This window comes from Talpa europaea, assembly GCF_964194135.1.
Source record: "Talpa europaea genome assembly, chromosome: 15".
Lineage (NCBI taxonomy): Eukaryota > Metazoa > Chordata > Mammalia > Eulipotyphla > Talpidae > Talpa > Talpa europaea.
The window spans coordinates 31,931,607-32,075,785 of NC_140083.1; positions in this window are offsets into that span (position 1 = coordinate 31,931,607).

Below are 144,179 nucleotides of genomic sequence, written 5' to 3' on the forward strand. Positions count from 1 at the left end.
AAATTATCCTCCTCATAATTCTTATATACCATGTCTTTTTGCTCACACTTCGGATAGTCCATTTACCTTTCCAGTTTGTATTTACTTAACTATGCTGATACTTAAGTATTTGTCTCTAATTGTAACTGTCAATTTTAGATGTCAATGCTTTATGCTTTAGTTATAGGAAGACCAGGAAATTTCTGATATATATATATATATATATATATACATATATTTCATATATATCCCTGCAAAATTACATTCAGTATGAAAAGAAAGGGGGTTTTAATCTCTCCAAGAGAAATTAGCAAGTAAGAAAATTACCACAGAAGATGTAATTGTACCTTAATGCAATGGCTTGTTAAAAACTCAATCAATTTTGTATTCAAAATTTGATCCTGATTTATGGAATAATAAGTTGAAAAATAGGATATGCTAGTGACAAGTTAAACACATATACCAATAAGTGGGAAAGCAGCTCATGCAAAAAAGTTTGAATTTTTTTATTATTATATTGAAAACCTAAAAGTAGTTATAGAGGTATACTTAAAGAGTTTGAACTCTACTTCTTTACCATTTCTAACTCATCCAATGCTGTGAAAAGTGAAGCAAATTCACATGAACCTATACCTTTGATGTCCAGAAAAGCAGAGAAATCTTGACATTCTTAGTAAACAGCTACCTTGCTACATACATACTGTGCTAAATTCTGAGAATATCAGCAAATATATAAAACAGCTCCTGTTTTGGTCTAATTGAAAAAATACATACATAAACAAAAAATTTCTTTTTAATAGTATAAAGAGTACCTAACAGTAGACATAAATTTCTATTTAAAAAATCATACTTGTAGAAAATCCCTTCTTTTCCAGAAAAGTTCTGGGCACTCTGCCTGAACTACCATCAGTGCAGTGTTTAAAGATGGAAGGGGGAATAAACTGTAAATGTAATCCAAATAGTCCTTCAACACATATTTTACAAATAAGCCATTTACCAGGCATTCTGCAATGAAAGTAGTTTCATTTACTCAATTCCCACACTTTATTGCTTTTACATTATTTTTGTTTTTCTACTTCATGCTCTCTTCTGTCTCTGCCATTATTTCCATTTGTATATGAACTTCACAGCTTTTATTCATTTTCTTTTGTATTTTGAAAAGACAACTTGAATTGTGATTTGGGGAACAATTGAGAATTTTAAAAACTGTAAGCATTCTCTAATCATGAATGATATTTTTTTAAGTACAATGGACGTTTCGAAACTAAAACATCTATTGATATGAAAGCAAATACTTAGAGAAGTAACTTATTAGCTCTTGTTTCGTTGAAAGTTAATTTGCATTGTGCATCAGAAATTGCAAGAGTAAGTGGAATTGTGTATATTTTAAGTGAAAGAATGCTTAATTAAACTTACCAGAATGAGAGTCTTGATGAATTAGCACATAATGTTACTCATCTATTTAGAAACTATTGCTGTTTCAATATGTTTAATAGGTTCATCGGCTTCACTTTTCTACATTAATATTAGTAGCATGGGATGACCAGAATTCGACTCCTGATGATCACTGAGGAATGACTATTTTGATCCTCATTAACATCAGTTATCTTTACAACACTTGAAGCAAAGAATGTTATAATCTAGTTAATTGCATTCTTTTCTCTGAAAGCAATAACATTTAAACTTCTCATATGCAATACAGGCACTGTGTCTGATGACATAGTCACATTAATGCTGAAGTGACAAACAAGAGACTTAAAACCACCAATCAGTGTCCATTGTGCTACCATTGTGGTGCTATTTGCTCACCTCTTTATTTCAGACCCTCGTTTGAAGACACTGCCACAATCTAGGACATGCTGTCCACGGAACACTGCACAAGAGGAGACACACATAGTGACTCTTCCACTCATGATTAATCGGGTAAATCCAGGCACATTAGCAAACAGAATTTAAGTCTCCAATAAGCAGCACTCAATAAGAAGTGGCAGGAGATTAATGAAAAATGTAAGTGTTAGATTCACACATTCACATAAATGTTATTCTAAACAGCAAAGACTGCTATCGGACACAGTCTTAAAATTTCTGATCAAGCACCAGTCACAGCTTCAAGTATAAGTCTCAGAATTAATCATGGAGGTCTGAGAATTGTAATCACATGAGCTGGAATCAGGACTAATTGAAGGGAAAAGACAGAAAACAGACAAACAGACATCGGGGAATCTTGTTTTTATTTATTTATTTGTTTGTTTGTTTATTTATTTATTTATTTTTATTTATTTATGCAAGCACTGGGTATAGTCAGAAGCATGGGGGGGTGATAGAATTCACCAGAGCCAGAGCAGGGAACAGAGCAGGCAGACTGATGAAATTACACTGCTGAGGGGAGCGGTGGGTGGGGCAGGAGAGGTCTGAGAGCCATGTGGGACCCTCGCAGGCAGCCGGGGATTGAACTGGAGCTGCAGAGTTGTGGGCAGCTTCTCAGCCCAGCGCTCAACCACTGCACCACCAGGGGAAGCCCTGGGAATCTTGCTGTTTTAGACAGTTATGCTTGTGGATTAATGTTTTCTCCTTATGTTTGCACAGTTTCTACTCTTATGTAATCTAATGTTTTATTCTCAGGTGCATAATTATTTAGGATTGTTCTGTCTTCTTGATGAATGTTACATTTTACCATTTATGAATTATACCACTTTATCAGCAGTAATAGTCTTTGCTCTGAAATCTATTTTGTCTGTTGCATGGTATATAAAGTGGATTGCTTGCAGGCAGTGTAGAATTAGATAATATTGCCATTTATTTATTTATCTTTCTGAAGCAACCTTGTTTTACAACACTCTATAAGATTAGGGGAATCCCTATGCTCCTCAGCTGTATGCCACCACATACCCCAAAGAAAGCACCGATAGTCCTTTAACATAGACCATTGGGCACCCATCTCCCACTGTCCCACCTCCACCGTCCATTCTTTCCCTCTAGTAGGCTCAACTTTGCAATTATTTTTCTAGGGCTTGTTTTGGCTTAGTTTTATCACTTTCTTTAAAAAAAATTCTCTGTATTTCATAGATAAGTTAAATCATCTGTTATTTCAACAAATTGCAAGATTTTCTGTTTTGGAAAATGGTGAAAACATTTATAACTGACATAATTAGAATACATATTAACTAAAGCAATAAAAAAAAAAAACAAGAAAATACTCTAATAACAAAACCCAGCCTGCTCTAAAGAAGATGTTGCTGAAGGAGTACCTGCTGATAAAAATTAAAATATAAATAGTTATTTAAACTTTTATTTTCACCATACACAAAAATATCTCAAAATGAACTAAATATTTGAATATAAAATCTGAAACTGTGTAAAAACTTCTAAAAGAATATGTAGGGGAAAATCTCTCAACTTTGATCTCAGATATGACACCAAAAGCATAGGCAACAAATCAAAAATAGATAATAGAACTATATCAAACTAAAAGGTTCTAAACAGAAAAAGAAACAACAAAGGGAGTAAAAATACCACTTAGGGAATGGAATAAAATATTTACAAACCATATATCTGATAAGGGAGTAATTTCAAAAATATATTGGGACTCCGAAAATTCAATAGCAAAAAAAAAAAAAAAAAACCACACACAAACATATAACTAGAATTTTAAAATGGTCAAAAGATTTGAGTATACATTTCTCTAAATATAACTTACAAATGGCCCTCAGGCTCATGAGAAAGGATACTCACCATCACTAACCAAGGAAATGCAAACCAAAATCACTCTAAGAAATCACCTTACAATTGCTATAATATCAAAATACAAATAAAAATATTAACTGTTGACAAGGCTAAGGGGAAGTTGAAACCTCTGGGCACTATTGGTGGGAATAAAATTGTGGCACTATTGAAATCTCTATGGAGTTCCAAATCTGTACTTGAATTACTAACAAAATAAGGAATATGTCATGCTATGGTTTCTATTTTGAAGAACATAGCATTACTGTAGTAAATAATACCCAAACATATAAAATTATATAAGTACCATTGGTGAAGATTATAGTGTAGAAATAAGATCCTTTAAAGAAAAAAAAATCTCTGAAATTAATAGGGATAATCTTAAGAAAATTTACCTCAATTAATTAGATCTGAGCACACCAAGATGGAAGAAGACACTGTGGAGTATGTTGAATTACAGTGACTGTTTGATTTGAATTGAATGTGTATGCAAGGAACAGAAATAAAGTTAGATGGTTACACTGAGACCAAATCAAGGAACATTAGAATAATAGGCTAATGAGTTTGGATGTAATTTGTGAGGCAGTAGGAGCTTGTATGTTATTTTGAATATGAAAGTAAAATGATCAAAGAGGATAAAAAGAGAAAGATGTAGCATAGAAAATTGGAATTGAGTATGCCCGTGCTTTAGCTCTAACTATGTAAATTGAAGAAATTTGGCCTCAATTTCCTTATGTCTTAATCTGACTGGTAAATTTTTTCTTGTGGAATGTTGTTACAATGAAAAATAATGTGTATAAAACATCTAAGTGCAGTTCTGGACAGACACTCCCTTCCAATAAATAACAGCCTAACAACAGGCCTTGTGAGAATAGAATCTTTACAGTGACTCCACACAGAAAAATTAATAATCAATATTAACTATAATTAATAAAAGTCTGATTAAGATTATTGCAGTGGGAATGGCAGGTGGGCAAGGGGGTATGATAAAAGGAACACTACAGACTCTACATGGAAACTCTTGAAAATAGGTTGTGTGAGGGAAAATCAAAGAGTTGAATTGTTTCACTCATATGTGGAATATAAAGAAATAAAAATACCAGTTGTTCTCACTTATAGCAGGAATGCAGAGGATGCAAATAAGGGATCAGGGAAAATACTAATTATAATAAAGTAAAAATCAAAATCAACAGGCAACTATAAACCAGAGATATACTGCAGGGGTAGGGGAGAAGGGTGTAAGATCAAAACAAGGGTGGGAAGAGCACAAGGGACCATGGTGATAGTTCACGGGTTAATGGGTAGTGGGACTATCAAGGGGACTACAACCAAGATGAAAATGCATACATTGCATAAAAATGAAAAATGATGTAAAATATATTTAACAAATAGAGATAATTAAGATGCAAAAAAAAAGAAACTTTTTTGTTTGAGTCATATAAAACAAAATCAGAAAAAAACCCTACTATGAAATTGAGGATATTGAGAATACTGGGTGGGAGTTGGGGGTTGTGGGGGGATGGACGGTGAAGAACAAAGATTGTTGAGAACTCAGTGCACTATGATGGAGGAATGTGGGAGGGCCTTGTTGGGGTGTGGGGACAGACAACTGAGGAGGTGCGCACCTGTACCTGTACCTCTACATCCTATACAGTGCTGTAAACCAAAGTTACCTCAAAAACAAATACATAACCAGGTCAAAAAAGAAGTGAAATATAAAAATAATTGCTTCAAAAGAAAAGGTTGTGAAATTGTTTCAATAAATCTTTTCTGATATTCCAAGGAAAAATATATATGTAACATCAAGCATTATTTTGATACATTTTCATTTATCTCTTAAAACATATTGTTCTGGTTTATAGTTGCTTGTTGATTTTGATTTTTTCTTTATTATAATTAGTCTTTTTTCTGGTCCCTTATTTGGGTTCTCTAAATTCCTGCTATGAGTGAGACCATCCAGCATTTTTCTTTTTCTTTCTGGCTTATTTCGCTGAGCATGATCCTTTCCAGCTGCAATTTGGAATTGTTGCTGCAAATTGCATGAGTTTATCTTTTTTGATTGCTGAGTAATATTCCATTGTGTGTATGTATCACATCTTCTTGATCCAGTCCCTATAAACCAGAGACACACTATGGGGTGGGGGAGGGGGAAGAGGAAGTAGGATCAAAACAAGGGGCAGGGGTGGGAATTGTATGAGGACTATAACCAAGATGAAAATGTATACATTGTGCAAAAGTGAAAAATGATGTAAAAATATATAAAATTAAAAAATAATAAAAATAAATAAAATAAAAAACACTGTTCTTCAAATTATGTGATATTTATTCTACAGTTTCTCCTTATAAACCTTTGTCATACTCTTCTCTTATTCCTTGTGACTTTTCACAGTTCTATACTTGAGACTATTCTTTTTACTGAACCACTTTGTTAAGTGGAGTTGAGGTGAAGTATTGCTCTCTTAAAGTAACAGAGAGGCTATCTGGAAGCTACGTGTCACTTGCTTTAATGCATTACTATCTTTCTATTTTTTTTTCTTTTTTTTAATCCGGTAAGTGACTCAATAACCGTAATGTCGGCAACCTCCAAGTCAATAGAACTAGTTTAGCCTGGTGATTCATATTATTCAACCAAATGCACTGTATTTTATAGATCATGTAAATGGATCTTTGGTCTCAGGTATATTATTGGGGAAGGGAAATGTGTTCACAGTTTTGGTCTCCCTGAAGTGTGGACTATAATAAAGAACTCTGTGTGTATGTGTATGTGTGTGTTCACACATAGGTGTGTAGTAAGTATTCTGCCAAAGTTCTCTTCTCAGTGAGAAAATAACAGTGTGTTCTGCCCAAATAAAATCATATCTGCTCTCCTATTTTATAGTAATATTTCTGTTTACTAATAGTAATCATCTCATTGTTATATATCCTTAAGTAGTAAGAATTATAGTTGGAATGCTGACCTGGAATTTGCACCATTGCAAAATCAAGCTTGTAAGACCTCTGTGCTTATGTGAATATTACATTTTCATTTCCTCATTTGCATTTCTTTGGCATAAGGCTAAGCATGGCAAATGGTTTTCCTGTTTAATGCCAATTCTCAATTTCACAATAACTGGCAAAAAAAAAAGAACTATATTAAAAAAGATTCTGAAGTTTAAAATGTACTTTTAGGGGAAAATGCTATAATTAATTAGAAATATCAGCCATGGGTAACAAAACTTGAAGGAGAAATGATTGCTGTATCCAATAGAAATTTTCATCAGGTGAATTGACTGAAACTTGGAAATGTATTGTCACACATTTATCCAGCACTATTCTCCATTCCTTAAATTGAAAATTATTCATATAAATTTATTTTAAAATACTTACTGAATAGTCTCAATGTTTGATTTATTTCATTTCCTAAAATGTGTTTTACCAAAAAAACTATATTAGAAAACTTCCATTCTGATGCCATTTCCAATATAATTTACTGCTAAAAACCTACATTTTTTTCAATATTAGATCAAAAATTCAGTTGTGACATTTTCCATCAAATTTTATAGATGATTTATTCAATTCAACTTGGTTGAAGAGCTTCTAATATAGAGCTGATAGATTTCAGGAAAAAATCTATGCACAGGGAGAAGATAGACAATGATAAATGAAGACATGCTTTCATCTTATAATAACCTATACTAACTTTCAATTATATTTCATGGAGGATGGAAATAATACAGGTAATGAGAGCCTGATCATACTAAGCATATTTTATTTGGGTTTCAAATACAGTCAAAATGATAAAATTCTGATATATCCATCATGATTTTCACCTTCATCTTATTGCTATGATACTGTATTAATCAAATAATAGAAAAAGATCTGAAGTTATCATGAATCATTAAATTAAATAATTTGTGCTAGAAAAGAGAGATTCCTATGTCATACTGATTTGATAAGAAAACCCAAATATACTTAGGCCTGATGTACCTCATACACAGAGAGGAATGTGGTGCATTTTAATATTAGATCTCAGAAATGTTGGAGAAACAACTACAAATTTTTGAAGCTTCCCTAGTTTTTTCTACCACTCTCTAATCCAGCTGGTTTCCTTTTTTAAATTGTATTTATTTTTTGCATAGAACTGTGGTTTAGGTCAGAGATGCGGATGGGTGGTGAGAGGATTCACTAGAGACAGAGTGGGGAGCAGAATAGGCAGATCGACTGAAATCCACTGCTGAGGGGAGCAGCGGGTGAGACAGGAGAGGTCTGCTGTGCCATATGTGATAATGCTGAGATTTAACCCCTAGGCCACCAGGGAGGTCCTAATCCAGATCTTTTTCATCTGAATATTTATTTATTTATTTATTTATTTATTTATTTTTTAAAGATTTCATTTTCATTTATTTATACAATATTTATTTATTTATTTATACAAGCACTGGGTACAGTCAGAAGCACAGGAGGGTGAGAGAATTCACCAGGGTCAGAGCAGAGAGCAGAGCAAGCAGACTGATGAAGTTCACTGCTAAGGGGAGCAGCGGGCGGCAGGAGAGGTCTGCGTGCCATACGGGACCCTCCTCCGGTGGCCGGGGAGCAGCCGGGGATCGAACCGGCGCTGCAGAGGCTGCGGGCAGCTTCGCAACCCAGCGCTCAACCGCTGCGCCACCGGGGAGGCCCTCATCTGAATATTTATTATCAATGTCAGTCTAAAAATTATTTGTGATTTTGCCTCAATATCTGCTTAGTGATGCAAATTAGTCTGTTTACTGAGTCAAACCCCGAGTTCCTAGGTATGTGCTTCTTATCTATGTGTGTGTGATTGCGTATGTGTGCACACAAGTGTGCTTGCATGTGTGAATTTCTAAGGCTATCAATTTTTACCTGCATCTATCTAGGACATTTCAGATAAGATTAGTCATTATTAGTACTGGGTCAAATTTCTGTCAATATTTTTTCAATTGACCGTTTTTAAGTAAAATAGGATAGTGGCATAAATGTCATAAAAAATATGCTTACTCTTAAAGCCATAGTGTTTATTCACACTCTCCAGGATCATGCTTTATTGAATTAAAGTACTCAGGAAATAAAATAGAGGACTAGTTGAGTATAAGAATTATACAGGAAAATATTAACTTTTTAGTTAATTTAGTAGAAAAATGTTGTAACCAAATTTTAAAACAAGAAATTAATTAGTAAAAAATATTTCTTTATGAAAGTATGGAATCTCAGACTGAGGGAAATTAGACCTTAATCAGTTTATGTTGTCATCTAGTAAATCACTCACTGTTGATAATGACCTTGAGAAAATGCATAAGAAAATGTAGAAAAGTATTATTTGAAAATAAAGACTGGCAAATGCTTTCAATCCCCCTATATACTAAAACAAGAATTAATGGAGAGGTTTTTTTTTTTTGCTTCTTTAGAAGCATAATTTGAAGATATATACATCGATTTAAGCAGAAAGTATTTAATTAGACCACAAGAGTCACCTAAAATATCCCAAGCAAAGACATTATGTGTATGCAGTGAAAAATTGTAGTGTATGATAATGACATAATTGTAATCTTCTTTGCACTTAAAAGCTTTTTAGGCTATGATACTCACCTTATTTAAGTTCATCTATAATGTTTTAAATTTGCTGTGAAAATTTTCAATATTCACAAAAGTAGGAAGTATATTTCAATGGGCTTTCAAATAACTCATCAAGAATTTGAGTATATTACATGTATATTTTATTCTTATTTTGTCTTCAATTTCCTCCTTTTACTTTTCTTTTTAGTTAAATATACAATTTTAACATAAGCACAAACTGTACAGTAGTTTAAATTGGACCTATATGGATAGCTGTTATGAGTCATTACTCCATAGATGGTAATATTTGGTGAATACATAATTTGTGGTCCAATAAAAAAAATTGACAAGTTTTCAACATTTCCAATCAATGTTTAAGCATCTATTTAGTTTTGATATTCTCTTAACTTACGGTTAAATGCCTAAGCCATAACGATTCAACAATGGTAGATAATATTCTTAAACTAATTCACTTGAAAGAGAGTAGTTTTCACTATATTGCATTTAACTCTGTTCAAAAAAATAACTTTAAATGAACTGACCATTCTCTAGAAAGGATGTGTTTTAATTATATATGTTTATCTGTATGTATGTATGCTAAAAATCTTTGCGTGTTTGTAGCAGTAACTTTATTAAATGATAAATCATTAATTAATGCACATTGCCATATTAGAAATCATGTCAAGGTATAGAATGACCATTTTCCATACCCTTGCCAGTATCATTCAGATGAATGAATCTCTTTTGTCCTGGAGTTAAAGTCTCTTATTTGAAGTATTTCTACAGTCTATGTAGCTTTTTTGGTCTATCTTAAAAGTAAACACAATTCTCCATTTTGCAATATCCTTTAGTCATTTTGAAATAAGCATAATAACTTGAGAATTCTTATGCTTCCTATCAGGCACAGACCCATAGCATTCCATAGGTATTAATTAATAGAATTGCATGAACCAAATGGTGATTTACAATGCCTGACTCAAGAGCTCAGCCACTATCTTTATACAATAAAGATTTTTCTTTTTTTCCCCTTTTTTTCAAAAGGTTTATTTATTCATGCATACAAGAACTGGGCTACAGGCCAAATGCATGTGAGAGTGAGAGGATCCACCAGAGACAGAGCGGGAAACAGAACAAGCAGACTGACTGAAATACACTGCTGAGGTGAGCAGCGGGTGAGACAGGGGAGGTCTGCTGCACCATGTGTGTATCTCCCAGGCCAGCCGGGATTGAGCCCCTCTGCAGAGGCTGCGGACAGCCTCACAGCACTGAGCTCAACTGCCTGTACCACCAGGGAGGTCCCACTAAAGACTTCTAGAAAATCTAAACATTTAGCTGTATTAGTTTGATATTATTGGGTTCCAACCGGCAGATAGACTGTCTTACCAACATTAAAAAAGAAACCAAAAAAACATAATTTTTAGTTTTGCTTCCTAAATTTGCATCAATGGTATCAGCAGCTTGGATTTCCAAATAGGGTGCTATTTGTTTTATGAGATATTTACTTTTTCAATACTATTGCTAAGATTTGAGTTATCTACTTTATGTTTTATATAGTTTTCTTGATATGAAGAAGTCATTTTGAAGTTAATAAAAGTCTTCCTTATTATTTTATACCATAAAACTAACAAGGCATATTTTGCCAACTGTAAGTTATCTTACTTGATCATTTTTCAAAAACACACTAAAGTAATGACAGCGTAGGATAATTGTTGTGGGGAGGAACTGGGATATAGGCCAGAGGTGCAAGCGGTAAAAGAATTCACCAGAGACAGAGTGGAGAACAGAAAACGTGAATTTATTGACATACACCGCTAAGAGAAGCAGAGGGCAAAACAGGACAGGGCTGCTGTTTATTTTATTATTTTTTTTAAGATTTATTTTTTATTTATACAATAGCTGGGGTACAGGCCAGAGGCATGGGAGGGTGAGAGAATTCACCAGAGACAGAGTGGGGAACAGAACAGGCAGACATACCAAAAGCACTGCTGAGGGGAGCAGCGGGCGAGACAGGAGAGGTCTGCCATGCCCTGTGGGACTCTCCCTGGCCAGCTGGGAATCGAACCCTCGCTGCAGAGGCTGTGGACAGTTTCACAGTGCTGCGCTCAACCTGCCGTGCCACCAGGGAGGCCCTACTTGATTATTTTTATGTTACAGATAAACATTAACTCCCTTCTTCTCTTAACCATTCATGCAATGTCAGCATAGAATTTTTAGCAAACAATTCTTTATTTTCCAATAGACATAAATAAGAGAGGATTTGCTTTAATTTATGGTTGTGATGATGTAAAAGTTCTAACTTAGTCCCATTTGTGGAATAACTTTTGTTTGCTTGTTTGCATGATTGTAGGTTAATTTCCCTTCCTCTGTTTTTAGAGAAAAAGTAATATTTTTTTAAAGTTATAACTATTTGAAAGTGATAAATTATATACCATCTCACAAGGAAAGGTGGCTATATGGTGGGGACTGCCTATCATTTACCCTTTCATATTTTCCCTTCGATAAACCAAATTTTGCATGAGGGACAATCTTAGCTAAAATTTAGTGAACAATATGTTATTTTTCTAAAATCTTACTTATCACCTCATTTAATCTTCCAAGCAACACTGTGAAGTAGGATATGTTTATAAGTAAGGAATCTAGAAGACAAAGAAGTGCCTAAGATCACATTAGAGAGAGAGAGAGAGAGAGAGAGAGAGAGAGAGGGAAATAGATAGATAGATAGATAGATAGATAGATAGATAGATAGATAGATAGATGATAGATAGATAGATAGATAGATAGATAGATAGATAGATAGATAGAAGATAGATGATAGACAGCCAGACATACACAGAGATAAATAGATGGAATAAAAAATGCCATATTAGTAACTTTGATTTTATCTGTTTGATTTTACTTTCCTATCTTTGCAAGGTGCCTGGAGACCCTAGTCTTATCTACTATATCTCAATTGCACTTTCCAAGTCAATATAAAAACCAAGCATCCTTCTCCTCATTAGATTACAAAAACTGTTCCTAAGGGTAAGACTGACCTCACTAAGAATCATTGCCTTATGTAAAATAATTCAGTATGTTTCAAAGCTTTTATTTGTGCCTTGTCTCCTTCCATATTTTTTTTTTTAGGATTCAAGTGATAGATTGGAAAGTGAAACCAAAATAATAATAAATTTTCATTAGTCAGTCAAGGATTCCTCCCTTAACTCTCCCAGGCAGGTATTTGCCCCTTCCTTGGAGACCACACTGTGGTGTTCACACTGCTCTCTCAGAAATTCTCCAGCTAACAACTATCACCTGTGTGTGTTTATGTCAATTTGTTCATTTCCACCTTTTTTTCTCTAACAGCTGGAAAATATTTTGAAATAATCTCAGCCACATTTTAAAAATATCTTCATTATGGTATAATTGGAATACAAATAACATGTACTGCATCGTATACTTGGATAAGTTTGGCATATGCATGCATATAGAAAACTGTTACTGCAACCAAATAGTGAATAAATCCATCAAAATGAAAAGTTTACTCAATTCCCCCTGTGTTACTTCACACTCCACTCATTTCAAGACAACCACCAATCAACTTCTTGTCACTGGGTATGGGTTTGCATTTTTCTAAAAATATAGACAAAAGGAAATTTACTATATGTACTCTTTTGATCTGGATTACTTCATAATTGTATGTGTTTTATAATTATTTTGAGATTCATGCGTGCTCTCTTATATATAATTAGCTCATTTTTAAAAATATGTTGCATTAGTCCATTGAAGAGATATAGCAATAATATATTTTTCTTCTCCATTCCAGATTTAACACATATCTAGATGGTTTTCCCTTTTGGCTGGTGACCATATATCCTGCAACCTTGCTAAGTTGTAAGTCAGTTTTAATACTGTTATGCTTTGCAAATAATCTATTATACTTTGTTGCTTTTAACATTTTCTTTATTATCTCTTTAATTTTCTACTAAATATATATTATAAAATGTTATTTAGATTAGAGGTACATGGATATTTAATGTAGTGGAAATGACTCAAGCCCGTCTATAAATGTGGAAATAGGTGTATAAAACCACCATTCTATCTTCCTTCTTTTAATCTTTCCATGAATAACAGCAATGCTGTTCTTTCTTTAATACCATATTAAAGATGTGATTAATACTCAAATATTGTAATAATCTGAACATAAAACAATTGTTGGGTTAGAATTAGTAGACCAGAAACCCATTAGGGAAAATGTACTGTTTTTTCATAGTGCTCCACCTATATTAAGCATGTAATATATTTTTAAATAAATAAGCTTATAAATAGCAAAATATCATTGTGTATGTGAGCTGAAAAAGTGGATATACCTCATTACTATGAGGTATATACAAGTACATTATTAGCAGTATTCAGAGAGTTGTTCCTTAACACAGAACAATAAATTCTCATTTACAACTTATTGTTTCTGAAATGCATTTGATATTGTGAGTGTTGGAAGGACCTTGTGTTCTTCAGTTTAGTTTTTTGTTTTGTTTTCTTTTGATTTGTATTTCATTTAAATTGAATGGAACTTAAGTTAAGAATTAGTTTTTTTTAAGATTTATTTTTTATTTTTTTATGCATATAAGAACTGGAGTATAGGCCAGAGATGCAGGGGTGGGGTGTGAGAGGATTCACCAGAGACAGAGTAGAGAGCAGAACAGAAGGATCTACTGAAATACACTGCTGAGGGGAGCAGCAGGCAAGACAGGTTGGTTCCCTGGCCAGGGATAGAACTCATGCTACAGTGGTTGGTGACAGCTTGATAGCACTGAAACTTAAATTAGTATCATATATACCTTTAGTTTTTATAGAATGGTATTGAAAGTTTGGGACTATTATGATACAAAACAGTGAGAAAGACTTTCTAGGCTTGGTATTGCTTTCTTTATAATTTATCTGAGATGTTTTGCTTTAATCAAAGAATGAATGTAGATGGCTGTGTCTGATATATTGAGAGCAATATATTTCAAATTTGGGGACCTTTGGTGCCTTCTCTCACAATGCATAATAAAGTTCCTTGCTTTGCAAAGCCAGGTCAGACTGTGGCTATATGGGAGTGCTAGTCATTACCTCCTATTATCTTTAATTTTATCTAATTTATTTCATCTATTTTGTAACATCTAACAGTCCTTTAGCATTTAAAAATTATAATTAGTAGTCGATGTGTAGAAATAAGATAAAGAATATTAGTTTCCTTCATTTCTGCACCCAACATGTTTTTAATAGAAACTAACTCAATAGTATTCTAAATGATGTGAACATGAGGTTGGGATGAGGACACATAGACTCACTCTAAGTCTTAGAATAATACCTTTTCTTGGTTTTAAATGGGTTATGTGTCTTTCTACCAAGCATATAAGTGTTGGCAAGACTGATTCTGGTTATAATATCAAAAGGATATTGAATTGAAAATCACAGTTATAGAATTAAATTTATCTTCCTTCCCTATAACAGGTAATATTTCCAAAATGCATTAAAATTAGATCATTACATGTGAATAAGTACCTGTTAGTTTGATGAAGGATAGTTTTATTTGTAATGTAATGGCAGAAACAAATGCATTTTCATTGAAAACTGACTTTAATTATCTTAAATATCCTATAATTTAGAGTTTAAATGTAATAGAGAAATGTAATAAAGAAAACTGTGCATGCCATTTACAGATCATATTAAAATAGTCTTTTGTCTAGAATTATGTTGTTTAGCTCCCTTCTAAAACTGTTAACTCTTTTTTTTTTTTAAAGATTTATTTATTTATTTATTTATACACGCACTGGGTACAGTCAGAAGGGCCGAGGGTGAGAGAATTCACCAGAGCCAGAGCGGGAGCAGAGCAGGCAGAGGGACCGAAGTACACTGCTGAGGGGAGCAGCGGGCAGCAGGAGAGGTCTGTGCGCCATGTGGGACCCTCCTCCGGAGCAGCCGGGAATCGAACAGGCGCTGCAGAGACTGCGAGCAGCTTCGCAACCCAGCGCTCAACCTCTGTGCCACCGGGGAGGCCCTAAAACTGTTAACTCGTAAGACTGCTAATTTTTTAACTGTTTGTCAGAAAGTTCCTAGTCTTTTTTTTTCTTTGCCTGTAAGTATTTGTCTCCAAAATCATAAATTAATATTTTACTCTAGACAAAATTTAACATACTGAATTCTTGATATCCCATTAGGATTTTAATCAACTTTGTAAACTTTTATATTACATATTTTGATAAAATTATTATGAATTTGTATTTATTATCCATCAGATGCAAATCATTATCAAAGTATGTTATTTGGGGAAGATTAACATATGATTATTATAATCAATAACAGGCAGAAAATTTTCAATCTTTTATTAGTAATCTCTTCTTATGAATATAATATTTTTATGAAAGCAGTCAAAAAATCCCTCAAATCTGGTTTTATTCAGTGATATTAGAAAAAAAAATTTCTGGTCATTGTGACACTAGTTTAAGGCAGTCCTTTTGATTGATATTCAATTCAATTAACAAGTTTTGAGTCTACCATGCATCAGTTGTTTCATGTGTAAGGGAGATAAGGAAAACAATAAATGGATGGTGGTCTATGTTTTCAACCGTGTGATTTTAAAATATATAATAAATCTTGAAATTTTTACACTATTGTTTTATAGTGATGCCATTTTCTTGAAATAGGATTCAAATAGTAGTGTGCTTCTGGCTTATCTAGCCACACTATAGGTTACATTTCTACAAAGTAGGTAGTTTCTTTGTGTGTCTCCCAAGGACAGCTCCACACATTCAAATGAACTCTGGATTAGCTAGTAGAGTGTAAAACAGGATCTATCAGAGGCCACATGAAGATAAAATGTCATAGATAATAACTGCAATAGATAATGGCTTTAATTGTTTATTAAGATTAAAAAGTTTAGCATTTACATATTAAAAGCCTAGTCCAGGTGGTTATAATTATTGCTTCTCCCACAGGCTTCACCTTAATCCTTCACAATGTGTCTATCAATATGTAAGTCATGAAACATTATTGATTTGACAGTGAGGTATCCTCACTAACTGAGTTTTATTGAATGTGAATTAATCATCTTCTTTTCGAATTTCAAAAACAAATATTTAATTCCTAATCAATAGTAATTTAGAACTAATTCACTTAGCCAGTTTATTATGATACAAATGTTTAAGTAGTTGGAAATTTCCTTTGCCAAAATTTATGGTTTTACATTATTTTGTATTAATTTAAATATCTTCCTAGATGGTAATTTAGAATTTCAGTGGTCTGAAACACTATTAGCCTTGTTATACACTTTATACATTTATTTACCCACTTTTTACATATAGTCAAAAGAGAGATAGAGAGAAAAGGAAGAAAAGAAAGGCTTCTTTATCTTTTTATCTTCTTCTATGAGACTTCAAGGATCTGAAAAAAGAAAACCATTTGGCTATTAGATAGGTCAATCTCCACATCAAACAGAGGGTTTGCTTTCCCAAAAACAGATCTGTAGCTCCCATCACAAGGAGGTCTTGAATGAAGAAAAGCTCTCCTGGGATAAAAAGAATAAAATCTGAGGAAAGAAGTAAAGGTATTTAATGATATTAATGACTGCTTTCTATACTGAAATATGTGAGAGGACCCTATTATAACTTGAATCATGTACTCCCCAAAATAGTTGCTTTAACCCTTAGTATACTTCAGAATGTGACCTTAGCTAGCATCACTAAGATGTAATTAGTGGCTTGTTGATTTTGATTTTTTCTTTATTATAGTTAGTCTTTTTCCTGGTCCCCTATTTAGGATTTCTAAATTCCTTCTATGAGTGAGACCATCTGGCTTATTTCTGGCTTATTTCGCTGAGCATGATCCCTTCCAGCTCCATCCATGTTGCTGCAAATTGCATGAGTTTTTCTTTTTCTTTTTTGATTGCTGAGTAATATTCCATTGTATACTATAAACCAAGACACACTAATGATGAGAGGAGGGATTAGGGCCAAAATAGGGGGGTGGGAATTGTACAGGGAATATAAACAAAATGAAAATGCATACATTGTGCAAAAATGAAAAATGATGTAAGAATTCTATAAAATAAAATAAAATCTATTTAAAAAGATGTAATTAGTGAATATGAAGTCACACTGGAGTAGGATGGACCCTTAATCTTTTACAACTGATATATGAAGAAGGAAAATGATGTGAAGATAGCTTTATCAACAGAACACCATATGAACATGGAGACAGAACTTGGAGTTGACACATTTATAATCCAAAGCATACCTGCAACAACCAGAAATAGGAAAAAACATACTAGGATCTTTCCCTCTTGGCCTGGTTGGAGTATAATCCTGTTAACAACTTGAAATTGACCTTTTGGTCTCTAGACCTCTGTGAAAACAAGTTTCTGCTATTTTAAGAACACCCAGTTTGCATTTTTATTTTGACAATAAGCCCTTATGAAACTACTACAGACCCTGAATAAATTCTATAATACTTGAAAGAGATCCCTTACTCCCATTTCATGTTAGAGTAATTAGAACCTTTATCTTTATCTTTTATGGATGGGTTGGTTTGTCTTAGGGATTCTATCCTATTCTGTCTTCCTATCATGAGTTAACTTGGCACAACAGAAGACTGACTGACCAGGACTTCTGAATTTCCAGCTATGTATACCTGCATACACCAAGCATTTTCACTGTCAACATGCTGAATGCTCATCCTATTTCTTCTTTTTCTTATATTGTTTGGCATCTCAGTCCTGCAACTTTATCACACTATCCTTATCTACAGACTCAGAAACTTCATTCCTTTTCCAACAGGAAATTTACTTCAAGGGTTAACAATGAGTTCTTTTGCATAATTTACCAGAAAATAAACTGAACCATAATTGATTCATTCCTTATATCCCAAATTGTACATGGCTTTAGCATATGAGAAACTCAGCTAAGTTCAAAATGATTTATTAGTCCGTCTATAGTCACCTAGAAAATAGAATTAAATCATATAATTTTTGGTAATATCCACTTTCAATTCTCATAAGTAACCTCTACTGGATCCTATTTGATTAGAGTCTCATGATATAATTGAATGATATTATAATATTTCACATGACCATTGAAATTAACTGAATATATTTATAACCTACAAAATATCACCTTCCATTATAAGCAAAACGTGATTTCTGCCTTCAAAACAATGTCAAAAGGTTGAGGGCAAATGGTGAAAGACAGAAAAAACATGGAGTAAATGAAGTAATGAAGTAAAAAAAGCTTTAGAATAAGTAACACAAAAAGTAACAAGCTTATTAGAACAGAAGGAGAAGGTAGAGCTGAGAATTATTGCAGACCTTGAAGGAAATATCAGGTTTTTGATAGGTAGAGATGAGTACATAGAATTTAACATATAGAAGGAGCATGCAAAAGTCATAAGAATGTGTAAGAGGAGTAATAGTAAAAATTGCTAAATTTATTTCATCTTTCTAAAACAGGATTATATGTTAACCAATTGATTATCTAATTAAATTATAGGTAGGTTATTATATTCCCTGTTTAAAAATGAGGCATCAAAAGCAAAGCCAAAATTTATGTTTACATATTCTTTTAAAGATTTATTTATTTATGCATTCAAGGGGTATAGGCCAGAGGTACGGGATGGTGAGAGGATTCACCAGAGACAGAGTGGGGAACAGAACAAGCAGACTGACTGAAATACACTGCTACGGGGAGCAGCAGGCAAGACAGGAGAGGTCTGCTGTGCCATGTGGGTAGCTCCCTGGTCTGGGATTGAACTGGTGCTGCAGTGGCTACAGATAGTTTCATAGTGCTGAGACTTAACCCTTAGTGCCACTAGGGAGGCCCTAAGTTTATATATTTTAGGGTATAGAAACAAGACTAGTTTGTCTCGATTTCTCATTGTGGGAAAAAAGAAAAAAATCAATAATAAAAACAAAAGGTAGGATGTAGGCTTATTATGAAAGCAAAGATTTACCTGAGTGAGCAGTGAAACATAGTTAAATGCTTTTGTAAAGACTCAAGTTTTGCTTAGAAAAGGAAAATCTGGTATTTGGCAGTCTGGGTTAAGGAAAAGTAAGATTTTAAGATTAGAAGACTAGTTAGGTCACTGAATGTCTATTTTTCTTTTTCCACTGTCACTGCTTTTGGACAGGCTTCATGGATTACAGAAATACACTTAGAACTGGTCTAACTTCAGCTTCTTTTGTCTTCAATGTATACTCTTCATTTTCACCACATTTGAACTTTGTCAAACCCACATTGCATTGCGTTAGTCCTCTGCTTTAAAAACTGTCAGGAAAAAAGAGCTAAGCCTTACTATGACTTATGAAGCTCTTATAATTCAAATAGCTTCCCAGCTCTTTTCCTCACCCCTATCCAATCTCTATCTCATATCATCTCTACCGTTAAGCACATCAAACGATAGTTTCTACATTTGGCCACTTCTGAATCACAACACTTTACATGGTCTGTGAGCCTAGGATGCTCCTTCCCAAATTATTTATCTGATAAAAGTTGTTCATCTCTAGAGACCATTTTCACTGCAACCCCAGTTCAAATAGACAGTCCATTCTCTAAGCATTTATTTAGTATGTTACCTGCCATGATTTATCACATTATAGTTGAATTATTGTTATATGGTCTGTCTCCTGCAGTTGAAAAATACATACAAAAAAAAAGAACAAAATCCGTGTTAATAACAAAATTTTGGAAAAGTTCCTCTATTGGTAAAATTGCTCAGTTCATATTACAAGTTAATCAGCAAGAATGGAACCAAAACTTTTCACTTCCCTTTACATATTTGAAAGGGGGTGGTATTTCAGATCCTGAACTGACCAACCTTCATATAGGCAAAATTCACCACGCAGCAAAGAAACTAGATATCAATCCAAATAAAATAGTAAGAATATATGATATTATCACTAAAGAATTTAAGCATGATGACTTTGATAATGAAATATTCTAATTTTTTTGTTAGTGTAAATTCTATGCAAACCCTATATTTACCCAATTTATTTGGGGTAAATGAACCCATGGAAATGAGTTTACCAAATTAAGACCAAGTTGGACTGATTTTGAGAATTTGTACAAGTTGCTATTAGTTTGAGCTATATCAGGTATTAAGTTGAGGATAAAGTTTCCAATTTTAGGAAAGCATGAAACAAAATAACAAAGGCAATTTGCTAAGGACAAAACAAGAGTATTAGGGTACTCTTACAGCAATGTCAGCATTTAATAGAATTCTCTTTTGAAGCTAGCAGAAAATGTCCTTTTTTTCAAATCACGGAGAAATCACACACATAAACACACACACACACTATGTAAGATTATGAAAACTAAACTGAAATTAAAAAATCATTAAAGGGATACTACTAAAAGATAAAAAATTGCATAACATATAAATGCATATATATATAGGTAAATTTACAGTAATTTTTTTCATATCAAGAAAAAATATCACAGGATGAGGTAGGTGGAGCATCTCACTCTAAACTATAACCATTCTTATTTTTTTGTGGAAGATTTCCACTCCTATATAACCCTCCAGCCTCTCCTTTATTATATCCCATCACCTTTAAAGTTCTAATTAACTGTACAACACACTCTCCCTAGACTAGAATGTTCTTTTCTCACTTTTCCACCTGAATACACCAACTTTACCCTCAGGACACAGCTAGCAAGCACATGCCAAATATATTGTGCTGTGGTATCTTGCCTTTGTTTCTTTTTTTGCTTTCAATTTGTGTCTTATTCCAAACTTCTGTAACACTGAGTTTAACTACATCATACATTTTAGGAATTAGCCTTATATTTTAGGAATTATTATTGTATTTTAGGAATTATTATTATATTTTAGGAATTATTTTGATGGCATTAACACATGTTTTTATAACCCTTCTATATTACTGTAATTGCATATGGTTTTCATCATTCCTGGAACATGCTATCTACTCAATGAAAATTTAGTTTCTGCATTATTGAGAGTTAAGCATGAAAGCAAAGAGAAAAATCAATTTAAAATAATTGATTACAAAATCATCTATTCTGAAGAGCATTGTTACCATTACCTCTTTGTGAGCTTTATGGGAAGTAATTTAGTTTTATGCTTAATTTTAGAATAACATTTCTCTTGTGCCTCCCCGGTGGCGCAGCGGTTGAGCGCTGGGTTGCGAAGCTGCCCCCAGGTCACCGGAGGAGGGTCCCACATGGCGCGCAGACCTCTCCTGCCGCCCGCTGCTCCCCTCATCAGTGTACTTCGGTCCTTCTGCTTGCTCTGCTCCCTGCTCTGGCTCTGGTGAATTCTCTCATCCTCCCACGCTTCTTACTGTACCCAGTGCTTGTATGAATGAATGAATGAATGAATGAATAAATAAAAACTGAGGATTCTTGTTTAAAAAAATAACATCTCTCTTAAAATAAGCATATGTAAATATTTTGTTAAGATATAGAGAATGTATATTTTCTATGAGGATTTTTAGAGGAAAATCTGTGTCAATTGGCAAGTTGAATTATATTCTTAAATTTAATTTGCAATGTAGCCTGCAATGAACTAATGTGATTTATCTATTATATTTTAAATAGTTCTCTGGATAGTTTTCTAATCAAGTGGAGAGACTTTTTGCAATTATATAAATGTGGTTTCACCATTGGAGAAAATAGTTAATCAAAACTGTTTCCAAAATATATAACTTCATTAATACTGCAAAAATGCTTGCATTTCTACATAAAAACTTGCAAAGTGAAAGAACCATGTTTCTTATGTCTTTGTCATTTATTTTGCGAACTTAAATTTTGTCATACTAACTAAATTAAAACAGTGAAGTTATCGAAATTTCAAATTATATACAAATTTCAACACTTAGTTTTGCTAATGGATAGTGCTTATTGATTACTAAACATAGGATGCTTAAAGAGTAATATTTCTTTTCCTTGGAAATATCTTAATATCTTATTACAATTATCTCCATTTCAAGATATGAATTTGAAATTGAGGAAAAAGATAATTTGCCCTATTCACAGAAATCAGTAAAACAAAGATTTTAAAAACCCAAGTCTTACATTTGTATTCTGTAAAATATACTACTTACTCAGGTTGACTCCCCATGTGTCAAACATTCAATGTGCTTGCCTCTGTTTATATGTATATGTACAAGGATATAAATGAATGAGTATTGAGAAGTATTATGACTTATACACAATTAGTGAAAAAGAAAAAATATTTGCCCTTTCCTCAGATTCACAGGATCTTAGAACATGCAAGAATCAAGAGCAAATATAGTTTTATATCAATTCATGAGAATTCCTCTCTTAATCTGCATCTTATCCCATTGTCCTTTGTAAATATATTTGATTAGGAGAATTAATGTTCACTTGACCCCAGCAAACTTAGATTTGCTTAATTTAGTTTTGACTACCTATTGACTTAGAAGAAGGAATATAACTTCACAAAGCCTCAGATTTTATATTTGTAAAATGGCTAAAAATATCTGCATTATAAGATAGTTTTTACACTAATGACATTAACATATAAAACCTTAAAACAATTGTCTGGATAATCCATAGTACCTTCAAGGAGGAATGAAAGTAGACTCACTCTCACACATCAAAAATAGGATATAGGGACCTTCTTGGTGGCACAGGGGTTAAAGACACAGTGCTATCAAGCTATAGCCAGCCATTTCAGCACTGAGTTCTATTCCTATCCCTGGCAGGCCAGGGAGCAACCTACATGGTGCAGCAGACCGCTCCTGTCTCACCTGCTGCTCCCCTCAGCATTGTATTTCAGTAGATCTGCCTGTTCTGCTCCCCACTCTCTGGTGAATCCTTTCATCCTTGCACCTCTGGTCTATACCCCAGTTCTTGTATGCATGAAATAAATAAATCTTTTTTAAAAAGTAGGTTGTAAATTCTAATAAAATGGGAAGCCTATTTATCTAGTCTTAGATTACATCTTCCCTTAGTAGGCAAAATCAATTACTATTTTTTAGGAAACACTATAAAATATGATTTTAAAGGATAGTCTACAAAAATATACTGGGTAGTAAATTTCCTTCTCATTTTGCTCTATGCTCTAAACAAAAGAATATCCAAGTCGAGACTCCACTGACTTCAAAGGAAGTGCTTACTTACATTAGCTCAGCAATGTGCAGGACAAGATAATAAATAACCCTTTTGATTATATAAATAAAATGTCGATAGCCACACAGGTCTGAAATTCACCAATGTATTTTTTTTTAAGATGTCATAGTTAATACTTTTTTTTTTAATAGAGGCATGTTTATTTATTTGTTTGTTTGTTTGTTTGTTTGTTTTGTTTATACATGCACTGGGTACAGTCAGAAGCACGGGAGGGTGAGAGAATTCACCAGAGCCAGAGCGGGGAGCAGAGCAGGCAGAAGGACCGAAGTACACTGCTGAGGGGAGCAGCGGGCGGCAGGAGAGGTCTGCGCGCCATGCGGGACCCTCCTCCGGTGGCCGGGGAGCAGCCGGGGATCGAACCGGCGCTGCAGAGGCTGCGGGCAGCTTCGCAACCCAGCGCTCAACCGCTGCGCCACCGGGGAGGCCCATAGTTAATACTTAAGAGCTTTGATATAAAAATATAAATATTAATTTCATGTGAAAATATCAATGTTTAAATGCCCTCAAGTGAACAAAATTGCAAAGTTTGAATAAATGAGTTCAAATATTTTTCTTATGAATTGCAGGTGTCATGAAATTATTGTCATAATAGAGTTAATTTTCTGATAAAGTCTTCTCATGTGGATCAACTGAAATTATTAAGATTTATTTTCAAGAGTCATCTGTAAGTTATTATAAATCTGAACTGATAATTACTATAGGACAAGTGTGAATCCTTTCGAGAAAACAATCCCATCTTCTCTTAAGGAATAGTGGAAAGATGCTAATATTAAAGTTAATTTTGTTCTATATTGCAATTCTGAAGAAAAATGAGAAAGATGATAGGTAGGTGATTGATAGGATAGCTATATCCCTATACACACAATAATAACTTTTCAATTTAAAGATTATGCTTTTCTCTTACATTTCATTTTTTTAAGATTTATTTTTATTTATCTATGCATACAAGAACTGGGGTGTAGGCCAGAGGTGTGGGTGGTGAGAGGATTCACCAGAGACAGAATGGAGAGCAGAAAAGACAGATTTACTGAAATATACTGCTGATAAGACAGGAGAGGTCTGCTGCCCCATGAGGGTTATCTCCATGGCCAGGGATCAAACTCATGCCACAGTGGCTGGTGATAATTTGATAGTACTGTGTCTTTATCCCCTGCGCCACCAGGGAGGCCCTCATTCTATGTATTTTAATGTTAAAATATGTATTTCTTTTTTTTTTCGAAAAATTTCTATACAGTACATAACAGGTAAAAATGTATGTTTTAACATACTTACTTGGTCCAACAAAATGTTTGAGAACTAATGCCCCATATTTAAAAAAATAATGGATTTATGAACTGCTTCAGGCTAGTAGTTGCAATGCGTACACCGACACAACAGCCAGATGACCTAGTCAGAACCCACGCTCTCATTCCTCCAGCTAGCAGGCATGTTGGCTACTGAGACTTCACAACTAAGACCCTCTTCAGGGAATAGCTTGACATGAAGGGAGCTGCCTTGAGCAAGACCAAGTGCCTTCCAAAGAGCGGCTTGTGCTCCATGACTAGTCTATATAGAGACACAAGATCTCTCCAGAATAGCTGGACAGGAATACACATTCTCAGTGTATTTCTGGGGCAAATTGACTCTTGGAGGTTATTCCAACCATGGCTTTAATGGCAATAAATATTATTCCCAGACAATGGCCAATTATAAAGGCAAGATTTTTTTTTAATTTATGATAATTTGTATCTTAACCATCACAACTAATTTCATATTATTTTTTATTATTAATGCATAATGAGGTAGCATTTATCAAATAAATCATGTACTCCACCACATGATTATACATTATCTTTATTCACTGCAGACTTCTGGCAAAGAGCAAATTCAGAGATTTTAGATTGTTATTTCCTCAATGATTAAATTTATCAGGGCCAACATTCAAACTAAAGTTTGTCTTATTCTAATATGTTCTCATTATTTTATTCTATTTTATTTTAAAGAGTAGTAACAAAAATAATTTTTCTCCATAATTAACAAAAATTCAACTTCTCCATAAACTATTTTTGGATATACAAACAGAATGAGAGAAAATGGTGAGCAATAGTGTGAGAGGAAGTTATCTTGTGTGGTTTCTCTGCATTTGTGTTAACTAATCAAGCCTGAACAAAAGGTCCTGCTCTCCTTATATTGTTTGTTATAAAAGTGCTTCAGAGTTAATTGTGATAAAAGTACTTGAAAGAATTCCTGTTGTAAGCATGAACACTTGTAACACTTCAGATAAACAGTAATAAAAAGTTAAAACTGCACAAAAATGTGAATCCCAGATACTAGGGACAATCCTTTTATAAATGATATTTTGCTTTAATAAAATTATAGCAGAATTTCTAAGATTTTTAACTTTGGAATAAATCCAGAAGATAAAAAAAGGACACTAAGGAAAGTATACATTCTGTTAAATCACGAGGAATGCAAACAAGTAAAATAAAGTCTGGAAAGTAAGTGTCAAGTAGGGAATCTAGTTTTATATGGTGATCAGAGATCAGATGGTCAGAGAAGATCTCATGAAGGTGACATTTTGAGGTAAGTCCTGAAAGAGTTGAGAGAACTATGCAAATATCAGTGGTGACAACATTCCAGTTAGATGAGACTGCTAATGTCAACTTCCTAAGGAAGGAGTGCATTTGGGTCTGTGACCACAGAGGAGCAAATGGAAAAGAGTGGGAGATGCTATTAGGAAGGTAGACCTTTAAATGATGACAATTTTGAATTTTAGTGCTTTCAGACCCTTAAATAAAATATTAATGACTTTTGTGATTCAGTACAAATAGTAGTAGATTTAGCATCTTTGTCTTATACCTTTTTCTTAAGAGACACGTGTTGTTATGACTGCCTGTCATTCAATAAAGTCCTGAGTAGCAGGATACAGTTAGTCCTTAATGATTCCATAACCTGGAATCTTCATCCTTCTATGATCCATTACTCTGTTTTCAAGAGCTGTAGTATAATTGTTTGCCCTAAACAGTGACTTCTGTGTGCTAAGTATGTGACTTTCGTAAGTACCTCTGTCCCTCTATCTGTGAAACGAAGAAACTAATAATATATGTACAATTTTGGGGCTTAAAGGTACAGAGAATAGGGACCCTATACTTTTATACAGTAAATTCTAATTAATGGTATCATCATTGTAATATCATTATTAAGGCATTAGCAAATCAAATGGTCAGAAGTTTAGATATATGCAAATAATATGTACCTCCTGCTGCCAACACATCCTTTTGAAATCATGGCATGTTCCTGAAAAATCAAAAATTAAGTTCAGCTTGCACTGACAGTAAACTTCTGTTGATTCCAAGTTACCTTGTACTTGAAAACAGACTAGCCCATATCTGGTAAAGTATTTCTTGCAAGCTCCTCTTCCACACATTTATTAATTCAGGCAGACTTTCTCTGGCTTTTGGCCTGCGTGTATCTTCATGTAAACAGAGCTACAGATGGTTATGACAAGTTCTTGTTTGTGCATATCGGAGGGCATGCTGTGTGGCAAATTGCACTCTTGTTTTGTCGAGTAGATTTCAGTAAATTTTCTTCCTGTTTCATTTTTCCTCATGATAGGGCATCATATGGCCCATAGTGAACAAATGTAAATCTAAAGGAGCATGGGAACAAAATAAGGTGCCAATAAAACAACATTTCTATTGTATCAAGCTTTAATAAGGCTTGTAATTGGTTTTGGTTGCCAAACATATGGGTCAGTGAGAATAATGTTGAAAGAAGATTAGATGCAATTCAGGCAGCTATATTAAGAACGCAATGTGGTAGATTTTGCTGTTATCTCAGAAGGAGAAGTAAAGGGTATGCCACTAAGGTCAGTGTGCATGCATTTGATCTAAAGCCTTAATGTGCATTAAGAGCTGAAAGGGAGGAACTACTCTCAGGTTCATAAAATTACAATAATTCTATTGCATAAATCAGATAATGGAGAAAATTTATTCATAATCTATATTTAGTATATTTACAAAATTGACTCCAGAAATAATGAAATTCAAAATGAAGTAACTCAAAAGTTTCTATAGAGTCACATAAAGTAGTATTGGGGCACCAGTTAGATGTTATTAAAAGATCTTGCTTTGGTTTTGTTACCAGGGAAGAAAAAAATGTTTGGCAAACTTAAAAATCCTTTCTTATTCTGGTCTTTTTTCTAATACTAGTTATATTTCAGTAAATTATGCCAAAGAGGATTTTAATTGTGTCAGGCCAAGAAAGGGTTGTAATCAACCCTATGGAATAACAGAGAGGAGATTTTATTTTCAGGGAATCATGCAGAGGGAATGTAATAGGAAATCTGAATTGAAAAGAATCCCCTTCTGTGATCTGTGATTTCAGTTGATTTCCTTAATGCATTTTAATCATGACTTTTAATTGAAGCTCAGTAAAGTTCATGTACATATCATGCTCAGAATATTCTTAATAAAATAAATACTGAAATTTCACAAGACAGCTGCCGAATTCATTACTATTATTTTCTTTCCTATTTTAAAAAATAGTGATTGAGAAAGCAAAGCTAGAAAAGTTGGCAACAAAGATGAAAATTAGATTTGAAATTTCTAACTTTAATTCTGTGTTCAGTCTACTAACGTGCAGCACTATTACTATTCACTGGAGAAAAATGAACAAAAATCCATAATACATTCCATAAACTCATATGTATAAACCATTGTAAGTTGCAGAAACTTGAAAAATTGTTATAAGTTTATTTTGATTTTTTTTCTTCCATAAGAGAGCTTCAGTTCTATCAAGTTTCAGGTTCCTAACTTCAGCTGTTCTTGAGTAATATGTGTGCAAATAGATGCTGGAGGGATTTTTTTTCAGAGTGAGAAAATTAACTTATTTTCATTCTCATGTAAGCACAAGACAAAAATCCCACGAAATTGATTTTGGCCAAACTTCCAACAATATTCACTTTTAACCTGAAAAGCAAAGAATATTTCAGCTTGAAAATAGTTTTACAAGTTATAAAATAGATATTCAAGTTTGAACTTAGTGTTCACTACCACGAAGGTTGATGTCTCAGAATAATACTCCTTATAGATCTCAGGAATGATTGCAAAGGAAAAGAACAAACAGCTAATCTAACAAAAGTAATGGTGAATTTGAGCTAACATGAAGTTTTTTACAAAATTGTACAATCTATTTTGGGGGAAGGTCATAGATTAAGGGGGAGTCTGAATTTTTGGTATAAGAATTATTCTAGTAGGGACATTTGATAAATAATTTGATCACTAGTCAGTTTTCATTTAATAATTCAAAGATCTGTTATGCATCATCACAGATTACAAAATACTGGAAATGTTGTAAAAATTAGATCATTTACTTGGGTAGGAGTTTTTGGCAACCATTGGGTCTTAGCCTTCTCAGGTACATCTTATTGAGGAATTAGGTAACTTAATCAGGTACATATTAGTGAGGAATTATGTCTCCAGTGAAATTAATCATATTTTGTGATGGGTCACTTTATACATCAACTTGGCTGGGCAGTAAGATGTCCAGGCTTGATTAAAATATATTCTGGGGCGGGCCTATCTGGTGGCACAGGCAGTTGAGCACAGCATTGTGAAGCTGTCCGCAGCCTCTTCAGTGAGGGTTTGACCCCAGCTGTCCAGGGAGATGCCCACATGGCCCAGCAGATCTCTCCTGTTTCGCGTGCTGCTCCCTTCAGCAGTATATTTCCGTCGGTCTGCCTGTTCTGTTCCCTGCTCTGTCTCTGGTGAATCCTCTTACCCTCCCGCACCTCTGGCCTGTACTCCAGTTCTTGTATGCATAAATAAATAATTTTTTAAAAAATATAATTCCTTTAAAAAATAAATGAATAAAATATATTCTGGCTATATATCTATGACAGTGTCTGGTTGAGGTTTACCTTTAAATCCACTGATCCAACAAGAAGATTGTCTACATTCTTGTGGGTGGACAAACCTAATCCAGTCAATTGAACACCTGAATGCAACAAAAAGGCTGAATGAAAGGAATCTCCACTGCCAAACTTCTTATGCTGACATAGTGGTCTTTTCAAGCCTTCCTACTCCAACCAAAATACTGGCTTTCTTGGGTCTCCAGTCTGCAAGTTTCAGACTGAAACATACACCGTTGATTATCACAGTTCTCAGGCCTTCACACTCAGACTGGAACTACACATTGACTCATCTGATCTTCAACTTGGCAACTGCAGATCTTGGAATTTCTCATTCTCCAAAATCACATGCTCCAGTTCCTCATGTTAAGTGTGTGCTTGTATGCTTACAGTGCACATACTTTCACTTGATTTTGTTTTTCTGGAGTATCTAGAGACACAAATGATGATAGTGTTGACAGCCATAAAGTGTATAAACTTCCTCTTCATTTACCTGGTCCCAAGAACCTCCTGAAATAGCCAGTAGACCAAATAAATAAATAAATAAGATAACTCATCCATTATCTGGGGCCAGGGACTGAGAACAAGGAAGTAATTTTCTTCTGCTAAGAGGATCTGCCAGTGCAACCAGATGTGACCCCATTCTGTAGGAATAATTTCATTTCAACAAGAAGGCCCCCATGGCAATTCTGTGTCTTCAGTGGTGCCTCCATGACCCAAGGCTTAATGGACAGCTGAATAACATGAGTTATAGTACCACAGCCAGCGACAACCTTCATCTCCAGGAGGATCCATTTTGCAGCAGCAGTTATTGTTTTAATGATATATATGAGACTAAGGAGAGCTGTGTAGAATAAGGACAAGGAATCTCTGGGGGTGAGCCATTAGTGAGAGTGGGGATTTTTGGTGGAAATAACTTCACAGAGGAAAAATCTGAAATACTGTGTAGCTAGTTTATCAAGGTCAATATTTATAGTCCTAAAGCATGTTGGTAGCTTGTACCATTGATATAATGTGATGAAAATTGTACTTTGCCCCTGTGATTTTTCTTCCCGAACCTATAACTCCAGTCTGGTCATGAGAAAAGAATCAGGAAATTCCATACAGGGACATTCTATAAAACACCTGACAAGTGCTCATCAAACAAACATATAAGAAGCACGGAAAGTGAGAAACTTTCACAGTTAAGAAAAATCTAAGAAGACACAGCAGTCAATCACAATTTTGGTACCCAAAAAAAGGATATAAAAAAAGAATAAAGAATCCCAAACAGCTTGTGGACTTGAGGTAAAAATAACACATCATGAATGGTAATAAATGTACTGAAATAATGACTGATGTTAATATTAGGGGAAACTCAATGCCAGGCCATACAGGGACACTTTGAACTATCTTCTCAATTGCCCTTTCTATCTCAACTGTTTTGAAACACAAAGATTGATTTAAAGTTATATGCACAACATTAGTGAAATTCTATGAGCTCTATAGCCTAGCTAATAATTTTGTATGAATGTAAGTTTTCTTTTCTTGAAAACTGTACTTTGGAGATGTAAGATGTCACATTAGGAGAGACGAGGTGAGATATGTAAGGGAGCTCTTTGAAAATTTTCTGTTAACTTAATATTATTTTTTAAAAAGCTTAATATATATTTTAAAATATGGAATCAGATTCTATTACTTGTCTTTTCTCTCAGAACTGCTCAGATGAATGCCTCTTCATTCAACATTTCAAAGTCATAGAACATTTCCTTAAATAAAATCTTTGTGAGATCAATTACAGCAGAGAAAGTGATAAAAACAATTAATATAATACATGACTTCATGTCTAGACAAGTTAGTGAATTTGGACAAAGAAAGGAGCCTCAGGGATTGAAATAAAAAGTCAAATCACTCACAAAGAGGATTATAGGATAGTTTTAATTTCTTCACACTAAATCCTCATGTCAGAACATATTTAAATAATGTATAGTTTTCTGACCACAAGAAATAAGTTTTCCAGGATTTTTTATAAGTGAAGGAGCCAGCTATATAGAAATAAACAAGAATCCTTAGATTAAAAATTATAACCCAAATTGAAAAAAAATATTTTTGAGGAAATTTTGATGTTCAAACGATGAGTCAAATTGAAAAAAAAAAATTTTTGAGGAAATTATGATGTTCAAAAAATGAATCCAAGTAAAGAAAAAAATTATGGTAAAAAGACAAGTGATCAATATTTAATAGAACTAAGACTAAGCTATATTAGAAATATTTTTCAGGGGCCTCTCTGGTGGCACAAGGGCTAAGTCTTGCACTATGAAGCTGTCCGCTGCCTCTGCAGCATGAGTTCAATCCCCAGCCAGGCAGGGAGCTACCTACATGGCACAACATCCTGATCCACCCATCTGTACCCCTGTTCTTGTATGCATAAATAAATAAATATTTAAAAAAAAGAAAAATATTTTTCACAGGTAATATATAAATAAAAAATTTGACAATGTAGTGTATAATTATTTAATGAAACAGTAAATAGAATAAGGCAATAAATATAAAAGAGATTGCTAATTTCCCCATATTTTATATTATGAAAATGATGATTATAAAATTTTTAAGTTATAATTTAAAATGAAAATAATTCAATTTTGTAATGGTTTCATGACCAGAAGGACATTTAAGGAATGATATTTCTAACAATGAATTGATGTTTGCTTTATGCTCAGTGATTTTAGTTTCATTCAATTAATTTTAGATATTTATTAAAGTGCCATTTGTCACATACAATGATTCATTTTTATATAAAAGCAAGTTTCATCTAGTCATGAAATGTTAGTTAAGTATCCAAGATTATGATCATTATTTCTGCATTATAAAATGCAGTTTTTTTTAAAGATTTATTTATTTATGCATACAAGAATTGGGGTGCAGGCTTTAGGTGGGGGGGTAAGAGGATTCACTGGAGACAGAGTGGGGAACAAGAACAGGGAGATCTACTGCTGAGGGTAGCAACAGCGAGACAAGAGAGGTCTGCTGCCCCATGTGGTAGCTCCCTGCCCGGGGATCGAACTTGTGTTGCCGTGGCTAACTTCACAGTATTGAGACTTAACCCCTTGTGCCACCAGGGAGTCCCAGCTGCAGAGTCTTGATCCTTGTTAAGTCAGAATTCATATGTTGAAAGTCTAACGTCTTACACCTGAGAACAGGGCTACTCAGTCCATTTATCTAAGTGATTAAGTTAAAATGAGATTGTTAGGGTGGATTTTTTTGTTTGTTTGTTTTTTGTGTTTTTTTTTTAAAGATTTATTTAATTTATTTATTTATACAAGCACTGGGTACAGTCAGAAGCGCAGGAGGGTGAGAGAATTCACCAGAGCCAGAGCTTGGAGCAGAGCAGGCAGAAGGACCGAAGTATACTGCTGAGGGGAGCAGCAGGCGGCAGAAGAGTTCTGCACACCATGTGGGACCCTCCTCTGGTGGCCGGGGAGCATCCGGGGATCGAACTGGCGCTGCAGAGGCTGCGGGCAGCTTTGCAACCCAGTTCTCAACCGCTGCGCCACTGGAGTGGATTTATTAGGGTGGATTTAATTCCAAATCTGACTGGTGTCATTACAACAAAATGAATTGGGGCACGCAGAGGGACACCAGGCACAGGCACACACAGAGGAGAAAACAGGTGAAGACATAGAAAGAAGGTAAACATCTGCAGGCCAAGGAGAGAGATCCCAGAAGAAAAAGAAAAATGCCTATAACTTGTTCTTGGACATCTAGTCTCCAAAACTGAGAGAGCATTGCATTTTTTTTGTTTGCTAAAGCAACCCAGTCTGCAGTGCTTTGTTAGAGTCACCCTAGCAAACTAATATAATAACCTCAAGTCAAGATGAATCTTGAAACCCTGGAACCTCATGAAACCCTGAAATGCTGACAATACCTGTGATTATATGCTGGCAGTTTTCCATCTTGAAATCATGACAATCAGTAATATATTGTGATCTGCACATAAATGGACAATATAGAGGTGAAAGCTGGAGACAGGGAGAATTACAACATTTTTTCTTAAAGATTTATTTTTACTTATTTATGCATACAAGAACTGGGGTATAGGCCAGATGTGTGGGGGTAGAAGGTGAGAGGATTCACCAGAGACAAAGTGGGGACTAGAACAGGCAGCTCTCCTGAAATACATGAAATACACTGCTGCAGGGAGCAGTGGGTGAGATAGGAGAGGTCTGCTGTACCCTGTTGGTTAGCTCCCTGGCTGGGGATCGAACTCATGTCGCAGTGGCTGGCAATAGCCTAACAGTGCTGAGATTTTAATTCCTGTGCCACCAGGGAGGCACAACATCTTAATTCTATCATCAAACAATCAAAGAGGTGTGATAAATTATTTTGTGATTTAAATAAGTGAATAATTGTGGGGTTAGTCTTTTTAGCTTAGAGCAATTATGTACCGATATACATTTCAAAGTATTGGGTTATGAATCAAAACCACCCTCATGGAAGAATTGAGGTTGTACAAGTTCACACCTGATTTTTAAATATCAACCCGTCCTTTGGATACCTCCTTGGTCAGATAGGCTCCAAGAAGTTAAACCCGGGGGGTGGAACATTATTTTCTAAGATGTACACAAATTTTTGTGTATATGTATGTATTGCATTTTCAAAGGAGTTCCTGAATTAGAAAAGATTAATATGTGTTAATCTGCAACATGAAAATTCTAGTTAATACTTGAGATTTTTGAGAAGGCCATTCTACTTCTACTGCAACCTGACAGACAGGCTTTGATTTATGAGGCACTATTAAAAGTAGATGGATTTTAAGCAACTCCACTCTGTTAGAAAAAAGTTAAAAGGAGTCGAGAATTGTATATAAATAATTACTTGATAATTTGCTAGGAAAATTAAGGTAGATTTTATTTTGTGTTTATATACACTCTTCAGGCAGAACAAGTGGTAGCTGGTAGCATCTTCACCATTCACAGCTGTAATTTTATTCAGATGCCACTTGTGTAAAGATTGTGGGGATGGAAACAAGATGATTTTCTCCAGAACTTACTTCCCAAGCAAAGCACAGATGTCTCACACTCCTATGAACAGTTCAATTGCCAAATTTTATGCTCTGTGCATCAGGTGTTGAAGTTCATTTACTAGGTTTTAAAATAAATGTACACTCATATAAATTTGTGTTGGATTTAATTGCAAAAGAAACAGTAAAGGAAGTCTCCTTTTTTTTCAGTTACCCAAAATCACAATGAATAATACTAAATATTTAGAGACAACATCATTTAATCCAATATGCATAGTTTATTGAACTCATTTAAAATATAGATACAATGGAAATTTTTAAAAATGGAATTAAAATTGCATACTAAATGAGATTTGTTTATCTTCATGTCTAGAGACCCCATGACCATCACCTGGAAGGCTTGTTAAAAGTGTAGTTTCTGAGACATCAAAATATATTAGAATCTCTGTGGGAGCCCATGTATAAGCCTTTTGTGATAGTCTAAACATTACAAATGAATAGCCATTTAATCATTTCAACAACCAGGAGTTAGGTAATGCACATTTATTTATCTTCATTTATCTTCATCTTCATTTCATTGATGGGTAGAGAATTTTTGGTGAGAATATTTTAGATTTAATTGTCCTGACATTTGTTTTACCTAAATAGTAAGTATAGCATTTACCTTGAAATATATGCTGGATACAAAATTAAGGGGGAAAGATTCATTGCCACTTTCTCTTTGCTTTTTTTTATTTTTAAAATATTTAAAAGTTAAAAATTAAGAGACTTATCTTAGAAATAAAGGAGAGTTACGATGCTTTGACCATTAAAATATCTTCTTTCCAAACAGTCCTCATTGTTTACACTTGCAGACTCGTTCACCCTCCAATCAGACTTTTATTTGGACCAGTTGGGCTCAGATGCCCTTTGCATCTTGTCTCTGAAAAAATAACCCAGAGCCCATATTTCTAAAATGCTTGCATATGTACTAGAGTTTAAAAACTAGAAGAGTTCTCTGAAAACCAACATTTTTTTTTAAATTCTATATGATTTTTTTTTGTTGTTTAGTCACTTTTTTTTTTGTCTAAAGATGATTACGCTATCATAAAATCCTTTCTAATATTTAATTACTTTCACTGCCAGGAAATCAATCTTCCTATTGAACTTAAATCCTCCATGTAGTAATAAAGGTGACTTCTTAAAATGTAGAAGCATCTTTTAAATTCATAGATTTGGCAAGATTTATTCCACAAAACTGTAAGTGTCATAGATAAAAACACTGCCTTTATTTTATCCCATGGATACCAGCTATGGGGTCAAAAAGTCCTTTATTTGAATAAGTATCATTCAAGGGCCTCCCTGGTGGTGCAGGTGGTTGAGCACAGCTCTGTGAAGCTGTCCACAGCCTCTGCAGCACGAGTTAGATCCCCGCCAGCTGGGGAGATACCCACATGGCATGGCAGACCTCTCCTGCTCTGTCTCTGGTAAATATATATTTTTTAAATCATTCTCTGTGGAGTGGGATTGGTAGTGAGATGATAGATATTAACCACGTGGAAGTGCACACAATTATAGGAAAAACTGTAATGTAAAGTATCACACTTTTCCAGTTACAGGAAAGAAACAATACTTTTTTAGAACCTTTTGCCACAGGCAAGAAATAAATTAACTCATTTAATATATAAGCTATTTTCTTATTATTTTGCTTTGTTTGCTTTGCTCTTTAGAGCTAAATGGCAGATCACAAAACTTTTTTTTTTTTCACAAGTTTGAAGTAATAATCAGAGAACAAGTGGGTGTAAAATGTCTTTTGGAGGCAACCATCAAATATTACCCACTCTCCCTCTCTCCACACTGTGGTCATCACACAGTATTTACCTCCATGTTCATAATGATAGAGAGTGTGGTGAATGAAAAGCAAAAGATGTACTAAAATGTTTCCCTGGTGGTTTTCAGAGGCTCACTGTAGCCAGCTAGGGCAGTTGTTCTGATTCATTATTTTATGAGATTTTTCTATTGATTTGAGGCTATGAAAGTACAGATCTTGCTCTGAATCTCATATTCTTATATTTTATGATTAATGAAAGAAAGGATAAAAATTAATAGCTATCCTAGACATACACTACACATCTAAATGATGTGTCAATCAATATCAGCATACATTGACACTTTGTGTAAGAGGCAAATATGTTGCAGGGCCTATTATTTGTGGAATAGTTTTAAATATTTAAATTCTCCTTATTTAAGTTTTTTTTTCCCCTCATGATGATTCATATATGTGAAAAAAATGTATTTACAATTTTCTGAGCCTAGAAATAAAATGTAACGCTCCTTACATTTTGTATGGTATAATTTATACCAAGTTTTCAGCAATAAAATTACAGTGCAAATTCAGGAAAAAGTGAACTTTGTTTTTGCATGGAAATTAATCAAAAGTAACTTCCCTTTGTCAATAAAGTAATACCACATAATATCTGAATAGCCACAACAATAACTTGTGTTCATCTGCCTTGTAAACTTGGCAATTCATGGAGACTACACGTAGGTGAAAAATTTTGATTACAGTTATATGTCTTCTAATGGAGTCATTCTCCATCCACCATGTCTAAATTTATATAAATATATATACACATACACACACTCACACACATACCAACTTAAATATATATTACTTTATAACTTTATTATAGCTAACTAAATATATTTAGTCTAAGGTGTACAAATATATATTCTCAACAGGTATAATGTCAACTATAATGGAGGCTATAAATCAATCATCAAACCCTAAAATCCAAACACTAAAATTTTTGAATATTTAACTGAAATTTCAGATTTCCTGATTTGAACTAAAAAACATATATATAAATAAACAGAAAGGGTTGTGGTACTTGAATCTGAAATAGGTTGGTATTTATGCCTTAAATATATTGTTATACCAATGAAAAAATAAGAAGCTAAAAGAATAAAATATTTATAAAAATCAAATTCATACTTTTTCTATAAATATGAATAGTTAACAGTTAATCCTAATTGCAAAAGTAAACATCTACTTGGTACATAATTAACATACTTTTGTAATTTTATATATGATTTCAAAGTCTATTCTCACCTGATATACCATGTATTACACAGATTTAATTAAAATATAAACATTGAAATTTAGAGCAATGTCTAAATAAGCAAATATGAGAAGTCCTAACCTCTAAATCCTCACTGATTGAAATCAGTGCTTTGAAAGTATTGCATTGCTCTCAAATCAGTAATCCACCTGTTAACAAAAGTCTTAAAATTATACTGAATCGAGAGATCCTTTTAAGTCCCATAGTGGAAGACAAAGATATAAATATCTGAAGCAGTAATTTCTTTTGTGATTATGTTACAAAATTGCAGACATCCCAAGTTCTCAAATATGTGTCTCTTTAGCACTAGGTGGTAAGTAGTAGCATGGTTTATGTCCACATTATCCACTACAATTCAGGAGGGTAAGATAGAGAAGAATATTATGGTGACATATTCTTGTTTAAGAAAAGAGAGAAATAATAGCACAAAGGACATTTAGTCATTACAACTTCATGTTTTGAACCTTCAGATTATATGTCATAATATTTGAAAATATAATAAATATTGGAGACTTATAAATATTTCATCATTGCCTTCACCTTTTTCTCCAACTATTAACATTGAAATCATAAACCCTTTTCTTTTTCATCAATCCAAATCACAAATCCTGCTCTTCTTCTGAGTGAAGGTCTTTTATGTTTTTCATACTGTGTACTTATTTCTTCCCTATAGTTCTGTTTTCCTCTATTGGCCTAAAACCATTTTAAATTGATCTCATTAATAAAGTGTCCACAAGGAGATGATTTGTCATGGTTTCTATTACTGTTGTTTATATACCACCATTTAACTTTCTTATGAAACCATTCTCTACCATATTCCAACTTCACCTCTATAGACTTTGAATTCCCAACATGTGGCCATTAAATATCTTTCTCAGTGAATTCTCCTTCTCTGTTATAAACAAAAGAAAAAAGAGAAATGGATTAGACATGTGTAACTTTTTAAAGTATTTTATTTTATAGCATCTCCACAATAACCAAATTAGCACACAAAACAAAAAGTACTGTTCTTATTTGTAAAAAGGACTAATCTGATACCCAGAGGGAAAAATCACTTTCCCAAAGTTATATCAAAAGTTATAATCAAAGATTAGTCTTGGTGACCTCCCCAATCTTAGTCCTCTTTCCGTTACTAAAGTAATTGTTGACTCTGGCTTGGTTTGTGCTTTTCTCCCTTCTCTAGTTATGCTTTAAAATGATAGCTTCAGATAACAGTACATACTACCTTTTGACAATTTATCTAAGGTATGATTTAGATATGAGAACTGACTATTGTATGAATAAAAAGTATTGTTGGCTGGAAAAGATGGTATATGCAGAAAATTAGAGATTTAAAGAAAGAAGTTTGCATTTCTGTGTACAACATAACAATTGCAAGATAAAGTTATCACTGTTTCAGAGGTTGCTTAGTTGGAATAAAATATTTTGCATGTTTCTATGCTGGAGTTTGAATTTTACTTCTCTATTCTAACCTGTTTTTAGCCTAGCTCATAGTATGCTTAGTTTTGTTTTAACTAAGTCATTTTACCTTATGAAGTCTGTGTTGTGATCATATTGAGTATATCTTTTACTTTTTTAAGTTAGCTACATGATCTATTTATCTGATTAGGGGTAAAAAATAAGTTATTACTTTGCTTTTTGAAAACTTCATTTGTTTGTATATTTGCTTACATATTTATATAAAATTTCACGTGACTCTATTTATAAAATTGAAAAGAAGGAAAATAATCCACAGGTATCCTAGGTCACTTTTTAGCCAATAAAAAAATCAATAAAGAATTTCCCATTTCTTCTTATAAAGCATGACTCAGATGAAGCATCCTAGTATTAAGCTGCAGTGCTATGGCAAATTATTACCTGAATTTAAAAAGATTACAGAGAGATAAAGTTCAAAACTACCATGCAATGCTTTTCTGTACAAAATAGTCAAAAACTTGGCAGAATATATTTTCTAGGGAGACCTCTATCCTTTCCATATTAAAACACATCAGTGGATATTTGGAATCTTTGAAATAAAAGTAAGTATAAATTTATTTACATAATTGATTTATATAGATTGAGAGACTATATTATTCAAGAGACTACACAAGATAATGATAAGTAGAAAGGTGATAGATGATGGAGGGATAAATTAATTGATATTAAAATAGGAGAGGAAAAAATGGATAATTAATTTCCATCATATTTAAAATAACATAAGAATCTTTTTTGTGTCAATAAAGAAATGATCATATTTTGCTCTAAGCAGATAAAAAAAGCAGAGAAAAATAAAGCTCAGAGACATCAATAAAGCCCAGACAAAGACAGAATTTGTCCATGAACAAGCATGATTTTACAAAGTTTAAAGCTAAAATCAACTACTCATATTATGACTGAAAACACTAAAATCACCTAACGGGAAGAACTGCCTAAATTTAATTTTGATGGTCCAACTAAGAATTTACTCTGTTGATATATATGTATAAGCAATGATTGAGTGAGATACTAAGAAAATGGCTGCATTAAACAGAAAGGAATTTTAGAATTTCTATTTAGATAAATAGAAATTAGATTATACCATCACATATGTTCTTAGGAAAATCAAGTAATCCTTCTAAGTCAAAGTCCCAAATCATAAAATGACAGTAACAATATATACTCAAAGTTACTATATCAAACAGCATATTATATGTAAAGTTTCTTCATAAATTATGAAGAATTCTGTAAATGTATAACATCTGCATATTTATTAGGAAATAGAGACTTTTACTGAAAAGGTATAGAAGCATGCCTTAACCACTACCCCATGCCTTCTAGGATAGAGACACTGAACTCAGAATTATATATTCTTCTCTTGAGGAACTGAATTAGACTGTAATAAAGTACCAGTTTTGCTCCTGCTCTTCAGATTGAGAGCCTAGACATGGAAGGGCAACTTCAGGGTCCCCTGTGTGTTAACACCTCAATGAAAAGAAGACTTCTTTTTTTTTTTTAAATAATAAATTTTATTTTTATATTCCCCCATACAATTGCAAATGCCCCATTCTGACCCCAATCCTTCCCCTCCCGCTCCCCACCCGCCAAAAAGTGTCTCTGGTTCATAGTTTTTTGTTGATTTTGATTTTCACTTTCTTATATTCATTTTCCTGGTCCCTATTAAGTTTTCTAGATTCCTGCTATGAGTGAGACCATCCGGTATTTTTCTTTTTCTTTTTGGCTTATTTCGCTGAGCATGATCCCTTCCAGCGCCATCCATGTTGCTGCAAACTGCATGTGTTTATCTTTTTTGAATGCTGAGTAATATTCCATGGTATATATGTACCACATCTTCTTGATCCAGTCATCTATTTTTGGGCATTTGGGTTGTTTCCAAAGCTTAGCTATTGTAAACAGTGCTGCTATAAACATAGGGGTGCAGGTGCTCTTTGGAATTGATGTTTCTGTGTCCTTTGGGTAAATACCTAGGAGTGGAATTGCTGAATCATATGGAAGCTCTATGTTTAGTAGGTCCAGAAATCTCCACACAGCTCTCCATAGTGGTTGGACCAGTTCGCACTCCCACCAACAGTGCAGAAGAGTTCCTTTTTCTCCACACCCTCGCCAACATTTGTTGTTGCTAGTTTTTTTTAATATGTGCCATTCTCACTGGTGTGAGATGGTATCTCATGGTAGTTTTGATTTGCATTTCCCTGATTACAAGTGATGTTGAACATTTTTTCATATGTCTGTTGGCCATTTGCATTTCCTCTTCAGAGAAGTTTCTTTTTAGCTCTTCTGCCCATTTTTTGACTGGATTATTTTCTTTGTTGTGAAATAAGACTTCTAAAGCTTAACCCAAGGAAAGAGTTTCTCCCTAAGCCTGAGATTTTCCCTGCTCTAAATTCTCCATCAATCGTCTCTTTTCCTCCTTGTTACAAACTAATTCCCAACTAGCCTTTTAAAACTGGAATGGGAAGGGACATCTTTGGGAACTTGAAAAAGTTTGTCTTACTGTTGTATTTTGCCAATTCCAAAGAAAGTGAGAGTGAGAAGTTCAGAACCAAGTAATTTAAGAGTAAGTGTCAAATAGCCCAGAGATCATTTTTCTGTAGTCCAATTTTATTTCCAGTTTTTGAACCTCTTTGCTTTGAACCTCTACCCTGTGGCACTGTTGTGTAATTACAAATTCAGATTCCATTTTGGTCTTGTTAACATGAAGTACCCCTTCTTGGGCATGAGATGAGTTATGAGATGGTAGTTGGAAGGAAAGAAAGCTTTGAGGTTTCTTTAGTTTTTAATATGCTACTAACATTCATAAATACCACTTACCCAGAAGTAAGATAAGTATATTAAAGTTTGACTTTTTGCTTCTCAAATCCATTTTTAGCCACCTACAGATTATTGACCCAAATTTTTAACTAGAATTATATATCCAAGTGTTGGCAAGTTCATAGTAGCCAAAAAAAAAAAAAAAAAAGCCAGTTGGATGTACAACATAAAGGAACTGTAGCTAAGACAAATGATCCCAGTTTTAAGAGAGCATTTTTTATTATCCACTCCCTAAGAAGCAAGGGCTAAAAATAATCCTTCCTGGTTGTTTCAGTCCAGCCTTTGGTCTCTTGACTTCACCTTCTTCACCTTCACTATTCCTTCTCCGTGAAAGGTGGCACATATTTACTGCTGAGTACTTCCATCAACCTGTTCCTCCAGTAAAATTTGAGGAGTCTCCAGAGCCTCACCCCAGTAATGGAATCAATGTCCACAAATCTTTTTGGTATAATTCTACATCTGTTTTTGGCTTCTACTGAGAGGAAAAAAGGAAAAAGATCTTAAACTTCCCTAAGAATGTTGGTTTAATTGACAGACTCTGAGACTGACTCCTTTGATCTCATCAAAGAGACTTTTGTGTGACTCAATACATAGAACTATTGCCATCAAGATAGGATAGGCTGGAATTTTTTCAGATTTCTAGTTCCACTTTCTTTTGGTTGAATACTTATTCCCTTACTTGACTTCTCTCCTCTCACGTTTTACTATATAAAACAAGAAGGAACAAGGACCCAACATCAACATTTTGCTTGGTAATCTCCTCAACTAAATATTCAAATTCTGATTTCCACATCATTATAGGTCACCATTTATCACCATTACACTCAGCTTTCTGATTCTAAATAGCAAGTATCTTTTACAAGTTTCCAACAATTTATTTCTCAACTGTTTCTGGGGACTCACCACCTGTCTTTTTGAAGTGTGGTTCTATTGATAGCCCTGTTAACAGAGATTAAGGCTTTCTCTTAGGTGATTTGCAATTTCTCCTGATACTCTTTACCTCCTCCTTAATCCCCATTGATAAAGTCTTTAATGTCCATTTTTTGAGCAATGCTATTTCGCAAGGCAATTTAGACCTTTCCTTTATGTTCTTCAATCATTTTCCAAACTCTTCCACCATTTTAGCTATTTGTTATAGCATGTCCCTGGTTCACTGATAACAAAATCTTTTTTTCATTTTATGCTACTGATGTAACAAATATAAAAAAAATATAGTTTTTTGAAAAGATTTATTTATTTATACAAGAACTGGGGTAAACTCAGAGGTGCGGGAGAGTGAGAGAATTCAGCAGAGACAGAGTGGGGAGCAGAATAGGCAGAGGGACCAAAGACACTGCTGAGGGGAGCAGCAGGCGAGGCAGGAGAGGTCTGCCACACTATGTGGGTTTTTCCATGGCAGGCCTGGAATCAAACATGTGCTGCAAAGGCTGAGGACAGCTTCACAGCTCAGTGCTCACCCCACTGCACCAACCGGGAAGGCCCCCAAAATTATATAGTATAGTTTAAAACAATACTTATTTTTACTTCAGTTTTGTAAGTCAGCAGTGAAGAAGTGACTTAACTCAGCAGAGTCCTCCTCTTAGAATCTCACAAGGTCTAAATCAAGTGTCTTCAGAGGTGTGTGCATGTGTGTGTGTGTGTGTGTGTTTCTTCCAGAGGCCAGGGATTAATTACTTCCACACTTGTTGTTCTGGACATTGACTGAATTCATTCTTGGCAGCTGTATGACTAATGTCCCTGTTTGCCTGCTGACTATCAGCCAGAGGCCTTTCATCCCCTGCAGGCCACTGGTATACCCTGTCATACAATTTATTTTGTTTTCAAAGCCAGCAATATCTAGTCAAGTCCTCCCTCACACTGCAATTCTCTCTTATTTCTCCTTCTGCCACATTATCTTTAACTTCCTGGGGAAAATAAAAATTCCTATAAGGGTACATTTGAATAGATTGCGTCTATCTGTACAATTCAAGATGGTGCTAAGATCCATAGCTTAATTACATCTGCAAAGTCATCCTTCCCCCATAAATGTAACATTCACAGGACCCAGGGATAAGAGTGTGAATATTTTGGGGCAGGGTGATGACGGTGAGCATTTTGCCTACAAGACCTTCATTTATATTCTTATAAGAATTTAGGTAGTTTCTTTCTGCTCAAATCATTAAAACGCAAATGTGAAGATTGAAACAATTGGAAAAATGAAAGTAACATTCTTTATTTACAGTGAAAAATTACAGTGGATTAATCTCTAAAATATTCAGAAGAAACTAAATTTGAATTATAAGAATTTTGTTTTCTTTTTATCCTTGTGATGCAAGAAAACTGGTTGAATAAAGAAAGTATTCTCTTAATCAATCGTTGTTAATAAGAAATTATTTAAGCAATACTACAGACCAAAATGACAAGCATTTGTTATTTTACTGGTCACTGAAGGTGAAAAACCCTGTGCATGACTCTCTAGTTGACAGTGCAAGTGGTGGTATTGCATTCTGAAGCACTGGTGATTATGGGTTCTGGGATGGAGGTGGGAGGGGAAAGATATGAAATGAAGACAAAGTGTTATAACCTGAAGAGTAGAAATCAGTGGAAGGAGTTTTATTTCTAGCACAGTAATGTTGAAATGGCTTTAGCTACAACACTAAAAATGACCCCTTGAATGATGCCTTTTCTGACAATGTTAATTAAATCATCCTGTACAGCATTGGAAGGGGAATCGCAGTAATTGGTGTGGCATGATGAATTCAAGGAACTTCCAAACATTTCGGATGCAGCAAGTAACCCCAGTGAGATGAAACATTTCTGCAGCTGCGAGGAGTGGCTCAGTACATGAACTCAGTCTGCCACACTTCTGTATAATGACTTGCTCAGGAAGAATTTACCAAGAATTTATTTTCTGTGTATTTTTTTGGACATAAATCTACCTGGCATTCTAAACCATGGGGAAGATAGGAAATAGCCACTTAACAAGTATTGAAACAGAACTGAAACTGCCAATCTGCTCCTCAAGTATGTGAGGGAGACCATCTGGTTGTGTCTTCAAAGAGTGTTTTCTCAAGAGTAATTTAGGTGAGAACCACTAAGCAAAGTAGAAAGAATCTGTCACCTATACTGTGAACAAGATGACACGTTCATCAGATACCAGACACTTGCCACTGCAAATGCAAAATTGGGCACATCAGGAAATATAAAATTGGTATTGGGCAGGGGGTAGAGAATGCAGATGGGTTTAATTTTTTTTAACTCAAAATGAATAGCTAATGAGTAGAGAGATGAAGATGGAATTCAAAAATTGTCAATTAAACAGCTGGTACATCAAACACCTCTCTGTCACAGAAAACTTCACTATTTCAATAAAACTTTCAGGAAGAGTATTACAGAAGTATAGTCTGTATTAAAAATAAGCCCCTATATTTGTCATGTAAATGGCCATTTTAAAGAAAATAATTTTTGATCATAAGTAACATCCTGGAAAATTCTAGAATAACGTGTAGACCTTTTAATGGAAAAACCTTAAGAATAATTGTACAGATGTTGAATTATAATGCTGTGCTCATGAATCTTATTATATTGTTATAACCTGTTTTAACTCAATAAAAATTTATTCATTAGAAGAACACCCTCGAAGCTAAAATACTTGGTCTTTGACATACAATTTAATTTATTTAGTCACTCAACCAATGTATACGATGATGTTACTTTTCTGCTAAGAAACACCTATCGGTTCCTGCTTGCCAGCAATATAACCTCCAAGGTGCTAGTCTTTACTATAATTCTCCAGTCGTGTGTTCGCTTATAAGATCTGAGCTGTTAAAATAAAAATAAAAAGCCAAAATAGGAGAAAATCAAGTGTTTATGGGGATTAAAGAACTGCAACTCTGTATACAATTTTGTGTAGAAATTTAAAATATGCCCCATGGAGGGATAAAAATTGGGATTTTTTTTTTCTTACAGAAAAAAAGGGGATGATGAAGTAGTTAAAGAAAAGTCAAATAGCTTGAACAAACTTAAACTATTCTTGGCTATATATTTATTTTTAATTTTTTTTGTTTGTTTAAGATTTATTTATTTATTTATTTATACAGAGCAGGCAGAAGGACTGAAGTACACTGCTGAGGAGCAGCGGGCGGCAGGAGGGGTTTGCGCGCCCTCCTCCTGTAGCCAGGGAGCAGCCGGGAATTGAACCGGCGCTACAGAGGTTGCGGGCAGCTTCGCAACCCAGTGCTCAACTCTGCGCCACCGGGGAGGCCCTATTCTTGGCTATATTTAACTGATTACTGAATCTATCTTTTGACACCGAATCAGTAGCCCCTGTGATCAGAATGTCCCCTCTTCTAATGGCTTCTTAAACAATTGGTGTTTTGATCAATTCAAATGAACACTAAGCAGTTTTCCCAATGTGACAGTTCTCATCCTTCTTTTAAGCTGCTTCACATATGTCTGTTTTGTTCATATGACACACCCTGCCAGCCAGCTGGGTAGAATATCTCATTATTTCACAAACAAGCCATTTCCCTGCCTTTGAATGTGCTGTATTCTGTCTGCAATACCTTTCTCAGGCCAACTGGTTTAAGATCTACATTAAATTTTAATATTCCACCCCAACACTTCTTCAATAATCTCAAACTGAATTAATCACTTCCATTTCTCTGTACTCTTAACATATTTTTATTGCCTATTATGGATTTAATGCATATTTTGAATGAAGCATAGAGAAAATAGGAATGAGTATTGCCCTTATGATTAGATAACTCAAGGTTAAAATACTGGCCCCATCAATATTAGCATTATGACCTGAAAATGCCTCACCCTTTTTCTATATAAAATATTAATGATTATATTATACAAACACGGAGAATATTAAAAGGACACATACATAAAAGTCACTGTTCCTAGCTGTTAGCATACACTCAATATGTTTTTTTTTTTATCAAACTTAAAGCACTATAAGTAGTAAATTATATAATCTAGTCTCACCTACTTATGACTTGAAAATAAACTTACATTTCATTTTTTAAACTCATATTTTTATGGCATAAGCTACACTTATCTGCCTTCCAGAGATAAGTCCCACTAAGAGTTTTACTCTGTTATTTTTATTTGTAATTGTGGGGGGAAAGGAATGAATGAATCAAATATTGATTTCACCTAGGTGCTAGGTGTTTTAGGTAGATAATTTGTGTTTGAAACCCAGTGTTCTTGATACCTAGGAACAGAGGAGTTTGAGCAGCACAAGAGTCTGGTATCGACGTCATTTTTCTTCAAAGGGTATCTGGCATCCACTTGAGCACCAGAATTTTCACAGCCAAAACATTTCTAAGTAATTACCTGGGATCTCGAGAAGTCACACTTCACTTCTTTCCCTCCATGTTGACTTCATACATTGAAAGTGTGCAGAAGGAATATTTTTTCTAAGTATACAAAAGATATTTTAGGCTACCTGACAATGTAATAGATGCACTATTTCATAAAACATAAAGAGGCTTTTGTGTTTCTGTGTTATAACCCCATATTTCTTTTCTTTTACCACTATCTTGTTGTGTTCAAATCAAACAAAATCCAAGAAATATCAACATAGCTAAAAGATAGTTTCAGAATTAAGTTGCTACCAAAGAGAGAGAGAGAGGAGAGAAGCAAAATATAACAGTGAAAATTTTACTTTATTATATAGCTACCTGCACATCCCTACCAATGCTTTCATTTCTCTGGGACTATAGCCATAATCAAAACATAATTGAATCATTCATTATCTGTCATTTTACTAATTTTCTACTCTCTTTCATTTCAAATTTATTTTTATTATAACTTACGGACATTTAACATATTGCTTAGCTAACAGGTTATTTTTTTTTGTGTGTGTGTTTTTAATAACATTGGTCACTCTGGGATTTCTTTCAGCCTAATCACATTCTTTCATTTTCATATTTTGTTTTCTTTGATTCAATGCTGTGATAGACAAGCTGTCTGTCATTTCATGAAAACATAGTACAAATTTTCCAGTTTTTCTTTTTTTAACATCTTAATGAAACTGCCAATCCTAAACAAAAAATAATTGTCTCATTTGTTCTCAACTGATCTCGCCATCATTGCAAAAAAATCTTTTAACAACTTTCATTAAATGTAATTGCTTGTATTTCCATGGTCCCTGGTGCTCTTCCCACCCCTGTTTTGATCCTACTCCCTCCCCTCCCAACCCCCTGCAAAATGTCTTTGGTTTATAGTTGCCTGTTGATTTTGATTTTTACCTTATTATAATTATTTTTTTTCCTGATCCCTTATCTGGATCCTCTACATTTCCTCCTATAAGTGAAACCATCCAATATATTCATTTTTCTTTCTGGCATATTTCACTGAGCATGATCCTTTCCAACTCCATCCATGTTGCTACAAGTGGCATGAATTTACCTTTTTGATTGCTGAGTAATATTCCACTGGGTATATGTACCACATCTTCTTGATCCAGTCATCTATTTTTTAGGCATTTGGGTTGTTTCCATAGATTACCTATTACAAATAGTGCTGCAATAAACATAGGGGTGCAGGTGAATGGGTGGTGGGATTTCACAGGGACTATAACTAGATGAAAATACATACATTGTTCAAAAATGAAAACTTATATAAAAATATATAAAATAAAACTATTTTTTTAAATCACCTACATCATAAAAAAATGTAATTGTATATATTTACTTCTCTAGGTCTTCCTTCCTGAATATCTAGCTTTCTATTTGGAGTCTTATTTTCTTCCTATTTCAGAGACATCAGATACAGGGAAAACTGGAATTCATGCTTTCCTGGGAGAGATACAAACATATTGGCAAGAGAAGGAATGTAACACATTTTGTTATAACACATTGAACTTCTGGTATTCAGTCATTACTGACATCATTCACATGACTACTAACCTTGAAGCTGTGAGGGCTTGCAAAAGAGGCAAGAACGTTCACCATTATTCCATAAAATCTAATTATATAAGGGAAGAGCAAAAAGAAAAAGAACTTCAAAAAGATTCTGAACTGTTGTAATTGAATAAAAATTATAATTTGATGGGGAAAAGGAATAGAGACATTTTCTAAATGAAAAAGAGGCATAATAAGTGCCCCAAATATATTTACATGTTTTGTTACATAATGGGGAGGGAAGGCTTTTCATATGTCCTCCCTCAAAGAAATGAGCAAAGGGATGCAAACATAATGGCAAAATGTACCTTCTATACCTTGAAATGTGTCAAATGTGTAAACTTAGAGAGGTGACTGGGAATTATTGCAGAAGATGGAGAAGAGATGTGGTTTTAGTTGAAATTGTATTTTAAAATTAGTGTAATGTGTGTGTGTGTGTACCTGTAAAGAGAAGCAACATGGATACCAACCAAAGTGTAGTTCACATATTTAGACAGTCAACACCCCACACAGTATGAGAATTTGAAGGAAAATTTATCACTCACAGAAGAGAATACTAAGTGACAATGGAATGGGCACAAGGATTGGAAGGCCTTGATAAAGAGGAAATAGGTTTGGACTTTAAAGTTTCTAAGAGATGAAGTTGGGAAAAATTCCCATTTTGACTAGAGAAAGAGTATAACAACATAAAAATACCAAAAAATGTGCTGCTTTTGTTAGTTTGTTTTGGGATGAAAAGACAGATGGAGATATCTGTTAGATATCATTGAAATAATAAGGCAAGAAACAATAATTTGGCCACAATTAACTGATACGGTAAGAAGAGTAAACATTTTAGATATATTTTAATGATGGAGGTGGGGGGAAAAGGATTTTCTGATGGCTGTAATAAAAAGTTTCAGTAAAGAGGGGAGTGAAAGGAGATTTTAATCTTCTCATTAAGGCCATTTGTAACTGAGGAGCAGTTTCATCCCTCTGGAAGGACTTAGAAGACCCAGAGTATCACAGTAGACACTGTATCATCAGCCTGTGCTGTGCTGGCATGTGGAAGTCAATTCTCTGATTTAGACTCATAAAACAAATGTTTTATTTGTTCACAGGATCCAAATTAAGCACTATAGTTAAATGAGTTTCCTGTCCTAAATATAGAAATATACAAGGATTATTTAAACATTATTTAAACATTCACAGGTGATTTTTCCAAGAAATATATTATCAAATTATTAAACTTCAAGTTTATTAACCAGAACAATAATATTATTTTATTATTGTATTCAATTTTTATTTCAATGAAAGTGTCACTATGCAAACAAATGCATAGTAAAACAATTATTTCATCATATATGTGATTTTATTTATATTAGATAGCTTTAAATATGCTCTACCTGTATTTTTGGGAAATTATCTTCCATGAAACTGCACACTCATATTATATAATATCTCTACAACATGTGCAAAATATTTAATGATATTTTTAATGAAAAATGCAAAGGGTTTCTAAATCTAATTCATAGGTAGTACATAGGCAAAGTTATTACTTGATGCTTAATTTGGCTTTTCAGGACACAGTGTTATAACTAATAATGTGTCTCATTTTTATTTTCCTGTAATGCAGAATAATCAACTGTGTTGGTAACACAACTGAATATACAAATTTTCTCCTATTACCCTCCTACCCCAACCCTCACACATACTCATACATGCATCTGTACACAATCAAGAAACAGGAGACAGTCATTTTTAGTCAAAAAATTTAATACCCCCTGGGATATCTCAGAGAAATATGTTAATTCATCATGTTTCCTCTAATAGTTAAAAGAGCAAGAGCCAACATAAAATGTTCTAAACCCTATTATTTCTTGATAATTGTACTCATGTCTATTCTCTTTTAGGAATCTTGTAGTGATTATTAAGAGCATTATCAAGTGGGGATTAAGAGAATTATAATTACAGTAGAAAATTTACATGATTTACAACATGACAAGTTTTCATAAAAAAATCTCTTTTCTGACTTTTAATCTGCTCTAATGTTGTGGTAATATTACACTTTATTAGCATAATTTTGACATTTTCTTTCACCTTTGCATACAAAATAACTGTCTTCATAGAAGGTTCATAACATAGAGCTCTAGACCTTTTTATTATCTTTCTTCTTGCAACATTTGTTAAATTGAATAATGACTTTGAACTTTTATGAAAGAAAGCCTTGAGGTAAAATGAGCAAAAAAAATGCTAAAATAAAAAATGCCAAATTTATTTACTTTTTGTGAGAGGTACAAAATTTGAAACAGAACAACTAGGTAGTTTTCATATTAGTGACAATTCCAAAGGAAATACATGACTTGGGTCCACACAATCCATTTTTCCTTACTCATAATGTTCCCCTTGCTAAGGAATAAAATTGATTACATCAGATAATACATGATCTCTTTTGAAATCTCTAAGGTGGTACATAAATGTAATGTTTAATTATTCAAATCAATATGAAGACTTTCCTTTAATAATAAAATTATCCTTGATAATTCAAAAGCATTATAATACTGTATTTAGACAAAGCCCTGGACAAGGTGCTTTGGGAATACCAAGATGAAAAAAACAGCATTCTCCCAAACTTACAATCAAATGGAAAGACACCACATACAAAGTTAAGGTTGAAAAGGGAAGAATAAATTAAATGACATGTTATTTTCAAAGTTCTGCAGAGGGAAAGAATAACAGTAATGAATTCAGACTTTAGCAATAGTGAAAGTTTCATGGAACATAATAATGTATAGGGTATGGCCTCATGAATTCCCATATTTCAATGGCAAAAGGCAAATGTTAAAGGTATATTTTCAAGCATTTGGATGCTGGGGTGAAGATGCTGAATGATACTATAAGTATGCCAAGAAATACAAAGGGCAGGGCCTTGCCGGTGGCGCAGCAGTTGAGCGCTGGGCTGCAAAGCTGCTGCGGCCTCTGCAACACCAGTTTGATTCCCGGCCGCCGGTGAGGGTCCCACATGGCACGCAGACCTCTCCTGCCATGCCCGCTGCTCCCCTCAGCAGTGCACTTTGTCAATCTGCCTGTTCTGTTCCCCACTCTGGCTCTGGTGAATTCTCTCCCCCCCCTCGTGCTTCTGACTATACCCAGTGCTTGTGTAAATAAATAAATAAATCTTTTAAAAAATATATAAAAAAATACAAAGGGCATAGATTTGATGCCACTTGCAAGTTAGCAGTTTAGCTGATCAAAGTCTCCAGAATTCAGAAAGACAGGGCCTCCCTGGTGGTGCAGGGGGTTGGGCACAGCTCTATGGGGCTGTCCACAGCCTCTGCAGTGCAAGTTCAATCCCTGGCCGGCAAGGGAGCTACCTACATGGCACTGCACACCTCTCCTGTCTTGCCTGCTGCTCCCCTCAGCCATGTTTTCAGTCAGTCTGCCTGTTCTGCTCCCCGCTCTGTCTCTAGTGAATCCTCTCACCCCCCCACTTCTGGCCTGTACCCCAGTTCTTGTATGCATAAATAATAAAAAAAAGAATGCAGAAAAAAAAAGCACCTCACTCAGATAAAGACTTTATTACTAGTGGCATGGCAGGCAGCAGGTTATTCGTGTTCTCATGGGTCTCCTTTACCCCCTCTACCTCCTGGGAATAATGTAGAGTGGTCAGTGTGGATGCTGCACTCAGAGAGGATTTGTTTCCTTTCGAGGACTCTGAAAACTCCCAATCTCTTGGGGGGTGCTGCCAGCAAATCTACAACCTGTGTCTTTAAGGAATATGTTATCTGTACACCCTGGATGGTAAACAAATCTGCCCTTATCTCAGAGGGGGGCACTGTCTCTCTCATGCTAGTTTTTTTGATATCCAAACTTCCTTAAAATATAGGTTGAAATAGAAAAAAAAAAAAAAAAGAAATGTGAGGGGTAAATGGAGACTTGTCATGCAGTATACAGATATATAAGCTACACACAATTACTTATAATACAAACAATAAATTCATAAGGAGAAATTTTAGAGATTTGGTTTATTCTCCTATTTTCTGTTAGCGATGAAGCTTTAACCCAAAAGCATAGAGATTGGCTTGATGAGTACTTTGCTAAATGTCCCCTTTTAATGCTTCCTGTTTTTTTTTTTTTAAAATTTATTCTTTTTTATGTCTAGTCTATTCCTCATTGCAGCTTATCCTACTAATATGTAAATACTGGTAACCTAGATTCTGTCAGTCAAATTCAATAAAAAGCAAGTATCATCTAGTATGAGAGAGAGACAGAGACAGAGACAGAGAAGAGATATTGTGGACATTAAAATGTATGAAGAGGGGCCTCCCCTGGTGGCACAGCAGTTGAGCGCTGGGCTGCGAAGCTGCCCACAGCCTCTGCAGCGCTGGTTCAATCCACAGCCACCAGCGAGGGTCCCACATGGCGCACAGACCTCTCCTGCCACATCCGCTGCTCCCCTCAGAAGTGTATTTCATCAGTCTGCTGTTCTGTTCCCCACTCTGGCTCTGGTGAATTCTCTCACCCTCCCGCGCTTCTGACTGTACCCGGTGCTTGTATATATAAATAAATAAATCTTTAAAAAAAATGTATGAAGAGGAGGGAATGATAATGAAAGGAGATTTGGCTTAGGAAATTCAGAATATAATCCTCTTTCTTTATGGAAGACAACCTGACTTCCTATAGTCAGGAATTCCTGACTTGTAGAAGAGAGATATTAAACATCTGAGAGGTTCAGCATTCTTTTGGTTATTTTCACCACAAGTCTTGCCCTTCTGTACCTATTCTCAGGATCTACCCAGGAGATCAAAGAAAGGGCCTTAGGAAAAGTGTCTCCAAACCATCTCATGGAATTAAAAACTCAGAATGCCCAAAGCTGCTTAAATTTTTAAAGAAACTGCCTACAAATAAAATCATTGCAGTGTCAAAATACAATTCTTTAATCTTATGGACAAAAAAAAAAGTATGAAGTTATACATTCCACAACTGGAGTAGTTATTCAGCAATACTATTATGGACTGTCCCCAGTTTTTTACTCTACTGTTCTTCATATATATGCCTTCACCTTCATGCTTACCTTATGGCTACAAGAGTCTTGTTGCTATGATGCTTTGGTTTTATACATTCTAAGAGGAGAAATATTGTAGGAAGAATATATGAGAAAACATGATTTTTTTTAATTTTCCCAGCCCCTCATGTTCTATTTCATTAATCAGAATAGTCTGACAATGACATCATTCTCTGCAAATGATCTTAACTAACATAGTTCTGATAAGAAAAAAAAAAAAAAGAGAGGAAGGGGTCATCCTTGCAAAGAGACAGTGAAAATACATAGTCAACTATCAAGCAATCAACAACTACCACAAACATTTTGTCTGAAAGCAGAATAGGGTTTTCTCCAAAGAATTAAACAAATGTTTAAAATCTGAGGATGCAGGAGATTTGAATAATTTTCAAGAGAAAGAGCAAATGAAAACTCTTGCTGATGCTTTAGGCTCGAAGAAGTCAAGTGGATTTGTTTATGTTCCTACTCACTAACACTGGCACTCACATTCTCTATTTTCCTGTGCCACAACCTAAGATGAACTATTTAGGCAAAACTCTCCACCTTTTCATTAGATTCTGTTTCCTCTCAATTTTCAACCATTTTGTTCTAGCAACTCTTCCCTATTTCTATATACACCATCTCCTAGATTATTTCTAACAGCATGAAAAATTCTTTATTTCTTCCATAAAGCAAGCAAGCAAACAAACTAATGTCTTTGCTTGAGCCCAATTTCCAGCCAGGCACTGTCCCAATTGCTTTGTACCACGAAAGAATCATCTGTCCTCACTATTTTAAATTACATTTTTCCATTTTCTTTTAGACTCACTTTCACCAAGCGTTCATGCTTAAACTAAAAAAAAATTACTCTTGTCAATAATGCATCCAGTGATTTCCAGGTTGCTAACTCCAGTGAACAATTCCTAGTTCCACATTGATTTATCATTAGGACTTGATTTTTCTCTCTTTCTTGATACACATTTTTTTGCTTGACCTTTAGAACAGAACACTCCTGCTTCTCCTCTCTTTATTTCACCTTCTTTGTTGACCACTTTATTTCATCTTTTTCTTTAAATAAAATAACTGTCATTGCCATTTTATTACTTGAAGTTTTCCATGGCTTAGTAAATATAAACTGATAACTGGTTATTTCCTTATTAAATATTAAATAAAAATATAGCTCCACTTTCAAAGTGTTCAACATAACAAATTCAAATGCATGTTTAATTAAAAGAAGTAAACTCAACATTTATTAGAAATGAATACCTATGTGTTAATAGAGATAGATATGTCTCTATTGAGACATATAATCTGTGGTTGGAGTATATTTGATAAGCAAAGTGACAAAAGCAGAATAAGAGAACAATAATGTTTACTACTTACAGTTATTTCTGTAGGTCAAAACATATCATAAGCATTGAAAGAGAAATTTTAAAAACGGGGCAAGAAGATTTCCAATGCTATGGCAGTAAGATGCTCATAGCTTTTAAAAATTAGATAAGAAGATAATTGTAGGTATATAGACATATCTTAATAATCACAACAAATAAATGTAGACTTTAGTAGAAAATGTGGATAAATTACAAGAAAAAGGAACTCAAATTCTAATAAGCATAATAAAATTGTTTAAATATTATAATTGCAAACAAAAATACACTTATGATATCAAAAATAAATAAAATACAATAAAATATTGAAAAACAGTCAATGTTTGCTCTGGTAACAGTGCAAATGAATAAATATTCTGAACTTTTTCCCCTGTAATTTACTTTAATGTATGTTTTCTAGTCATTGTTTTTTCAATAAATAATCTGACTTATCCTAAAATTTAACTTAAAAATTCTGTAAAATGTATTAGAGTAAATGTAGACTAGTCTTCAATCATAGTGCTAAAATTTATATTATTACTAATTTAATTCTCAGAACAAACATAAAACAACTAGATCTTATTAAATAGAAGCTAGAGCATGGAGAAGTCAAGTTATCCCAAATTCTACTGCAAATAGAAGAATGGTAATTCAAATCCCACAAGTGTGAATTATTAGTGCTTCCTTTTATGTGGATGGGGTTACCCCTTAATTCAAGGATTGGTAAACATTAAATCTTCATCATAGGATAGTATATTAACAAATGTTGGTTTGATCATAGGAACTGTATATAACTCTATATAACTAAAGTTGTTTTACATTAAAATATTTGTTAAAATGAGGAGCAGGTGGGTTCAGTAACAAGAACCAGAAGGGCAGATTAGCAAACAAGTAACTGTTGGGCTCAATATTATGATGAAAATGTTCAATATTAGTAATTTCATATGATCAAGTGTAGATAATTTACTGGATCACATAAAATAATGTACAGGTAGATTTTTTTATGTGATCCAGTAACTTTTTTTTTTTTTACCTTGAAGAGGTAAGTTCATTTGATTAACTTAATGTATTGCTTAATCTAGAAATTCTATTAATAATGAAACCATCTTATGTGAAGTGATGGACAGGTAAAGCTATATGTCTTTGAGGATTTTTAACTTGCTAGCCTGCTGGCAAAATATAAAATCACTTATGTAATAAAGTAAAAATATTAATTATTCAAGGGCTATATAGATACTAGTGGAGTCTCTAATTAAAGATTTTGAAAGTAATTCTGAGTTTGGATATAGAGATATAGAGAAAATTGTAGATAAATGTACAATTTACTAGTCTTGATATAAACTTCAATGTCTTCCTTAATATCAGGTAGTCTTTGCCTTTTACTCATCCATTCATTCATATTGGGCACTGTGTATAAGGCACAGTGTATAATGAATTGTGTATTATGAATAAAGATCTTTGCCAAAGTTACCTATTACCTAGAGGAGCAAGATATTAAACATTACATACTTAGATAGGCAGGTAGGTAGAAAGATAGATAGATAGATAGATAGATAGATAGATAGATAGATAGATAGATAGATAGATAAAATTCCACCTGAAGAAGTTCTCCTTAACATAACTGTGGATAGATATGTTACTCAGGGTGAGAAATCAAGAAAACCCATTCCCTTGTCTGTAATTTTTCATGGATAGACATGTGACCCCAAGAAATGTGATAACAAGTCTTCTCCAAGTATTTGCCAGAGCCAGTAACAAGAACCAGAAGGGCAGATTAGCAAACAAGTAGCTGCTGGGCTCAATGTTATGATGAAAATGTTTGATATTAGTAATTTCATATGACTCAAGTGTAGATAATTAACTAATTCACATAAAATAATCTACAGGTAGAGATTATGAGAAAGTTCTCTCTTTATTCCAGTCCCTTTATCTGTAATGAAGATATGTGACTGGAAAACGTGATAGCTATTTTACATATCACGCAGGGAATCTTTTTTGCTTGTTTTTAGTGAGTTTCTTTTTTGTTTTATTTATAGTTTTGTGTTTTTGTTTTTTTTTTAAATCTGCATCCTTCTTTATTTTTGTTGCACTATGGGATTTCTTCTCTTAGGTGTGGTCACCATAGTTCTCACCCCACCCAAGCACTTGCCATCTTCCACTATATTCAGTGGCGAACATACTAAATGCAGAAGACAACAGCAGAGATAGACAATGTCTCAATGGTGTTTTTGATTTTCTACCCCAATTGTGACTGAAATGATCTCCTGGCTCATTTAATTGTGTAACATAATGTATTTCATATATTTTTTTTTTTTTTTAGCTAGATATATCAAGGTTTGAGTTATTTGAATCAAAACTATTGCTAAGTGACATTCCTCTTTCTTCACCTCATTCTTCAAAATGTCAAAAGTCCTCTTTCCTCCTGGCAATTTTTATACTCCAAGCATATCCTACATTAAAGTCTATCATTGAATGTTTCAGCTTGCATTGCAATTATCTACTTTTTTTTAAGTTTCTTCTATATTGAATTTTAAGATACTTTATGAGGATAAACTCTCATTTATCTTACTATACCTAGTAGATACTACTTGCTAATGTTTATTAAAATAATGACTAATTACTCATAACATGAAATACATAATTATTAATATGCTAATTGACTTAACATACTATAAAGTGGAGCATTTAAAATAGAATTTAATAATGAGATAACAATAAACTTAAAAAAGGCAAGCTGTCTTGTCTTTATAATAAATCTTCAAATTTTTATGCTGCCTTTTTTTCACCAGTTTGCAAATACCTCTCTTAAATATGTTTTCCAGTTTTATCCTCACAACAAGTATATGAGATTAGTAAGGCTAATAACTTCATTTTGTATAATCAGAAACTGATGCTTAGAGAGATTAGGTGACTTATTCAATGAAATATCTATAGTGAGGAACAAATCCAGGTTTATAATATAAGTATGCTATACACTTATAAAATATCTTCAATTATTTAAAACTAACTTGGTGATTTTGATTTCTTCTTCTATACTTGTGCTCCTATTGGAAGTTTGTGATGAATAATAATTTCTCCAGATAAAATGGATAATTGTCTTTTCAACCAAGGTATTTCAGAAAATCATGCATAACTGATACGTAAATAGTAAATACCAAAAATAATTTGTGGTATTTTCTGATTTGCAGGGATTATAAGATTTCTATAGAAAAAAAATACCTTGAATGTTGTTCACAAAGTTTAGATATAGATACATCATTTAGAAAGTGTTAGAATGTGTGACAATGGAAATTAGTAGAGAGAAATCGATAAGGGGAGAGACACAGACAAACAGACAGACAAATACAGAGTGTGAAATTATGTGTTTGAACATGAAACATGAGCAATTTAATAAACCTGTCACTAGGTGCTCTGTGGGATTTTGAATTTAAGAAAGTTTAATATGGAATCTTAACTACTAGACTTGAATGATGGAGTCCCTCCTTGACTACTACTGTGAAATTTAAGCATCAAATTTAAATTTTCTAGGTCTTCAAAACACACCTTAAAAATAAACTTATTTGGGCAGCAGCCCTTCCCCCTCCTGTGACCATGCAGGTGCTTCCCTTCACCAACCTTCTCCCTTTGCAAAGCAGCAGAGGCAGCTCTCCTCCCATAGCCGCCCACCTGTGACCATGCAGGTCTCTTTTAGCAAACCTGTCCCTCTGAGGTGCAGCTCTTTCTGCCCGCCTATGTCTGTGCCAGAATCCTTTCCTACCCTTCCCTTTTTATAATAAACCTGCCCTTTTGGATATAAAGAAAAAAGTAAACTAACTTCACTGAGTGGTTAAGATTTAATGAGGTGAGGGCCTCCCTGCTGGTGCAAGGGGTTAAGACACAGCCTATAAAGCTATCCTCAGCCACTGAAGCATAAGTTTGATTCCTGGCCAGGAAGGAGACCCACATGGCACAGCAGGCCTCTCCTGACTTGCCCGCTGCTCCCTTCAGCAGTCTATTTCAGTCAATCTGCCTGTTCTGTTGCCCACTCTGTCTCTGGTGAATCCTCTAAACCCCCACACCTCTGGCCTGTACCCCAGTTCTTGTATGTATAAATAAATAAATAAATATTTAAAAAAATTTTTAATGAGGTGACATATCAATTAACAATTTGCTAGCCATGTTGTTAACAATGTTATAATTATGTCCTTAGATCATTATTATTCACATAAAGAACCAATGAGTGTTGGGTAGTTGGATTCTGTAACAACTAGAGTCTGAAGGAAAGATTTTCCACATTCTCATTGTATAATTAGAAGATCTTGCTGCCTCTGTATGAGAGCCTTTGCCAGAAATTATCCCTGTATACTCTGATTTGGGATGGGTTCTCGCTAGGTCTTGGCTAGGAAAAGGTTCAATATTTTTCTCAATTTCCAAAAATCAGGGAAACACAAGGAAAAAATCCTTAATTTATACCTCTATCAACGGGGAATATTAGTAATAAAGAGTCCTCTCTTAGAACTGTGCCATGGAACATTTCAAAACAATTTCCTACAATTTGAATGCCAGATCATGAAATTCTGAGTGGTATAGATACTTGAGAGTTAGATTTACTTTTAAAAAATGAATGCATTTCTGAATCGTATTTGAATTGAGTGTTTTCCACTTACTTTTTTTTTGGAGGGGGATATTTAATTTTATAAAATATTTATTTCTAAAAATGACCATTCATTTCCTAAGACTACATAATAAATCTTTTTTTTAAAGATTTATTCATTTATTTTATACAAGAACCAGGGTACAGACCAGATGCGCAGGAGGGTGAAATGATTCACCAGAGACAGAGTGGGGAACAGAACAGGCAGACTGAGAAACATACTGAGGAGGGGAGCAGTGGGCGAGACAGGAGAGGTCTGCCTCACCATGTGGGACCCTCGCCTGCTGGCCAGGATCAAACCAACACTGCAGAGGCTGCAGACAGCTTCACAGTGCAGCGCTCAACTGCCTGTGTCACCAGGGGAGGCCCTACATAATAAATTTTGACATGTTAGTGGAACAAAAGAGTAGAAATTTATTCTCTCGAAGTTCTGGAAGGTAGAAATATGAAATTTAGCAGGACGGTGCTCCTTCTGGCTGTTCGAAAGGGGAATCCATTCATTGCCTCTTCCAGTTGCAGGTGCTTCCCTGACATTGACATTCCTGGACCATGTGGGCACATCACCCCAACTTCTGCTTAAGTATTCTCATGGCCTTCTATCTCTGTGTCATTTCCTTTGCTTCTCTCTTGCGTGTACTTGTGATGGCATTTAGAGTTCACCCAAATAACCCAGGCAATCTTCTTTTGTCAAAATTCTTTATTTACACCTGTGAAAATATTTTCCAAATAAATTCAGATATTAGGAATTGATATCATCAGATGTTCATCATGTAATTCTTTCCGGGGAGGCACTTTCTCAGGGGTCCACACCCATTCTGTGCTCATATTGTAGTTAGTGTGCATCATACTTTTTGTTTGTGTCTTAGATTGTATTATTATTTGAAGTACACAAACTTTAGGGAGTAATTGTAAAAGTGAAATTGCTTTGTAGCAACTTCATTTACCATCCATATACCTGATCGAAATCTTTAATATCAAAGTGCCTGAGGAAATTGCTTAAAGTACTAAGCAAAACATCACATGTTATATATCAAGTAAATCAACAAAAAATGAATGCCAGTGTTCAGTCCAAGCCAAAAAAGTTGAAACAGTCTCTGGCAGAAACATATGGTAGGTACAGAGAAACCACAAAGACTGTTCTGAGTTAAGGGAGATTCCTATTCAAGGAAAAATAGAACTATTGTTCTAGAAGCCATGTTGAGAGCAGCTTTCTCCAGGTGCTTTGATGTTTTTGAATAAGAAAACTATGATCACAGTGAGCAAGTGGTTTAAAAAATGTTCTGCGCCCACTCAAAGGTAGAGCTGAGACTGGAAGGTAGATTCTTTGGTTTCTACATGACTGCTTCCTCAAACCCTTGCTGTGAGAAGCTTGCAACTTCATTAGATCAACTTCTGGATTTCTAAAATGAACTGACAGATCAAGGAACAATCCAATTATTTACTGCAAAGTAATTTTGAAATTATATTATTTTAAGAAAGACATAAGTGAAATATAAATGCAAGAAAATTCACCAAAAATCTTCAGTTAAAAGTTAGGATAACACAAAAAGATAACTGCACTATGGCAAGTGGAAAATATCTTAATATTTCCCATTGTCACGGTAACAATGTACTATTTTATCTATTCTTATCAAAATGTATACATGCAGGAGTCCTTTACCTATAGGTGGGTACTTAGCTGCTTACTAAAGGTTGGTATAAAGAGCTGTACAAAATATATTTTTCCCTCTTCACTAACTGAAATTTTTTTCATCTAGGTTAAACAACAAGAAATAGAGCTTTTATGACCCTTGCTTACCTCAATCAGGAAAAACTATCACATTCATTGCAAAGAAAAATAAGATGTCCATTGCTCTGCTATTTTCATGAATATATTATTGATACACAAATGGCTGTCACTTAGTAGATTAAGGAGGTATAACAATAAACCTGGGGCCTGTGGATTTAGAACTAATAGAAGAGGCCTGTGAGGATGCATGGAAATGATGAACTATGCCTGCCACTACTTCTCAAAACTTTAATTGGAATATCTGAGGATCTTGGTAAAATGCTTTTCCCAGGTCATGAATGGGGAGCAGGATCCGGGATTCTCTAGTTTGTTTTTTTTTTTTAAGATTTTATTTATGTTTATGTAGAAGGACTGGGGTATAGGCCAGAGGTGCAGGGGATGATAGGATTTATCAGAGACAGAGTGGGGAACAGAACAGGCAGATCTACTGAAGTACACTGCTGAGGGGAGCAGCAGGCAAGACAGGAGAGGTCTGCTGTGTCTTGTGGGTCAGCTCCCAGCCTGGGGATCGAACTCAAGCTGCAGAGGCTGTGGATAGCTTCATAGTGCTGTGTCTTAACCCTTGCTCCGTGAGGGAGGCCCCAAGTTCTCTAGTTCTAGCAAGTTCCCAAGTTATGCTAATGTTGCTAGTCTACTATCCAAGTTTCTGCTATTATAAAAGGGATTTTTCACAAAACAGTGAGAAAGTGCACGAAAGTTTGGGAGAACATAAACCAGACACATTTCTAGAGTTACTGTATTGAGCATCAAAGCACAGCCGATGACCTGCACCGTCTGACGTTGATACTTATGTGAATCTTATACCTCCAGCCTAAAAAAGATCAGCTAACTTTTAAAGAGACTTCCTTCTGACAGACTATGACTTCCTTGTTTTGTTTTGTTTTTGTAAGAGCTTGTTACTTTAGAAAACTTGTAACTATAAATTCTTTCTCTACCCCTTTGATTGGTAAAATGTGCTACCAAAAGCATATTTTTCTCAAGAATCTGGGTACCATCTCCTTGGTATTTTTTTAATATTTATTTATGCGTACAAGAACTGGGGTGTAAGCCAGAGATGCAGGGGTTGAGAGGATTCACTAGAGAGTGGGGAGTAGAACAGGCAGATCTACTGAAATACACTGCTGAGGGGAGCAGTGGGTAAGGCAGGAGAGGTCTGCTGCACCATATGGGTCAGCTCTCTGGGTGGGGATCAAACTCAGACTGCAGTGGCTCTGGATAGCTTCATAGGTTGCATCTTAACCCCCTTGAGCCACCAGGAAAGCCCAGAGGGACCATCTCTTTGAAGTATGAAGCATAACATTTCCATGCTACTGGCACCAAGGTCCTTGACTATGATGTGAGAAGAATTCTCTACCACATCTTTAGCAGAAGCAAAAGCTCGCGCACGCGCAAGAGAGAGAGAGAGAGAGAGAGAGAGGAAAAGAGATCTGTCAGACAAAACCCCAGCAGGTTTTTGCCAGATCCATGCCATGTTTCAGGTTTTTAAGGGGGTTTCTGCTCTTGTTCCAGACTCTCAGTCCCACACTTACGTTGGCGGGGGGGGGGGAGAGGACTTGGCAGGAGTTGCCATGATCTCCTCTCCCCTGGGGAGAAGAAATTTTGGTAGCTTCAAGGAATTGTTTTGTTTTCCCTAGAGACTAGCCAGAGACTGGGCACGTCTTGCTGTAGGCTTTTGCCAGCTCAAAGGTTTGTGTCTTTGTGGAGCAACCACACTGCTCTCAGAGTATGGGGTATATCTACTTTTCACAAGTTTCATCAGCCCTGAGCTTCTCTAAGCCTCTGGCACCTGAGGGAAGTGGCAGGACTTTGATCCATTCCAGGCACCCCCTCTGCTAATTGCCTAACAATAGGAGCAGGTACCTCCTATTGTTAGCAAGCAACCCAGCAGTAATAGGGTGCAAGTCAGGGAGGAAAAAGCAAGAGAGTGAGTCCCACCTGTCCTCAGTACTTTAAAGTTCCACCTGGCCACATACCCCCAGCCCTACTTCACAGCAGCCACAATTCAAGAATCAGGTCCACAGCAAGCAGGCAGCTGTAGAAGCCAGCCCCTGAGATCTCATCTGCATAGAGATGGGGTGGAGGACATCATGGATTAGGATATCATTCACTGGTTCAGTTTGCACGTCACTGTTCCTCTGACATCACAATCTCCCAATCTGTGTGTGAAGGTAGAATTCTAACTTTGGTACCAGTTGGCAAATACAGGTGGCTTAAATTCATAGAAAAAACATTTGCAAACTAACTTGTATGATAACTTTAATTGCCTCAAACTGGAAAACTCAAGTTCCATATACTTGAGCCATGCTGCAAGTTCACTTTCTCGTACACCAGACTTTATTTTATCATTTTATTAATCTCTTTTTTTTTTATGAAAACAGCTGCAGACCATCAAATTTTGGCTCCCATTTTCATGTGCTCAAAACCCGTCAATTTGGTCAGATAGAGGAGAATCACCCGGAAACGGTTCAATTACTGATTTAATCAGCATTTTCTTTTCTATTTAGATGAAAAACACAAGTTAAGTATCAATTTATGTATGGCAGGGAGATGACTGAGGCCCCATATTCCAAATGTCCATTGAAACATTGCCATGTGTGGAGCACAGTAGCAAAACCCCACCCTTCTAGGTTCTTCTCAGACTGGATGATTAATCAAGGAAGCATCAGATAGATTTGCAAAGGAAAAATCAATTTCATCACATAAATATGGAGACTGTACATGGTTGTAAATTACAAAGAATAATGATGCTGACCAGGGCTATTTATCCTGCATTTAGTGACCTAGGATATCAAGGAGAAATATGGGAAGATTTTACGTGACAGGAAAGTCAGGAGTTACATCATTCTTACTCTGAGAACATAAATGATCTTTTCAGATGGGTAGGACATGTTCACTGAGAAACCGAACACTAAATGAGACCTACCAAACTACATTCTTCTAGATCATAAAAGGGGAAGCAATTATTGCTTCTCTGATTGGGGTAAGGGTGCAAACTTAAGAAAAGATCCTTCTCTTCATTAGCAAAGGCGGTAGTGTTGTCCCAAACAAAAGCCACAAATAGGTTTTATGGACCCCACTCCGACCAACTCTAGACCAAAGATATACAAGACACCAAGAACTACAAATTCCATCATAATGGCATCATCACTGAAGGGAGGATTTCTGGGACCTGAGAGTGGAGTTAAGCAGCCAGGTTTGGTATAAAAACAGACATGTGAGCCTTGTTGCTGGTCGTGTGTGTGGGGGGGTGTCTCATGGTTTTCTGCCAGCTCCCAACTTGCTATTGGGGATTCCAGCTCAGCAGAACTGGTAGGATGCATTCACAAATTTATCTTCCTCTCCTTCCCCCTGAGTTATTTATTTCCCCTTCTTTTGTAAATAAGCCTTTTATTAACCTTTTTGTGTGTGCCTGCAGTTGAGTATTATTATAAGTTCCTTCTAAGTGCACGGGTGAGGACCCACAGTCCGGCAACCCATTTCATATCGAGGTTGCCCTGTAACAGTAGGACTAAAACAATAACAAAATCTTCTCTTCAACCACTAGGTTCATGCTCTCAACTGAAAAACAATCTGCATTCTTTAAATAATGGTAATAGATTTGTTAGTGTTCTTGTCTCACTTTATTGATAGATGCAAGGAATTCTGAGAGAGACACAATTAAGGATTCAAATAAGGAACATTTATTGTGGATCACAGAATAGGTGAGTGGTGGTTATGTCATAGGGCAGCCCCGATACAAAACGGGGTGCCTGACTGTGGGTCCTCACCCACGTGCTTAAAAGGACTTATCAATACTCTACTGCAGGCACACGCGAAAGGTTGATAAAAGGTTTATTTACAAGGGAAGGGCAAATGAGGAAATGTACAGCTCAGGGAGAAAAGTGGGAGACAAAGTTTTAAACGCGTCCTACCCTATCCGCCGATCTGGAATTCCAAATGGCACTCTGAGAGCTGGCCACAAGCCAGGAGCTGTGAACAACAGGAGGCGAGCAACAGAGCGAGAGCCCCCAAGGCCCATGTGTTTGGTTTTTATACCCAACCTGGCTGCTTAACTCCACCCTCAGGTCCCAGCCACCTTCCCTTTGGTGGTGACAGGATTTGTCTTTCCCAGTGTCTTGATGACTTTGGTCTGGAGTGGAGGTGGGGTGCACAAAGCCTATATGGGATTAGCTCAAAACATCCTTTCCCCTTGACAGTTACTACCCTAGCCAGACTCTCTGGCTGAAAAAGATGGGGATCCTAGTTTTATGGGATCAATCACCAGAATGGTGTGGCAAGAAAGTAAGGTGGAGGGTCTATTTTTTACTGGTGATTGGCTGGCAAGTATTTTGTGAATTTATTATTAGCTGGGGACTCAATAAGAAGGTAACAAATAAGGATCAGTTTCCAGGGTCCCTGTGACAATTTCCCCCAAAGTTCATAGGCTCTTGATTGATCTCCAGTTCCAATATCAGGGTGATGTAGATGAGCAAAAATTTGTCACCCCAAAATATGTTTTAGGCAAAAGGTTGATTTCAAGATGGGACTATGAAGACTAGGTGGAAGTTGGTTTTGCAAAAGACATTTACATATAAACTTCTCCCCAAGGCATGTTCCAGAAACCCAATCTTAGCTCTTCTCAACTGAAAAGGCAGAATTTAAATCTGCATTTCTTTGTCTACAGAGTTTATTCAGGTAACCTCTCTAGTAACCTGATAGACCTTCCATTTCTTCCTCCTACCCCCAAAATTCTCTGTCTTAGACAACTATTTAAGATGGTACTGAAGCAGGGCCTCTCTGGTGGTGCAGGGGGTAAAGACAGTGCTATTAAAGTTATTGCCAGCCACTGCAGCACAATTTTGATCCCCAGGCAGCCAGGGAGCAACCCACATGATGCAGTAGACCTTTCCTGCCTCGTCCACTGCTCCCCTCAGCAGTGTATTTCAGTATATCCGCCTATTCTGCTCCCCACTCTCTGGTGAATCCTCTCAATCCCCGCATCTCTAGCTTACACCCCAGTTCTTTTATGCATAAATAAATAAATCTTAAAAAAAATAAAGTAAGATGGTACTGAAGCTACTTGAATAAGATGCTTAGTCATGCTGGGCCTCTCGTATTATTATTAGAATTTTTTTTTTCTTTTACCAATTTATATGATGCTAGCAGAATATAGCAGAATTGAGAGATACTTCAGGACTCCCAAACTTGCATGCTCTAAATGGATTCTACCATCTGCCACATAAAGACAAAGCATACTCTTAGTATGTAAGATTTTTAATAAAAAAGAACTTTAATAAAATTAGTATGCATAGCAGAGAGAGAGAGAGAGAGAGAGAGAGAGAGAAAGAGAGAGAGAGAGACAGGGTAATCGTTTCCCAGTGAAAAACCCAAAGTTACCCACCCCTCATGGGTAAATGTCCAGCCAAACAGTATTGGCCCAAAGTAGGGCCACTGTGGCCTGAAAACTTGCCACAAGTCTAAGGCACCTTCTGGTGGGAAACCATAGGAAAGGGGCAGAAGGAGCCAGGCAAATCTTAAAGGAAAGCTGGAAAATTAAAGTACAAGTCAAGATAATAGCCGCCATTGCCAGTCTCCCCAGGAGTTTTTCACCCTGTCTCTTCCAAGTATCTCCTCCCATGTTTCCCAGGTCGCTGGTGCAAGTCCAAGTTCAGGAGACAAGCACAACTTCTTCACATATCTCTCTTTTCCAAGTGCCTCCTCCAAGTCTTCTCTTTCCTCTCTGCTCAGCTCCACTCTTTATATTTTGATAGTGCAATCTATCAAAAACTCTGCTCTGGCAGCAGTTAAGTAAATTTAAAGCCAATAGTGATGCCACAGATAAATAACAGAAAGTGGGAATGCACATTCTGAATTATTTTACATTTTATTTTAAATGGATGCAATGCATTAAATCAGATCTGACTACCAGATGAATTGAGGATTTCTTTTTAAAAAAATTGAATCAGGGCCTCCCCGGTGGCGCAGCGGTTGAGCGCTGGGTTGCGAAACTGCCCGCGGCTTCTGCAGCGCCTGTTCGATCCCAGGCTGTTTCCCGGCCACCTGAGGAGGGTCCCACATGGCGCGCAGACCTCTTCTGCCGCCCGCTGCTCCCCTCAGCAGTGTACTTCGGTCCTTCTGCCTGTTTTGCTCCCCACTCTGGCTCTGGTGAATCCTCTCACCCTTCCGCTCTTCCGACTGTACCCAGTGCTTGTATAAATAAATAAATAAATAAATATTTTTTTTTAAAAATTTGAATCACATTGAAACAGAATTTTCAGGCTGCAATCAGTAAAAAGAAAAAAGCAGATCTTCAAAGAAAAAAAAAATCTGGCTTCAAATTCTGACTTAATATGACCTGCGGGCTGGGATCCTAAACTCAAAGTCATTTCTTCTTCATACATAAAATGGAGATAATAACATGACTTCATTTATGTATCTGTAATGACTAAGGAAGCAAATGCATGTAGCCTCAGCATGATATTAACATGAACTAAGTGCTCAAAGATCAGGATAAACATATTGCTGATATTTTTAATATAGTATCTGATTTTCCAAATGAAAATATTACCTGAGATTCAGTTAGTTCTGCTGCTGATCCATAGAACTTCACCTCAGGGAGATATTATTGAAGCAACTTACACTTCACAGGGGGGAAAAGCAAGTATCTTATGTTTGAACAGTTCCTCAATGACTATAACTAATAACTGTTGCTTCTTGGTCAACTGGTCACTACATTGTGTAGTGTGCCTTGATATTATCATGAGTATCATGACTCTGTCCCCAAGGTTATCCTCTTCTATAAATTTTATTGAAAGGGACTTGTTATTTTCTTTTATGTAAGTCAATTTAGCGGAAAAACTATAATGAGTTAAAGGAAAAGAACCTCATTAGAGTTCTGATTTCATCACTTGCCAAAAGTCTCTGTTACTGGTTCAGAACATTTCCTACCAGCTCTGGAGGCAGCCACTGTAACGCCACCTATAAGCAAAAAGGTTTTGGTTCAACAAAAGGTGCGGTGAGGGGGGAAGAATAATTTATCCTAACCAGGTTACAGGGAGAAGTTACATTTATTGACCAATGGTGCAAGGTGGAGTTGTGGCTAGGACAGCAGCATTGACAGAGGCTTGCTTCTCCTGAGATTGGGGGCAAACCCTCCTTTATGGGGGTTGCAGAAAGGCCTACCAGGCAGCTGCCTTCCACAACAGTTCTGATGAAAAAGAGTCTTTGTTCCTAGATTCCTTTTGTAAGGTTCACAAATGGCCACTTAGCTCCTCTCCTCCCCCACTGCTCCCCTGGAGCCATTTGTCTCAGGGCATCATGGCATAATGCCAAGCCATCATAGCATTAAATTTCAGACTGTAGCATCATACAAGCATATCCCTTCACCTGGGCAGTGTCTGCAGTCGGAGGGTAAAGCTTGACCCCTCATCTGTACCAGATGCTCCAACATCTCTTTGCATGATGGGATATTATATTCTCTCATTGATTCCTCCTATTTATTGGGTGATACTCTAGTAATTATTAGTGAGCACATTTGTATGATTTTTGGGAGACTACAATAAAATATTTTTAAAAGTCATATGAAAATCACAATGTGTTTATAAAGTATTATCATATCTGTGACACTGTGAGGGGGAGTTGAACACAGTTTATTGCAGAAGAAATTCATTGGACTAATACTCTTAGCCAACATAAGAATATATATTCATTAAGGAGTGGGAGGTGTTTTGGCTTGTTGTCCTTTTTCCCTAGTGTTATGAGCAATGGATAACACTTAATTGTCATTTTAATTAAACAACATAGAAACTTAAAGAATTAGTGTTTGACAGTCATAGTTGAAAAACTATGCCTTAAAGCTCCTGGGAGTAATGTAATTTACATGGACAAAAATAAAATTATGCATTTTAAGCATTTTTCTATTCTGTAGCTCAACATTAAAAGGCAGGTTTTAGCTCCATCTTTTATAATAATAACAAACCTTTTGTCTGAAATGTAACTGTTAATATAAAAAGACATGTTTAAAGTTCAAAATCAGAACAAATATTCACCCTGAGGGTAGGGTAATATGAGTTCTGTATTATCTAATAAACGTTATAATTGTTAGGGGGAAAAGGATGTCCTAAAGCTAATTCCATACAGGCTTTGTGGACTCCACCCCCACCCCAGGCCAAAGCCAAAGACACTGGGAACTCCAAATCCCATCACCACCAAAGGGAAGGTGGCTGGGACCTGAGGGTGGGGTTAAGCAGCCAGGTTGGTATAAAGCCAGACATGTGGGCTTTGGAGGGTTTCCCCCATTTTTGACTCTCCCACAGCTCGCAGCATCCGACCAGCTCTGAGAGTGCCTTTGGGTTTTCAGGTTGACGGATCGGGTAGGACACATTTTCTCCCTGAGTTGTACATTTTTCTTATTTCCTTTTCCCTTGTAAATAAACCTTTTATTAACCTTTTGTGTATGCCTGTAGTGGAATATTAATAAATCCCTTTTAACCACGCCGGTGAGGACTCACAGCCAGGCAACACGTTCAATATCAGGGCTGCCCTATAACAGCTGGCTCCCAACGTGGGGCTCGAACCCACGACCCTGAGATTGAGTCTCACGCTGGCAACCCATTCAATATCGGGGCTGCCCTATAACATTATGATTACCCTACATTCATAAAATTAGTAGTAATATATTTGGGGAATTTCTAAGTATAGTCCTTTTAAGAAATTCTTGCTATAATATCTGTAAGTAGAAGGAACAATCTATATTTTCAATATTTTAATGGTCCCACAAAATCCTGTTAATTTAATTTTATGTAATATCCAAACTATATTTAAATTGTGATCTTACTCATAACTGTAATAAGGAACATGTCCATCAGAAATTTAAAGAATGGTGGAAAAAAAGAGAGAAAGCCAATTGGTTTCAGCTATTTCTACTCAAGACAAAAGAAGAATTTTATTTATTGAGCAGATGGTGATTTTGGCAAAGGCATAACAGATGGTTCTCAAAGATTCTTGGAGAATACATTGATATATTTAAAAATAATTTTTGGTTACCTATAAAGTGTTTTGTTTTCCAAGTGATCTCAATTCATAGGATTGAGCCTGATTACTTGTAAATTAAACTGACAAAACTCCAAATCAAAGTGTGGGATACAGGGTAGAGATGAATGACAATGAACGAATTAACAGTTATTTATTTCCTCTTTCTAAAGATAATGGTTAATAGGTATGTCATACTTATATCTTACTTAAAACTGCTTCCATATGAATGAAATGACTGGAAAATGAGTGAAGAACAGAGTTATAAAAAGAAAATGCAAGTGTAGATATAATTTAGTTTATTTTTGTTCCTGACAATGGTATCTTAAGAATACTGAGCATAGTTCTAATAATTATCTAATTAATTAAAGTGTAGGAAAGAATATCTATGGCTTTGGTGTCTATCAATTCAAACTGGCTTATTTCCTGATTACAAACCCAGAGCACTGGATTATCTGATCTCTCTCAAAAAGTTTCACTGAAATAAGTCAGAAGGAAAGAGAAAAATATCAGTGGTTTCACTTATAGGAGGAATATAGGGGAACCAAATAAAACATCAGTGTAAAAAAATAATAACAATACAAAACACAACAAAGCAAAAACAGACAACTATAAATCAGAGACATCCTGCGGGGGAGGAGGAGGGAGAGGGATCAGAGGGAGGGAGGGAGGAGCACAGGGGATTGAGGTGATGATGCACAGGTGCATTGGTAAAGGAAACTCTATGGGGACTACACCTGAGGGGGTGGGGGAAGCAAATATTGTTTAAAAATGAACAATGATGTAAAAAATACAAAAATAAAAATAAAAAGTTTCACTCAGTAAAACCCCTTAATCTCACAACGAGTTCAGATTCTAGCCTAATTGCCTAAATTTCCATAAAGATAAAGGATAATTGTGGATCACAGCTACCCTTAGAATAAATACATAATTCACCACCATCTTCACTAGGACTTGGTTTCCTCCACATTTCCTTGTTGTTGAAAAACATCATTTCTTCTATTTTTTTTTTTTAATCCCCTTGCATTTTACCTCATGCACATCATTGCTGTCCTGGGGGAATGTGGGCTCCTCTACCTCATCATCCATGATGAGGCACTGCACCAGCCAATGTCCCACTTTCTGGCACTGCTCTCCTTCACAGATGTCACCCTGTGTACTACCCGTGTACCCAATATGCTGGGCATATATTGGTTCAAACTCAAGGAGATTGACTTTATTTATTTTATTTTTATTTTTTAAAGATTTATTTATTTATTTATACAAGCACTGGGTGCAGTCAGAAGCGCGGGAGGGTGAGAGAATTCACCAGAGCCAGAGGGGAGAGCAGAGCAGGCAGACTGATGAAGTACACTGCTGAGGGGAGCAGCGGGCGGCAGGAGAGGTCTGCGCGCCATGTGGGACCCTCGCCCAGTGGCCTGGGATCGGATCAAACCGGCGCTGCAGAGGCTGCGGGCAGCTTCGCAGCCAAGCGCTCAACCGCTGCGCCACTGGGGAGGCCCAAGGAGATTGACTTTAATGACTGCCTAGTCTATATATATATTTTTTTTTCCTCCACATGCTGGCATGCTGCCTGAGATGGCGTGCTCATTCCCATAACCCTGAACTGGTCTGCTGCTACCTTTTATGCTATTCCACCATTCCCACCAGCCCTTCATCAATAAGGCCAGTCTTGTCACTTTCCTATTGGGACACTTTGCTCATCATTCCATTCACTTTGCTCATGCAACACCTTCCCTATTGCAACTTCATTTTGCATACCTCCTTTGACCACCTTTGTGGCCAAGGTGTCCTGAAACAATTTCAAGGTCAGTGCTCTCTATGATCTGATGCTCTCCTTGTCACGGCACATGACTTCTGATTTAGTTCCTTGTCTTTTTCCTTTCCTTTTTTTTTTTTTTTTTTTGAGACACCTCCCTCCACCCCTTGACCACAAGAGACTCTAATATTCCGTTTTACTCAAACATCTGCCGAAGGAAGTGCTGTCAGGAGACCTCTTGGTCCCAGGTACACTGTTTGTGTTTTTTTACCTATTTATTTTGGCAAGTAACTTTAAGATAATTGTTTCCTCACCACCTTGCCCAATAGTATACTCCTGACCTTTTCCCTTCCATCTCAGAGACCTCAGGATGTTTATAAATGTCGTGATTTTTGAAAATGTTTTATCATTGAATTGTCTGCTATGTAAATACCCAGCATTTGTTTACATCTTTCTGATTGACATTGTTCCAGATAATTCTCTCAAATTGCCTCCTTTTTGTTGAAAATGGATGAATTCCATTCTTTCTTATAGTCTATATAGTCCATCATCTATATATAGACACATCTTGATCCAAGATGAGCATTTACGCTGCTTCCATGTCTCAGCTATTCTAAATGATGGTGCTGTGAATATTGTGGAACATAAGGTTTTTTTGTTGATGGTTCCATATTCTGTGGATATAAGCCCAAGGATGGGATTATTGGGCCGCACAGTATTTCCATCTTCATTTTTTTTAAGATTTATTTATTTATACAAGAACTAGGGTACAGGCCAGAGGCAGGGGAGGGTGAGAGAATTCACCAGAGACAGACCGGGGAGCAGAACAGGCAGACAGACCAAAAACATTGCTGAGGGGAGCAGCGGACAAGACAGGAGAGGCCTGCTGTGCCATGTGGGTATCTCCCTGGCAGGCCGGGTATCAAACCCACACTGTAGACACTGCGGTCAGCTTCACAGTGCTGTGCTCAACCCGCTGCACCACCTGGGTGGCCCTCCATCTTTATTTTTTTTTTTTTAGGTATATCCAGATTGCTTTCCATAATTGTTGCACTAGTTGACATTCCCACCAATAACAGGATTCTTTTTTTTCCCCGCATCCTCTCCAATGCTTTTTGGAGTGGGGCCATTTTGATGTATGTCCAATTCATTGTTGGAATAAATAAATATCTATTTATAATAGATAAACATCTATTTATAATAAATAATTATATTTAAATAAATATATAAATAAATAAATATCTATTTCACTTGTTAATACAGATGAGGAAGTGTTCCAGTTTCTCCCATTAATCATTTGTAATGGTGGTACAGAGTGAGGCAGCATGAATGTGTGCCATATCCATGGCATTACAGGACGAACCCATGGAAAAATGGGGTTACTTGGGTGTGAGTCCTTACCCATGCACTTAAGAACTCAGAAGACTCAAGAGCAAGCACCAGAGAAAAGTTAATACAAGGTTTATTTACAAAAGGAATGAGAAGAGGGAGAACACAGAGAGATTTATTGATCAGTATGCCCTAATGGTAGCACTATCTGAGCTGAGACCACAGGTGAATGCTGAAAGCAGAAAAAACTGAGGAAGCACAGCCTACATTGTTCAGTTTTATCCCAAGCATAGCTGCTTAACTCCACCCTTAGTTCCCAGCAACCTCCCTTTCAGGAAGCTGAATCATCACAGATTCATGGCATTGTGGGACCTGTAGTCATCAGCACTGGAGATCTCTTTGGCATGTAGATAAGGGTGGAGTCTGTAAAACATCAGTGGATGAAGTTCATTCAGAACATACTATTCATTCGACAATGGGTGAGAGATAGCTTCTCATTTTAGTTTTAATCTGCATCTTTTTTATTAGAAGTGACAATGAACATTTTTTGCATATGTCTTTTAGTCTTCTTGATATTCTCTTTGGTGAATTACCTATTCATATATGCAGGAAAGCTTCCTTTCTAATATTCCTCCTTAATAAAACAAAAGATTAATTTTCACTTTATACATGTGGGTAATTTCCAGATTAATATTCCATCCAAATATGTCAAATTGTTATCACCATTCATTAATGACTAGAAGAAATCTGTAATTAGTGAGTAAATGAATTCTTGTAAGTTCTTTGGACAATCGCTTTAGCTAAATTTGAAAAAAGTGGGGAGTTTGAGCTTTAAACACAAAACATGTGCTTTAAAAACACATGTTATTTAATCCCGGTAAGCTAATTTCATATATACATACATATATATTATAAGCAAATTTATTTATTTATCAAACACTTGGGTCACAGCATTTGTCAACAGTTTATGCAAGGCAGCCACTAAATGTCAGCTTGTTTTGAGAATGTTAATGTATCTCCCCATAGGTCTAACATTAATATCCAAAGGCCTTATGCTTTTTCTGTTGCCCTCATTGAAATAAACCGAGCAATAAACAATCCTAAACTAGGTGATCGATAGAGAGTTGGTGATAAATAATACAGTCTTGTATAAATTATGACCAAGGAAAAATACTCTTTGAAATTAATAGATGTGCTAAGAGGAACCATATAGCCCATTGCAGCATGCTGCATTATTTACTATTGGAGTCATGTTATAAATTTGTCACTGAACAAGGAGAAATATGAAGTCAACCCTGTGGAACTAGAGGCTCCAGGATTTGTTCTGAAAATGAAAATTTTCAAAAACTTTTTTACAACAGTCTAAATAAAATAATAGAAATTATATACACTTATATGAAATTTATATTTCCCTACACTCAAATCAAATCTGAGAGAAACATTTACAAAGTAGGAAGGAGGTCTTAGTACCAATAATCTCATGGAAAAGGTCTGCATTTTATAAGGCAAAATATCAATATAATTAGTTTTTAAACATTTGTTTTTATTTTATTTCTTACTGGAAGATGAGATTATTAAAACCTCTTTAAATATTATTTTAAAGACAATAATGTTCAAAATTGCTGTTACTGGTCCATGTCTTGAGAGGAATATAATGAACATTTTTAAAATGTGTTTAGTTCTTTCTTTTATCTGCATTATATATGAAGCCATTACATTAAAAATATGGTACTCTTTATATAGCAGGAAAAACAAAGAAACTTTTAAAAAATCATCAATATGTTTAACTCCTGGAGGTTAATACCGTGGCAGTACACCTGTTTTTTTTTAAAGATTTATTTTTATTTATTTATGCATACAAGAACTCTGATGTAGGCCAGAGGTGTGGTAGAGAGGAGTGAGAAGATTCACCAGAGGCAGAGCAGGGAGCAGAACATGTGATCTACTAAAATACTCTGCAAAGCAGTTGCCTCAGTGGCTGGCGATTGCTTGATAGTACTGAGACTTTAACCCTTGTGCCACCAGGGAGGCCCAGCAGTACACCTATTAAAGAAATATACAAAGTTAGTTTTTTACAAAGTTTTTTTTTTTTTTAATCACTGCTATGACAAAGCATTAAAAATTTAGTTGCTAACAAAACACAAATGTATTATCTTATAGCCGTGTGGATCAGAAGTTAAAATGGCTTTACCAGACTAGGATCAAGGTGCATTCTCTCTGGAAGCTTGACATGAGAATCTGTTTCTTTCCATTTTCCAATTTCTAAAGACTTCTTGTATTCCTTGACTCATTCTTCCACCTCCAAATCCAACAATGGCAGGTCAAGTCATTCTCCATGGCATTGCTTTGACCTAACTTCTGCCTCAGATTTCTACTTTTGGAATCCTTGTGATTACATTGGATCTTTTTCAGATAAATCAGGATAATCTTCCTATGGTGATGAACCGATTAGCATACTTAATTCCATCTCCAATACAGCTTCCTCTTTTCCATGCTACATATTTTTATGATCTGAAATTAGAATGTAAATGTCTTTGGGACACCATTATTCTGTCCATCACATATATATGCAGATATTTTAAATTTGTAATAAGTTTCATTTATAGATACATATGCTTCAAAAACATTTAAGTCTACAAATTAAATTCTCACCATAAAAAAAAAAAACTTGAATGGCATACAAAAACTTAATTTTATTTCATTTACAATGTTTTCTTTGGGTGATGACTTCACTTTCTTGTGCCTTGAAGATTTAATTTTAAAAAAGTGAGAAGAACTCCCCACATCCCTGGCCTGCACCCTGGCTCTTGTATGCATAAATAAATAAATCTTTTTTAAAAAGATACAAGTATTTGTGGTTAAAAATTATGAAGAATGGAGAAAAATGGAATTCTATTATCTTGTAGGAATTTTAGATAGCATGAACTACTTTCCTGTTTTCAAATGCATGTGTTTGAGGATTTGTGCTCTCTATCCTGCCCTGGTTGTATTCCAAAATGTATAGAGTACTATTCCCTTATCATTTTTTAGCGGCTGCTACTCTCTGTGATCTCTGGAAGTGAAGGAGAACAGAAGTCTAGGATTTAAGTAAATACAGAATAAGTCAGCTGCTGTTCTTAGGGTGCCCTGGAGTCAATTACATTTTAAAGAAATACAATTACGAAAAACTATGTTGAATTGACATAGCTCATATAATACCATTTCTCTTTCTAGTAATATCATGATATCTATATATGTCAAGAGAACATCTGATAATTCTTTTTCTCAAGTACATTCTCCATAATCCCTTAATATTTAAAGCTATACCTATCTTGTTAGGGGGGCAAGACTGTGGTGTTTCAGTTATAAATTTTGACATATATCATACATTGCTTAGCATGATTCTATTTGCAAATATCACTTAGAAAATACCAGAAAAGGGCCTATCTCCTGATACTTAAACAGAATTAAATATAATAATTAAATCTAAGTAGATAAATATCTATTTCACTTGTTAAAACAGATGAGGAAGTGTTCCAGTTTCTCCCGTTAATCATTTGTAATGGTGGTACAGAGTGAGGCAGCATGAATTGTGATATCAAAATAGAGTTTTGTATCAGAATCTGGAATACAGAAGCCAAGCTGTATTTATACCAAAGGCAAATTATAATAAAATAAATAAGCAAAACAAGTAAAACACTGGTGTGTATTTTTAGAAAATTCTCTCTATATATAGATCTATCAAACAACCCATCTGTCTATATATAATATCTATCATCTATCGATCTATCTATCACTATAAACTACAATAATTTCTGAAAGATTGGGTAAATCCTCAAACTTTAATCTCATTTGTAAATATACTCTGATTATTTTGCCATCACAAAGATTAAGTATTCGTTGCTTCATTAATTATATTTATTTAGCTTGGATAGTTGCCAATCCTAGTGAACTTTAATGCTCTTCTTATTAGCCCTGAAGTATTACCATGTGAGACAAATACTGACTGTGTGCTTACAAGTTGCACAGATCACCCAAGAGTAATACGGCAAACAAGACAAAGCTCCAGTTATAGTCTGAAGTCAAATTGTAAGTAATTATAACTATATAAATAGTGAGTTACCCACCATATATTCTCTTTAAAATGTGTTGAATCATATCCATTTATGATGAAAAACAGTTTTTACTAACTTTAATGAAAACTTAACTGTATTCTATGTATGAAATTGCAGCAGATCACAGAGTTGTGCCTGTAAAAGGGTGGCTCCTTTCATCACAAGGCAAAAATATTGTTTAACTAAAATTAGACACTGCTGAAGTTATATATAATTGATAGATTAAGAGAGACCATTTCTGAACTGTTAATCCCAACACAATCTGTGATACTGTAAAATAGCATGAATATGCAGAAAATGAAAAGGAAAAATTTGGGAAGCTATCCATAACAATCTAATATTTGATAAGGACATTCAGTAACCACAGACATTTCCATATTTGATCTTATCTTGCTGAGTATGTGGTAGAGAAATGTTAACATACACTTTGGGCATTTTAAAAATCATAAAAAGTGCTAATTTAGTTTCACATATCCATGAATTCAACATTTTTTGAATTTTGACCTCACTCTAGAATCTCAGCAAGAAAAACTAAAGTGATTATTAAATACCCAAGTCAGTTACTGTAACTTCACAACACGCCTTTCAAAATATACAAACTACTTTGAAATAATCCATGTGTAATATGATGAAATGTATTTGTACAGGAACAATAATGAGAAAGTGAAACAGTATGCTATTTTCAAGAGAAGTAAGAAGGATTGCCTGTCCTAGTAGAGGAGTTTAAATTTGAGCTATGTAATCTTTGGTGATTAAAGTTTCAAATGGTAGGATGGAGAATGTAGCTGTTTAGACAAAGGGAAAAATGTTAAAAAAAAAATGAGAAAACATGGCTCATTTGAAGAAGCACATTTATACCATAAATTTTATCTAAAGCATAGATTTTATGTTTGAGACATGAAGGAGACTATCTTCAAATGCTGATGGAGGTCATAATATGGAGGTCTGAAATATGGGTCGTAATTTCAGACATTCTGAAATTTGATATTAGGAATGATAAAAATATTCAAAAATATTCAAAAATTTACACAAGGATATGCCAAACATATTTATACTTTGGAGAAGTTATTTTTATAGGATATGAAGAATGATGTAGGTGGTGTAAGTGGAAAAATAATAATTTACATATAAATTGTAGATGAGTTTGTAATTGAGAAGACTTACCAAGGAACTGGAAATGCTTTGGAGGATTGATAGAAGAACATCTATCAAGGAGAGCTCAAGTGAAAAAAATGGCACCCTTAAGAAAATATAATAATTTCAAAAATTGTGTCATCACCAGAAACAAGTTCTGGTGAGCATGTGGTACACTGTTGGTAGGAATGTAGACTGATCCATCTCCAATGGAAAGTAGTACGGCAATTTCTCAAAGTATTAAAAATGGATCTACCATGCCACCCAGCCATTCAACAACTAGGTGTCTCCCTGATAAATACAAAAACGTTGATTTGAAAGGAAATATGTATACCTATGTTCACTTTAACACTATTTACAATAGTGAAGTTATAGAAACAACCTAAGTGCTCCCCAAGAAATGATGAATGGATCAGGAAGATGTGGCATATATATCTACAATGGAATACTACTCAGCTTTGAAAAATGATAAACTTGCCATTTGTGATAACATGGGTAGGACTGGAGGGAGTGTACTGAGTGAAAGTGAAGTAGGTCAAAAAGGAGAAAGACAAACAATGAATGGTGTCACATGTGTGTGGAATATAGAGGAAAAAAAGACCAAAATATCAGGTAAAGTTGAACCATTAATAAACCCTACAAATCTGACTGTAGAGCAGAGGCCATTAGTGGGAGTGGAGAGGGCATAGAGCAAAGTGGAGCAAGAAGATTGGACTACAATGTAGGACTGAGGGTGTTTTGATGGAGGGTGTGGTGTGGTACTTGAACAGGGAATACCTATATTTCTAAAGCACAAACAATACTGTAAATCAATTTTACCTGAATTAAAAAAAAAGACATCAGTAGTATCAAACATCAAAGGACAGAAATAGCAAATAAAATAATGATTTAAAAATTAAATTGGAGGGCCTTCCCAGAGGCGCAGCGGTTGAGCGCTGGGTTGTGAAGCTGCCCACAGCCTCTGCAGCGCCGGTTCGATCCCCAGCCCCTGGGTGAGGGTCCCACATGCCACGCAGATCTCTCCTGCCGCACGCTGCTCCCCTCAGCAGTGTACTTCGTCACTCTGCCTATTCTGCTCCCTGCTCTGGCTCTGGTGAATTATCTCACCCTCCTGCGCTTCTTACTGTACCCAGTGCTTGTATAAATAAAAATAAATAAAAAAATAAATAAACAAAAATTAAATTGGAATTGGAGTAATAATATCCAAAGATTAGTGGGCTTATAAATAAGACTGGAGGGTTTGAGATATGTATGGAAAGAGACATTTTAGACAGATATGTGGACTATTCTTTAAATGGTTAATGAAATAATGAATGAATAAATGAATGAATGAACTAAAAGCAATTAATTCTAATAGTTTTCATTCCCATGAATATTTAACTTATTGATTAAGCAAATATGCACTCCAGGATCAGCTTTAGACATTGTGAATATTATATGAACAATCAAAAGCCTCAGCAATAAGGTCCTAAGGAGCTTGATAGTATAGAAGTTAAATAGCTCTTCAATGTCTCTCTACTGCTGTTCCCTAAGCAAAAATAATAGTTACTTGGGCTAATGAATCTCTCTCAGAAACTAACAAGGAATAACTTAGGTGCAAAAGTGATGCAGTCCATTATCTCTCAGCAATGTGACAATTACATTTTTATGCATTAAAAGTGGAAGATGCATGTATCTGCAGTTAAACTTTTATGCATTACTATTTACAGAAGTGGAATAAATATCCATCAATGACATCATGTGCATAAGAACATCCATCAAGAGCTAGAAGAAGGAAAGGAATATCTGTGATTAATTGTTTATTCTTCAGTTTATCAAGCAGCAAAATAAATATGCTTCAGTTTAAACGCTGACACATTCAGAGTAAGGAGTGGGATATTTGTTGGTTCAGATTGTGTATGTTACTAATTTCAAGAGCAAAATAAAAATCCATCAATGACATACCAAGTAATTGGAAATGCTTTGGAGGATTTGTCCAGAGATTTTGTTTGCCCAAATTGCCTTCTCAGAACCTATTGCCACATTGAAAACAAAAAGAAAAACAAGGGAGCTAGTTATGGACCAAATATTTGCACTTTTTACGTGACATATGACTGCAAACCTATTATAGACCAAGTGCTGTCATGTTATTTATAAATAATTTTATTGAAAAACTCTATCAGCAAACAGTGGCATTGCATGTTAGAAGGGTCATATTAATGACATAATAAGTATGATTTGGAATTTTGTGGATGGTTTTTCCACATTACCTATACATTATAATTAGGCAATATTTGCATAATTCTTTTGTTCTCTAGATTATACCTGTATGTGTAACATATGTTTAACATTAAACTGTACATTTTTCAAATATGTTCAATAGTACAGAGCTTTATAATACTTTCAATCATCTCCTGAGACACCTTTATTCATAGCAACAATATGACATCAAAACTTTATCTTAATTTACATGATCAATAGTGCATAAAATGCATATATTTGAAATTCAAATTACAGAAAACTCAAACTGGATCAGGACATAAATGTTTACCAACTTCCTTCCTTGAGTTACAGAACAATATTAAATAAAAATAAAGTCATTTATTATTTGGACTTATATTACACTAAGTATAAGACGTTTTCATGTGATATTCTTTATGAAAATTTGAATGAGAGAAAATACTTAAAATATCCATTTAGACTGATGAAGAACATAAACTGTGTCACTGTGTCTCATAAAAATAGGAAACAAATAATCAAATCCAACTATTGTTTGTTCTTCACTTTGACAGTACAACTGTGAAAATATTAATTCCTTGCTGTGCACAATCTCTTTCTTATGAAGTACCATTAGAACCAAAAGGCTAAATTCTACGAATGACTCTTAATTACATTTGCAGGAAGTGGGAAGAAAAAAGATTTATTTTATGAAGTAAAACTTTTCCACTTCATTCTTTATAGACTGAGGTTAAAGTCATTAATGACTGAATTTAAAAAATATACTTCCTCCTTGCTCCACATTTCCTCAGAATCCAACAAGATTCCAGCATCAAAGATGTCTAATTAGGAGTATAATGTTCAGATCTTTCTCAAGAGGCTGGGAAAAAAACAACTGACAAAAGAAGGAAAGACATTGTACCCACTCTTTGTCAACCATTTTCATTTCCAGCAGACTTACAAAGAAATTATTGCACGGCACATTGAATAAACTGAGAAAATACTTACAGTTAAAGACAATCAGTCAGGATTCACATTCTAGGCATTAACTGCCTAATTGGCCTTTCTTGTCATTACCAATATTTTGACCAGGAAAAGAATAGAATATTTGATTTGAAGTCTCACAAAGATATAATCCGATAGGAGAAAAAGGGCCCCCCAAAATAAAATCAAAATGCTTCTAAAACTAAAAAAAAAAAAAATTACATGGAAAGCATACAAACAATAGTCTTGTTGGAAAAGTAGTACATTGACTATTCAATTTTAGAGCTGAAATACTATTGTGTGTGTGTGTGCGTGTGTGTGTTTGTGTGTCTTGTCCATATTCATAGTCTTATCAAGTAATTAGGAAGCTGGACCTTTTTTTTTTCACTATAATCATCTATATACTTTCAAAAATGAATGCATACTTTCAAAAATGAACTAATTTAATATGGATATAGAAGAAGACACAAATATACATAGAGATATACTGTGCTCATTGGAATGATTCTTATTTCCCCTACTTCTGTGAAATCTCTGTCTTCAAAAAGGAGTCGAAGGTTCATTAATTTTACAGGCATGCTTTTTAAAGAAGGAAACAGAGGGTAAATGCAGTAATTGCTAAATTGTACCAAAAGAAACGAACAGTAACAGTTAAGTGGCTATTTAGTTTTTATTTATATGTTTAGAGATTAATATAATAGCTCTAACATATATTTTTCCTAGTACATCATCCATCTTATTAAAAAAAAAGTAATTCCTTCAGAAAAATTGCTTGAAGTTTTGCTTATTCAGTTACTAATATTTACATTGCTATTTCATGTCTAATAATTTTGATTAACTTAATTGTCTCCAGTAAGCAACTAAATAAGCAGTCATTTTAATTAATCATCACTACATTCTTATTTTTATTTAAAAAAAAAAAGTGTAGAGAACAGGGAGAAAGGGAGAAACAACTAACGATGAGCAAACACACTAGGATGTATTGACAAATAAAGAAATATCGGGACCTCCCTGTTGACGCAGGGGGTTAAGACGCAACCTATGAAGCTATCTGCAGCTACTGCAGCATGAGTTCAATCCCTGGCCAGGGAGATACCCACATGGCAGAGCAGACCTCTCCTGGCTCACCCGCTGCTGCCCTCAGCAGTGTATTTCAGTTAATCTTCCTGTTCTGTTTCCCACTGTCTCTGCTGTATCCTCTCACCCCTCACACCTCTGGCTTGTGCCCCAGTTGTTGTATGTATAAATAAATAAATCTTAAAAAAAAAAGAAATATTGCTTCACTGGAAATTTCCTCAAAGACAAATTTGTTTTGTCTGAGGAAATATATAACTGGGTTTTCCTAAAATTCAGATCATTTTTTTCCAGGGGGAGAAGGAACATGAGATTTTTTTTTTAATACACATGTTGAAAACTCTGTCCAAGTTCACTGTTCATCTATTCCCAAAGACAGACTTCTTTTCACTACAAGGGAAGTAAATAAATGTTTCTATTTTAATATGAAGCAGCCAAAATATTTCATGTATAAACCTGAAAGAAAAATCAAGACCTGTCTACCATGGCTGTGTAAAGTCATCTGAATTGACAGGCTCAGTTGATAAAAGAGTTCAATGTGAAGTTTATGAGACTACTAACATGTGTGCATGTAACCGCTGTGGTTGCATTTCAGAAAGAAAGAGATGTCCTAGGATAACTTGTGATTGTGCAAATGAAAATTACATGGGTTTCTAAGCATTTAAGAAACTGTCATCTACTTGAACTTATAGATTGAATAGATCAATATATCTAAATTATACATTTAGCAAACACAAAGTTGGTTTCAAGTAGATATTTAAGTTTTTGGGTTTTTTTAATCCATTATTCTGGGTCTTGGAATACCAATCTTTATAATGATCTCCCAATTATGCCTTCCATAAGGTTATCATAATGAACCTGAAATGAGACTAGATTTTGTTCTCCACAAGTATCTCTTCAGGCTAAAGAAGGACATAAAATGGAATTTCATATCACTTAACAAGTATATTTTTTTCCTAAAATTAAATGTAAGTTTAATACCAGATTGATTAGTATAATTTTAGCAATAATGGACAGTAGCAGCAAGTGGTAGGTGTTAGGATCCCACATGGCTCTAATTTTAAATATATATATTAGATTTCTTTCTTTGTTAATAAAGGGATATTTTTAAAAAATCACATCTAATATATCTTTCCCCACACAGGTTACATGACAGCTCATATATGACAAATATTTCTATTCAGATGCTACTAATATGGTGCTATTTTTCTGACGGATATTCCCCTTTTTTTTTTTTTAGCAGAACTCTTTCCTAATCCCCATGCTAGTATTTTGAAAATTATATTTTTCTTTACTGAAAACATTCATTGCTTTCTCAAGTCTTTGAGTACATCTAATTTTATTGCACTATCAAAGAAAATGGTTTACTCTAGCTAAAGTCGACTGTTACTATACATTTAAGAGTAACAGGGCATAAAGTCTAATCCTGATTTTATTGATGGTTGGAGAAATAAAATGAACTCTTCTTGAAAGATAATATGAATTCTCTCTTGTACCCTCTGTTTCTTAGCTAAAATTAAATTGCTTCTTGGATAAAATAAGTAATATAGACTTGTATATAAGTGAGGTATAGTTGGGGCAATAATGCTAACTTTTTTTTTTCCCTGCTTGCAGTGACTTAGGCCTGGCAGTGTTTCACAGAAGAACTTTGAAATAATTGCAATTTAGAACCTAAATTGAACATGACTGTAACCATAGTTCAAAACAGTGAAAGGACTGAAATACTTAGAAAGAGCTTACATTTGGGAAACTCATTTCTCCACAACATGTTTAATTTCTTTTCCATTCTTTTCTGTCACCGACAGTCTGCTTGTTTATCACATTCAACACTTAATCTTATGGGATGTCATTCTGTTGAGACCTCTATGGAACATATTTTTTATTTCACTTAGAGAAAACTTATTTTCAGTAGGACATTTGACTGTTAATATATTGTCAGACCAATGTACTACATCTTTTTTCACTCACACTGACAGTCATTACTACTTTCCTTCCTCTTCCTTTCTGTGCACTTTACCTCTGCCCCCTCTGATTTTGAAAGGCTTTTCTTATCTACTCTCAAATCTGCTTCATATAAATAAAAAAGCATACTCTTTAAAAATTCACTTTTCTTTTTTTCTCAATTCCATCAACATTTATTAGTCTGTTTTTTCATATCCTTTTAGAACTTTGACTTATATCTTCTGATGGAAAAAAATGAAGGGTATACACTAAGATACATTCTCTCATTTTAAAAGTAAGTCATATATTAATGGTGAGTGACATACAAACAATTGATCTCAAGCTTTAATTTTATTCTTTTAATTTTTATTTTTTAAAAAGATTTATTTTATTTATTTATGCATCCAAGAACTGGGATATAAGCCAGCAGTACTGGGCCTGGGGATGGGGAGAGGATTCACCAGAGATAGAGTGGGGAACAGAACAGGTGGATTGACTGAAATACACTGCTGAGGGTAGCAGCGGGTGAATCAGGAGAGGTCTGCTGTGCCATGTGGGTTAACTCCCTGGCTGAGGATTGAACTCATGCTGCAATGGCTGGTGATAGTGATAGTGCTGAGACTTAACCCCTGCACACCAAGGAGGCCCCCAATTTTGTACTTTTTTCTTTTTTTAAAGATTTATTTATTTATGAATACAAGAACTGGGGTATAGGCCAGATATTTGGAGGGCGAGAGGATTCACCAGAGACAGAGTGGGGAACAGAACAAGGCAGACTGACTGAATTACACTGCTGAGGGAGCAGTGGGCAAGTCTGGAGAGGTCTGCTGCGCCATGTGGGTAGCTCCTGGCCAGCCGGGGATCTAACTCATGCTTCAGTGGCTGTGGGATAGCATCATAGATTGCATCTTAACACTTGTGCCACCAGGGAGGCACAGTTTTGTTCTTTTTTAAAGTGAGGCCTCTTAGATCTAAATTGGAAAATTAGTTATTTTTCATCCAAAAAAAAAATTACTGAACACTTATACTTATTCAAGCACTAGAATAAATACCACATATATCCACCCTCCTCATTTCAGAATAGTAAGACTAGGATCACCTTTACTTAGAAAACAACTATAAAATACTATCTGCTATCAAAATATTGTTGCTGATATTTGATAAACATTTGATAAATGTTACTGAATAAATATTATATTGATAGGAGAGGGGCATAACAAAATTGGATCAGATCACTGTGTACTTAAGCTAAAAAGATAGCTTATTTTAATGTAGTTAGGGGCCTGGTCTATAACTGAATGATTTGTAATGATTCCTCACTGAAAATGCAAGTGAAAATGAAAGTCATTAATCAAAAAATCCTTAGCGCATCATCATCAATTTAGTATAATTAAATATAGGATATCTCTAAAAGATAACAAATATAATCAGTGTTTTCATTAATAAGTTAGGTAACTCAGTATCATCTGTCAATATTTCAAGAAATATTAGTTGTGTAATAGGTTCTTTGCTTTAACAAGAGTATAAAATGGTGAATACATCATTCTTTTGTTTTTAAGTAATTCCCAAGGAAGTTAGGTAATTTAGCATCCAAAATTATGTAAATAACTATGATAATCACCAAAAATAAAGCCTTACAAGGTATTTGAAAATGTGGTCATTCTGTTTGCAGTGACAGGTCTAAGGAAAAAGCATCATGTATGACTAAGCCCTGGAAGTGATGCCAAGAGATGGAACACTTCCTTGCCTAACCCCGTGGATCTAAGAGATAAGACTTCTGCTGAATAGAGCTATGGGAGCAACAGCACCTTGAGTCTGATTCTACCATTCACTGAACCTCCTCTGATACTCACCTTGTCACACACCATCTTCCCCCTGCCTTCATCAGGACCCACACTTGCCACCCCTCCTCCCCCTGCAGATTCCTGTTTGATCTCTGGAAACCTCCCAGAACCCTCCCCCATAAGCCCCCAGGCCCTGCCCCTCCTGCCTCTCCATTTTCTGTTGGAAGGTTTTGGATAAAGAGGCCAAAGGGAAAAATTGATTAGGTTATAACAGAAAAATCACGAGCATTTGGCTATTAATGCTGAATAATATCTAACAGGGAATCATTGAAAAAGAAGCAATGCACATAAGATCATGAGATAGTATAAAGAGGTTTTGGGAAGGTGAATAAAAATTATAATTATATTTTTAATTCAGACAAATCTTGAGAAAGTTCATTAGAATGTTCCATTGAAGGAAATAAATTATTGAATCAACTAAAGAAGAGGATTACCTATTTAACAAATAGTTAATTAGTCACTCATAATGAAATTCAATATGTAAAATATTCTATTCAATTTGATTGGCCAGTCTCTTCCAATATGCACTTATTAAATTTACTTCTTTAAGAAGAGCCTCACTGATTGCTCTCTAAAAGAATGAAGCTAAAATTTTAACTCAGTTTTCTCTATATCGATTTTGTCTCCAACAACTAAAGTGAAAAAAAATCTTAATCCTCAAGAAATAACTATTCTTAAGATAGTTCATGAAATTACTGTCCTGTGATGGAAGTATCACAGATTCATATATATATATATATATATATATATATATATATATAAATATGAGAGCTATGCACTACTAATGGTAAATTTCTTAAATAATAAAAGCTATATTTTATTGTATGCTTTTAAGAAAGTCTTATAAAGTAATTCTTAATGTATTAAAACACATTTTCAGGCATTTATGAAGGCCACCAGATATAGCAAAATATAACATTAATAAGAATAATGGATTCATTTTGTTGATGTACATAATCTAAGAAGTTCGTGAATCTGGAATATTAGCATTAAGTGTCAGAACTCTGAGGCATTTTGTGTGTGTGTGAGCATATAATATTGTATATAATCTATAATTCTGATGGCTTGGAACAGCAATCATTGTGGATTTATGATGCAAAAGATAATTTAATAGCTTGCTCTTCAACTTACTGGGATAGAAAGACATTTTGAAAACATCAATAATAATATGCCATGTAGCATGGTTTCAGACACTTCATTGAATTCTTTGAATGACAGGACAAAAATAAATGGAGAGATCCACAATGGGCAAATAGGTACTTACTTTATATTTGCTTTGAAATTTAACAAAGCTAACATTGAACATTTTCCTTTAACTGGTATCATTTTTTCATATTTAGCCAAAACTAAATACCTAATAAACATATTTTATGAGTTGTAAGAAGATAACATTCTCCATTAAAATGAAATATTTCTTCTAAAAATAGGAAACCCTTAGTGAAAACATTTCTTTTCCTGCAAGATATGTTCTCACAAAATTTTTTCTTGTTAATTAGTATTTCTAACATTTTCTTATTATACTAATAAACTAAACAAACATCAATATGAAGGAAGAGTGTTCATAGTTATTGATTAAATTATGAAGCTGAATTTCTGCCTAGGATGCATACTGACAATTATATTCTCCCAGACAGCTTACCTTCACCTGATTAATTCAAACCAATCTTGTTCATGAAACCTAAACCTATATCAAATGTGGATATCTACTTGTATTTTCCCTTTTATTTCATATGAATAGTCATAAAATGTATTTCTTCCTTGCATTCTGAAAGTGCTTTTCCCCAATAAATTTGTTGAGTATCCTTTTTTCCCCAACTACATAACATTTTGCTCAAACCTATTGCTATAATGGCTATAGTTACATAACAACCATTACAACTTCCTGCCACAATATTTTATTATAATGGTCTAACTTTTGCATCTTTGACTCATGACTATATTAAGCTCTTCATGAACACATTTTTTTTTTGCTTGATACTTTCCATTTTTAGTTCTCAATTTGCAATAATAATAATAATTTCAAGATATTATACCAATGCCAAACTATTGTTGTTTTAGCAAGTCACATATCTATCATCCATTCTTTCTGTATTAAAATTTTACACTAAAATAGTAAGTCTACAAAATAATGCATCAGGTAAGTATCCTTCTTCTTTTCTAAAGATACAAAGAAGAAGCAAAAAGACACTCCTATTAGTTAGATGGATAAGAGGGAGTAATGCTGAGACAAGGAAACTGAATGCTTTAAAATACGTGACTTTTTTGAGGCTGACATTTTAATAATACTTCTTTGGAGTTGTATTGTCCCCATTTTCTTTGCAATTCCCATAAAGAGAGATTATTATCCTAATTAGAGCTGTTAGATCTTAGAAAAGAAAAATGTGTGAGCAAGCTTTTTCTTTCTCTTCTCCCAAGGAAAATAAGTCTCCCAAAGTTATGAAGACAAAGTCAATAAAATTGTTCATACAAAAGATAATTTTACATCTCTTAGAAACAATTTGCATCTCTAATATGAAACTCAGAATTGATAAACCTCTATAACATTTTATGTTTGAACACCCTCTTTGGCTGAAGCTCTTAGGAAATTATTTTCTATTGAGCTAGTTCTTAAGAATGGATGTATTTCCTAGGGTTCTTTATTTTCAAATATAAGACCAATAGTGAGAAGCAAACAAAATCACTGGATTTGAAACCCAGGGAATGAACATAAAATACTTACTTTAATATTGCACTCAACTTCTACTAGAATACTCCAATGCAATTTACTGCAAACATTACATTAGTTCATGTACACTATACCTGCTAATGCTTTCTCAAAATCAATTCAAGGATAGTGCCAAAAAGCAATCAAGGGTCTCCCTGGTGGCGCAAGGGGTTAAGCACCACACTATGAAGAAATCCACAGTCTCTGCAGCACATGTTCAATCCCTGGACAGCCAGGGAGAAACCCATATGGTGCAGCAGACCTCTCTTGACTCGCCCGCTGCTCCCCTCAGCTGTTTACTCTAACCCTCTTCTGTACCCCGCTCTGTCTCTGGTGAATCCTCTCACCCTCTGCATCTCTGGCCTGTATCCCAGCTCTTGTATGCATAAATAAATAAATCTTTTTTTTAAAAAAAGTGCTTTAAAACAAACAAACAAAAAGCAATCAAAACTATTTTAGATATCAACAGATCATTTGGTTGCCTCTGACATTAAGCTAAAATTTTTGATTATGTACACCTATTGGTTGTTTTAAAATATGCAAGGAACAGTTTTATTAAATGCAGGAAACATTTTCCTGTGTTACTGGACCTTTAAAGACAATATGGTCCCCCTTAATTCCCCTTTAGTTCAAGTAAAATTTCAATCTCCTCTCATCTCTCAAAATGTTCAATGTGGTTAAGAAAAACTTTAACTAAGATTTTGTCACAAGTCAATTAACTTTGCTCTAGTAGATTAATAATTATAAACATGAGAACAATGGCCTTATACAATAAATAAAATGCCAGACACAACAACTTAAATCAGTAATGCAAAAGTAATGCAGAGTAGTCATTTAAAAAAACAAGCAGTGACATTTTTGGTCGTGTCTTTTTTATTCACTGTAGTTATTAATAATATTTTTTGTTATTAAGTTTAGTCCTTAATCAACTGTTAGATATTTAATACTTAATAAGAGGTGTCAGACATTGAATTCCATATGTAGGGAGAAAAATTCAAGTAATGTTTCTCAAAAAGCAGCCATATAGTGGATCGCATTCATCAAATTTTGGTCATCATGAAATCTAATAGATTAGATTTGCATATGTTTACCTTTGAAATTGTTTCACTAAACATTTTTCTACTATGCAAATGTGCCAGTCTTTGCTGTTTTTGCGTGACTGATAATACATTTTTTCACATTTGGAAACAAAATTCAAGTCGCAGTCATATAAACATGCATGATATTCTTTATAATATATCATTTAGTTTAAAAAAGTCAATAGTTATTGACTTTGCTTTTACTACATCTTATTATATTATTGCATTCAATATAAATTCAGCATATTTTTTATTAATCCCATGTTCTTTCAGAGACTCGTTCAGTTCATAGCAGTCTATATGTGTAGTTGGGAAAACTATGTGCCTTTCAAGAGGCTCAAATTTAAACCTTGATGTCTACATTCTAAGTAGAGAAGCATATATATTTAAAAAGCAACAATATATTTTTTAAAGATTTATTTATTTATGCATACGACAACTGGGATACAGGTCAGATGTGTGTGAGTGTGGGGGTGGTGGTGAGAGAATTCACCAGAGACAGAGTGGGGAACAGAACAGACAGATTGACTGAAATACACTGCTGAGGAGAGCAACGGGCGAATCAGAAGAGGTCTCCTGTGTTGTGTGGGTAGCTCCTTGGCCTGGGATTGAACTCATGCTGCAGTGGCTGTGGCGAGCTTCATAGGTTGCATCTTAACCTCTTGCATCACCAGGGAGGACCCCCCAAAAAAAACAACAATATTTTGAAGTGAAAATTATGATAATGAGGATATATCCAAGATGCAATAAGAATTTAGAAGGTATGTTCAATTAGCCCTAATGGAGGCAGAGTAGATCTCAGAGTGACTGATGCATGAGATGACTCTTCAAAGAGCCTATATCTCGGGCCTCCCCGGTGGCACAGTGGTTGAGTGCTGGGTTGTGAAGCTGCCCGTGGCCTCTGCAGCGCCGTTCGATCCCCAGCTGCTCCCCGGCCACCGGAGGAGGGGCCCACATGGCGCGCAGACCTCTCCTGCCGCCCGCTGCTCCCCTCAGCAGTGTACTTCGGTCCTTCTGCCTGCTCTGCTCCCCGCTCTGGCTCTGGTGAATTCTCTCACCCTCCCGCACTTCTGACTGTACCCAGTGCATGTATAAACAAAACAAACAAACAAACAAACAAACAAATAAATAAATAAATAAAACAAGCCTCTAAAAAAAAAATAAGAAAACAAAAGAAAAAAAAAGAGCCTATATCTCTAAATCATATACAGTATCATAAACAAATGTAACCTCAATTTTAAAAAAGAGAAATTACACATGAGTATCCCAAGAGGGGAGACCAGTGTACTCTTGGCAGAGGTGAAGACACTGGTGAAGACATTACCTTGACACTGGTGAAGACATTACCTAATGTCTTCTTCATCACTCCCAGCCACTGTGAAAACAATGATTTCCCTGTATTATGTTTCTATAACTAGAATTGCTTCTGGTTCTTGAAATCAAAACTTAATCTAATATTCCAGGCCTAGCACAGGTTATCCTTAGGTTTAGAGGCATGGAATAATCAGAGAGTAATACAGAATTAATGATAATCAGAAGCCAAGGTCAGGTTTTAAAGAGGCAGATATAGGTCTTTGAATATTATGCAATATAGTGGAGTATGTATGCTCTGAATGGAAGCCTAGACTTTATCTTAGGTGTGCTATTGCTATATTTTAAATAATTCAGTAACATACACAAAGATGGACTTAAAAAAATAAGACTTTGGAAGTGACATTGAATTTTCCTGAAGATAAGCAAACTAGGAAGCTGGAATGAAGACCAGTTGTCATATGTATTCAAATGGGCCAAACAAAATAAAGTGAATGTGAGTAAAGAGGAAGAGGTATGTTTTTTAAAGAACAGCTCCACTTTATTTTCTGGCCTGGGTAAATGTGATGATGGGTGCACATTAGCTGAGTAGAAGAAAGGAGTGATGATTAGTCAGGCAGGACAGAAGGTGTGGGTGATGGATTTATAACGGGACAGATAACGATGAGTTTAGGTTTGATAATCATTCATCACTGATTCCTGTTTACTCTCTTATCTATGATTCATCTCAATTGTTTTCATCTTTCCTTTAAGGAAAAACAATGGTTTTCTTTTTCCAAAATATTCATTATTCTTAAGAAAGAAAGGAAATTAATATCTATATTTTTGATATTTAAATAAAGAATCAATCTTTATCATCTATTTTAACTAATTGCATTTTGGGTTATGCTGTTTCCTATCTTTACTACAGACTTTCCAGCACTACGTTTACAGGGGACTCTAGAACTGATGTCAGGCCTTAGTGACATTTTTACATTATGTCTTTCTATACAAATGGAAGTAAAAGTTCTGAGGACTATTGAACAGTAAATGTTCCCCATGTATCACATCACAAACACTGGTCTATGTTAAAGAATTTGCTGTCAACTTGCTGTGAAAATTCAGTGTTCAATTGCCCAAAAAACATCAAATTCTATACCTATAGTAAGATTTTCTAGTGCTTGTACAATGAACTACATAAAACAGACAGTGACAGATAAAAATGAAAAACTTTTTAAGGGTAAATATAACCCTGCTTTTGAGGTCTGCATGTTCATCTCTATTTTTGACTGTCTGGATTTCTTTGGTTTTATATTTTACATACATACATACATATTTAAGGGCAATTGTGAGATATTTCAAGGTAGAAGAATGTCACTGGAAATCAATACAGGTCTTCCTTTACAAATATAAGCAAACAGCGACAAATCATGAATCCATTCTATACATAAAGAATAATAAGGGCTACTATTAAATTCTGATTTTAGAACACAGGGTATATCAAATTAAAGAAGATATATGGAGTTGAATCTTTGCTCTGCATGATTTTTTCCCTTTTTTCATGACCTCCCTTTTTTAAAAAAAGGCACATTATGGTTACGGGATCTTATTCTGCTTTGTGCCTTCACTAATGCAGAAATCAACATCAACACAAATATGTCAGATGCCCAGAAAGATTTTTTAGCAAAGAGATTATCAGAAAATGAGGTCATTCTAGAAGGAAAGATAAAACTCAATCAATGTTCAACCAAACATGTGAAAGCAATTATGGTAGAGGACATCACTAGATAGGATGTTACAGCAGAAATGTTAGTGAAACAGAAAGAAAAGAATGGGCCTCAAGGAATATGTGATTTGGGATAAAATGTTTATAATATTTCTTCAATATCCTATTTATTATGTTATGCCAAGAAACTATATATTATTTTGTTAAAACAGATTATTAAAGTATTATTTAACTCTAAACACATTTTAGGTAACCTAAATGTTATCATTAACACAATATAAAATAATCATAATATAAAATCATCTGTTATCATTAACACAATATAAAATCATCATGTTGATGTTTGATCAGAATATTTTAAGTTTACATATAGCTATTATATAATAGGTAATTTACTTTTTTATAGTTAATTTTCTTCTTAACCTCATGATTATATTTTGGTAATTGTTAGCTTTATTTACTAACAAAAATAAATGCCATAAATGTCAAAATGCTTGTATTTCTTTCTCATGATGATATGAAAACATTAAAGTGGAAGAATAGTTTTTAATTTATCCAATTATAAATATGCTTTTTGTCATAAATATGCAGGTTTGAGAAATAGTGTTTTTTCCATAACAAACTTATTTTATTTTGAAAGACAACACAATTTTTATTATATTGCAAAACAAATCCAACAAAGAACTACACATTATTGAATAGAACTTATGACATTTTCAAGAACAGGTGAAAAATAAAGAATAAGAAAAGGTCTTTATAATGGAATTTTTAAAAATTCAACAAACTTTTATCTTGGCATAATATACATTCTAAAAAGTGAACGAATTGGATGTGTACAACTTGATTAACACAGATAAATACACAAAAGTTTAAAGATTATTAATAGCCCCTTCATATGCCTCCATCCAATGTCTGTCATTCTATCCTACTTGAAGTAATAACATTCATAACTTCAAATAAGATACACTAGGCTCATAATTTTGCATTTTATAAAAAAATGGATTAATATTATATGTATTTTTCTCATTACTTTTGTGCGGGCTTATTTCTATTTGTGGAATGAGTCCATGTTGTTCTATGTAGCACAAATTTTTTCATTTTTGTTGATGCACATTTATTCTTTGAATTACTCTATAAAGACTTATTTTTCTGCCAATAAAAATATACAGTGCTATGATCATACACAATACTTTGCCCCCAAATTTATGTGTTGAGCCCTAACCCCAATATGAATGTTTCTTAGGAGACAATATCTTTAGGAGGTAATTAATATTAAATGAAGTGGTTAACGTTGAGATCCCAATGTGATGGAATTGTCACTTTACAAGAGGAAGAGAATTGTCTGTGTCTCAGGCTCTCTCTACCAAGTGAGGACACAATGAGAAGAGAGGGATTTGCAAGCCAGGAAGAGAGGTCTCATCAGAAAGCAAAGCTTGCCAGAAAGTTGACCTTGGAAGATCCAGGCTGGGGAAATCTGAGAACACAAATTTCAGTTGTTGAAGCTACCCAGTCTCTGCTACTTTGTTATGGCAACCTGAGCAAACTAAGATTTGGTGCTACTGAAAACAATCATGTCATTCATACATCCTAGTACTTTGGAGCACATAGTCATGCATTGCTGTGGTATGTATATCAGAGGGCATGTGTTCGTTCAGATTTAATAGATGATAACTGGTATTCCAAAAGATTATAATTTTGAATTTCCACAGCAATGTATGTGTGTTAACAGTTTCAGTTGCCCACATTCTAATCAAATGTTGCTACTGGTGATCTCTTTAATTTTTGCAGTTTTGGTTTGTGTGTAGTGGTTTGTGTAATGACTTCTGGAATTTAACATTTTTTTCATAATGATGAGCTATTGGGTATTATTTTACATGAAGTATCTATTTAGCCTTCAACTATATTTTTTATTGGATTGTCTCCTTCTTAATGATTTGTAGTAATTTTTAATCTTGTTTCTTGAAAAAAGGCTTTTTGCTAAAGACCTTTTGATATTGCATTGTATGTACTAAAGCAATGACTCTAAATACTAGCAGCTCCCATTACTTCTTTGCATGTATAGTGGAGGCAGAACAAAATAATGTGCGTTTTTGTTTGAAAAATCATAAAGGCCAATGGTAATCCTAAAGTAGAGACACTATTCTTCGTTAGTAAAATGTATAATGTGAGGAATAGAGACCTACCTCTACATGCAGGTATAACAGCTGTGATTGTTAGCTACACATCTGGTATCATATATAAAAAAATACAGATATCCTTCTCCAAGCCTCATTTATTTCTACTTCAACAGTTGTTGTTGGCAAACACTCATTCAGCAGGGTTTACTAGGAATCTTCTTTTCTGCCATGACAGTTATCAACTCTTTGAGAGAGAGATAAGGTCTTTTATAGGCATTCTTTTAACACATTATAAAGAAATGATGGTAGGATAATAGCATGTGTTCTAGTAAAGTTGATCAATGTATCCAAAGTAAAGTTAAGAAGTATAAGTTAGAATGTTGGAAAGAGCTTTAGCTTTTTTCTTTCTTTTTTTTTTATTAAGAAAAAAGGAAATAAAAAGGAAATTCCACCCTCAGAAAGAATTGCCAGAAAGTTCAGTCAGTATCAGGTTTACCTGGGTTTTAGCTATGTGGTTCAGTCAAAGCCTTGCCATAATCACTACAGATGTTCCTGAAAATAGGACCTACTTTTGCTGAGCTCTCACTTTGAAAAATAAGATTATAGGTAAAAAACTATGCAAAATTTTCAAAATTATATGAATTATTCCTGTGAGTTGGAGTTGAGAGTGACAAAGACTTCCTGTTTCAATTGAAGGCTGAAATTTATTTTTTAAAAAAAGGAACACTGCAGAATTCTTTTGAAAGCACTTCTGTTCTGCTGAACTTAGAATCAAAGTAAAAATTTTTAATAATTTCTTCCTAAAATAACAGTGTAACACACTTTGTAAGAATGACTTAGTTGCATTGAGGACAAGGGAAATGATTCCACATTCCTTCAAACGAAAGAGTCTTAGAGCTTGTTGGTATTCCTTGACCCAAGATAATTTCTAAGAATGAAAATAGCTATGAGAGATCTGATTTTGTTGGCAAAACTTGTCTTTGAGAATCAGGGTGCTGTCAGTAATTATAAACAAAAGAAAAACTGAAATGGTTTGATTTCAAATATGATTATTCATATTGCCAAGTCAAAGAGCTCACCACAAATTCAGCTGCAGATTCCATCCAAAATATGGAAATTTCCTTATTTAAATCTATTACTAATACAGTGAAGCCTACTTTTGTGCTTTTGCAAAATTTTTCATTTTTTTAAGATTTGTTTTATTTATTTATGCATACAAGAGCTGGGATAGGCCAGAGGTTCGGGAAGTGAGAGGATTCACAAGAAACAGAGTGGGGAGCAGAACAGGTGGATTGACTGAGAAATATGCTGCTGAGGGGAGCAGCAGGCAAGACAGGAGAGGTCTGCTGTGCCATATGGGTTAGCTCCCTGGCCAGGGATTGAACTCATGCTGCAGTGGCTGCTGATAGCTTGATAGTGCTGAGACTTAACCCTTTAGGTCCACAGGGAGGTCCAAAATTATTCTCATGAAAAAAAGTGACAATCTTCATAATGATTATTTTAAATTAAAACAAATTAATTTATGCAATGAAATAAATTGCGTAATATTGGACATTATTGGTTTCATGTTAAGATGTAAATGGATAAGGTGATTGCAATGATTTTATGATGATCTTGATCCCTAATGAAAAGAAATGAACCTAAAAAAAAAGTATTTGAGATTTATAGAGTGAATAAACAAAAAAATTTAATTTTATATGGAAGAATTTTAACTATCAACAATATTTTAGAGACATACTTTAATCCACAAGATTTTTTGGATTCTGTGAGGCCATCTTATAAAAGATACTGCCTTATAACTGGGCTTTTAGTATTTTACTAATGGAAAAATAATGGATGGGATTTAGGACTGTGTGATTTGAATTATGCTACTATAGCAAATAATATCACTTAGGTGATATTATTAGCTATATTAGCTCCCTGGATATCCTAAGCTGACTTAGGATATAACGGTCTATTTTTTTGTTAAGGGAAAAAAGTTGCAAGAAAAAGTTTTGCATGAATTACAATACAACATATTTTTGAGGGTCAGTCATAAATCAGAGTTCAAATAAAGGTTGTTTTGGACAATCTCTATTGCTCTTACTGCATTTTGTTTGATCTTTCAATGTTATCCTTGATAACTTGAAAACCTATTTTTCAGTATACATTTTGAATTCAGTCCCTCAAGGATAAGAACAAAGCTGAGTGAGTTGCAAGTTTATATATGGGTTGTCAGTATGGTTAGAAGAAAAAAAAAAAGTAATTCACAAGACACTTGTTTGAGACACTTACTATCTATTTTCCTAATTATATTTTAAGAAACAGAAGTCTAGAACTCAGACTTTTGGAGCATAACAACAAACATATGAACCTTTTGTACTTTTTTTTTTTTTTTTACCATTTTCACCACTTCTAAAACTTTTCACAAAGACTCATGCCCCACAAACTCCATGCAAATCTTTCATGAGAAAGTATTAATCGATAACCCAACTAAACTGCTAATGTGATTTTAAAATGTTTTAAACACAAGGTCACACTCTGATTCAGAAGATATCAACTTTACTCAAATCCTCCTTTTGGTAAACTGTATATATATATATATATATATATATATATATATATACACACACACACACACACACACACACATATAACTATATAGAAAAATAGTTGTATTTTAAAACATATATATATGTAAATGTGTGTGTGTATATATATATATATTTTTTTTTTTTTTTTTTTTTGTGGAACCCTCGCCAGCGGCCAGGGAACGTATCGGAGCTGCAGAGGCTGCAGGCAGCCTCCTCGCAGCCCAGCAATCAACCGCTGCGCCACCAGGCGAGGCCCTATATGTACATATTTTTAAAAATGTTAGTCAGTGAAAAACTGTGAGAATTTATGGTCATCTGCTTTCTAGTCTTCAGTCAACAAACCCTCCCACCAGCATACCATAATATACTTACACGATCCAGCCATAAATAAACTGGGGTCTGTCTCTGGTTCTTATTCTTAAAACAGACTTCAACCTCAACTAGTTCCCAAAAAGTTCACTACCAGTGGGGCTGTATTTTAAACCATCTAGGGTTCAAAATACAGAAACAGAAAGTCCAGCTAATCTGCGACTTCCTGCCCAACTCTTAAATCATTTTTGCTAAATTCTTTGCTGTGCCCTAGGTTCAGTGAACCTAGAATGTGATCTGTTGAAATGTGACCAAGAAGGTTGTTCTCCTTTTATGCTGTTCCTTCTTCTTTTCTCATTACTCCAAATGTCCTTGACTGACCCCCATGCTTTATATTTTTCACACTACAGTGAGAGAAAAAAACTTAGAGAACACTTGAGAGGGAAGAATTTTCCTCCCCTAGCTAGGGCAAATCATTGGCAAATGACTTGGGAGAGTAGGACTGTTAAAAAGAATATTGTTCCTGTTTTATGATTTGTTGTGTGGGGCAATACCACACTGATAAAGAAACGGGAGTTAATCAAAAAAATATAAACTAATGCCATTCACGGCAACGTGGATGGAACTAGAAGGAATTATGCTCAGTGAAATAAACCAGAAGGAAAAAGAAATATATTGGATAGATTCACTTACAGCAAGAATATAGGGGGAACCAAATAGGACATCAGTGTAAAAAAATAATAACAGTACAAAACACAACAAAACAAAAATGGACAATTATAAACCAGAGACATCCTGCAGGGGAGGAGGAGGGAGTGGGATCAGGGGGAGGGAGGGAGGAGCACAGGGGGCTGAGGTGAAGGTGCACGGGTGCATTGGGGAAGGAAACTCTATGGGGACTTGTGGAGTAAGGAAAAATGTCAGGCTTTTCTGCCCTCCCACCATCAGGATAGATGATGGATCCTTGTGGTCCTGAATGCATGCCTGATGGTGGGCACCTGGAGTAGGGTGTGGACATAGGTAGATGGGATTCACCTGGGCTAAGACTAGGCTTTTTATGGGCGGCATCACGGGGACGCCAGTAGAAGCAGTAAGAGAAGCCGAGAGAGAAGCAAGAGAAGCAGAAGGTGAGAAAAGGCCAGAGAGCCCAGAGTGAAGACCTGCGGGGGGCTGGGGAGCCTGCCAGCCTGCCAGTCCCCCAGCGCCCCTGACTGCCTTGTACCTGGTAATGTAAATAAAAAGAGCTGCAAAAAGCCACTAAGGACTCTGACTCCTCCTTTACCTGGTCTGCTGAATCAGGAAACCTGCACCATGGCCCTTCCTGCCCCTACAGGACTACACCTGAGGGGGTGGGGGGAAGCAAATATTGTTTAAAAATGAACAATGATGGGGCCTCCCCTGGTGGCGCAGAGGTTGAGCGCTGGGTTGCGAAGCTGCCCACAGCCTCTGCAGTGCCAGCTCGATCCCCCGCCACCGGTGTGGGTCCCACAAAAAAATGAACAATGATGTAAAAAATATATATAAATAAATAAATAAATGGGAGTTGTAAAGCAGGCTGCACAACGCAGGATGCTGCTGAAGAGAAAGATCCTGGCCTTTTTATTGATAGAAGAATTATACAGCATCAGTTGTAAGGGGAAGAAGGAGAAAACAAAGGGGAAGAAGGTAACTAGAAAATCAGGGATTGTGGTTCTGCTCTTCATGCATTTCTCATCTGCTTGATGAGTTGGTATTGTATTGAAATGAAGCCCTAGTTCCCCAGCCATGTTTTCAATCTTAACAAGGTGTTCCACTCACCAGCTTTGGGGTTCCTCCCTTGTTATACATTGATCCTCGGCCCCACAGGAGCTCCCGGTCATACCTCCTGATGTATAAGTCGGAAGTACATTCTATGCATAGGTCATTAGCCCCCCGGGTGTTCCCGGTCATACCTCCTGAAACATAGCCTTCCCAGTCTGATCCAGCTTTGTGCTCTTGATTGATTTAAAAGGCACCTTCATGTAGTCCCAGCTGTTTATCTCTGCCTTCGCTATCACTGTTTAGGGTGATGTGTCTTTAAAGATGTTACTGAGGTGTATGTCATGTAGTATTTCGCCTATATTTCCTTCTATGTATTTTATGGTTTCAGGTCTTATGTCTAGTTCTTTAATCCATTTTGAGTTGGTTTTTGTGCATTGTGTGAGGTAGTAGTCAAGCTTCATTCTTTTGCATGTAGTGACCTAGTTTTCCCAGCACCATGTATTAAACATTGCATTTTCTTGCTCCACTGTATTTTCTTTGTTCCTTTGTCAAAGATTAGTTGACAGTAAATCTGTGGGTTTTTTTCTGGATTTTCTATATGGTTCCATTGGTCCATGTGTCTGTTATTGTTCCAATACCAGGCAGCAAAAAGAGCTAGTAACCGAAACAAAGAGACATCCCACCAATTGGGAGAAAATTTTTGCACACAACACTAACGATAAAGGACTGATCACAAAAATCTACAAAGAGCTGATGAGACTCAACAAAAACAAAGTAAATAATCCAGTCAAAAAAATGGGCAGAAGAGCTAAAAAGAAACTTCTCCAAAGAGGAAATGCAAATGGCCAACAGGCATATGAAAAGATGTTCAATATCACTTGTAATCAGGGAAATGCAAATCAAAACTACAATGAGGTACCATCTCACACCAGTGAGAATGGCACATATTAAAAAAACTAGCAACAACAAATGTTGGCGAGGATGTGAGAAAAAGGAACTCTCCTGGTCCAGTGCAAACTGGTCCAACCACTATGGAGAGCTGTGTGGAGATTTCTCAACCTACTAAAGATGGAACTTCCATATGATCCAGTAATTCCACTCCTAGATATTTACCCAGAGGACACAGAAACATTAAATCAAAAGGGCAACTGTACGCCTATGTTTATAGCAGTGCTATTTACAACAGCTAAGCTAGGGAAACAACCCAAAAGCCCAAAATAAATGACTGGATCAAGAAGATGTGGTACATATACACCATGGAATATTACTCAGCAATCAAAAAATATAAACACACGCAGTTTGCAGCAACATGGATGGAGCTGGAGGGATCATGCTCAGCGAAATAAGCCAGAAAGAAAAAGAAAAATACCAGATGGTCTCACTCATAGCAGGAATCTAGAAAACCTTAATAAAGGACGAGGAAAAAGACTAATTATACTAAAGTAAAAATCAGAATCAACAAGCAACTATAAACCAAAGACACACTATGGTGGGGGTGGAGGGGGGGAGGAGGGAGGAGGATCAAAAAAGGGGGGTGGGAATTGCAAGGGGACTATAACCAAGATGAAAATGCATACATTGTGCAAAATGAAAAATTATGTAAAAATATATAAAATTAAAATAAAAAAATAATAATAAAAAAAGTTTAAAAAAAGGCACCTTGCAGGGTTGGGCTCCTGTACCTAATTGACTAGGCCATTTTGACCTTGCTTAGGATTTAAAACTGTAGGTAACTGTAAGGTAAGGTAAAAGTATCAGGCTTTTCTGCCCTCCCGCCATTAGGATAGAAGAGGGAACCCTGCGGTCCCAAATGCATGCCTGATGGCGGGCACCTGAAGTGGGTGCACCTGGGCTGAGCGACTGCATTTATAAGGGCGGCATCATGGGGACGCCAGCAGAAGCCAAGAACAAATGGAAGCCGAGAGAAGAAGAGAAGCAGAGAGAACACCAGAGAACCCAGATAGAGTGAGGATTTGCTGGGGCCTGGGAGGCCTGCCAGCCTCCAGGCTCCCCAGCACCCCTGCCTGCCACATGCCTGGTAAATCCAAATAAAAGACTTGCAAAAGCCACTGAGGTCTCCAGGACTCTTTCCTCCTTTACCCCATCTGCATGGGATCTTGGAAAACTTGCTCAGTGGTCCTTCCTGTCCCTACAGTAACAAAATGGTGGCCCAACAGGCCGCTTAGAATTAGTAGACCCACAATGATTACTCTTTCCCTTTCCCTGTTATAGCCACCTTATAACCAAGGATATCTATTATTGGCTAGTCCATGTAAATATGATGTTGACTTTCTGAGTGTAACTTTTACCTATGATCCTTCAGTCTTTTATGGGAAAATTTCATATCTGTGTCTTTATTTTTAGGCTAGGTCTCTCTTTCATATGCCCTGCATCTGATCTATGTGAAATATCCACACTTTGTATGATATTGTTGAGAATATAGTTATTTCCCACAACTTAACCCTCTACTGTAGAACTATCGGCACTTTCAGAGAGCCTTTCACTGTTTAGATTTCTCTTGTATTCTTTGTCACATTACAGTCTGTGTTGTCCTTTAGGCCTCTAGGGACATATATAAGACTTTTGGGGGTATCCTTTTTAAAATCTCTTTAGCTTATGCCCATTTTTTCATGTGAGAGGAAATATGCCCACCATCTATTTCAGTAATGAAACTTTAATTTTTTACACTTGTCTACTCCATCTCTCTCTCTTTTGCTGGTTTAGGATGAGTTGTCAGCTCAAAATTTAGTATCCTACTTACAGGTGTGGGGCCTTGCTCACTATTTGCTTTTGCCCTTAGCAGAATTAGCCAAAACTGCTACATATGCCAATGTAATTATTACACAGGACCCCAGCCTTGGTAGAAAGGCTAAGCCTGTAGATACTGAGCCCATTCAGGGCCTCCCTGGTGGCACAGGTGGTTGAGCGCTGCATTCTGAGGTTGTCCACAGCCTCTGCAGTGCGGGTTCGATCCCAGCCGGTCAGAGTCCCTCATGGTGCGGCAGACCTCTCCAGTCTCGCCCGCTGCTCCCTCAGCAGTGTATTTCATCAGTCTGCCTGTTCTGTTCCCCGCTCTGTCTCTGGTGAATCCTCTCATCCTCCCACTCATCTGGCCTATACCCTGATTCTTGTATAAATAAATAAATCTTAAAAAAAAAAAAAAGACACTGAGCCCATTCAACTTCTCATCCCTAACAGTTTCAAACTACCTAGTTATACCATACCTAGCAGTATTAAGGAACTCCTGGGACACAGGGAAATACTCATTCTCTACATTAAAGAATCTTGGTACATTATTTTAGTTATCTTTACAGTAAATTAACTACCTGGAGGTTGGAATGAAAAGAAGTTGAAGACTCAAAATCAGACAGGATAGTGTCAGGACAATGGACCCTGATGCCCCAAACCTTGTAGGATCCCAAACCTATTTTCTTATGGAGAGCCTCTTCTCTTTGACGTAATCTCCCTGGAGTGCTATCTCTGAGCCCTATTGCTTACAATTACCTTGACCTGTTGTCTCCCTGCTTGACATCTTGATTCCTCACGTCAGTCTTTATTGGAGTTCTCAGCAGCCTAACTGGCCAGTCTGGTGTCAAAACTACTGACTCACAATTTGTGAAGCAGTGGACTGCCGCAGGTCATCCTGGACTCATGCATGTTACCTGGGGCTTGGGTGAAAGGCAAGATGCTTTTTCCTTGTCCAGGTCACCAAGATGGATCCAGTAACAATTTTAAGTTCATTTCTTAGGTTATCTGAGTTTCGAATTTCTTTTTTTTTTTTTAATTTTTTTTTTTTTTAATAGAGGCATGCTTTATTTGTTTGCTGGTTTGTTTGTTTGTTTTGTTTATACATGCACTGGGTACAGTCAGAAGCGCGGGAGGGTGAGAGAATTCACCAGAGCCAGAGCGGGGAGCAGAGCAGGCAGAAGGACCGAAGTACACTGCTGAGGGGAGCAGCGGGCGGCAGGAGAGGTCTGCGCGCCATGTGGGCCCCTCCTCCGGTGGCCGGGGAGCAGCCGGGGATGGAACCGGCGCCGCAGAGGCCGCGCAGTTTCGCAACCCAGCGCCCAACCGCTGCGCCACCGGGGAGGCCCTGAGTTTCGAATTTCTGCTCTGTAAAATGTAAATAATCACAGAGTCCTTCAGATTTATTTCTGTTTTTTTGTTTGTCAATTAATTTAATTTAAAGAGACAGAGATTAATATAATACTTGTGATTCCATTGCACTAAATGTTAGCTACCACTATTATCTGTAAGACAATATATTTCTCCCAAGTATTATTTATGAAAATAGAGTGAGGCTTAACTGTTATACACTTAGTACTTCTTTTGTTAAAAAGAAGTTCAAAATATCCACTTCATATCCCTATTGTCATTTTTCATCATCATGAAACACTGTGTAATGGAGCACAACTCACTGAATTTTTTAAAGGAAAAACTTGCAAATTATTTTGACCAGTCTGAATCTACAGTTAATTGATAAACTTTAAAAGGAAATGAGAAAAGTATTCAGTAATTTTATCTAGAGATGAATCAATATCCCTAAATATGATAAACTGCAATTCACTAAATCATTTAAAGCTTACTTGTTCTATAAAATTTGGTAGATAATTATCTAAAGAAATTTAGATGACTGATTTCATCCCGATATATTTATTGATCAATAACAATATGAAAGACTCAAGTAGATCTAGTAGAACTAAATACTTTCACCGAGGAATCAATGAGGGAAAATACCTGAAACCTTCATTCATTTAAAGAAGATAATCAATTTTAATAAAAAAGGATAAATGCCAGTGCTACTGAAACAAAACTTTTTCATTATAAGCATGAAATTTCTCTCTTAGACACAATTTGTTTGAGATTTATTTTGCTACCTTTTCTTTCCTCCTTTTTTTTTTTTTAATCTAAGCTGACTTGTGACTTCCTGAAATGATTAGCTCTGCCTTTAATTTCCACCTGACAGGCAGAGACTTGCTCTTGAGACACTCTGGAATTGTCCCTTTAACAGACCAGAGGCAAGATCCCTGTCTTTCTGAGCAATCTCTTTTGAAGTTATGAAAAGCTGTAATATATATAAGTTCTTCCTTTTTCCTTTACCTCCTAGAGTTTGCCATCAAAACATTTGTGTTATGACAAATTAAATATATATGTATATACACACTTAATATACATACATATGTGCATAAACATGATTTAAAAATTTAAATGTCCATATATGTTGATTATAAATATATATATATGTATGTATGTATTTCTTTGAACTAGGAGTCCAAATCTTTGAATATACACTTTGAATTTAAAAACTCAACTCTACATAAATTGGTTCCTCTATTTCTTCTCTAGAATTATTTTTGTTCCTTCAATTGGTTGTCCACTTTTCATCTTGATTAAAAATTCAATATGTAGGGCCTCCCCGGTGGCGCAGCAGGTTGAGCGCCGCGTTGTGTGAAGCTGTCTGCAGCCTCTGCAGTGTGGATTCGATTCCTGGCCGGCCAGGGAGATTCCCACATGGCGTGGTAGACCTCTCCTGTCTCACCCGTTACTCCCCTCAGCAGAGTATTTCGGTCATCAACCTGTTTTGCTCCCTGCTCTATCTCTGGTGAATCCTCTCACCCTCCCGCACGTCTGGCCTGTACCCCAGCTCTTGTATAAAAATAAATAAATCTTTAAAAAAATGCAATATGAGGTGCATGTCATAGTGTTTCACCTACATTTCCTTCTATGTATTTTATGGTTTCAGGTGTTATGTCTAGTTCTTTAATCCATTTTGAGTTGGTTTTTGTGCATGGTGAGGGGTAGTGGTCAAGCTTCATTCTTTTGCATGTAGCAACCCAGTTTTCCCAGCACCATTTACAGACACATCATCCAAAGCAGTGATAGTGAAGGCAAAGATAAACAGCTGGGACTACATCAAATTAAAGAGGTTCTGCACAGCAAAAGAGACAATAATCAAAGCAAAGAGAAACCCCACCGACTGGGAGAACATTTTTGGACACACACTAATGATAAAGGACTGATCACAAAAATCTACAAAGAGCTGATGAGACTCAACAAAAACAAAGAAAATAATCCAGTCAAAAAATGGGCAGAAGAGCTAAAAAGAAACTTCTCCGAAGAGGAAATGCAAATGGCCAACAGGCATATGAAAAATGTTCAACATCACTTGTAATCAGGGTCATGCAAATCAAAACTACCGTGAGATACCATCTCATACCAGTGAGAATGGCACATATTAAAAAAACTAGCAACAACAAATGTTGGCGAGGATGTGGAGAAAAAGGAACTCTCCTGCACTGCTGGTGGGAGTGCAAGCTGTTCCAACCACTATGGACAGCTGTGTGGAGATTTCATGAACTACTGAACATAGAGCTTCCATATGATCCAGCAATTCCACTCCTAGGTATTTACCCAAATGACATAGAAACAGTAATTCCAAAGGGCACCTGCACCCCTATGTTTATAGCAGTGCTATTTACAATAGCTAAGCTATGGAAACAACCCAAATACCCAAAAATTAGATGACTGGATCAAGAAGATGTGGTACATATACACCATGGAATATTGCTCAGCAATCAAAAAAGATAAACACATGTAATTTGCAGCACCATGGATGGAGCTAGAAGGGAGCATGCTCAGAGAAATAAGCCATAAAGAAAAAGAAAATATCAGATGGTCTCACTCATAGCAGGAATCTAGAAAACCTAAATAAGAGACCAGGAAAAAGACGAATCAATACAAAGTAAAAATCAAAATTAACAAGCAGCTATAAACCAGAGACACACTACGGGGTGGGGGGGTTGCAACTGTATGGGGAATATAACCAAAATGAAAATGCATACATTGTGCAAAGATGAAAAAAGATGTAAGAATTATATAAAATAAAATATTTAAATAAAAAAATAAAAAATGCAATATGTAATACTTTAAAATGTAATCAGAATGGAGTCTTTGAGGTAGTTTCTTGCAACTCATAAAAATGTTTTTGTGAACATGATAGGGTTTTTTTGTATGGTGATATTACTTTATCATGAGGGCTAAAATTGCAAAATAGCATTTCTTCTCCTGTCCCTCTCTTTGATCAGATTTCTGTTTCTATGCAGTGATAACCATTCTTAGGAAACAATAGAGGCTTTGGAAATTTATTTCACCCTGTGCTATAGTTTTCAAAATTACCATCCATTCAGAGGGAGCAAACAGGACATAGGCAAGCCTTTGGCAAGAGTGAATGCTGGAATCTATAGATACTTGGCATTGCTTCATTTAAGACAATCACACAGTTTAGTTAGGAAAAACTGCTGTCACACAAGAATAGAATGCATTAAATGAGACCATGCTGTGCTATAAATGTAGAATTTTACTGGATTATTAAAAGGGAAGAAACACCCTTTTGTTCATGTCCAGGATTACCAGAGACCAAGGGTAGGAAATATGAATAATATGCTCAGACATTAAAATAATTGACTGGTGCACTGCTATAAACCTTACCATGGGCCAGGCCAGACTTTCTGCCCCAGTACGTACCATAGAGGTAATTGTCTCCATATTATAGTCATAGAAATACAATGTAATAATTAAGATGTCATCTTGAAAGGAACTCTTCTACGCTGCTGATGGGAATCCAAACTGATCCAACCACTGTGGAAAGCTGTTTGGAGTTTCCTTAGACTACTAAAAATGGAACTACCATATGACCCAACAATTCCACTCTTAGGGATTACCCAAAAGCTTTAATTCAAAAAGACACCTGCACCCCTATATTTATTGCAGCACTATTTATAATAGGTAAGACTTGGAAACAACACAAATGCCCAAAAAATAGATGATTGGATCAAAAAGAAGTGGTATGTATACACAATGGAATAATATTCAGCAATCAAAAAGATAAATGTATGTCATTCACAACATGGATGGAGCTATAAGGGATTATGCTCAGTGAAATAAATCAGAAGGAGAAAGAAAAATATTGGATGGTTTCACTTATAGGAGGAACATAGGGGAACCCAATAAAGGATCAAGGGAAAATAATAACAATAAAAACACAACACAACACAACAAAAAAAAAAAAGCAGACAACTATAATCGAGACATCCTGCAGGGGTGGGAAAGGGAGAGAGATCCAGAAGATGGCAGCAGGAGCACATGGGACTATGGTGATGGTGTACCGGTGAATTGGTGGTGGCAATGCTAAGGGGACTACACCTGAAAAAAGAAAGCAAACACTGTAAAAAAAAAGAAAAATGAACAATGATTTAAAATTAAAAAAAAATTGTCATTTGGAAAGTATTGGAAGACCTTAATTTCCTTGATATTCATTGTTCATATGTGAAGGGTGGCTGCAATATAAGTTGCACTAACAACATTCATTTACAAAGTGACACTCATTTTCAGAGGAAACTTAAGGAGGCCACCTATATGTGTGTAAATATATACATCTATAGCTACACTATCTGTATTTGTAGATATCAATATTTGCCAAATATGAATGGAACAAAATGGAAAATGATCATCGTTTTATTTTATTTTTTAAAGATTTATTTATTTATTTATACAAGCACTGGGTACAGTCAGAAGCGCAGGAGGGCGAGAGAATTCACCAGAGCCAGAGCGGAGAGTAGAACAGGCAGAAGGACCGAAGTACACTGCTCAGGGGAGCAGCGGGCGGCAGGAGAGGTCTGCGCGCCATGTGGGACCCTCCTCTGGTGACATGGGATCAAACCCTGGTCACATGGGATCAAACCGGCACTGCAGAGGCTGCAGGCAGCTTCTCAACCCAGCGCTCAACCGCTGCGCCACCCGGGAGGCCCCTTGATGATCATTTTATATATATTCAGGGGTGTGTGTGTGTGTGTGTGTGTGTGTGTGTGTGTGTATGTGTGTAGAGAGAGAGAAAGAGGAGAGGGAGAGGGAGAGGTCTCCAGGTCTTTGTAGGTTCTGGTATAGGAATCTTCTAAAAAAAATTAAAGAGAGAGACTCCACTAGAGAATCCACTAGAAGTACATATCAAACAGTTTAATATAATTGTACCATGTTTCCTATATCACAAGTGAAATGACTGTCAGGTGTGGAGGAACTCTTTGTCAGAGGTTCCTTTTCTTATTGTCTATTAATTACATTATAGGGCCTCCCCGGTGGTGCAGCGGTTGAGCGCTGGGCTGCGAAGCTGCCTGCAGCCTCTGCAGCACGGATTCAATCCCCGGCCGGCTGGCGAGGGTCCCACATGGCGCGCAGACCTCTCCTGCCATGCCTGCTTCTCCCCTCAGCAGTGTGTTTCGTCAGTCTGCCTATTCTACTCCCCTCTCTGGCTCTGGTGAGTTATTTCACCCTCCCGCGCTTCTGACTGTACCCAGTGCTTATATAAATAAATAAAATCTTTTAAAAAAATTACATTATGGAGATGATCCCAAATTGTACCATGTTCAAAGACTTTTCTAATCTTTGACTATTTCAACAAACATAACTCTGGACAATGGCAACCAGAGATGCAATTACCATTTCTGTTGGGAAAATTATATACATTTTTTTGCCATTATTCATCTCCCCTCTACCCATTAGTAATATGAAATATGAAATAATACCTAGACTGAGATTTGTGCAAAGAGGAAGAAAAAGAAAATGTGGCTACTATCTTTTCTCTATTTTCTGTAATAATTTTCTTTAAAATGACAAGCCAGAATTTATTGAAGTTTTGGAAAGGAAATGGGAATGATGTTATTTGAAGAACTTCAGAAATTTATCAAATGAGGAGAGAGCTATTTGGAGAGTAGAAAGAAAAATGTTGGTTGTCTAGGGAGATGTTTAGAGAGAAGATCCTCAGAGCTCAGGAATACATGCATCAAATGCATTGGCAGTTTGGGAGTTGCTAAAAATAGAATATTACTACTATGCTACCTAAGATAATAGTTTAGATACATTACTTGTCAGTAGGAAAGAGCAAAGTCTATTGTCCCCTGATGTGATCTTAAAACCTACTAATTTTTGTTTAATCTATATAATCAGGCTCTTAAACTCTCACCATTTATTTAAGGCATATCTAATCTGCACAAGTTTAGGGCATATTAAATCACTGAGATGCCCATTTCTCATTGCTTAGAGAAAAAAAAAAACTTATAGAAAGAAGATTCCTAGCATACTGTTAGAAATAAATCAACAAACTCAATTAAATTCTCAAGACATACAAAGCACAATCAATCCACCAGTAATGATATAACACTATTTCATGAGTGATTCATTTCTCATAATAATAAAAATCCCAGTGAACATATATATAGTACATGATCAAGTTGGTTAGAGAACTATTTTTAAAATGCCTAGTAAATTGAGATAAAATGGTGTTTCAAACTTTCAAATTCTTATTGTTGCAGAAAATTCATCAGACCCTGATGACTCTGAGACTCTACATCTCTGAATAAACCTTCCATTATTCAATGACACAGATTCCCCTCACCCCACCCTAGATTCACACATCTATGACAAATTGCGTTGTTACCTTTCTAATATTATTCACTAAAATATGTGTTTTATATAAGTGTATCTTAAATATACATATTGCAATTAACATACAATGTATATATGTATGGATATATGCGCATATTAAATAATTCAACAATCTCATACTAATCTGACAGTATAAAATATAATAATGTTTTCCATATACTTTTAATAAGTTAAATGAAATATTTCATTATTAATCATCACATGGTTGGATATATAGCTTAGGGAAATTGAAACTATTAAGACAGAATTCTAGAAATCAGTTTGTCTATTTTTGCCCTCTTAGAATAAAATAGTTTTGATTTTAAGTGTGAAAGGATTTCTCCTACAGAGATACTTGAAGGATGGTGTTAAAAGCTCAGACTTAATGAAAATGACAAAAGTATTCATCAAATCTGAAATAAAACCATTTTAAGAGAATAACCCATCGAAACTCCAGTATCCATTTCTAGTCACTCCTCCCTGGAAATTTGATGGTGACCAGTTTTAGTGAGCAATATTCTTGACTTTTCAACTCTTTTACTACTTTTGGTCAGATGCCATTTTTCCTTATTTCCATTTTAGTGGGATATCGCATCCCTATGGATAGAGCCCTTATTATGGCTAATATATTTTTATATACTAAATTTTGAACCATCAATTTATATATAGAAATTTGCTTCCCATATGTAAATTCTATAAAATGCTGATTACCTATTTTATTTGTTAACTGAAGTAGCTGCCCAATCCTGTAGTTCTTTATTATTTTACTTGAGTGCATTGAGTCTGAGTTTTGTTTACTTTTATTTTTAAATGACTTTGATAATATTTTCTTCATGCTCTGAGTCAGACCCAAAACTATGTTGAATTTCATGAGATTTCTATGCTGATACTTCAAGAAATCCATTCTTCTTTTTTTTAATAGTAGATGTCCTTGAAAATTAGCTCAGCATATGACTGCCTCACTGGAGTATGGGAAATAAGTGGAGACAATGCATGGCCCTCACATATTATGTTTCTAAAGTGGAATCTGACATTTGCTTCTCTGCCCTATTCTTTTGCATTCACTGCACTGGTTGCTATTAAAGTTTTCTTTTGTTTGTTTGTTTGTTTTTAGTTTATCATGCCAATTATATTGCTCCAATATCTCAACCAATTGTATTGTTTTATATCCCAGCTCTCCCAACACACACACACACTCTTTTCTTTTTTATGTCTTTTATTAGATACTGAAAATAAATTTTGGAAACTAGTCCTCCTCTAAGGCTTATCATTACATCACTCATCAATTATAAAATTCTTCTAATCTGAATTTTCTACCTACTTGAGATTTTATACAAATACATTTTTCTGACTTAAACTGAGATTTGCCACGATGCCTCAATAAGTACATTAAAAAAATCACATTCTATTACACAAAGTCCTATCATATTCATGTTAGCATGCTTGGACTGGCATAACAATATACCATAGATTGGCTAACTTAAACATTAGGATTTTTTTTTTAATCACCACTCAAGAGGATAGACATTCAAGATCAAGACATCTGCAAGTCCAGTTTCTCCTAATTCTACCTTCCTTTGCTTAGAGATGGTACTTTCTTGTTGAGTCCTCATATAATCTTTCCTCTACGTGCAAGGATTTCTAGTATCTTTCTCTAGAGGTGTCCACATTTCCTTCTAAGGATTCCTGTCAATTGGATTAAAGCCCACCATACTATCTTTTTTTCAAATTAATCACCTCTTACAAGGAACTTAATACAAAATAATGTGAATTTAATACAAAATAAGAGTGAGTGCATAGCATTCATAAGAAAACTAGAGAACCAGTTTTGAAAATGATCTGAACTGAGGAATCTCCAATGAGCTAGAACATAGAAAGATAGTTTAACAGATAAACTGCAGTTAAGTCCTAGCACCATTGTAATTAATGATCATAAACCATTCATTTATGTATCAACAGTTAAGAAAAGTGTGTTATGTAGCAGATGAAAGGATAAAGAAGATGTAGCATAGATATACAATGGAATGTTACTTAGCCATAATAAAAGATGAACTCTTGCCATTTTTAACAGCATGAATAGAACTGGAGGGAATTATATTTAGTGAAATAAGTTAGATGAAGAAAGACAACTACTAGATGATTTCATTTATATATGGAATGTAGAGGTACAAAACAAAGGGCCAGACAAAACCAAAACCACCTAGAAATCTCACTGTAGAACTGACGCTAATAGATGGGTACTGAGAGGGTTAGAGGCAAAAGGGAGAAGGGACCCTATGGACTGTGGTGGAAAGTTTTGGGTGTGTTTGCATTAGCCAGTGTGATAATATAAATCTGAACAGAGACCACTGTGTGAGCATATACTGCTGAAGCATATATAACATTGTAAACTAATATTACTTCAAATAAAAAATGCAATAAAAAATGACTAGAGAACATCAAAAGTTAAAAAATGAAAATTATAATGTAAATATATCTACATAGGTCATCTACAATATATGTGCAAACAATATACTAATGAGTTCAAAATATAGAGAGGATTAAAATTCATAGCAATAATAACAGATTGTGGGTGATTGTGGGAGATTGTGGGTGAATAGAATTAAATTGAGCTAAGTTGCAGAATAAAATAAGATTAGTAATTTATATTAAACTTATGTAATTCAAATATTATTATTAAAATATCTGATTGGTAACATTTTTTAAAGATTGGTTATTTATGCATACAAGAACTGGGGTGTAGGCCAGAGGTGTGGGGTGTGAGAGGATTTACCACAGACAGAGTGGGGAGCAGAAAAGGTGGATCTACTGAAATCCATAGCTGAGAGGAGTAGCGAGCGAGAACGGAGAGGTCTGCTTCTCCATGTGGGTTAGTGTCTTGGCTGGGTTTCGAATTTACTTTGTAGTGGCTGCCAATAGCTTGATAATGCTGAGACTTAACCCCTGTGCCACCAGGGAGGCCCTGATTACTAACATTTAATCAGAAGTTCTCAGATTGCTATGTTAAGCCAAAATATGTAAATGATTATTTAATTATTTTTTTAAAGTAAGAAAAAACAATATAGAACATTTACTTCTCAGAAAAATATATTACGTCCTTATAAATTTTCATGAGCAAAGCCCAGATTTTTTTTTTAAAGATTTATTTATTTATTTATACAAGTATTGGGTACAGTCAGAAGCGCAGGAGGATGATAAAATTCACCAGAGCCAGAGCGGGGAACACAACAGGCAGACTGACGAAACACACTGCTGAGGAGAGCAGCGGGTGAGACCAGAGAGGTCTGTCACGCCATTAGGGGCCCTCACCTTCGGCTGGGGATTGAACCGGTGCTGCAGAGGCTGCGGGCAGCTTCGCAGCCCAGAGCTCAACCGCTGCGCCACCAGGGGAGCTCCAAGCCCAGATTCTTATAACAAGATGAGACAATTGACAAAATTGACCTTGACAGTAAAATCCCTTTATGTACTAATTTGCCAGTTAACCCAGATACCCACTAATCATATTTATAGACTAAACTAATATTTCTGGAGAATTAAAAATACACTTACTCTAATTCAGGGGAAGAAATTAGAATTCACTTGTAACAACTTTTAATGTGTGCTAAAGCTAGTCAATGTGCATATAATATTTGCTCAAAACAGAAAAAATGAGAGATGTAAAACTAAGTTGTATCAAACTTAAAAATTATCAAAGAGGGGCTACCCTGGTGGTGCAGGCGGTTGAGTGTCATGCTATAAAGCTGTCCACAGCCTCTGCAGTGCTGGTTCAATCCCTGCCGGCGTCAGAGCAACCCACATGGCATGCAGACCTACCTTGTCTCACCTGCTGCTCCCCTCAGCAGTGTATTTCATCAGTCTACCTGGTCTGTTCCCCGCTCTGTCTCTGGTGAATCCTCTCACCCTCCCACGCATCTGGCCTGTGCCCGGTTCTTGAATAAATAAATAAATCTTAAAAAAAAAATTATCAAATATGGGGCTTTCTGGTGGCTCACAGGGTTAAGATTCAACCCGTGAAGCTCTCCGCAGCCACTGCAGCCCAAGTTTGATCGCTGGCTGGGGAGCTACCCACATGGCACAGCAGACCTCTCCTGCCTCACCCACTGCTTCCCTCAGCAGTGTGTTTCAGTCAGTCTGCCTGTTCTGTTCCCTACTCTGTCTGTGGTGAATCCTCTCAACCCCCGCACCTCTGGCCTGTACCCCAGTTCTTATATGTATAAATAAATAAATATTTAAAAAAATAATATCAAAAATTTTATAATCCAGGGGCCCACTGTACACAGATTAAAGTAGAAAGAAGAATCCTGATCAAAAAAGTGCATTCATTTAACTGCCCAGGATTACTTGTACTTTGAAAAACATAAATGTCCACGATAAAGTTTCTGCCTTTGCCCTCTGCTACCTGGGAAAGTGAATGCCTTGCTGTGTGACTATTTGACAGGTTGCTAGATATTTTGGTGCCTGGAGAAGTAGTCTATTTTCCCCGGGCTTACTGCTCGTAAATGGGCAAGCATCAATCTCCTTTTTATTTTACCATCACTTTTTATTACACTGAAATCTCTTCCTTGAGCTTTCTATTAATTTTTGGAAAACTTTCTCTAATAAACACTTAGAGAGCACTTTTTTCTTATCTTTGCTTATTTCCTTTTTTCCCCACACTATGCCATTTTCTTTCAGCAGTTCAACTCAGAAATCAAATTTGTTCTTTCATACACAGAGTGGTATTTAGAACTTATAAATCTAAAAAAATCCCAAAATACATAATGTAGTATGCCCTTTACTTGGTTACTCTATCTTTATGTATCATCTATACATTGTTTACCACAAAAAAATGAGTACCACATGAAGAGATTAATGAAATTTAAAGGGTGGGGAATAAATGTCCAAGAGCTTATATATCCAAATCTCTTATCAAAGTTACACCACAGGAAGAATTCTATGTATTTTAATTATGATATTATTCCAAATACTGCTGGGAAGTTTATTTTGTAAATTTAAGCAAGCTATTTTGATATAAGAATGCAATGGTTAATTTTCAATTAATTCATTTTTTTAATTATTTTTTTCTCTACCTGCCCCATTTTGAACAAGTAGGAAGCTTTTGTTTCTTAAGGGAAGTATAGCAAAATCTAATTAAAAAGTCTTTAAGATTTCATTCTTCAGCTGCTATGGAAAGTAGTATGGAAGTTCTCTGATAAAATAAATTAAAAATAGAACAACCATATTATCCAGCAATCCCACTTCTGGGTAACAACTACACAAAAGAATTGAGAGCAAAATCTTGAAGTAATATTGGAACACTTATGTTCATTTCAGCACCATTCACGATAACTATGATGTAGAAACAATCTAAATGTCCACTGACAGAAGAATGTATAAAGAAAATGTGGTTTATAATACAATGAAACACTATTCAGCTTTAAAAAGAGGACATTCTGCAATATATGACAACATGGATAAACCCTTAAGACATTGTGCTTAGTAAAATAAGCCAGACACAGGAAGGCAAATACCATGTGATTCTACTTACATGCGGTATCCAAGCCACTCAGGTTCAGATAATAAAAGAGAAGATGCCAGAAGCAAGTCAAAGTGGGGAATTATTAACCAAAATTGGGCATAAAAATTCAGCCATGTAAAAATGAACAGGTCCAAGAGATCTGCTATAATATAATATATGCACATAAGCAATAATAATGTATTTTATACTTAAAAATGTGTTGAGGCTAGAAGTCATAGTAAATGTTCTTTGCCAAGTAAAATAAAATTAAAATAATGCATCAGGCTAACCAATGAAAAAAAGAAAAGACTTAAAACAACCCCTGCTCCAAACTGTGTGAATAGAGACTTTGTACAGAAAATTTAAATACAAGGTAAAAAGGATAAATTCTTCCAAGCCGGAAGAAATGAAAAAGTTCAATGATTTTAGGAGCTAGCATTTAGTCTTTTGATTTTGGACAGACATCCCATGGAAGAAAGCAGCAGCTGGGGACATAGTGCTTTAACATGGAAGAGACAGGGGTGTAAGGCAAGATTATCAGAGTGAAACAATTCCCATGCCACATTGTTGAGTGTGACCACAGAATCAATAACTCAGGGAGAGCAATGCAGTCGACACTGCTTGCCTATCTCAGTGGTGACCACAATGGCCTGGGAGAGGACCCTTTATTTACCTTCGCACTTGGTAAAATCTCAATGAATTAATACATCCTTTAGGAAGAAATTCAAGTATCACATGTTTTCAAAGTCTGTTAGGATACAGGCACGGAATCCAAATTAATTTGACTTAATGAAAACAAAAATATGAAATCTCGGGGCCTCTCTGGTGGTGTAAAGGGTTAAGTCTCAGCAGCCACTGCAGCAAAAGTTCAATCCCTGGCCAGGGAGGTGACCCACATGATGCAGCAGACCTCTCCTGACTCACCTGCTGCTCCCCTCAGCAGTGTATTTCAGTCAATCCGTCTGTTCTGTTCCCCAGTCTGTCTCTGGTGAATCCTCTTACCCACTGCACCTCTGGGCCTATACCCCAGTTCTTGTATGCATAAATAATAAATCTTGAAAAAAATATGAAATCTCTTAAACATAATTGTTGATTATGACATAAAACTACCACAAACCTAAAACCTTATTTTATTTTTAACCAAATGAAATGACTAAGGCTTTTATTTGATTAAATCGGCTAATAATTAGAGTAGGGTACTGTATCCTTTAAAATTCCAGATACACTTCCAGAATAGCAATTAAAAAGAGATTCACTGGGTTGTTGCGCATGTCTTGATTTATTCACAAATTCCTCTTTCCATTCCTTTGCACAGCTACTCCCACATGAACTCTGGGTTTGGCTATGACACTTATTTTGGCCGAAGAGACCAGAAAATTGCTCAGGAATCTGTCCTCTCGCTCCTCCTTGGAAGCCAGTGACAGCCATGTGTAGGTGGCCCCGGAGGTGACTGGGGATCATGAAACCATACTGCACAAAGAGGTACCACCCAGAGAAGGCCTACCCACCACTGCTGGACATGTAAGTGAGGCTATCTAACATCATCCAGTCTAATTTCCCCAAATAGAAAAATGCTACAACTCAAAGAACTATCCGTCCAACCCACAGAAGAGGAAATACAACATTGTTAGCATTTCAAGCCATTACAGTTTAGAGTGGGTTTATTGCAACAAACTTACTGACAATATATTCTATATAGTTACTGGAAAGAATGGTTAATTCTTTATAGGAGGTCTCCCTGGTGGCACAAGGGGTTAAGACCCAACCTATGGAGCTATCCATAGCCACTGAAGCACAAGTTCTATCCCCGGCCAGGGAGATACCCACATGGTGCAGCAGACCTCTCCTGACTTGCCGGCTGCTCCCCTCAGCAGCGTATTTCAGTCAATCTGCCTGCTCTGCTCCCCATTCTGTCTCTGGTGAATCCTCTCACCCCCACACCTCTGGCCTGTACCCCAGTTCTTGTATAAATAAAAAAATAAAAAAAATCTTTAAAAATATTATTTATATATTTTTTTATTCTCAAACTTACAGGTTTGATTGATAAATTATATAGTTACTCTAATTAAAAACAAGAACTAATATCCCTAGGTGAAAACAAAAACAATTTGTTATATGTGAAGTTTCAGAGATCCTTGTATAAAACTCCTTTTCTTCTTGAGTTAAAAACAAATTAAGAGATGAATGAGGAAATCAGACAGATGGGAATAAACATGACAGCTTTCTCACTGGCAAATGCTATTTCAGAAAATGTGGCTTATGAGTTGGAAATATTGGGCTGAATAACCTAGAATTAAATTTACCCACTCTTTCAGAGATAGAGCAGAAAACTACAGAATCACAGGAATATAAAATAAATCAAAATAAAAGAGGGGGGCCTCCCTGGTGGTGCAGGGGTTAAGCACCGCACTATAAAGCTATCCGCAGCATCTACATCATGAGCTCAATCCCTGACCAGCCAGAGAGCACCCGACATGGTGTGGCAGACCACTCCTGTCTTGCCGGCTGCTCCCTTCAGCAGTGTATTTCAGTCAGTCTGCCTGTTCTGTTCCCCACTCTGTCTCTGGTGAATCCTCGCCCCCCCCCACCCTGCATCTATGCCCTGTACCCCAGATCTTGTATGCATAAATAAATAAATCTTTAAAAAAATAAAAGAGGGTACCGTTGCCCACATTTACAGTTTGCCGTTAGCCAATAAGTAATCTAATTCTAGATATTTGTGGACCAATTATAGAAAACAAGTATTATAATAAGAAAATGTCCTTCATTTTTACTGCCTGCTACATAGTGACCATTTGCTTGAATAACATGTTAGTTTTATCTTCTTAGAAGGATAAAATCACTGAAATGCTTTCTAAAGTTATTTTTTTTTTTTTATAGAGGCATGCTTTATTTATTTGTTTGCTGGTTTGTTTGTTTGTTTTGTTTATACATGCACTGGGTACAGTCAGAAGCGCGGGAGGGTGAGAGAATTCACCAGAGCCAGAGCGGGGAGCAGAGCAGGCAGAAGGACCGAAGTACACTGCTGAGGGGAGCAGCGGGCGGCAGGAGAGGTCTGCGCGCCATGTGGGACCCTCCTCTGGTGGCCAGGGAGCAGCCGGGGATCGAACCGGCGCCGCAGAGGCCGCGCACAGCTTCGCAACCCAGCGCTCAACCGCTGCGCCACCGGGGAGGCCCGCTTTCTAAAGTTATTAATGAAAAGTCTTAGCAGGCAACCTTTATAACAGGTCACATAGAGGTTTCATTCACATTATAATCTCTGTTCTACTTCTACTTTGACAACCCTTATTCTTCTTTACACACTATTGACTAGAAGAGCTTTCTGCCTAGGCTATGGTACTTGTTGGAACTTTAACGACCCTGAATTTTTCTGATATGATATAATCTAAAATAATTGCAAAACTCTTGTGAGCATCAAGCCACTAGAAGCTCAGTTTATTAATTTCCAAACCTTTCTTATAAAAAACAAGAAAAAAAAACTTACTTGAAAATCAAGCCTCTCAAGCTTCTGCTCTGTTTACTTTCATAGCCAGCTAGTGTCTGAATTATTTCCTCATTGTTCCTGTCAGTCTATCTTATAGGCTCATCATTCCTCCAAAATCAATCTGGCAAAATTACCAGAGATTAGTAAAGCTGATCAGTAAAGCTAATGATTCTCTAACACTCTTCATTTTCCTCCATCTCCAAGCATCATTCAGTGTTGCTGATAATTTCTTCTATCCTAAAGTCATCCCTGCACTATAACAATGCTCTTATTTCCCTCCACATTGTAACATCTCATTTGTAGTTGTTTGCAGGTTTATTCTTTGCCTCCACCAGCAAATATTAAACTTTCTCAAGTTTTTGTCATAAACTAACCTCTTCTTACTCTGCTTATGCAATCTTCATGCTGAGAATCCATTAGCTCACATCTCTGCCTTAAATCTTTTCTAGCTATTCCAGTTTACTATTTCTTATACCTTATTAATCTAATAGGACTAGAAGCTAGCAGATGATTTATTCAGGTAGCAACAGATAATTGAAATCATTCATTTGCCTATTTGTTTACTATTTTTCTCTTATATTGAACATTTCCTGAGTGCAGGACTTGCCTACTTTTTTCATTAATCTTGACATCTTTTAGAACAATAGCAAGAACATAATAGTAATTAATACATAGTTATTAAAAGATAAATCAAAGTGAATTTTAAAATGAGTACAAAAGAACTCTTCAGAGAATCTATAGTACTTGATAACTGACAGGATATAGCTGATGGATAAAAAGCGGAAGATATGTTTGACTGATAGGCTTTTGTTCTGGAAAACTGGATTAATAGTGGTACCACCCATAGAAACAGGGAAATTAGGAAAAACTGAGTAAGGATTGTAAAGTAATAAATGATGTTCAGTTATCAAAGCACCTAGGAGGAAATGATCAGCATTGCATTTGATATATGAAAGCTTGGGAATTAACAAGTTGTAGCTTTGCTATAAAAATGAGCAGAATTTCAATTTAAAAAGAATACATAATAGTTCTAAGGTACAAAAGGAAAAATAGAAGAAAGCTAAAGCTGAATGAAACCTATTTGTTTTAATAATATAGGAGGCCATTTGGAAATCAAAACTTTCAAGGCAGTAAAACTAATCCGATGATAGTAGGTTGAGAAATGAATGAAAAATTAAAAACCAGAGACACCATGTTTTTAAGCAGACTGAAAAAAGTAAGAAACAAAAATACAGAAGGATGAGATTTCCAAGGAATACCGCCATTTGGAAAACTGATCTGTAACTACACCTAAACTAATTTAGAAAACTGAGAACATGGTGGCAGCTCTCAATATTGAAAAATCACAGTCATGGTACTAGGTGAGAACATAATAAGATCCAGCTGTTGAAATAAATTTAAAACACCATTGTCACTGGTTGAAGCAGACTATGTAAATGCTCAAGGCAATATATATTGTAGGAACTCTAAGATCTGTTTAACCCCTAGATTATAAAAGAAAAATATATAAATTTTAGAATCTAGATAAATAAGGCTACAGTTTTTATTAAAATAACTTCTCCCTAAACTTCAAGGTGATTAGTAATAAAAATCTAACAAAAATTCCATTTATAAAGCAATAAACAGCAAGTATTAAGACTGTTAAAGAACATTAGAAACAACTAAGTCATGTTGATTATTTCACTGTTTTTCTCTTAAAATGTTAATAATACTATTGCATGAGTCATTGAGTCAACCTTTCTAGTGATAGAATAGACTTATATTATCCTGCTTTTACTGGGTAACTAAGTGAAATTGTGCTAGGTAAAGAGTGTGTATGTGTGTGTGTGAGCGCACGCAAACACATGCATGAACATAAAATCATGCAATATAAATGTGCATGAAGGAAAAATGAGGACTATTTTATAATATTGGGAAGAAATTAGGTACTTTAAATGATCTGGAAATATCTGTTATTTTATTTCAATTTGATCGCTAGCTCTCACAGAGCATTTAATGCTTAAAGTAGTTCCATTTATAATAAAACAATTGTTAAGGAACTGGAAACTGAGATAAAAATGACATAAGCCAAATACTCCACAAAGCAGAGTGAAATAAAGATGGGAAGAGAATAAATAATGAATAAGTGAGGGAGAAAGAAAAGAGAGACAGACAGAGATAGAGACAGAACGAGAATGAATGAGAACAAAGACTGGGAAGGAGAGTAGAGGAATTAATAGACAGGAGCCTGAAATGTCCCAAGATTTAATACTTTCATTAGAAAATAGCCTAGAAACTTAACCTCTAGGCTATGGTACCTTAGACGGAATGAAAAAGCATAATAATAGACTTAGATAAAAAATTTTCTATAGCTATCTAGTCTCCCCTCAGGAGGATATGGTTGGGGAATGGCAATTGCCCTTTTCCTAGAATGGGGAAGTACTCATGTCTGATACATAAATTTCTACATCTTTGCTTTATTTTAGACCCTATAATTGATGAATATCGTAGCTGAATGGTAAAATCTGTATAGGTACAATGGAGAGTGATGACATGTAACAAACATACAGTCACATGGACTTTATTTTGGCAATTTGACCTTGAAAAAATTAATCGTGCTCTCTGTAATTTTATTATAGGTAGAGAGATAGACACTGCTAGAGTAATGGTATGAGGCCTATAGAAGCTAAAATGATGTTGCTAGAATTGAATAAAACAATATTTCAATATGCATAGGATTAAATAAATATTAAAAAATAGGGAGGTAAAAGAAAAGGCACATTTTCCTTGCTACTCAAAATTTAAAATTCCTATGCTGCCTTTCTAAAATACTCACTCCTAAGGTATTACCATTTACATTTTATGGCTATTCATACCAGACACCTAAGAAAATTGAGGTATTTCAGGTTTGTAATTATTTACTATTATAATTATCTCACTTCTTTGAATCTTGCTGGATTTAAACTTGCCTTGGCCAAATGAATGGAATAGTTATTCAATAAGGGAATAGATGTACGAAATGGAGCTAAGCTAAGAGAAATCTTTTCACTAGAATCAGTGTACATTACACTCCATTGGTTAGTGATTAGTTATGACAGGTAATGAGAAAGAAATTCCGAACTTTTCAGTAAGAAGCAAAAGGTGTATAAACTGCACAATGCACAGATGGTGGTGAAATGAGGCTTTGAAAGTGCTAAAATACTGAGTAATTCAGACCATGCTGCATAGACTGAGTTATTCATCATTCATTTTTATGTGTGGCACTCCACTTAACACGCACACCTATTTAACATGGTTAGGATTCACAGTGTATATCCTTTCTTGTTAATTAGCAGGACATATTACAAATTACGGTGGATGGAGAGTGTGCTGATTAAAACTTATCCAGGAAACTTATGTACAGGCAATTAAGAAATCGCACAAATCATCAAATTGTATTTTCAGTTAGTAATTTAAATTTGATAATTAAGTGAAACTCAGTTTATGAAATTGCATTGTTATATAAGGTTTTCTTTTGCCTATGATTGTGGTAACAGTTTTTCTAAACCCTTTACCAAAAAAATGTGAATGGATGAAAGATCAAAAATGGCCAAACTAGTGTTAATCAAAATGTATTTCAGAAAATCTTTAACTATTACCTGAATGCAAATTAAATACTGAATGCAAATTAACCATTTATGGGACACTAATTCATTGCCATCTTTTTTTTTTATTTTTCCTTGAATAAAAAAAGGAAATGCATCAATTTTCTTATATTCTGTTCCTAGAGCATAACTTTTCTCCATTTATATATATATATATATATATAAATATATTGTAAAAAAGGTCGTGCAACTTAGAGAACTACAGAAGTCACTTAAAACAATAAAAATTTCTCCCTAATAGATATTGGCTAAATGTTAGACATGCTGCTCTTCACATCCCATATACAATATTCTAGTAACAACAGACAAAGAAATGTCCATTTTTTTTGAGATGTAAATAACATAGCATTTTATTGGCTTTGGGTGTACAACATAATGATTACACTGATTTTAATATTATTTATATTTTAAAATGAACACTGAAATAATCTCTGTTAATAACCATCCCCAAACATAGTTACATTTTCTTGTTTTAAGTTCCACAATTAGCAAATTTCAAATGCATAGTACACTGTAACTAACTATAGTCACCATGCTATATATTCTATCCCCTGGGTTTACTGAATTTGACCCCTTCTGCCCAATTTATCATGGGGGAAGAGTGGCTATATTTCCCTTTTGTTTACTTTGAATTTTAGAGTTATTCATAATAATTTTCCAAAATTAAATAGGACATTTTCAACTCCATGGCTGTTTTTGTTTGTATGACATACTTTATTACTTATAGATGTAACTATTATTAAGCAAACACAAGTCTAAGTTCAAAATTAGGATCGGTTTTCAAAATAATACATTATTTAAATAGACTTCCTCAGATGTAATAAAGAAAATAAAACATGTAATCTAAAATATACTAGGAAGTAAACCTAATAATTTAAAGATGTCACAACACTAAGAAGCAAACAGAACCCAAAGCTTATAGTTATTTTAACATATCTAGTCCTAAAGTATTTATTGACTTGTCCCTAAAAGGCACGCAGGAAATAAAATTATAATATTGATATAAGGAGTAACAAAAACTGGCTCCATATGTTATTTCTATTTTAATCATATACATATATTGTTTTTTCTTTTTTTAAAGATTTATTTATTTATGCATACAAGAGTTGGGGTACAGGCCAGAGGTGTGGGGGTGTGTGAGAGGATTCAACAGAGACAGAGTGGGGAACAGAACAGGCAGCCCAGGTTCTATCCCAGCCGACTGGCAAGATACCCACATGGTGCGGCAGACCTCTCCTTCCTCCCTCCTGCTACTCCCCTCAGCAGTGTGTTTTGGTTGATCTGCCTGCTCTGTTCCCCACTCTGTCTCTGCTGTATCCTCTCACCCTCCCGCACCTCTGGCCTGTACAAGAACTGGGGTTTTTGTATAAATAAATGAATCTTAAAAACAAAACTCTAGCTTGACAGCTTGACTTTCCCCTGTGCTTTATGCTTTCCCCCTTACTCTATTTTTCTGAAAGTCATCCTACATAAGTCACCTGTCCAACCATCATCTCTGTTCTGGGGAACTAAACCTGAACTGTAGCAAGAGTAGCATGCATAAGTTATTCAATAAAAAAACTAAAATCAGGGCCTCCCTGGTGGCACAGGCGGGTTGAATGCAGTGCTGTGGAGCTGAGCGCAGCACTGTGAGCTGAGCGCAGCACTGTGGAGCTCTCCACAGCCTCTGAAGTATGGGTGTGGCCGACCTCTCCTGTCTCACCCACTGCTCCCCTCAGCAGTGTGTTTCAATCAGCCTACCTCTTCTGTTCCCTGCTCTGTCTCTGGTGAATCTTCTCAAACCCCCCACACACACTCATCTGGCCTGTACCCCCATTCTTGTGTGAATGAATCTTTAAAAAAAAATAAAATCATAGAATCATCAAGGGAATATATACAACAGCTTTTCATTTTCTGTATAATTCTATAATTCAATAGCTTTCATTTTCTGTATAATCATGTGCTTAAAGTCCAAATTTGATGAGATGCCCAGTGCCTTAGAAGTGCTTTGTGTAAATTTATATATAAAAATCTAAACTTTGGGAATATTGTCCAAAATATGGCAGGTCTGGAAAAACAGATTGAAACCATTCATAAAATCTTGCCTAGTGCAGAAGGCAAGTTCAGATGAATGGCATAGGAGATAGTCATGGACCCAATATTAATGATGTATTAATTTTATTATGAGTTTGTTGGCTGAAAAAGTAAAAGGAACTAAAAAGCCTATGAGCATATGGGAACATCAGAGCATCCTTCACAATAGTGAATGGTGTATTGCTGAAAGATGATTGCAGAGCTATTTCCAATAACCTTTGCCAGAAAGTATTAAATAGAAAACATCATGGCTATTTGAGCTCATGGAATGGTGCAAAGAGAAGCATGGGCTACAGCTTTTTGGCAAGCATCCAACAAAAAAATTGATGAAAAAGTAGACTCTTGTCTGGTGTGCAAGCTCTTATAGCATAAAAATATGAAAGAGATACTAATGAGAAGACCAGCAGCTGTCAGACTTGGAAACAAGTTGGCACATGGAAAAAAACAGTTATTGCTACAATTAGAGACTTGGAATTGTTAATTCATGGTCAGAAACCACCAACATAAAAAGAGGTGAAAATGAACCAATATAGTGAACATAAAATAGAATTAATAAGTACGAAAAATAGAACTGTGATTTTTAAATTTTTTCAAAAAATTATTTTATTTTTGCATAGAAGTGGGGTGTAGGCCAGAGGTTTTGGGGATAGTGTGAGAGGATTCACCAGAGACAGAGTAGGGAGCAGAACAGGCAGATCTACTGAAATACACTGTTGAGCGAAGCAGCAGGCAAGATAGGAGAGGTCTGCTGCTCCATATGTGGGTTAGCTCCCTGGCTGGGATCAAACTCAGTTCTTGTATGCATACAAAAACTGGGCTTACCCCCACACCTTTGGCTTATAATCCAGTTCTTGTATGCTATTGTGGTGATAGCACTGAGATTAACCCCTAGGTCCCCATGGAGGCCAAGAACTATGATTTTTAGTAAGATAAGCTGTTTACTTATTAAAAATAATGTTGAAATTTGCCTAATATATGAGTTAATTTATAGAGAAATTAGGTAATTTATAGTGAATTTATAGAGAAATAAGGTAATTACCTTATTACATTTTTATCAATTGGAAAAAATTATTTAACTTTAGGTCCTTCAAGTTAATTACATATATATTTATTAATATTATATTAAATGATCTGCCAATCAGAGGTTGACTTCCAGTAAACTATCGAGGATGACCTAAAACTTTAAATGAAATAGCTACAATATATTTTATCATGTGCAATTTATTTTACAGTATCACATACAAGTATGAAAAATCTTAGAATAGATCATTTAAGTCCTTGGAAACATCTATGATTAATATCTACGAAAATATTATGATAAATTTAAACTGTGATTATTTTGACAAGATGTCTGGAAAAGGAATTTGTTTATTTTGCTTATCTTGTATAAAAACTAATTGTCATGTGGTTTTGAAACATTGATTTCTTTTTCTCGAATAAGTAGTTCACATCTCATCTTTTACACACTTCTCATAAACAGGCTGGTTTATCTGCACATGAATTATAAGAAGCACTGAAAATGTTATATATTGACATTTATATCACATTTATGGCATTAATATATTCATCAAAAGAAATCAATGTTTATTTTTCACTAATGTTATCTCTAAAATTTTTTGAAATTTAAGTTAGGCAGATAAATGATGTCAAAAACTTATTGTCAGGCCTTCCTGGTGGCTCAGGGGTTAAATACAGCACTGTCAAGCTATCACAAGTTAGATCCCTGGCTGGCCAGGGAGTAACCCACCTAGTGCAGCAGACCCCTCCTTCCTCGCCCACTGCTCCCCTCAGCAGTGTATTTCAGTAGATCTGCATGTTTTGCTCCCCACTCTCTCTGGTGAATCCTCTCACCCCACACCTCTGGTTTATACCCCAGTTCTTCTGTGCATAAATAAATAAATAAATCTGTAAAAAAATAAATCTATTGTCATCATAATTTAGACCACATATACTGCTGAATTTTGGACAATGCCTATTAACTCATAGCACAGTGATTCTCTGTGGTTACCATAAATATCAGGATTATAAATGCGATCATTAAAACATACAATGGTCATAACCCTGGGTTTACAATGAAACAAATTAAAAGTAAATTAAATACAATATAAAGATTAAGTTTAAAATATTATGCAATTCATTTATGATTTCTTTTTTTTCATAAATTTCGATAGACATATTAGCTCCAAATGATCTTAAATCCCAAAATGCCAAAGATAACATTACACATATCATACAATAGACTCCATTATAATTGGCTTAAATGCATCCTGATTCAGGTACCACATCTTACATCCGATACAGTACAAAACACACAATCTTTGTTTTCTCAATGATAAGACATAAAATTATTCCCTCCTATTTTCTCTCACAAGACAGTCATAAGCATAAATGTTTAAAGCATTATAAATATGAAAGGTTTTATCAGTCCTGTTAGGAACCAACACATTTTAGGGAGAAGTCTCAGCTAACCATATAATGATTTTCAATGACAGACTAATCATACTATTATATCCCATGCAGAAAGAAAGAATCTGATGCCATAAAATCAATTTCTTAGTGTCTCCTCCAGAAATCAAGTTGAAAAACAAATGACCAAGATGATGCACAGCTTAGTATTCATATTTCTTTCCATCTTCCAAGTCTGTGTCTTGAAGAATAGCTGCTTTTTAGTAGGTGAAACAGAATGGCTTATTTCTAGTCATCTATCCACCTTTCAGTATTCTTTCATTAGAGGATTCTGTCATTAAATCCTGTTTAAAAAGGAAAAGAAAGAAAAAGATATTGAGAAAAAAATCCATTACCTAAATTACCATAAGAAGAATATAAACTTCATGAAGACAGGGAAGTTTAAATATTTTACCCATTTCTGCAAAACCAAAAATGTAATAAAATTGACATATTGTAGGATATGAAAAGAATATTTGCAGTATACATGAATCACGTTTGCATTTCAATTATATTATGAAGTAAATGGAAATAGTAAAATTGAAGAGGCAAAAGTATGCTAGAATTAACAGAAGTTCAAAGAGGGGTTAATGGAGGTTAGTATTGCTAAATTGGTATAGTGTTAGTTTGGGGTGATGAAAATGTTTTGGAAATAGTACTGGTGGTTGTTCAATATTGTGAATATAATTAATGTAATAGAAATATATCTTTTTAACTAGCTACACTGGTGGTTTTTGCTATCTATTTTGCTAAATAAACTATATTTTAATTGTAACTCTAATCCAGAAAAAATCGCTGATTTAGAAATAAATAGAAAAAAAATTACTCAACACATCCAAGACAAAGTAGATATGACCTTAATGTATCTGCTATATCTTAAAACAAACCGTTTTTGGTAACATGTTTTAAGTACAATTTACATAACGTAAAATGAACAGCACTTAAATGAAGAATTGTGTGATGAATATATGCATCAGGAAAGTTCCATCTTCCAAGGGTGTGTTGAATACATATTATAATATCTTGAAAGTGGAGATTAATATATTTTTAGTAATTTTTATGAGTTTTTAAATAAAGGCACAATCAAAAACAAATTCGGTGATATGAGCTTACAACTAAATATATTATATTAAAATATAGTTTATAACCAATTAAAAATCAGACTTTAATGACTTCATTTTACTGTTATTTTGTGTTCTTGATATTATTCATCTGCCCATTACTTCTTTAGGGTACAAATACCATGTTGTGTGTTACTGCTCATTTCTAACTCTGTGTTGAGTGACTTCATGATGGTAGTTTGAAATAGGTAAGCTTAGTATTTAAAATATGGACATCCCATTTTTATAAATTAAGACTTTTTCACCAGAAGAAAGTTTCATGAGCACATACTGCACATCACTGTTCACCTATCCAGCTATCCCAGGGGCAACCCCAGAGGGTGCTGTGTGCTACCCCAGAGGCAAGTGTCATTGTAGATGTCCATCATTTTTAAACCACAGGTTAATTTTGCTCATTCTTGAAGTTCATTTGGATGGAATCATAGAAGACATTCTGTTTTGCACCTGGCTTCTTATGTTCAACATAACATTTTTGAGACTTTTCCATATTTCTGCATACATCAGTAGCTTCTTTTTAATTTCTGAATTATATATCCCTATATCCCTGCAAAGGGGTACTGAGCAATACCAATTTAAACTGCATGTATACACTTATGTGCAGATTTCCTTGAAAACAGACAACACAAACTTAAGGTATTGATAAATACAATACTATACACTAAATGTATTTTTTTCTTCCTATGATTTTTCATAACATCATCTTTCCTCTAATTTACTTTTTGTAAGGATAGAGAATATAATACATACAAAATAGAAGAATATATTTATTGATTTCTTATGTTATCAGTAAGGCTTTCAGTGAGCAACAGGCTATTAGTAGTTCATTTACAGATTTTTGACTTAACAGGGGATGGGGATGAGCCAAACTGCAACATTATTCAATGGTAAATAGTATTGCAATTTGTTTCCTTTTTTTTAATATAGATTTATCTATCTATCTATCTATCTATCTATCTATCTATCTATCTATCTATCTATCTATCTATTTATTTATTCATTTATTTATACAAGCACTGGGCACAGTCAGAAGCGCGGGAGGGAGGGTGAGAGAATTCACCAGAGCCAGAGCGAGGAACAGAACAGGCAGACTGATGAAACACACTGTAGAGGGGAGCAGTAGGCGCAACAGGAGAGGTCTGTGCGCCATGTGGGACCCTCGCCAGAGGCCGGGGATCGAACCAGCGTTGCAGAGGCTGCGGGCAGCTTCGCAGCCCAGGGCTCAACTGCTGCGCCAACAGGGAAGGCCCTGCAATTTGTTTTCTTATGACAATATTCGAGTTGTAATCAGGGTTATTTTGAATTAAGTTATTATACACAGTTTTAGAGGTCTTTTCTTTTTGCTCTTAAATTAATATTTAAAAATGGAATTTATGGATCATTAAACTTTTTAAAAAGCTGCCAGTTTTGCAAAGGGTGCATACCAATTCACATTCCCACCATCAACGCATGAGCGTTCCCCATAGCCCTATTACTTCACTAATATTTATTGTCCATTTTTCAATTTTAGCAATTCTAGAGGATTTGAAATGATCTCATTGTGGTTTTAATTTGCTGATTGATGATGTTGAACATCTTCTCATGTGCATATTAGCCATCTGTTTATCCTCACTCGTGAAGTGTCTGTTCAGGTTTCTATCCTGATTATTTTAAAATTAAGTTGTCTTTTTATTATCGCCTTGTGTGTGTTCTTTACATCATTGATCAAGCCATTTAACAAATGCATGTATCAGAAATACTTTCTCTTTGTTTTAAGGTGTGTTCTGATGAACAGAATTTCTAATTTTGATGAATTCAATTTTTTTTCTTTCATAATGGTTTTGGTTCTTTTTAAGAAAGCCTCTCCTGCCCTGAGGTTTCTAAGATGTCATTCTATATTTTCTTCTAGAATCTTTCTTGTTTTAGCTTTTATATTAAGTCTATATTTCATCTTATATAAGTTTTTGTGTAAAACTTGATATAAGTATTGATACTAATTTTTTTTTCCATGTGGATATATGACAAGTTTAGTACCAATTTTTGAAAAATATTCTTCATTTTCTATTGAGTTGACTTGGTGTATTTGCGAAAAAGCAATTGGCTTTATATGTGTGACTGTACCTACTCTTTGTTCCATTGATTTCTTTTTCCATCCATATTTCAAGGATTCATTCTCATGATCACTTTAACTTCGTAGGAAAGAATATTAGTTTTTTTTTAAATATGTAGTGTTAGTCTTTCAATTATTTTGTTCCGAATTATTTTTGACTATTGTCAACATTTTAAATATTCATATGTATTTTAGTTTAATAAGTGATTGCAAGAAATAATGTTGAGATACATTTAATCTTTTCAGATCAATTGACATCTTAGCAACATTAAGTTGCTTAATTGATGAAAACGATTTATTTCTCATTTATTTAGATCATCTTTAATTTTTATAGCAATCTCATAAAATTTCCCATGTAGAAGTTTTAACATCTTTTGTTAAATTTATCTTTGTATTATGGCATTTCTGCATCTGCTAATGGATTTTAATCATTTTTCTAATTGCTGTTATAAAAATATAATAATTGTAATATGTTGAGCTGTGGTCTTGCTAAATTCACTTATTATTTCTAGCAGTAGGTGTGTAAAATTCTTTGGATTGTCTACATAAGCAACTGTGTCATCTGGGAATAAAAAACCTTTATCATTTTTAATCTTTATCCATATTATTTACTTTTCTTCCTTTATTGCCCTGATTATAAAATTTAGTACAATACTGAGGAGAAATCATGAGTGCAAATCTTTATCCCTTTATGAGGAGATTTAATGAAAAGCTATTTAATATTTCCCCAATACAATGCTGTTTGTCTTCATGAGGAACTTAATATCTTTCATAGTTAGCTAAGAGTTTTTGTTATAAATCTATTAAGATAAGGATTGAACCTAGCATTCTTGGATTAATTACCACTTAGCTGATATTAATATTTTTGCTTATTTATTTGTATTATTTTTGTATAATGTTAGAATAAATTTTCAAAGAATTTGTTAATTTTATCATTATTTGCTCAAGTATAAATTTTTTTTTCATGAGGACTCATTTTAACATTTTATTTATTTTTTTATTTTTTATGCTTGTTTTTTAAATTTTATTTTAAATTTTATTTTTATATTCCCCATACAATTGCAACCCCCTTATTTTGACCCCAATCCCTCCTTTCCCCGCACCGCCCCCCCCCCATAGTGTGTCTCTGGTTCATAGTTGTTTGTTGATTTTGATTTTTTCTTTCTTATAGCTATTCTTTTTCCTGGTCCCTTATTTAGGTTTTCTAGATTCCTGCTATGAATGAGACCATCCGGTATTTTTCTTTTTCTTTCTCATTTATTTCACTGAGCATGATCCCTTCCAGCTCCATAAATTCTTAAGTGTTAATTGCCTCCATTTTTTGTTTACATTTTATTGCTTTTTGCTTTTATTTTTATTACCCACTCCATTTACCTATCTTTGAGTTTAATATGCTTATCTTTAACTTTCAAGGTGAATGAAACAGAAATTAAAAAAACTACAAAACCTCACTGAAATTAAGAGTTGTTTCTTTGAGAAGTTAAACATAATCAATAAACATTTAGCTAGGCTAAGAAAGAAAAGGAAAGAGAAAACATTGTTAAACAGAACTAGAAATGAAAAAGGAGAAACTACCACAGAGAAATTAGAAATACAAAGAATCATAAGAAGCTACTGTGAAAAACAATGTATAAATATAAATTTGACAATCTTGAAGAAATGGAAATATTTCTAGATTCTAATAGTTTACCAAGTCAAAACTGGAAGAAGCAGAAGTGTTGAATTAACTATTCACAGTCATGGAAATTAAAGCAGTAATTAAAATTCTCCCCACAAAAACAAAAACCAAGGGCCAGTTAGCTTTATAAGCAACTTTTATCAAACTTCTAGAAAACAAAATTTCCATCTTGCTCAAATTAATTCTAAAAATCCAAGAAAAGGGCATTCTCTCTAATACATTGTATGATGTCAACATTATCCTAACACCAATACCAAATAAAGATAGTAGAAAGCTGTAGGGGTGAGGCAAGATAGCGGTAGAATAAAGACACTGTGCTTACCTTCTCCACACGTTCATGGTGAGATTGCAGTAGAACAAAGCCAATAATTCCTGAAAGGAAATTAGCCAATTACAGCTCATGCTAGGAGTAATGTCTGGAGCCAAAAGGTCCCAGTGAACAGTGGAATAAACCAACCTGGGAGGCAAGGTGAACCCCTGAGAACTGGTAGGCTTACAAGAAGCAGAGTGGAATTGGCAAGGTCCTTAAATTGTAACCTCTGCAGGTCCTCCCTGGTGGCGCAAGGGGTTAAGTCTCAGCAATATGAAGCTATCCGCAGCCACACTGCAGCAAGAGTTCAATCCCTGGCCAGGTAAATAACCAACATGGCACAGCAAACCTCTCCTGTCTTGCTTGCTGCCCCCTTCTGCAGTGTATTTCAGGAGATCTGCCTGTTCTGCTCCCACTCAGTCTCTCGTGAATCCTCTCAGCCTCAACCCCCACACCGCTGGCCAAGAACCCTAGTTCTTGTATGCATAAATAAATAAAGTAAATCTTAAAAAAAAAAAAAAAACCTGTAACCTCTGCAGACATCAGTGAGCCCCAAGCCACTAGGCAAGCCCAAGAACCAGAAGAAAACCCACCACAACAGACCTCCACCGACAGCAGCACAGACCCCTCTGAGCTTAGGCTGAGTCCAGAAGCAGAGCCACCACAGAGGTCTCCACAGTCGTGAGTGCAAACTTTCAAGAGCTGCAGGGTGAGTCCTGAAAGCAGACCCATCATATCAGCTTCACACAGCCTCCACAAACTATAGGCTGGGTCCTGGAAGTAGGCCCCCAGCAGATCTCAGGAATACACAGGACAGGATCTGGAGGCAGACCTGCTATAGTACCCACCACACGTCACCCTCCCCCCCCAACACACACACACAGGCATCACTGCAGAAATCCAAGAGTTCCTGAAGATCCTGAAAGCAGCCCCAATATTAGCAACCCTTAGCTATCGGTGAGGACCCGGGTGGGACCTACAAGCAGACCCACCCACCAATGTAGGTCTTCCACAGTTAGCAGGCTCTGGCGAGGGTCCTGGAAGCAGGCTCACCATAGTAGCTTTGGCAGATATCAGTAAGACCCTGGAGAAGTCCTGGAATAGTCCCACTGGTGGTAGGCATCCTACAGAACACAGTGAGCATGGGAAGGTTTGAAACAACCTAGACCCAGTAGGTCCTGGGAGGCAGTGGTGTATTTCCTGCCCAGGGGAATAGTTGTGACAGACCCTGGCAGCGGCAACTGCAAATCTGGTCCCCACAGGCAGTGGGTCTTTGAGCAATGAGCCAGAGGGAATTTAACCTGTACCTGTACTTTGGCCTGAAAGAGCATCTCTCAGATAAGAGCAGAATTGATTATGCCTTGTTCAGTAGAGACCAGTACAGACTTCTACAAGATTAACAGAGGCGATTTATGTCACATTGAACAAGAAGTGGGTGGAGAGAGGCTCCATGGGTCATGGTCTGGAATAGGGGACACTTAGTGGCAGAGCAGTCAGCTCAGCCAGATGCCTTGGTAGAGGGGAGTGGAGATTGTGTGGGAATATACTCTCTTGAAGAGGTGAAAATCTGATGAAGGAGGTGGGTGAATCAGTGCTGATGGGTGTGATATTCTATAAATGCTAATCATATAAAATTGGTTGACAGAGTTACTGATTGTTTTTGTCTTGGTATTGTATCAAATTCTATAGAAGACATGTTTTAATTATCAATGTGTTATTTATTTGGTACCTGAGCTCTTTAAGATTTTGCTTTAAGCATCTTAAAGCTTTGCTGTTCAGCAGAAACAATGGAAACTCAGCTTTGTTCATAACATTGTCTTCCTTGTAATGTGCTGTATTTTCTCACTTCTCTCAAGATTTATTTTTGCATTTAGCTGTTTTGATAGGTGTGGCTTTCTTTTATTCTTGTTTGAATTTTACAGACCTTTTTTAAGAACTGTAATTTGATAGGTTTTTTAAATCACATTTGTTAAAATCTGCCCCAATTTTTCCATTCTCTATCTCTTGGACTCAATTCTCCATATAGTAAATATTTGATATTGTTCTATGAGTCGTTGAAATTCTCTTCATTCTTGAGGTCATTTCTATCTAGCTCTTGACATTAGATAATTTCTATTAACCTGTCTTTAAAATTAGTCCATTGTTGGCACTGTCTTATTTCTGGTATTGAGTCTATACAGTAAACTTTATTTCTTATATCAGATACTGCAAGTTTTAATTCTAAACTTTCCAGCAGGCATACACTGTTGATTTTTCCACTTATATTTAGTTAATTTAACCAAGTTTCACTTGGGGAGAGGGTGATTAGGAAACATGGAGAGGTAAGAGGCCCACTAGGGTATGGCATAGGACTATGTGTCTTTGTGGTGGGTGTGAGGTAGTTGAACTTGTACCTCTGATTCTATACTGTGTTATAAACAATCATAACCTCAATAAAAAGGTAATACTGTAAAAAACATAAAATAAAATGTGGAACACAAAAAAGAGACAGAGAAAAAAAAAGAATGAAATTATCTCAGCTTTTATAGCCACGGAGATAAGAGAGACATTCTATTACTAATAGGACTCACACTTCATTAGTCAAGCTATTTTCCTTCTTTTTTACATATTAAGCTTTTCAAACAATGTGCAAGAAAAGACCCCACAACAAAAATGCAGGTAATAATCAATATGCAACTCTGTTTGTATTATCTTTCTTTGATGTAAGCTGGTTGGATTGGGGGATAGAGAACCTCATGGTAGGGTGATTTTGAGGTAACTTGGAGCTGCTTATTAGTGCGTCCTTATTAGCAGCTTCTTATTACTAGCTTTCCCAGGCAGTTGTGACATGCTTTGAAGATAACTCTTTTGTTCCATCGAAACCATCATGCCTACTTTAATCTGCAATGAATTCTAAAAAAGAGAAGAAAAAGCCAATTAAGTTATAAAATACCTTTAAAGTCACTGCTGTACACCACTGGCTTTGCACCTTAAAAATAATAAATTATGGAGACTTTAGTAAAAAATTACATTTTACTTTGAACCCAGTCTGGCAGCAATAATGCGTGCTTCCATACAATGATAGGTGCCAGAAGGTAAGCAAAACCAATAACACTTTTAGAACTTGAATTCATAAATGAAATAACTTTAGCTAGAACTTACTATAAGTACCTTAACTAAAAGAAAGATCAAATATTGATGTGTCAAACAATTTAATGACAGCTTTTTGTGTGCAATCATTTCACCAGGCATTAGGTAACTCCATTTTATTTCCTATTCATTAATGTAAGCCATTATGTGATGTTAACTGTGCTCTAGGCATTGCTTTATAAGCACTGTTTGTAATGACACCTTTAATTCTTAAAATGAATAAAGTATTTTTACTACTCCAATTTTACTGTGCAAAAAAAGGAGACATGGAGAGGTGACAAATTGTCCATGGTTACATAGTTTTTGTTACTGCAAAATATGACCTCTATATCTGTCTAGCTCAGTATCTAGGCAATCAACCTTTAAGCTACCATAATTCTATTTAAAGGGTAATACAAAGGTTTCTGAACCTTCTTTTGTAAATCTCCACCGTTGTGTCCTTTCGCCAGATCTCTGAAGTAGTGCTTTATTGCCTCCACTTAGCAGTTCCCTTTAACTTGACTAAGCTTCCTACTAGTACCTCCACAGAAATTTGTATATTTTTCTGCACCCCCCCATGATTGTTTGTGCAATAATGAAATAACTTCCATTCAGCACAGAAGTACTAAGATTCTATTTAATGATCCACACACTGTGCAATTCCTATTAAATCTATTCTCATATATTCCTTCAAGATTTGGTTAAACACTCACATTTTCTAGAAAGCAATATGTACTATGGTATCCCCCACTTTTCAAAAGTTCATGTAAACACCAGGTGCCTTCCCTCAATTTTTCCATATGTATCTGTTCCATCTGGCTATTTCTAGGTTTTATTTTTCTGTATAAACCAGTAACCTAGTAAGTTGTTTCTCTAAGTTTAGAGATGCTTTAGCAAATTAACCAAACCCAAAGACCTGGAAACCTCTGATTTATAGACTGGCAGTCAAGAGTACAGATAACAGCCCAAACTTGGCTGCTAGTGTCTGAAGTTTGAGGAGGGGATTGTTAAAACCTCCACTCTATACCTGCTCAGTCAGCAACACTGGTAACAACCTGGTTTACAACTGGACTCTGGTGGGTGGAGGCAGCAGTCTCATAGGACTAAACCATTAACCTGTGGAATTTCACACTATCTTTTCAAACCAAACACTTCTGAAATATTAGTACTGATTTTTCATTTTCAGGTCACCTGAAAATTCTTTGATCAGAGCTAAACCTTAGAGTGACTTTCAAAGTGAAACACTCAGAAGATTCATGATGACATGAGCATAAAAACCTAGAAATGTGATAACTTGGCTGGAACAATAATTTTATTAGACAATTTCTCAAATCTTTACCCTATGTTGCCCATTGCTCTAATCCATTTAATTCATTCCAGAGTTTATATAAGTGTAAGTAAACATCACTTTTTACATTAAACAAATTCATTTTATTGCTAACTTAATGTTGAATGTTATAACTTAGAAAAATCTACGAATTTTTCGTTAAAAAAGGTGCTCTTACACACATAGATGTTTTCTTAATCTATATTGCTGCTTTCTTAACTATATTGCTATGTCTTTAATTTCCTAAAAAAGTATACCTAAATTGTGATTTGCTTATTTTAATTATGTTTGTTTTCTCTAATTTACATTATCATAACTTTCCAATACGAAGGTCACTTATATAGTGAGTTCTTAGAAAAAATTATATATGATCTAAAAATATGATTTGTGGATATGTGGTTATATTTAAAATGATCTTAAAACATGAAGTCAGGGCCTCCCCGGTGGCGCAGCGGTAGAGCGCTGGGTTGCGAAGCTGCCCGCGGCCTCTGTGGCGCCGGTTCGATCCCCGGCTGCTCCCCGGCCACCGGAGGAGGGTCCCACATGGCGCGCAGACCTCTCCTGCCGCCCGCTGCTCCCCTCAGCAGTGTACTTCGGTCCTTCTGCCTGATCTGCTCCCCGCTCTGGCTCTGGTGAATTCTCTCACCCTCCCGCGCTTCTGACTGTACCCAGTGCATGTATAAACCAAACAAACAAACAAATAATAAATAAATAAATAAATAAATAAATAAATAAGACATGCCTCTAGAAAATTAAAAAAAATAAATAAATAAAACATGAAGTCAGTTATAAGAGTATCAGTCTTTGACAATGTAAATTTTTATATAAATGTATATTCCTTGTTTATTTTAATAAAAAAAGATTTTACTAAAAAAAAGACTGATGTATATTCCAAATAAGATTGTTTTCAAAAGAAAATCATAGACTTAACTTTAACGGGGAGACATTTCCATTATTTTTTGGATAACAACATGATAGAGCACATTTAAAAATTATATGCATTTGTTCATGCTGCATCCTTATCCAGAAATATCTTTTCTAAATCCACTCTGCATTTTTAAATCTTATAAATCTGTTCAACAATCAATTTATGCATGCTTTTCTTTCTGCAGTGAACTTTCAGACCTTCAATTAAAATCAATTAATTCTTTATTTTAAAAGGAATTTATATCTCAATTTTAACTTATTTTTTTTCTGATGGTTATTTAGTTCAGTCCATCTTCGTCATTATAGTGACTCAAAGGCAGAGCTTTTTTATAATGTCCCCAAGAAACCTGGACAACTTCAGAAAATCAATACATATTGATTTATGCAATAAGATCATATTAATTTTGCATAGTATATACAACCTCAGCTCTTAATTCTTTCATCTTTTTCTCTTTCTATAGAGAACTCTTAAAGAACTTTGCTAAGGTTTAACTTATGTATCATAATACTCAACTACTTTAAATATACAGTTTAATGATTTCAGTAAATTTATTCAATTGTGAAGCCATCATTGCAATGCAATTTTAGAACATTCTCATACCCAAAAATTCCCTTGTGATCTTTGCAATCCCCACTCCCACTGTAGTCTCAGACAACCATATATAGTATCTGGATTCTATTTCTGTAATTTTCACCTTTTCAGAAAAGCCAAATAAATGGAATCCAATAATATGTAGTCTTTTGTATCCAACTTCTTTCACTTAATATGATATTTTCAAGAGCGATCTATGTTATTGCATACATTAATAGCCCCTTCTTTCTTTGTTGAATAAATTCTATTGTGTTGATATAGTACATGTTGTTTTCCCATTTGCCAGTTGACAGATATTTGAATTGTTTCCAGATTTTTTGTTATTATGAATAATGCTGCTATTAATATTGTATAAAAGAATTTAGTGAATATATATTCTTGTTTCTCTTAAGTAGTCTCCAAAGAGTCAAGTAGCTGGGTTGTGATAAATGTATACTTAACTTAAAAAATCACAAAGTTGTTCTCCAAGTGGCTATGCCATTTCATGTTTACATTATCAAAGCATACTAGTTGCAGTTTTGTCACATTTTTAAGTTCTTTCTTTTTTTTTTTTTGAAGATTTATTCATTTATGGATACAAGAGCTGGGGTGTAGCCAGAGCTGCAGGGGGGTGAGAGGATTCACCAGAGACAGAGTGGGAGCAGAACAGGAAGGATGTACTGAAAAACACTGCTGAGGGGAGCAGCAGGCGAGACAGGAGAGTTCTGCTACAACATGTGGGTCACCTCCCTGGCCAACCAGGCAATAAACTCATGCTGTGGTGACTGGCAACAGCTTGACAGTGCTGTCTTTAACCCCTGTGTCACCAGGGAGGCCCAGTTTCTTCACATTCTTACCAAAAGTTAGTGCTGCAAATATTTTTTTAATGAATTCATGTGCATACACTGTGATGCTTTATTGTGACTGTAATTTGTGTTTCACTAGTGATTAATTTTGTAGAACATTTTTTCAAGTGTTTCTTGCCATTCAACTCTCTTTTTTTGAGAAATTTTCAATTGCAATAGTTTGTTCATTTATATGGGAATTGTTGAATTCTTATTTTTGGAGTCCCAGTGTTCTTTATATACTTTGCGTATAAAACATATAAATTTTATAAATATTTTCCTTGAATCTATTGTTTATCTTTTCAGGTATAAATATCTCTTTTGATGAAGACAAATTTTAATTTTGATAAATTTTTCATTCATGCTTTCTTTTATTTGTTGTGCTTTTCATGCTATATCTAAGAAATCTTTAGCAACGGCATGATCAGGAAAATTTTTCTCCTTTGTTTCCTTTTACAAATTCCGCAGTTCTTGATCTTACAGTTAAGTCTATAAATACTTATTAACTTGAGATTTTGTATAGCTTGAGGGAGGGACATTTTTTTTTGTTTGCTTATCTTTACAACAATATTCCTGTCCCATATGTTGGAAAGAATTTTGTTAAATGCCAGTGGCAATTTTGTCACAAACTAATTGACCACGTGTTAGGGACAGATATTTGGAATCTCTGTCCTGGTTCATTGAACAATGTCTTTAGCTTCTAGAGGAAACTGGGAAATCATGGCATATATGTCCTAAAACAACATATTTTTTTCTCTTTCCAATCTATTTTTTTTTTCGTTTCTTTGCATTTCTGTATAAGTTTTAGATTCATTTTGCAAATTTTCTACCAAAAAATTCCCCTAAAATTTTGTTAGATTGTGTGTTAAATGTAAGTTTAATTTAGAATGAATTTATTTTTTAACATATTGAAACTTCTGATTCATGAATATGGTACGTGTATGCAGTTATTTACTTTTCTCAAACCTGTCGGAAATATATTCTAACTCTTAGCGTAGGAAAATTTAGAGAGACCATGTTTGCATTTCTATTCCCGCAGGGCTTGTAGAAGCTCCCTGTTATGTTTGCTTTTCTTCTTGCCTTGCAATTGCCAGTAACTCAGGATTGAGAAACCTGAAATATTCTCCATAATTATAAACCCAGTTTGTCACATTTAGCCAACAAAATCAGAGATTGTGACCAACTGCCACAGTCAAAACCGGTTTATTCTGAACAACGTGGAAAAGCCCAACACACAGTCTACAGATTTGCCACCACTTTCACCCTATAATGCTCCAAGTCTCAAGAATAATTATTTCAGAAACATCATCTGCATTTAGTTGATTTTTTAGTTCCCTTAAACGATTTTATGATAATCTATCCAGTTTCATACTTTTTTTTCCTGCAGACAAGGGTCACCTAACTTCATATCAGGATTACCTGAACTTCACTTTTATGAATACTATTAAAATCAGTACAATGGTGTAGAAAATACAGCAATATGAATGCTATTATTCCTTGAAAGTGTTTCATTGAATCAAAATATTAATGTATAATGAAATTATAAATGTAGAGGCATCACTCAGTGTATACCCGGGTAAGTAGGTGGCTTTTGCAATCATAAAGGAGCATACATATTATTTTAGCAGACTAATGTATGATAAAATAATGTTTAAGACTTCTATGGTAAAATACCATGAAGACAACTCATAGCAAATGACTTTAATCTGACCTCAAATCAGAACAAAGTTGAAAGTAGGAATTAAGTTTTGAAAGCAAACCTCTAGTCTCCTTGCAAACAAAAACTAAGAAAAGATTTTTTCTTGCTAATGCTAAAATAATCAAATGAAGACAAGTGCCACATAAATTGACCTATACTGCAAAATTTATAAATCCACTGTCTCATTCAAAATCATTTCTACTATTGAATAATGTCCAAAAAATTCCCTTTATACTTAATGAGTTAATGTGTACTTGATGCTCGTGACATGAACAATATATTCAAAATTTGATCCGGGTGATATAACATTGTAATTTAACATTATCCACAGCATGAATATATTATTCCTATTAGTTCTTCTAACCTAACAATTTTATATAATGTTGGGGCAGGATGGGCACTGAGCAAGTTTTCTGATCCGGAAGACGGGTAAAAGAGAGTCCTGGAGCCCTCGGTGGCTTTCTCAGGCTTTTATTGAGCTGTTACATGTAGAGAAGTGACCAGGTACACGGCAGGCAAGAGTGCCAGGGGGCCAGGAGGCCAGCAGGCCTCCAAGCCCCTGGCAAGTCTTCACTCTGGGATTCTCTGGCCTCTTTCTCCCCTTTTCTCTCCCTGCCTCTCTCCTGCTTTTTCTCCTGCATGGCTTCTTTCAGTGACTATCTTTTGCAACAATATAACAATTGCAGGTGTCCCATCAGGCAGGGCAATCCTAATGGTGGGCAGGCAGAAATTATATATATATATATAGTATGTATACATAATTTTATTATTTGTGTTTCATCTCTTCCATGACTCAGATACCATTACCCTTCGACTTCTCTAAGCCAGTGCCTGACAGTACCAACATGACTTTAGTACTTACACCTACACTCTGTCAGCATTAGCTCAGGGTACAGTTACATCTGTGACATAGTATGAACTGTGCAATTAGGCAATTGCAATTAATCTACATTTAAAATCCTATTACACACTTTTGTCAGTTCTAAGAAATTTTCAAGTTATTTAAATATCTTGACCTCAATGCCAAGAAATATAGGGTTAGTAATATTTACGAGCAGTGTTTTTCTTCTTCAGTTAAAGTTAACCTATGTATAATGTTTTATTAAATTCTTCCGTGGTTGAATTTGACCTGACTATAATGGAAGAAAATTATTTTAATAACATTCTCTCACTTCAAGCACTGTTTCAGAACTGGATACCTCCAATATCTAGTGAGGGATTTGAATGTATTAGATTAACTATTAATATTTTTTCTCTGAAATGAGGTAAGTTGCTGTTTGAGAGTCTACATATTTTTCAAGCACCAGGAAAAGAACATCAAAAAAGGGAAAAGTCGTTTCAAATCTCTTCCAGATGTGTCATTACATAAATCTCTAATATCTGATTATCAGATTGAGAAGGAATGAGATATAGCTCAAAAATTCTTAAAAGACTATTTTTGTTCCCATTGGAAACTGTCTGATATAATAAAGCCCCTCACAGAAAAGGCCTGACACTGAAAAAGACTGACCTTGGAAGTAGAATGGATTATTTGTTAAGAAGATTGTTCCCTCAAATTCATTCTCTTCAAGTATCATTGTTGAACCTTTGTGCTGTGTGTGACCAGTCACACAGGACTTGACTCTCAGGAGCCAGAATTTTTATAAAGAAATTGACTTTGATGTGAAGCCACCACTTCTAGGAATATTGCTTTCAAACCTATTCTTGCAATAGACATAAAAGTAAAAATATGGCAGGGAAAAATTTGATAAGTTGAATGGGAATAAATATTAAGTTTACTTGAAATGTTCAGTTAGGACTTTGGAAAGGTCGAACATTTTCCAATTGAAAGGAAACTCAAAGAGAAATAGCTCTTGGGAGATCTAACATGAAAATAACTCGGGGAAAATGAGCAGGTTTAGTAATATGAGAGTCAGTTTTAAAATAATGAATTCTAGGATGCTTAAGATACTGATTTTTTTTTTGGGGGGGGGCTTTTTTTTGCACCTTAACTAACTAGGGGTACAAAAAATTTATCAGAGCTCTAAATTCAATTATTTCCTCGTATATCTCTCCAATAGTTATTCTGAATAGAGAATTCACAAAGGAGAAAGGTGAGAAGGAGTGTTGACTTGTGGTCTTATAAATGACATAAAGATCAAAGAAAAGTGTGTAGCTATAAAGAGGAGACCATGCTGTGAAAATAAAAGCAATTTCATGGAAAATTTCCCCATAATTTAACTTGTGGGAAACTCATTAAAAGTTTGTGCTTGCATATCAATGATCATATGTCTAATTATCTTAAAGTGAAATTTGACAGTTCCTATCAACAAAATGATTGGAAAAATTAACTTTAAAAAGTATGCATCTTGTCTATCTCCATTTTGAATAAAGAAAGAGAACGAGGATGAGAGGTTAGCTAGTTTACATCATCTAACTTCAAAATGCAGTGGTGAAGTATATCAGGGGAATAAATCTGCTATGTTTTTGTGGATATTTTGCATCTACAGAGGTGACAGCAGGTATTGACAGCTGGCTGGGGAAATGTAGCACCTGCTAATAAGCTGCAGCACCTGGGAAGGCCCTGGAATAGTTATTAAAGAATTACATAAATTGGTTTTTGATTTTATCCCTCCTTAGTAAAGTTCTGAATGTTCTATGAGTCTGCAGTTGG